Raw genomic sequence first — 115,993 nt, forward strand, 5'->3', positions numbered from 1 at the left:
CCACACCCTGGCTCTTGACCTCAAGTGACTCCTTCCGCAATCCAATTGTGCCGGCTGAGTGATTACTCTCACCGACTCAGTCCATTGACAGTTGTGTGTGTGTGTGTGTGTGTGTGTGTGTGTGTGTGTGTGTGTGTGTGTGTGTGTGTGTGTGTGTGTGTGTGTGTGTGTGTGTGTGTGTGTGTGTGTGTGTGTGTGTGTGTGTGTGTGTGTGCGTGTGCGTGTGTGTGTGTGTCGTTAGGGGATTTCCTCCACAACTCAGAAGTATAATGAAAAAAAAGAAACACTCCTGAGTATATTTACACACATGCACTCTCTCACACACACACACACACACATGCACACACAGACTAAAGCTGTCCAGACGCTTGACTAATAACGTGCTGGTGGAGGAACAATCTTCTTTATCCTTGGGAAGCTTCAGGCCAGAGTGGTATTCTCTGTCCATCCGAATCCACGCTTGCCCCTTAACTATAACTCAAACCACTAACCAGTAGTACTCTTGCTTCTTTTAAGCTTATTATCTGTGCTTCTCTATGGCTCGATAGTGTAGCCTTGTGTCTGATTGGTGTCTGCAGGAAGAAGCCAAGAAATTACCTTCCAGTGTCATTTAAAGCTCCCGTACGGAAGGAAAAGAGCCTTTACTCCTTAAGCATCAAGCTGAGGATACCTCCAAAAGTACTAGATTTCAAACATTATGTTTCAGCTGCTGTTTAATTTCTTACTAACGGAATAAGATACACGGCCCTAAAAACTAAACGCATGTTAAAGAGTTATTTCCTTGTGCTTCTGTGAGCAATTCTGTGACACCAATTACCCGGAAATACTCCCTTTAGTCCGCTGATCCTCCACGAGACGCTCCCCGCTGAGCAGTCACGAACAATCTCCAGCGTATTTTATGTAAGCCGAGCTTCCACTAATTAGACCTCAACGCGTGCTTTCGCTCCGACAAACATTCCGACAGTCGGATGTGTTGCATCATTCACACCTGAGAAGACTTTGGTGTTTGTGTGTGTCGCCTCAGCCTCGTCACGTCACACTTTTTCTTGATGATTTTTTGGGTTTGAAATATGTTTGAGTAAATTGTTTATTGATTTAGAAAAGTCGTAAATGGCTTTCGTACTTCAGGAGCCACCGTAGAGAATCACATGTGTTTTATTAGATTCTGAGATTGACCTTTTATTCTGACATTGTTGATCAGTAAGGAGGAATAAAGGTGTGATCAATTGCAGGTGGTGTGTCCCTGATGGTGCTAACAAGGGAGGAGAAATATGCACCGTGATGTTGAACTGTTGCTTCAGATGATTGCCTGGATGATCGTCTGTAAACTGTCTTCCACAATTTAAACCAGTAGGTGTAACTAAGCAGATGTATAAGAGGCTGAGGTGAGAGAGCAATAGACTTGTCACCCTCAGTGCAACACAATAATCATTATAGAAGGCTACACACTGTGTCTTTAAGTATAATATTAAGGCGCTAAAAGAGTTTTCAATGTCATTTTTTAGAAGTGTTCACAAGGATGATTACATTTTAATTGTTCCTCAGATTTTCATCTGGATCTATAAGAATATTTCTCTCTATATTGAGACTTATTGCAGTATTTAATTGACCTTTGCGGAGTCAAATGTTACGTAACTTTGTGTCAAAAGTTGTTATTGTAATTGTATTGTGATTATTTTGCTCCATATGATTTACATTTTTAATTCATTTCATGTCTTCAAAAACCTATTTTGAACTCTTTTTTTAACCGTACAAATTAGTAAGTAAGTAATATATAATTTTTTTTCTTTTTAAAATTAAATAAAAGTATTTTTCCAACAACAAATGTTTTTATTGTTTTTTTTATTTTTTTAATCGTCTTTTTGAAAAGTCATATAAGAGTTAACAACATGATAGTGTATTTTATATAGAACTTTCATCCATCAAAACAATCCAAGTGCATCATTTAATTGCCAACCCCTGACTTCAATGAACATCTCCAGATCTGTGTCTCCCATACAAAAGATAATTAAACGTATCTCTTCCATTTCACGGAGCTAAGCTCACCACATTAAATGAGCATCAATTGAAATAAGGGGGCAGGATGTGGAGCATGAATATTGACTTTCAAGTCCCCTTTTTTTTTTAAATAATCCCATTATCCACACTTCATTTCTAATCTCATTATTGAATTTTCTATTTATCACAACCACATCATTGATTCATTTTAATTATTTATAAAATTGAAACGTTGTCATCCATCTGAGAGGAAATGAGACACAGCTCACATCAACATCTTCAGTTCCATATAATATCAGAGTTGTTGAATGAAAGATCCCTTTTATTCTTTCTGACTGTTTTAGTTTTCATCTTGTTGAAGCACATATTGCTGCCAACTTATGAAAGGCTTCAAAAGATACAAACAGGTATTTAAAAACAGAAATATTTTTAAATAAATAAATAAATAAAAACGAGTCTGGTTCAACCGAGCACCTCTAAATCCTCCTCCAGGTGAGGACAAGAGTTCGGACTGGCTTCTCTCAGGTGCATGGATCCGTACAACTTGGCCGCATGTTTGGTGTAAGCCAGAGCTTTCCTTCTCATGATCTCCCCCTTCCACATGGACACCATGAGCAGGGAGGAGAGCAGGACTCCCCCCAGGGTGAGCAGGCACAGTCCCGCGATGACACAGCGGTCCAGATGGGCTCCCACACGGGCTTTCTCTCGCTCCAGTCCCTCCATCTCCCGGGCGGACACGCTGTCCGGGTCCACGCGCACGTCCCTGGGCACCGCGTAGGTGATGGCGACCAAAGAGATCCCGGTGACCAGACACGTCACGGCGATGATGAAGCCGTAGTCGACGGACCTCCCGGAGCCGTCGGTGGAGAAGTCATCCTCGGACAGCAGATAAAGTTCCGACTCGTCCGCGTCCTCCTCCTCCTCCTCCTCACTTGAACCCCCGAGACTACTTCTTCCCGGGTGGAAGTCCTCCTCCTCCGCGGTGGAGAAGGACGTCTCCGTGCGCGTCCTCTGGGTCGCTGTCCGTGGTGCTGAAGCGACTCTCCCGCCCGGAGGACGCGCTCTCTCCGGTGACGCGTCTCTGTGATCAAATAATTCCAGATTAGCCATTTAAATCCCGCAAACAAAATGAAAATGTTTGAAAGTTAAAACAACAGCGTGAAGATGTCCCGGTTCAATGTACGATCCATGATTTGAGGGAGATGAAGGGTGTACAAGCGACTTCCATCCTTGCCGGAGGAGCAGAAGTCGGGGTTTGTGTTGTGTTCACTCCCCGCTGACTCCGCTTCTCTGACACCGTTTATTTAAGACGAATCCCCGACAGTCTCCTCCCACGATGGACCCGCCTCTTTATCCACGCCGGACCGGCTCAGAACCCCCTAATCTAAAGAGGGAGGCCACTAGAATAGTGTAAATAAGGCGTTGCTGCATCTTTAGTAAACACTCCGTTTGGAATTTTATCAAATACAACATTATTTTGTATACAAAACTTTAATAAGTATTTGTCCACATAAAAATAGACCGGCTGTCTTCATATGGTGAGATAGATGGATCAAAACTGTTGTAATCCCTCTGATCTATTATTAATGTTAATGTGAAGACACTTATCACATTGTAAAATTCTGGTTCTTACTTTCAGATATATTCATGGTCAGGCTCCTCCTTACATCAGTGATCTGATCCAGCCTTACACCCCAGCTCGGGCTCTGAGGTCTGTGGATCAGAATCTACTGATGGTTCCTGAACACGGTTCAGGACCAGAGGAGAGAAATCCTTCCAGACTGTTGCTCCTAAGCTTTGGAACAATCTTCCTCTCTCTCTGTGTTTGATGATCTACTGACTCCTTCAAGGAACATTCATTATAGTTCAACTCTACTTGTTAAAATGTGTTAAAAAAAAAACATTATTCAAGAACGTTCTTATGGCTTGATGGCTCCTTATAACACTCACAGTATATACAGTAATGTAGCTGAAGAGGGAAGTTTATTTCCAATCCCTGGTTTAGAGACTAAGAAGAAGAGAAACGGATACTGAGGTTGAGGGAGTGACAAGAAAAGACTGGGATGTCATGTGGAGACGACACATTTAGGGAGATAGTTTGGATCATCTAACAATGTAACATCCGATTGTTCCCTCCTGTCCTTCCGTCCTACTGATGTGTTTGTAAAGCCTCTGCTTATTTTTTAACCTTTATACCCTGTTTCTTTTTTCTTTTACTGCTTTGCGCTTACTTGAGCGACAATCAAAAAAGATAAAAATAAAAAAAGTTACAAACAATGTCGCTCTCGTTGTCACTCTCTACATGAAAGTTTTCAGATTCGTCCTAAAAATACAACGTTTTTCATAAAAATAAAAAAAATATGTGATTATGAAATCGGCAGTCACAGAGTTCCCACACTAGTGATTCAGGATTTAGAAATATCTCCATCCTAGATCAAAACCCTCTTTCTCATCATCTGCATAATATGACGAGACAAACAGCATTTCCACAACAAAGGGGGAATTGCTCCTGAAGGCGGGTTCGCCTCCTTTGAAAAGGCGCGAGTGAGTTTGGATTCTATTTGTGTTTAAGTTCCCTCACTGCCTCGCCTCTTGAAAGAGTGCAGCGCTGGCAGAAGAAGAAAGCTTCTTTCTAATGTTCAATCAGAACCATGTCCAATCCCATCAGGATCCCACTTGCATGAGTCAACTGGCAGCTAGTCAAGATCAAACACCAGATGTATGTAAAAGAAAGTCTCCTGTGTGCTGAAGAAAGAGAGGAGAAGGCTGTGAACCTCAAGTCATTAGATCCTACTGTGTGGTGTCATTCTTTGGTGGATCACTCTCCTCATAATCTCTGACTCTGTTGACGGAGCAACACATGATGAGATGTGAGATCAACCTTCTGGCTCAGCTCTTCAACATCACTATCACGATGAATCACGAAGCTTCAAAATGACAACTTTACTAATTTTCTACTCACCCTCATGTCGACTAAGAGTTGCGATTGTTTTAGGTAATCTGTTCCTTTTTAGAGTTATACACAAAAATGTTTGTTCATTTTAATGTAGTGACTGAAGTTCAGTTGTATTTATCTTAGTCCAAAAAGAAACTTAAAAACATCCAAATACCTCCATACTGCTCTTCTGTGACGTTCATCTTGTATTGAAGCTTTGACAAGAGGAAATGTTCCCGAAAAACCAGGGCCGGGTCTAGGCAGGGGCAAGAGGGGGCCTGGCCCCCTCAAATAAATGTTGTGCCCCCTCAAACTTACATGTAAGTAAGTAAGTAACAGCACAATGCCCCCTCAAGATTTGTGGCTGCCCCCTCATACATGCCTGTCTAGACCCGGCCCTGCCGAAAAACTTGAATAAATCCTTATTTAAAGATTGATTTTAGCAGACTTCAGGCAGCAGCTGGGTGACTTATAATTTATGCTAACTAAAATATACAGACTTGTTTAAGTTATGGCTGAAAGATTCCTAATGTCGAGGCTTCAATACAACATGGACGTTACAGTTGAACAGTATGGAGGTATGTATTTTAGATGTTTTTAAGATGAAGACGAAGTCAACTGAGCATCAGACACTGCATCAGGGGTGGGCAACTATAATTCTTCAAGGGCCACATTAAAATCTTTGAATGTTGTTAGGGGCCGTCGAGCAAAAGAAAGATAAAAAAATCCCTGAAAAAAAGGACATTCCTCATTAGGCTGTGACATTTATTAAGCTTAAATAAGGTGTCATTTTATTCTTGTATGTTTGAGTTTTTTTCAAAACATTTCTTCAACTAACTTAAAAAAATACTTTGAAGAATTAATATATACTCAAAAAGGAGGGGAAAAGTAAATAAGTTTTATGTGAAAATGTAAATGATTAATAAATACAAAATATACTTTTTAATTAATTAGAACCATTTATACATGTTCATACTTCGACATTACGAAGGCCGCATAAATACAGTCAAAGGACCACACTTTGCCCAGGTCTGCACTGCATCATAATGAACATACATTTTTGTCTATAACTCTAAAAAGGAACATATTTATCTGAAAATAATCCCAACCTTCAGTCCACCTGAAAGTGAGTTGAAAATCAGTGACACATTTTATTAAAAAAATTGGTGAAGTATCACTTTAAGAACCAAAATGTAGACCAAATGAGTAAAGGGAAGGGAGGCCAACAGTTTCTGTGTCATACAGTTATTATCTTTTTATCGTACAGGTCTGAAAATCTCCTGATGACTCCAACTATCCATTAGGATGCTGTCAAGTTCTATGGCCTCACTCATTTCCTTTAGAAGAGATCCAGTTATTGAGCAAAACTCATTATTCTCTGCTTTTCAAACGCTTTCCTTGGACATTAAATCCATCCGAGTGAAGAAAACCGTGCATGATGGAGTTTGTCAGCCAGGACCTTTTCGAGAAGAATGCCAGAGCACAAAGCTCGGGGGTACTTTTAACATTTATGACAGTGGAGGAGAACTATTTCACAGCTTTGCTGACCACCAGGGGTCACAACTCGTCCATTCAATTGATCTACAGAAACTGGCAATTGAGTGACATGAAAAAAACCTTTAAAACATATCTCTTCATTTCTACATTTTATTTTATATTTTTTCTAAAGTTAAATCAACTTAATTTGACATTTCTATATCCGATATATAATTATGCATACTCAGCATTTTTCAGCCTTATAAAATCTGAAGTCAGACATTCAGCTTCAGGCCAGATCGCCCCCTTTCTAACCCTTAACTTTCAATACCCAGATTCATGCAAAGAGCTTGTCATCGCTGCCCTCAAAATGAGCAACAAGGTATAAGAACCAACAGTTCTGGCCAGGAGCGATCTGGTCTTTGATGGTGTGTATTTGAAGTGTGATGGTTGTGCACAATGGACTGATAGAAGATGTTAGACCTGTGGAGTTCTCTTGTGGTTTCTTTGATTAAATATGCCGGCGGTTGATTGTTTATCTTAGCATCTACGGGCAGAATTACTTTCATGTCTATTTGCTTGTGCAGTGGGTTGTTAGCCTGAGGAAAGAGCTTTTATTTTGACTTTGATTTGACTTTTACACTCTGTTTAACATTTAAGAATTTTTATTTTGCCCTAAGAATTACTTTTGTTTAGGCGTAAAAAAGTCCAAAGCCAGACCAGTTGTGTACCATTGGTGTGTATGATTCTATAAAAGTTGTTCTGAAAGTAGTTTTACTGGGAAACATATTAGTTAAATAACCTTCTGTGAGTGAGAATGTTGGGGAGAAAGTGACAGATGTTTCCCTATTGGCACTTGTCCTTCTTCCTGTTGTCAATCATGTTAGGAGCATCGGTCAAAGCCCAGCGGTCGTCTGGACTACAGCCAATTGAAATCTCGTGAACTCACATAGTCAGCCAGGCTGAGAGCACACCGGTCTTCAACCTGACGCGCTGGAGCGGCAGTATCTTCCTCCTCATTGGCGTCTGATAGTCTGAAAGATGTGAATAATTCAGTTGAAACATTTGTCCGACACATCCAGCGGACAACTTTACTTTGGTGCCTGCTGACCCTGGTCTGTGCAACACTGACTTCAAGAAATCTTCTAGAACAAGCCATTTTATATCACTGTATATCCTGCCCAACTATTTTCCCACCTCAGCCCGCAATTCCTTATTAATATCATTATTTATTTAATGTAATCCATACTTTTTTTAGTGTTAGCGAGTAAACAATTACATTTTTACGTCATCCACTTTACATTACAGTAAAAAAAAAGTATTGATTACAGTCTATTGGGTGTTACGGGTGGTAAGGTTAAACCGAAAAGACGATCTATCTTTCTACCAAAAATGGCAATCAATTACTATGATTTAAATGGTGGGGGAGCTTGCCTGCTTGAAGCCTTGTCCCCTGCAAGTGGTGAGTGATGAGACTCTTTTGTAAGAGCAGTACATGAAGTGGTATGTTAAACTGAAGACCTGGCATAGTCGATGAAAATGTTTATTTTGTGGACATAGTTTAGACTGAAGACTGGTTGGCTTATGGCCCAAGACGGCACAGGTACTACGGCCTACTCCCACCAGTGTGTGCGTCACAGCCTACTCCCATCATTGTGTTCGTTGCAGCCTAATTCCATCAGTGTGCGCGTCGCAGCCTACTCCTATCATTGTGTTCGTTGCAGCCTAATTCCATCAGTGTGCGCGTCGCAGCCTACTCCCATCATTGTGTTCGTTGCAGCCTAATTCCATCAGTGTGCGCGTCGCAGCCTACTCCTATCATTGTGTTTGTTGCAGCCTAATTCCATCAGTGTGCGCGTCGCAGCCTACTCCCATCATTGTGTTCGTTGCAGCCTAATTCCATCAGTGTGCGCGTCGCGGTCTACTCCCACCAGTGTGTGCGTCGCAGCCTACTTCCATCAGTGTGTGCGTCACAGCCTACTCCCATCAGTGTGTGTGTCGCAGCCTACTTCCATTAGTGTGTGTTAATTGGTAAGAATTGCTTTGGAGAAAATCTAAATACATAAATGTAAAATTATTTTTACATTTAAAAGCACAAATCAAAGGCATGTTTTCTGTAATATTTATGCACCTTAAGAAGGAGAATTATGTCTAATGTGGTTATTCTATGTGGGAGTCTTCACACATGGAGAGATTATCCATGTTCTTGGTAAAAATAAAAAACAAAAAAGGAAATATTTTAATGAAAAATGACACTAAAAACACATGTTATGTAATCTCTTGGCACTTTAATGAAAAACATTTTCTTGGCCCGTGTGTTAATTTGAATTTTAAAATATTCTGGTGTTAGAGAAAGTGTTTATCAACACATGCCTCACTCCTCCGGCTGTTAAACCGGCTCAACAAGAAACATTATTGTCTCGTGATAGTGTTACAAATAAATATGATTAATTTTATGGAAGGAAAAACAGCATCTCCATCCTAAACTTCTTCAGCCAACATGTCGGGTCAAAGTTCCTGCCTCGGAGTAATTTATTCTTTAACTTCTACACCAGGATTTTAGACGGAGAGGAGGCGGATTACGAGGTTTGAAAATATCCCAGAGTTCTCCTGTGGTCTGGAGGTGGAGTTGCTACGGTCCACAGCCTTAATGTGACCTTGCTGCTTCTGCCCGCGGTGACTTGTGGACGAGATGTGGGCGTTAAGCAAGGCTGGGTGAACAACTGGAGGGCGTCCAACTGCCTTCACTGTTGACTCAAATGTTTTGTGTACGTCCTATAATTACCTGTAGTCCAACAACTTCACGGATTATCATGACTACTACAGAAAACATAAACGTACACAATCATCACCTCCATTCTTGGTCAAACCTTTGTAAAACATTATTTACTTCTGCTGAAAGTCTGATCCAAGTGTATTGAAGAGTCTCTCGCTCACGTCTGAAGTCTCTGGTGTTCCTGCCAAGAATTAATGGAAGCCGCGAAGACTCTAAATATGTCTAAAGCCCACACACTCGCCATCAAGAATCCCATCTTCACATGTTGCTCCTCCTACATTTTAAAAATTGCTCCCTTCGGTCGATTCCCGTGAGACACGTTCTGCAGCCACGCCTCGGTTGTTGAAGATCTGAAGGGATCTGTCATGTGGCCTGGAGATGCTTCTCACCAGCGGGCCGTCTTATTTATGCTGGCCTGGTGTTTCATACTGACGGATATGCTGAAGACAGACATGAGTGGAGCTAAGAATAGCAGGAGGGGCGCCAGAGGCGGGAGAGAGCAAAGTTCAACAGAGGATGAACATAAACAGGACCGAGTCAGGTGGTTTGTTGACTTGGAGTGACAGGATAACTCAGGAAATGTGCACAGGAGCATAGAAGACGAGAGCAGCAGGAAAGAACGAGGAAATGCCGCCAGAAAAATATCAAGTCGAAGCATCATTGATAAAATCCTCTTTTATCTTAAAAAACTGTAGCTTTTCCTCAGAATGTTCCTTCCGGGTTGGAGGAGATCCTTCGGCATGTGGATTAGGTCCAGTATCCTGGGATCTTGTTCTCGAGTGAGGGGAAAGATAGAGGGTAAGGTCAACAGATGGGTCACAGCAGCGTCCTCAGTCATGAGGGTAGTCTCCCCCTTAAAGACGAGTTGAGGAGCACCGTCATTGGTGAGAGACTCAAAGTAAAACTGCTGCTCCTTCACATGGAGTTTTAGGATGTCTCCTAATGGCCTCCCCTAGTCATTGGACATGGCATTCTGGGCATGTTGAAGACACAACCTTTGAAAAGTAGTAAAGGATGGATAGATGGATGGATGGATGGAAGGGTGGATAAATGGATGAATAGATAGTATGTTGCATGGATGTATGGATGGATGGATGGATGGATGGATGGATGGATGGATGGATGGATGGATGGATGCATGGATGGATAGAGAGTAGGATGGCTAGATGATAGATGGATGGATGGATGGATGGATGGATGGATGGATGGATGGATGGATGGATGGATGGATGGATGGATGGATGGATGGATGGATGGATGGATGGATGGATGGATGGATGGATGGATGGATGGATGGATGGATGGATGGATGGATGGATGGATGGAAGGGTGGATAGATGAATAGATAGATGGATGGAAGGGTGGATAAATGGATGGATGGATGGATGGATGGATGGATGGATGGATGGATGGATGGATGGATGGATGGATGGATGGATGGATGGATGGATGGATGGATGGATGGATGGATGGATGGATGGATGGATGGATGGATGGATGGATGGAATGGTGGATATATGGATAAATAGAGAGTAGGATGGATGAATGGATGAATGAATGGATGGATGGATGGATGGATGGATGGATGGATGGATGGATGGATGGATGGATGGATGGATGGATGGATGGATGGATGGATGGATGGATGGATGGATGGATGGATGGATGGATGGATGGATGGATGGATGGATGGATGGATGGATGGATGGATGGATGAATGGATGGATGGATGAATGGATGAATGGATGGATGGATGGATGGATGGATGGATGGATGGATGGATGGATGGATGGATGGATGGATGGATGGAAGGGTGGATGCATTGATGGATGGATGGATGGATGGATGGATGGATGGATGGATGGATGGATGGATGGATGGATGGATGGATGGATGGATGGATGGATGGATGGATGGATGGATGGATGGATGGATGGATGGATGGATGGATGGATGGAATGGTGGATATATGGATAAATAGAGAGTAGGATGGATGAATGGATGAATGAATGGATGGATGGATGGATGGATGGATGGATGGATGGATGGATGGATGGATGGATGGATGAATGGATGGATGGATGAATGGATGAATGGATGGATGGATGGATGGATGGATGGATGGATGGATGGATGGATGGAGGGAGGGATGGATGGATGGATGGATGGATGGATGGATGGATGGATGGATGGATGGATGGATGGATGGATGGATGGATGGATGGATGGATGGATGGATGGATGGATGGATGGATGGATGGAAGGGTGGAGGGATGGATGGATGGATGGATGGATGGATGGATGGATGGATGGATGGATGGATGGATGGATGGATGGATGGATGGATGGATGGATGGATGGATGGATGGATGGATGGATGGATGGATGGATGGATGGAAGGATGGATGCATGGTTGGATAGATAGTTGGATGGATGCATGGATGGATGATTAGTGTGTGTCATAGAACATGATAGAAAACAACACTGTTCTCACCATGTAACATGACAAGAACAAAAACGTGTGAACCAAGAAATGAAAGAAGAAAAATCAAAGAATTGTCACAACAAACTATCCGGTCCCTTCATGTGTCGCCATGGCAACAAGAAGATCTTGCAAGCTTTCTTTAACTTTAATTGTGGACACGCTTCTGCAAACACACTCACATGTTCCATCGTTCTTGGCCGTGGACGCGCCGAGCCTCACAAAGACTTCTTTTTTCTACAAAAGCTCAGAGGAAGAAGCTGTTGTCAGAGCAGAAGAGGGATGAGTCAGTCCACCTTTTCCTGAGGAAGGGTCAGGGCCGGGTCATCGAGTGGTTCCGGAGCTACGACCCTGTGCTTTGTGTTTGCTTCTCGTTTATGAACCTGTTCCAGGGTCAGCCCTCGCCGTGTTGGCTTCAATGGCAATACAATGTTTTGCTCAGCAGCCGCACAGAAGCATAGTTAACCAGCTCTGGAGAGATTTAGTGCTCCTCTGAGATTGTTTGAAAGCAGCATAAATCACAGGCGGCGCCACCTTTTATGGCTTATGGATCTTTGGGAGAGAGTTTTGCTACGATGACGGAGCGTTAGAACCCGGGTCTGTGCGTCCATATGCATGAGTCTGGGATCGGAAGTTAACACAGAGTCGTTGGTGCTGCTGATCGTCTCACGCCAAGGTCTGTTTGACGTCATAAATCACAGGAGCCACTAGAGTGCGAATGTGTTGTTATGGGATGTTTGCTTACATTTCATTCACATTATACTGTAGCTAATGTTCTTCTTCCCCTCCTACTTCTACTTTTACTGCATCAAGATATACTGCTCAAATGATAATACACTTCTTCTCCTCCTACTTCTACTTTTACTGCATCAAGATATGCTGCTGAAATAATTAAACACTTCTACTGCTACTACCACATCCACCTCTACTGCATACGGATTTTCTTCTGAAATGATAGTACACTTGTACTACTACTACCAGTTCTACTTCTACTGCATCAGGATATGCTTCTACTACTACTAGCACATCTACTTCTACTGCATTAGGATATGCTTCTACTACTACTAGCACATCTACTTCTACTGCATTAGGATATGCGTCTACAACTACTAGCACATCTACTTCTACTGCATCAGGATATGCTTCTACTACTACTAGCATATCTACTTCTCCTGCAATAAGATATGCTGCTGAAATGATAATACACTTATACTACTACTACCACCGCTACTTGTCCTGCATCAAGATATGCCGCCGAAATATTAATACACTTCTACTACTTATGCTGTTTACTACTTACTACACTACTTAATTTTCCAATAGCATAATAACTGCTACTTCTACTACTGCTGATTCTATCACTACAACTCCTTCTACTACTTCTACTTCTACTACTTCGACTTCTGCTACTACTACTTTTACTTTTACTTCTATTACTTCTGCTACTACTACTTTTACTTTTACTTCTATTACTTCTGCTACTACTACTTTTATTTTTACTACTTCTACCACATCTACTACTACGCCTTCTACTTCTATTTCTACTTCTACTACAACTACAACTACAACTACAACTACAACTACAACTACAACTACAACTACAACTACTACTACTACTGCTCATACTATTTCTACTACTTCTACTTCTACTACTTCGACTTCTGCTACTACTACTTTTACTTTTACTTCTATTACTTCTGCTACTACTACTTTTACTTTTACTACTTCTACCACATCTACTACTACGCCTTCTACTTCTATTTCTACTTCTACTACTACTACTACTACAACTACAACTACAACTACAACTACAACTACAACTACAACTACAACTACAACTACTACTACTACTACAACTACAACTACTACTACTACTGCTCATACTATTTCTACTACTTCTACTTCTACTACTTAGACTTCTGCTACTACTACTTTTACTTTTACTTCTATTACTTCTGTTACTACTACTTTTACTTTTACTACTTCTACCACATCTACTATTACGCCTTCTACTTCTATTTCTACTTCTACTACTACAACTACAACTACAACTACAACTACAACTACAACTACAACTACAACTACAACTACAACTACTACTGCTCATACTATTTCTACTACGTCTGCTTCTTCTACACCTACTTTTACTACTTCAATATCTACTTCTACTTTTACTACAACTAATACTCCTCCTACTGCTACTAGCACTTCTACTACTTAATATTATGTTAATGCTAATATTTTTGTCTCTACAAACTACAACTATCTGATATTTGAAAAAATTAAAAATTCTGCTGAATTAATTTGAGCAGAAAAGAATAACACAGTATATCCTTCTTTCAGAATGAAACTAGGCTGTAATAAAAGTATAGTTAGGCTGACTATATTCTGTTAATCCCCATAAGAGAGGACACTACTACACAGGTTGAAATTGTCGAAAGGTTTTAAGTGTTTTTTCGAGTTGCTTGCTAATTTATTTTATTATTTTTTTACCTTCGCTTCTACATAAGTTAAAGCCATATTTTCAATTATCAAACAGACACTTAACCAGGCCTCTTGGAGAAGCAGAAAGATACTCACACAAAGTTGTGCCCACAAAACAAGGACATTATTAGGTAAACATTTAATGTTTTTTGTACTGGCATTTATTTTGGGCAATAAATTAATATTTCTAAGACAATATGAAGTACAAAGAACAAACACAAATATTAAATGTTTGAATAAATGATCTTAATTGTTTTTGCCAGATATAATCATTTAATAAACAGTGGGTGTGATGGCAACACATTTCCACCAGGTGACGGTAGAGATCTCTCCTCTTTTCTTTCGAGCAGTTCAGCTTCTGAAATGTGTCACATTCAACCATTTCCATTGAGGGAGCAAAAAGGTATTTAAGTTTGAAAACACGGTGGTTAATAAAATGTGATCTATTACTGGATTGTACTGCAGTTTTAATTGGGCAGGTATTTGTTCACCATGTATTTACATGACAACATTATTTCAAAGGTATTCTAATCTCACTGATGGAAATGATATTTATGAAAAGAAAATAATATTTATGGTTCTTGTTGTGTAATACCCTCCAGAAATGGTCCACCTGTTGATGCACATGGAGAGTTGGCAGCCTCCCGCGGTACAATGGCACAAAGGCAGCTGTATGTTGGCAGCAGAGCTCACGCTGGGCACAGTTGGTGTGGAGGAAGTTTCCACCTCCAGATTTTATTGTGGAGAAAACATGCACGATCCCTCATGTATTAATGTCACCACTGGTGTGGCACTGACATCCCTGCATGTTGTCCAGAAGAAGATCAGCACAAGACGAAATGACTTGCAAAAATCCAGCACTGAAGGGTGTGTTTATAAAATAAAATAATAGTAACATTCTAATATTTTAAGAGAGAGTGAGGGTCGTGATTGATCCTTAAAGTTAATCCAAACCTGATTTCAAATGTAACCTAAAATATCAGGGGGAGATATAATTTTAAGAAAATGATTAGTGATTATTAAACAAAAACATAACAAGACTTTCCAACACATTGACTCTTGTAATTTAACTAAAGAGAACTGCAGATGGTTCTTCTTCAGGTGCTACTTCTCCTTCCCTTTTTAATAACAATCAAGCAAGAAAACACACATTTTAGACAGAATAAAAAATAAAATATTATATGTAAAAATATCTAGGGAATATGATACATGTGCCTGAACATTAATTTAATTTATCCAGTTCAAGAAAAATATTTGACGATTGGATAATCAATGGATAAACAATTTCCCAAAGAAGATCTCCAGAGGGATGAATACAGTTGATGGATAATAAAGTTAATCAGAAGGTATGTGTGATTGACATTCAGTCAGCAAAGGGGAAAAAATAACTTTTAAATCTTAGTTGACAATATTTTTGGATCAAACTTGTTGCTTCGAACTACACATTTTTACAATATATGCATCTTATTCAGAAGTTGCACGTAAAATCAGTAGATATTGAAAGAAAGTATTTATTTCGATATCCATGTTTCAAAATTCAATAAAAAGTCATCGTTAAACTAAATTAACAATTATACATAAAATGAACAAAAGGGGAAACTTAAGGTTGTAAAAACATGGAAAAACTTGTCATTTAAATACTTTAAGTGACGTTTTTTTGTATATATTTTTTGTCATGTGGTCATGACTACACAAATCTGAACAAATATAAAATGACTCAAATATTAAGGAACAATAACAACAATCCTAATAACAATGTTTCTATACGCCAACATTTAGTGAAAGAGAAAATGCACTCAAAGCCTACTGCGATCAGGTTATTTAATAAAAACATGTTTGCATTTTAAATGTAGTTTATTTTCCTTCACTCACTTCTGTACCGTGTTGCACTTCTACTACTGTATATTGTTGTTGTTACATTTATTCTTTTTTCCGTAATGATTCAATTCACGTTCATGTCCCTTCTGCGTGAAGAAAAAATAAACATCATAAACATATCTTCTCTTCATTCGAGCATCTGTTGATTCGACTCCTGCATCTTCACTCGGTTCTGGAGTCCGTGACGCAGGACCACTTCGCTCCCTAATTGGGTTTCCAGGAGCAGAACGTGCGTGGATCTTTTTTTACGCACAGCTCCATCCCATAATGACAGCGAGCATCTCGCCGTCACTCAGAGTCTCTTCTCCTCGGGTCTCCTCCTCACTCGCGCATCTTCTCAGCCGCCGCGCGTAAAACCGCTCCTCCTCCAGCATGGATAATGGCACTTTTGCGAACCAGACCCTGGAGGTCTGGACCGACTACAGCCTCCAGTACAAGCTGGTCAGCGCCCTCCTGATCCTGCTCATCTGCGGTCTGGGGATCGTGGGGAACGTGATGGTGATCCTGGTGGTCCTGACCACCAAGCACATGAGGACCCCCACCAACTGCTACCTGGTCAGCCTGGCCGTGGCGGACCTGATGGTTCTGACCGCGGCCGGGTTGCCCACGGTCACGGACAGCGTGTTTGGCACGTGGGTGTTCGGGCGCTGCGGGTGCCTGGTCATCACCTACTTCCAGTACCTGGGCATCAACGCGTCCTCCTGCTCCATCACCGCCTTCACCATCGAGCGCTACATCGCCATCTGCCACCCCATCAAAGCCCAGTTCCTGTGCACCCTGTCCCGGGCCAAGAAGATCATCGTCTTCGTCTGGGCTTTCACGTCCCTCTACTGCGTCATGTGGTTCTACCTGGCGGACCTGCAGGAGCGGGTCTACTCCAACGCCCGCATCCTCAGCTGCGGGTACCGCGTCCTGCGCCGGCTCTACCTGCCCGTCTACTTCTTCGACTTCGGCGTCTTCTTCGTGGTTCCGCTGCTGCTCTCCGCGGTTCTGTACGGACTCATCGCCCGGATCCTCTTCCTGAACCCGCTGCCCTCGGACACCAAGGACAAGAAGAAGAAGAACCAGAGCAGCAGCTGCAAGAACTCCAGACACTCCAGCTCCACCGCGACCTCCCGCAGACAGGTGGGAGTCATGGATGGAAAATACTAAATACTAAAACTTTGAAAAAAAAGTTGTGTCCATATTGTGGCTGATGGAAAATATTGATACAGCGATATATCGCAATATTACTGTATCGATATTTGACTGTACTATATTGGTTTTCTTTTAGTTTTTAAATATATATTTCTTTATATTATTCGTTTGTTTCGTTGTTGTTGCTTTAAGGGGGGGGCAGGGTGCTTTTCTAATAATGTTTATATTGTTTTTGTTATAGTTCTTTTATGGTTCATAGTTCACTAAAGTGTGTGAAATAATTAGAAATGTATATAATTAATTTATTTTCGATTAACATGAACATATTTACAGCGTTCACTTTTGTGTTGCAATTTAACTTTCAGCCACTAGATGACAGCAGTCATTACGCCCTCTGCAGCTAAAGGTTCAATCTATTCCAACAAGATCCTGGCGATGACTGGGGATGAGAGGATACAGTCGACATCAGCAGCTTTTAATGCTGGTGTTTGGACATATTTTGGTTTCAAATCAAATGAAAGCAGTTAAAAGTTCTAAATTCCGCAAGATGTGTATCCATGTTTTTCTAACTTTTGCTTCTAGTCGGCAGTGATCAGTACCCGGTACAGTCACTGGCCAAATCAGGAAGTGTGTTTAATGAGATTTCATGAAACAATGATTTACAGTGACCTCAAGATGGCGGTCTCTGCTCTTAAAGTCTTTGACTTTGAACAACTATTTAAATGAAACCCAAACATCCCTTTAAAAGCGAGAGCGCCACCTACTGAACTTTAGTAATCGGAACATTGTTTCAAGAAGCCTGTCTATAGTGACCCCTGACCACTGCTGAACACTCTTGTGTGTATCCACCTGTAGTCTAACTTGTGGTCCTCGCTGCTCCAGGTGACGAAGATGCTCGCGGTGGTGGTGATCCTCTTCGCCACCCTGTGGATGCCGTACCGCACCCTGGTGGTGGTCAACTCCTTCCTGGAGCAGGCCTACCTGAACAGCTGGTTCCTGCTCCTCTGCCGGGTCTGCATCTACCTCAACAGCGCCATCAACCCGGTCATCTACAACGCCATGTCCCAGAAGTTCCGCGGCGCCTTCCGCAAGATCTGCCGCTGCGGCCGCAAGGACTCGGACAAGCCGGCGGCCTACAGCGTGGCGCTGACCTACAGCGCCGTCAAGGATTCCTCCATGGTGGAGAGCACCGACCACTTCACCACCGAGCTGGAGGAGCTGACGGCCACCGACGGCCTTCTGGCCGAGCAGAAGATGATGTTCGCGGACTCCAGCGAGTTCAGGAAAGTGAGTTTTTCTGACGCCTGAGAATCCACGAGGATGTCAGGAAGATGCTGCTGAAGGGATGTGGAGGAGAAGGAACTGTGTTTCTGAGAGTTTGGTAAATATACATTTTCTTAGGCCCGTGAGTAAGACGGATGAAGGATTACGGCTCCCCGTGTGATTTGTGTGACACCCTTGAGAAGCTATGATGTCATAAACATTGTCTTTATATTAGTGGAAAGCCAAGAGAAAAATGGATTTTGTCTCAGTAGAAAAATCCCCTTTAAGAAAACAACATGTAGGCAGAAAAAAAGAAGACATTAAGTGCTTTTATTTTGGCGGTTTCTAGGTATCCTGCCTAAATCTGAACCCAATGACAGAATTGTTATTCAATTTGTACATATTTTGATGTTCAGGGGTCACAGATGCTAAAAGTGGTTGATACAAGCCAAAGAATCTCTCTAAACAGATTTGTTTTCAACTAGATTGTGGGATAATTTATGATGAAAGCTATAACATGATAAAGACAAGATGCTTTAAAAAAGACAAAAAACCTAAAGACTGATAGATGAGAAAATATTTTTCTATTAAAGATTATTACTGTCTTCAAGGCGTCTTGTTTTGGAAATAGATGGTATTTTCTCTGAAGGGACACTTTACACTCAAGTTTGCTAAAAAAATATAAAACTTTTTTTAATACGAAGGTTGAGCCGTAAATACGACGAATACACGTTAAACGTGTCACGACCCGTGGTGTCGATGATACAGTAACGATGATCAACTCTCGTCGGGGAATGGATGATTTTTCTAAATCCAACAGAGGTAGTTGCGTCATCCCAAGCGTTCTCCAGATGGTCCCTCGTTTCTTAGACGTGGACGAGTCCAGATGGAGGTCTTTGTACAACGGTGCCGGGATCTATGAAACTGACTTGTTGGGTTCTGTACAGTTCACTGGTAAATATGTCTAGAAATATTCCACTTCCATCCATGACTTTATTTCTCAAACCAAGAGGTTTCATGGCCTGAAGGATGTCCAGGCTTCTCACAACCGTGCGCTCCATGTGTCTCTTGGACTCCTGGTTCTCAGACAGAAGGCAGTAAAGTGGTATTTGAAGAATTCTTGTTTGCATGTCGTGAAATATTTTGTACTACTTTTGACTGTACGGTGGCCTGGAGTGTCCACGAAGGTGCTCTGAACACGTCATCATTATTTTAGTGTTGATTTCGGTAAACCAGTGCCATGACTTCTGTCCACCAGGTGACTTGTAGATCAGCAGCAGCAGCAGCAGCAGCAGCAGCTCGGACAGGATGATGGATGTTCAGATGTTGTCTTGTAAACACAGTGAAGGAGGCGTGAGGCGGCGTCTCTCATCCTGCTGTGTGTTGTGCACTTGTGTCGCTTTCATTTATAGCCTCACTTAACGGTGTGTTTAAGACAAACGTCACCTGTTGCTACTGATCAACGCTGTAAATATAGTTGCCGACGATGTTTGTCTCACTGTGTTCTGTGCCTGTGATTCTGCAGCTTCTTATGTGGAAAATAAATTGCCTTCTTCATAAAATAAAAACCTTTATGAAAAAGCTTTTAACTCTGTGTTTCTTGAGTGTGTAGAATTAGACCCATTTTGTTCTCACATGACTATAGAGTAGTTGAAAACACTGTCAATACATTAATAAAGTTCTATTTTATTTTCAAATATGGCTGCTTTGTTGAAAAGTATGGATTATTGATAATATTCTTAAAGCAGTTACACACTAAAATCATGTCCTGATTTTGAATTTCAGCAAGTTCTACTAAACAAAAATACATTTTAATGCAAATCTTTACATTTCTTTCAAAGTTATATAAAAGCACAGTAATGACACATACCTCTGCCAAGGAGCATATTTCACATTATACAGTCAAATCAATAAGAAAACTGCCATGACTCAAGAATTCAATCTTGCCAAATAAACCACCAGTGACTCTAATGCTCTTTTTTTTTAACATCCTTAAAGACTAAAGCACTGCTAAATGGAAAATAACATCAAACACAGTGACACAGAAGTGAATCAATTGTATTTTGTTTTTTATTTAAAAAAAAATGTCAATAGTTGTTATCAGAGCTGACTGTGTAAGTAGTTTTAAGACAAACACTTGAACAAGGAAACCCTCAAAAACCTTCTTCTATCCTGATGAAACTGCAGAACCTATTTAAAGTTGAACCACTTAGCAAACTTACAAGTCAAAGGATTCTGCAGCAATGATACAGGACAGTATAAAAAAAAACATAATTTAGGACGATTGAAAATACTTTCTTTCTCCTTCTCAGAGGACAAAGTATTTACACAAAATTGATAAATACAACAAAAACCCACATTTTTACACACGAGACAAAAGAGTCAGGCCCACAGATGTGTGTCTTCTCATGAAGGGATTAAAACCCTCAAACTGAAAAATGGAACCTCATCTAGAGCAGACTCTCGTCGCTCAGGTGTGTTTGGAGCTCAACAACATTTGGATTCCTGCCGAGGTCAGCTAATGGTCCATCTCCAGCTCCGGTGGAGTCAGCGACCTTCGCTTCGCTGATGCCACAGGCAGATCCATCTCTGTCCCGTTCAATGAGTCTTCACATCTCTCACCGCTCAAATCCCCGAAGAGACATGAACGTTATCAGCGTAGCAGGAGGATTTAGCCGAGGTGCAGAACATTTCCTGTCTGACCTCTGACCTCCTGTTCTCAAGCCAGTCAAGAAACATTCGCTCAGAACATGCAACAGCTGAGATCGTTCAATAGAAACTAAATGTTAGTAAGTAAGTAATAGTCATTTGTAAAGATCTTTCTGGACCAGGGTCACAAAGTGCTTTAGCAATCACAAACAATACACCGTTAAAGTATATATTTTAAAAGGCAAAGACACATAAGACAAACACAGAAGTCCCAGAAAATCAAGGAAAAACCTGCACAAATAAAAATGTCTTCAGATGTTTCTTGAAGGAGTCAGTAGATCATCAAACACAGAGAGAGGAAGATTTTTCCAAAGCTTAGGAGCAACAGTCTGGAAGGATTTCTCTCCTCTGGTCCTGAACCATGTTCAGGATCCATCAGTAGATTCTGATCCACAGACCTCAGAGCCCGAGCTGGGGTGTAAGGCTGGATCAGATCACTGATGGAGTCTGACCATGAATAGATCTGAAAGTAAGAACCAGAATTTTAAATTTATCCTGAAAGAAACTGGAAGCCAGTGAAGAGTTTTAAGGATCGGAGAAATGTGAGTTCTTCTACTAGAGCGGGTCAGAATTCTCGCTGCAGAGTTTTGTGTCAACTGCAGGCGAGACAGATCCTTCTTGTTAAGACATGAAAATAAACTGTTACAATAGTCTGAACAAGAAGACACAAACACATAGATTACAAGCTTCTTTTTCCTAAGTTTAGAGATTTTTCTCAGTTGAAGGAAACAGTTTCTGGTCAGTTTTCTACAGTGTTGAACTAGAGACATGTCTTTATCAAATACAACACCCAGGTTTCTCAGGCTCAGTTTGACAGACTGACCTAAGTCACCCAAGTACTGACTCAACCGTGGAACCTTATCATCAGGAGCAATAACCAGAGTTTCAGTTTTCAATGATTTATTTGAATTAAAATAACCTTTTGAAACTGCTTAATCAAAGGACATTTTATTCCATGTGCGTAAATAATAGTAATGTAAATTTAATTGAAACAACAACAAATATTATAATAATAATAATTATATAAAACCCAAGATCTACAACGTTTAATTCAAAGCAAGAACATTTTTTAATTTTCAATTCAGTATATATAAGTAGGTAATAGTTACTTGTAAAGATCTTTCTAGACTAGGGTCACAAAGCACTTTAACAATCACAAACAATACACAGTTAAAAGATATACTTAAAAGAGTTGTAACTCATAATAACAAATGACATATATAATACATTTTACTTGTATTTTATATAAATTAAGCATTTGTTGCCTAGTTGTGTTAATAATAAACTACCTTAATAATAAAAACCTAAATAATTCCTATTATTCAGTAAAAACAGAAAATGTATTTGTGTAAAATCTGTTTAAATGTGTAACCACCGAAATTCTATATTGAAATGTGTTTAAGCATTAAATTGTTCAAAATATATATAGTATATATAATTTAATAATTAATGTTTTTAATTCAATTATTTATCAACAAACCAAAAAAAAAAAAGAAAACTTTGACAATTATTTAATTAATACAATTATTATTTTATTTAATTAAATTGGGAATTTTTCAACCTGTCAATATAGAAATGATTAACATCAATTAAAAAGTAGTTTCAACATTTCAAATTCAACCATCACATATTCTCCTTCATGTATGAAGTTGCTTCACTCAGGAACTGAACCTCTCGCCTTCCTGCAGTGATGAAGAACAAGAAACATATCTATATATATACATATAAATAAATAAATTCTACAATAGTATCATTTGTTTTCCTCGCCGAGCAGCTGCTGGTGAGTGGGAGGACGGAGGTGGACGCTCTCCTGCCTTCACTTCTCTGGACTAGTGAAGCGAATCAAGCGCGGTCATCAATAACTACACCGGAGAGAAGGAGACAAAACAAGCCACAGATTAAATGATTTATATCTTCTGTTGACTTCTTCCAGGTTTCTACTGTTTTAAATGATGATGAGGATCAGTGGCTCCGAGTCTGAGGTCATGGTTCTCAGCAGGAAAAAACATTTCGATTAAATCATTAAAGACACAGATCAACCTGGAGATGTTTTCTACACTGAGGATTTGACGTGAGAAATCTTAAAAAACGAAATAAAACACATACACACTGAGTTCACCTGGAGGGAGTGAGATCAAGAGATAGCGATTAGCAAGTAGTTATGAAGTGTTATTGTGTCAGGAAAATGTCATATATTTAAAAATAATACATTATTAACTAGTTTATTGTTTCAGTGGATGAAATTGTTTTTTTTTTTAGGCAAACCACATAAACAATTTAAAACAAAGCAACGATTATGATAATAAACATTTATAATACTCATTATTAAACCTTGAAGAAGGTCAGAATATAAGGAAAAATACTGACTGGATAATTATAGAATTAGATTAACTTTATTAATCCCTCTGGAGATCTTCTTTGGGAAATTAGGTTCCAGGTCACAGCAGGACCAGTTTACTGTCCAGCCACACACTTACGTACTTATAGTTGTCAACTATCTCCACCTCATTGCCTCTGATGGACACTGGACGTGGCTTTGTCCTGGACCTCCCAAAGTCCAAGACCAGCTCCTTGGTCTTTGAGGTGTTCAGCTGCAAGTGGTTCCTCTCACTCCAGTCCACAAAGTCTATTGTATTTATTTAATAAAAAAAGGGAAAAATTAACTGATTATATTTTTGACAGGAATACAGTCAAAGTAAACCACCTGATCATAATGATGGTAAATAATCGTAGCTCCCACTCGTCCATTATCTCACAATGATGCGGCTCATTTGTCAAAGAGTCCAACACATTTAGTCTCCTCACAGTGGGAGAATGAAATAACACGGAGCCAATAATACTATCAAACACACAATCAGACTAAATTAATTCATGGACTCAGCGTGTTGTGAGTCACAACTAAAGAGTGAGTGAGAATGTGTGGATGTAGGGATTCAAACCCAGAAGGAGACTTGAGATCTTAGGCTTGCAGGCCTTTTACTGGATTGATCTGAGCCTCATGGGGTCAAAACCGTGTCAAAACTAACTATTTATTGTGTATTTATTTTCATCTTTCATTACTAGTTTAACTCTAAATATCATTATAGGGTTTTTATTTCAGGATCATTGTCCCCTGATTTTTGTCATCTTGTTTCCTGTCAAAAATAATTTTTGAAACAAAAATAAGTGCTTTGGTTCAAATAGAAATATAAAATACAAACGTTTATTTATTAGATTTAATTTCACTTTTAAACTTTTACAATTTTAACCTCACAACAGTCACTGTTTAAAACGTTAAACGAGGAATTATAGTGGTTAGTATGTTATCTCGACTCTGCGTCTACATGTGTGTGTGCAGGGTGTCGAGTGTAACGCGTGTGTGTGCAGGGTGTCGAGTGTAACGTGTGTGTGTGCAGGATGTCGAGTGTAACGTGTGTGTGTGCAGGATGTCGAGTGTAACGTGTGTGTGCAGGATGTCGAGTGTAACGCGTGTGTGTGCAGGATGTCGAGTGTAACGCGTGTGTGTGCAGGATGTCGAGTGTAACGCGTGTGTGTGCAGGATGTCGAGTGTAACGCGTGTGTGTGCAGGATGTCGAGTGTAACGTGTGTGTGTGCAGGATGTCGAGTGTAACGTGTGTGTGTGCAGGATGTCGAGTGTAACGCGTGTGTGTGCAGGATGTCGAGTGTAACGTGTGTGTGTGCAGGATGTCGAGTGTAACGTGTGTGTGCAGGATGTCGAGTGTAACGCGTGTGTGTGCAGGATGTCGAGTGTAACGCGTGTGTGTGCAGGATGTCGAGTGTAACGTGTGTGTGTGCAGGATGTCGAGTGTAACGCGTGTGTGTGCAGGATGTCGAGTGTAACGTGTGTGTGTGCAGGATGTCGAGTGTTTAACGCGTGTGTGTGCAGGATGTCGAGTGTAACGCGTGTGTGTGCAGGATGTCGAGTGTAACGTGTGTGTGTGCAGGATGTTGAGTGTAACGTGTGTGTGTGCAGGATGTCGAGTGTAACGTGTGTGTGTGCAGGATGTCGAGTGTAACGCGTGTGTGTGCAGGATGTCGAGTGTAACGTGTGTGTGTGCAGGATGTCGAGTGTAACGCGTGTGTGTGCAGGATGTCGAGTGTAACGCGTGTGTGTGCAGGATGTCGAGTGTAACGCGTGTGTGTGCAGGATGTCGAGTGTAACGCGTGTGTGTGCAGGATGTCGAGTGTAACGTGTGTGTGTGCAGGATGTCGAGTGTAACGCTTGTGTGTGCAGGATGTCGAGTGTAACGTGTGTGTGTGCAGGATGTCGAGTGTAATGTGTGTGTGTGCAGGATGTCGAGTGTAACGCGTGTGTGTGCAGGATGTCGAGTGTAACGCGTGTGTGTGCAGGAGGTCGAGTGTAACGTGTGTGTGTGCAGGATGTCGAGTGTAACGCGTGTGTGTGCAGGATGTCGAGTGTAACGCGTGTGTGTGCAGGATGTCGAGTGTAACGTGTGTGTGTGCAGGATGTCGAGTGTAACGTGTGTGTGTGCAGGATGTCGAGTGTAACGTGTGTGTGTGCAGGATGTCGAGTGTAACGCGTGTGTGTGCAGGATGTCGAGTGTAACGCTTGTGTGTGCAGGATGTCGAGTGTAACGCGTGTGTGTGCAGGATGTCGAGTGTAACGCGTGTGTGTGCAGGATGTCGAGTGTAACGCGTGTGTGTGCAGGATGTCGAGTGTAACGCGTGTGTGTGCAGGATGTCGAGTGTAACGTGTGTGTGTGCAGGATGTCGAGTGTAACGTGTGTGTGTGCAGGATGTCGAGTGTAACGTGTGTGTGTGCAGGATGTCGAGTGTAACGTGTGTGTGTGCAGGATGTCGAGTGTAACGCGTGTGTGTGCAGGATGTCGAGTGTAACGTGTGTGTGTGCAGGATGTCGAGTGTAACGTGTGTGTGTGTGCAGGATGTCGAGTGTAACGCGTGTGTGTGCAGGATGTCGAGTGTAACGGGTGTGTGTGCAGGATGTCGAGTGTAACGCGTGTGTGTGCAGGATGTCGAGTGTAACGCGTGTGTGTGCAGGATGTCGAGTGTAACGCGTGTGTGTGCAGGATGTCGAGTGTAACGTGTGTGTGTGCAGGATGTCGAGTGTAACGTGTGTGTGTGCAGGATGTCGAGTGTAACGCGTGTGTGTGCAGGATGTCGAGTGTAACGTGTGTGTGTGCAGGATGTCGAGTGTAACGCGTGTGTGTGCAGGATGTCGAGTGTAACGCGTGTGTGTGCAGGATGTCGAGTGTAACGCGTGTGTGTGCAGGATGTCGAGTGTAACGCGTGTGTGTGCAGGATGTCGAGTGTAACGTGTGTGTGTGCAGGATGTCGAGTGTAACGTGTGTGTGTGCAGGATGTCGAGTGTAATGTGTGTGTGTGCAGGATGTCGAGTGTAACGCGTGTGTGTGCAGGATGTCGAGTGTAACGCGTGTGTGTGCAGGAGGTCGAGTGTAACGTGTGTGTGTGCAGGATGTCGAGTGTAACGCGTGTGTGTGCAGGATGTCGAGTGTAACGCGTGTGTGTGCAGGATGTCGAGTGTAACGTGTGTGTGTGCAGGATGTCGAGTGTAACGTGTGTGTGTGCAGGATGTCGAGTGTAACGTGTGTGTGTGCAGGATGTCGAGTGTAACGTGTGTGTGTGCAGGATGTCGAGTGTAACGCGTGTGTGTGCAGGATGTCGAGTGTAACGCTTGTGTGTGCAGGATGTCGAGTGTAACGCGTGTGTGTGCAGGGTGTCGAGTGTAACGCGTGTGTGTGCAGGATGTCGAGTGTAACGCGTGTGTGTGCAGGATGTCGAGTGTAACGTGTGTGTGTGCAGGATGTCGAGTGTAACGTGTGTGTGTGCAGGATGTCGAGTGTAACGTGTGTGTGTGCAGGATGTCGAGTGTAACGTGTGTGTGTGCAGGATGTCGAGTGTAACGTGTGTGTGTGCAGGATGTCGAGTGTAACGCGTGTGTGTGCAGGATGTCGAGTGTAACGTGTGTGTGTGCAGGATGTCGAGTGTAACGTGTGTGTGTGCAGGATGTCGAGTGTAACGCGTGTGTGTGCAGGATGTCGAGTGTAACGGGTGTGTGTGCAGGATGTCGAGTGTAACGCGTGTGTGTGCAGGATGTCGAGTGTAACGTGTGTGTGTGCAGGATGTCGAGTGTAACGCATGTGTGTGCAGGATGTCGAGTGTAACGCGTGTGTGTGCAGGATGTCGAGTGTAACGTGTGAGTGTGCAGGATGTCGAGTGTAACGCGTGTGTGCAGGATGTCGAGTGTAACGCGTGTGTGTGCAGGATGTCGAGTGTAACGTGTGTGTGCAGGATGTCGAGTGTAACGCGTGTGTGTGCAGGATGTCGAGTGTAACGCGTGTGTGTGCAGGATGTCGAGTGTAACGTGTGTGTGTGCAGGATGTCGAGTGTAACGCGTGTGTGTGCAGGATGTCGAGTGTAACGTGTGTGTGTGCAGGATGTCGAGTGTAACGCGTGTGTGTGCAGGATGTCGAGTGTAACGTGTGTGTGTGCAGGATGTCGAGTGTAACGTGTGTGTGTGCAGGATGTCGAGTGTAACGTGTGTGTGTGCAGGATGTCGAGTGTAACGTGTGTGTGTGCAGGATGTCGAGTGTAACGCGTGTGTGTGCAGGATGTCGAGTGTAACGTGTGTGTGTGCAGGATGTCGAGTGTAACGTGTGTGTGTGCAGGATGTCGAGTGTAAAGTGTGTGTGTGCAGGATGTCGAGTGTAACGTGTGTGTGTGCAGGATGTCGAGTGTAACGTGTGTGTGTGCAGGATGTCGAGTGTAACGTGTGTGTGTGCAGGATGTCGAGTGTAACGCGTGTGTGTGCAGGATGTCGAGTGTAACGTGTGTGTGTGCAGGATGTCGAGTGTAACGCGTGTGTGTGCAGGGTGTCGAGTGTAACGTGTGTGTGTGCAGGATGTCGAGTGTAACGCGTGTGTGTGCAGGATGTCGAGTGTAACGTGTGTGTGTGCAGGATGTCGAGTGTAACGCGTGTGTGTGCAGGATGTCGAGTGTAACGTGTGTGTGTGCAGGATGTCGAGTGTAACGCGTGTGTGTGCAGGAGGTCGAGTGTAACGTGTGTGTGTGCAGGATGTCGAGTGTAACGCGTGTGTGTGCAGGAGGTCGAGTGTAACGCGTGTGTGTGCAGGATGTCGAGTGTAACGCGTGTGTGTGCAGGAGGTCGAGTGTAACGTGTGTGTGTGCAGGATGTCGAGTGTAACGCGTGTGTGTGCAGGAGGTCGAGTGTAACGCGTGTGTGTGCAGGATGTCGAGTGTAACGTGTGTGTGTGCAGGATGTCGAGTGTAACGCGTGTGTGTGCAGGATGTCGAGTGTAACGTGTGTGTGTGCAGGATGTTGAGTGTAACGTGTGTGTGTGCAGGATGTCGAGTGTAACGCGTGTGTGTGCAGGGTGTCGAGTGTAACGCGTGTGTGTGCAGGATGTCGAGTGTAACGTGTGTGTGTGCAGGGTGTCGAGTGTAACGTGTGTGTGTGCAGGATGTCGAGTGTAACGTGTGTGTGTGCAGGATGTCGAGTGTAACGTGTGTGTGTGCAGGATGTCGAGTGTAACGTGTGTGTGTGCAGGGTGTCGAGTGTAACGCGTGTGTGTGCAGGATGTCGAGTGTAACGTGTGTGTGTGCAGGATGTCGAGTGTAACGTGTGTGTGTGCAGGGTGTCGAGTGTAACATGTGTGTGTGCAGGATGTCGAGTGTAACGTGTGTGTGTGCAGGATGTCGAGTGTAACGTGTGTGTGTGCAGGATGTCGAGTGTAACGCGTGTGTGTGCAGGATGTCGAGTGTAACGTGTGTGTGTGCAGGATGTCGAGTGTAACGTGTGTGTGTGCAGGGTGTCGAGTGTAACGCGTGTGTGTGCAGGATGTCGAGTGTAACGTGTGTGTGTGCAGGATGTCGAGTGTAACGCGTGTGTGTGCAGGATGTCGAGTGTAACGTGTGTGTGTGCAGGATGTCGAGTGTAACGTGTGTGTGTGCATCAAGCTAAGGGTTTCAGAGTCTCTCCTGCAGACTGGGAGTCGCCATCTTGGATTTGCTCGCCGAGCAAACTGGATGTTCGCACAACATCGTCACTAGTTCTAATCTGTCACCGCACAACACAGTCACTGTGGCGACCGGAGATGATTGACAGGCCATGATGCGTGATCAGGAAGGCGCTCTCGCCATCAACCCCGCCATCAAGCCGACACCATCCGAAAGTCCGGGTGAAGGAAAGAACGGAACAAAATTCCACAGAGAAAAGTCTTAAATATGTCTTTATAAAACGACGGTTCCATGCTCACGTCAACAGAGATGATTTATTCCGTCCCTCGCTGGGAGACGTGAGGAACTAATTGCATCATTATCTATGAATCGACTACAGCGGCGCTTCTGGAGACCAACTCGGAGTTTCAAGCTACTTTAATCAACGTCTAATAAGACTTTTCCTCGCATCAGCTAACGGAGGTCGGACCTGACGCTACGAACGGAAGCGCTCGCTGACGAGGACTCGACAACGCTATAGAAGAAATTAATACATGCCACATTATCCAGAGTCAGGTGACTGTCTGTGCTCTGACTCCATGTTGGATGACAGTTTATAGATGATCAAATATACAAATGTGCATCTATGACTCTGGGCCAGAGCTCTGCTTATTTCAGCCTTACAAGCTTCCACCTCACTTTTCAGAATCTGTCACGATCGGCCGGGAAATGGCGCCAACACCTGTTTGAAGTCCAAGCAAGCATGTTTAATGCACAATAACATATTTTAAACTAAATTATTTGCAGTTTTGTATCTTTTAAAATTCCCTGGGAATATAAATATATGTATATAATTATTCTTTTAACTCTTGTGTTGCCTCAGGGTGACCCGAAGGTCTGAAAATAAATGTGTTTGTGGTATTCCTTGTGTTGTCCCTGGAGAGCAGTGATCTCCACCAGTGCATATGTATTTATGGAAGCCGGGGAGGTCGTGCACTTGGACCCAGAGACGACACAAGGGATACCGCAAACGTATTTGTTCTCGGGCAATTGGGTCAACTTGACCCTGAGATAAAACAAGGGTTAATATGTAACTAATGATTTAATTTGAGAGACAAAACCTATAGGTTTGTTTATTGGAATGGAATAACAAAAATATCCAACTAATATTTAAATAATAAAAATAGAAGGGATTTGAATTTTTTTACTTGTATTTAATATAAATGTGTCACGTTTAAAGATACTGACTTATTGTTTACATTTTTTAAATACCGGATTTATTGTTTTATTTTCTTTTTCAATACATTTTAAATGTCTTTATTTTATTTTTTGTAAATGTTATTTACAGATTCCTAATGTAAATTATTCATAAAAACTGTTTTCAAAATCTTGTCTATGTGATGAAAAAGGTTCCTAAAAAGTTTTTTTTTTAAATTTTCTTCATATGCTTTCGTAGTTTTACAAAAAAGGGCCGCTTAAATGCAGTTAAAGGGCCTCATGTGGCCCGCGGTCTGTGGTCATTCTTATCAGAGCAGCGAAAAAACCTTCAAAAGGTTCATGAATCCAAGAAGAACAACACAACTCTAACAAAATCACTTCTGAGTTTCTAACAATAATCCTGAATGTTTTCTCGCTCCAACAGTTATTTCACTTGCGAAAGAACGGTGGGTGAAGATGAGCTTGTGATTAACAGAAACACTACCTATAGTTCCAAGAAACGGTTGCTTGAAGGCACTGGATATGTTTTTAGCGAGGCTCGCATGACGGAGTCATCACCCTTGAGGTGTCCTTGAGCAAGACCCTGGGCCTGAGTGGCTGCCTGTCAAAGGATCAATACAGTGTATTAACCCTTCATCGATTCTGCTCTGAGACGCGCCTCAGTCATGATCTTCCAGTTGTGCGTTCAGAAGGTTGGAAACATGCTCACGGCTTGAATATCGGTTAAGACTCCACCGGTGTTTGACACGTCCTTCTCTGGGATGGCAAATCAGGCCATTAGTATTCCGTCCTTAGATGGACACAACATGGAGCCGGACCTGGTCCTCCGGGCGGTTAACAAGACTGACAGCTACCGAGTAATCTTTCCATGTAGGAGCGTCTAATGAGAACCCGTTCACTCCAGATGGACTTTGATAATGAGAGAAGATATGAGAGTGTTTTTTAAGGTGAGATCACTCCAGTGAGGGGATTTTATTTTTATCCATCAGGCGATAGTCCGGACTTTCATCCGGCGAATCTCCATCAGTTTTTACTAACTTGCCTAATAACTCGACTGGAGATGATGTACATACAGTAAATCTACATCCAGCGAGATGATTTGACAACATCTCCAGAGCTTAATGTATGTAAATTGCCTACAAAAAGTCTACATTGATGAGTGTAAAGACAGATTTCCCTCGACGCCTTCTCCAATACTGTGATCACAGCCGCAGCACTGATGGAACAACAACGTTTAGTTTACATCCCAGTGTCAATCGTCACCTCGGCAAACTGGACATTCCCTCGATGAAGATGAAGATGAAGGAGCCGTCGCCAATTTAGCTACGTTATTTTTTTTTTACTGACAATCTCCTTCTTCACTTGGTCCATTTTACATCTTTAAACAGTGTTCCTTCAGTTTATGTTTAATCCATGACAATAATTTAATTTAAGGCCAATTTAACAATCATCCAAAATTGAAAAATGAAAAAACAACACGACAATTACACCTAAATATTTATTCCAACATAAAAGAAACATGACCTTCATGTTAAACTGAAGATCTTTCATTTGATCGCACTGATTTAAAAAACACACCATGTCTCGTACGCGTTGCCTGAAAAAAAAAATTAAATTAAGATTTTCAGATTCTTAACTAACATACTGTAAATGCACATTTTTTAGACAATTATTATAATTATTAGATTCAAAAACCCAATGCAATTTAAGACTTTTTAAGGAAACTGATCACACTAAACCTCTCCAGTTGACCTCTGAACCTTGAATGATGGATTTTTCCATAAAAGTCATTTTTTATTCAAAATTGGCATTTTATGATAATAATAATAAAAAAACGAACAAGAATTTGGGGTTTGTTGGCTCCATTTTCAAGGCTCGCACGTCAAATATCCTTGATCGAGTCTCTCGTCTTCTTCATTAAACCTTTACATTTACACTTATATCTGATGAAGCTCCATCATGCGGGTTCATCAATTCAAGCCAATTGAAAATGTAAGAAATTAACTATTTAGCAGGTTTTTTCGCTGATAAAAATGAACGTTTCTACAAAGTTGTTCAACACAAAAAGTTGAAGAATACGGAATAATTGTTGAGACAAAAGCCACAAGAAAAGCTGTTAAACAAAACACTTTATCAGTTCTTATCAACAAAAACATCCCACGATCTAATCATTGTTGACCTTCAAGACGAAGAGGTCGCTGCTGGTCAGGATGAACAGTCTCTCGTTGGTGGCGCGGAACCCCAGGATGGGTTTGTCGACGTCCAGACTGTCCACCTGCTGCTTGGCCACCTGTCCCACCTGACGCCCCTGCTTCCTGTTGAACAGAACCGTGTCCAGCGTCTGCGGCTGTCGGTAGAGGAAGGAGCGTCGCAGGCACTCGCACAGAGCTGCGTACGAGAAGTTGGGAGCGCAGGTGAGGAACTTCTTATCCCGCTTGGATGCCTGGACGTAACCTTGGACACAGAGGAAATGAAAGTCACGTTTGAGCTGAAATGAATGAAAGTCAATTTAATAAAAAAGGATTTCGATTACAGTACAAAAATCACAAAATTACATTTTCTCATCATGAAAAGACTCTAGACAAACTCTGTAGCCGAAAAAGGAACGGGCTGAAGTCGAAGCTTGTTTTTGAAATAACCTAAAGTATCCAATTATACAATGAATTAGAAAAAACGCAAAGAAAACAAAAATAAATAATTTCACAATTATTTTCATTTAATAACTTATTCATATCATTCTTTTCACACGATCAACTCTTCTTCTACTGTTGTCAACAATTCTGTAATGTCTGGTCTTGAACTAATAAAGTTGTATCGTCCACAAATGTAATGAATTTCAACTTATTAAGTATAAATAACTTGGGCCCGAATACTGAACCCTGTGGTACACCACAAGTCACTTTTCCAAAATGTGTCACCGTATTATTAATTTTTAAATAACTTTTGATCCAGTTTAGTGCAACACCTCTTATTCCAAAACGCAGTAGTATGGAATGATTGATCGCATCAAAAGCTTTAAGTGAATCAAGAAAAAACACCTACATATAGTTTCTTATCCATATCCTAGGCTATATTTTCTACAAACGCCATCACTGCTAAGGATGTTGATCGGTTGCTTCTGAACCCACATTGATAGTCACTCAGTCACTCAAAGGTGTAGCATCAAAGGTGGTTCTGGATTCTTATATCTGGACCGTTGACCCTCATTGACTCTTGCACTTGGATCCATCAGTCGTTCTAAAGGCAACACCTCCAGCCTCTCTGTACCGCCACTTAAACATACACTTTATTATTCATGAGCTCATCTCGCTTTTGTGTTTGTCTGACCGCCAACATCATTGATTCAAGGCTGATTAAGTGTTACAAGAGAAGACAACACTAGATGAATACATAACTGAGATCAACGACATAACAAGGGAACAACGTTCAACAACTAAAGACGATGATTCATATCACCGTCTATGTTTCTACGAATTGTTCTCCCGATGCACCCGACGTTGGCAAACTTGTCGTTTTCTCACAAAATAATCTCATCCATGATAATATAACGATTTAATTGTCGATCCGTCCCGGTGTGGAGGAACATCTCGTACTCGTGGAAGAGAAGAACAAGCTCCAGCTGGAGAAAATAAACGGGTGAGTAAATAAATTAACAGACACATTTAAATCACTGAGCTTCAGTGAGGAGAAACAAAATCATCAGCAAAGCAATTTAGTGCTTTTTGGCACCTTTGACCCGTTACCACCAGTTTTATCATCACCATTATTACTTGGGATTAATAATCATTTTTATCAATGACATGTATGAGTCACAGATAAAATATTAATGGTCAATTTCTCTAAAATTCAAATGTTATGAAATGTTATTCATTTAAATCTTCAACTCTTTGGGTGATAATCTTAAACCAAATCCGTATTGACCGATCAATAGATGTAGTAAATGATCTAATAAGTAATATAAGAACAAGATTAAAACAAGGATTTTGAACAGTATGACAGTGATACATAAAAGGATATCAAGGCAGACTGAACATTGCGCTGATGCGCTGCTCTTGATTTGTAGTTAATTTCCTAATTTTCTCATTATGAATGCGTTTTTGGGAATTTATCCCAGGGTTTAGCGATAACTTTAAAGTACAGTTCATGAGTGTAGAAAACCTGAACAACTCATAGTGTAGGATGTCGTTATTAAGTTATGATGACTCGACCACACGCCGTTTTATCTTTGCGAGTAGAGATGCTGAAATGAAAGATAGACCCGCCTTATGTCGCTTCTGATTGGTTAAAAATAGCCGGGGGTTATTTGGTTCCTTTAGCGGGGCAGCATCATTTCTTTGATAAAACTTGTTGGGGTCTCACCGAGAGCGTTGAAAGTGGCGATGTGCTCCCACATGTCGTCCGGTTGATCTGGACGAGGCTGCCACAGCAGAGCGTCCACGTCGTGTCTGAGGCACAGACAAGGCATCTCCGCCGGGTTCACCTCCACCGTGAAGAGATACTGGTGGATTCCCAGGTTCACCTGAGGAGGTCCAAAGAATTAAAAACTTTCACATGTACTGCACTGGAGACGTAGATCTTCTCTTTGAACCACAACTCATCCCGAACCTTTAGAAGTCATTAGTGACAAGCATCCAAGTTCATCATCCAGCTCATCATGTGCGAGTGTTTTTCAGTGTGTAACCACTGTCTTCCATCACACACTTCAAGTTATGAATTGAGCTGTCAGTGCAGCTCTCCTCCTCCTCCTCCTCCTCCTCCTCCTCCCGACTGCACCACACATACATTTGACAGAGACTAAAAACTTCGATTTGCAACAACGAGTCTCTGAAAACGCCTCCACTCCAGAACTCATTTCTCAGCCAGTCTTGCATGTGTGTGTGTGTGTGTGTGTGTGTGTGTGTGTGTGTGTGTGTGTCTGAGACAAATCAATATAGTTTCATGACTTGACCTCGCGAGGTCTCATCGCGGTCATGGAGTACAGTACGTCAACCCTGCAGGTCCGATCCTGACCTCAATCACAACCAGCACCGTTTATGTTTTAATGGCAGCCTTCTTGTCATCTAACGTTGGAATGACTGTTAAACCAATTGATTTCGTCAAGAGAAGTTCTGACGTCAATCACTCACACCGAGTCAAAAATATAAGTTTCTCGTGAATTTACTTTTTAACCACTTTCCTACATTTTCAGTTAAGGTCAATAGTTAGGTGTTCTTGGAACTTTTCTTCTTGTGGAACACTTCTGCCTCCCTCACACTCTACCTGCAGCTGCCGGGTCGGTCGACTCTCTCGACATTATTTTCCATATAGCAAAGATCCTCAATGATCCTTTATCTCATGAGCACCATCTGGTAGATCAATGAGGCTCATAAAATATGTAGATTTTATTCATTCATTAATCTCCGATGACTAATGGCACAGCTTTGTTTATTTGTTATATATCGGGGCAGATTATTTAATTCTCAAGCTGTGACCGAGATGACACTGAACTGAAGAAGCTGCTTTAATCAAGAGAAACCTTTACGGCCCATGTTGAAAAGCCTTTTCGGAAAGAAAAAGTACAAAAAGTACTTTCATTTTTGTGTGTCTGTGAAGGTCACAGATACTTCAGACTAAGAAAGAAAAGAGTTGAAAGAATAATAGAAAATGGATAAAATGTAGTTTAAAAAAAAAAAACCTCAGATGGAAAGAAAGGCTGGAAAAGCAGCAGAAGTAACACTTGTGGATTTGAGGTCCAACAGAAAAGGGTTTCGTTCAGCAGCCACTTTACTCCGAGACCATCATCAGACGAGTCTCCTCGCTCGACCAAGCGTCACAGACACGTTGACGATGGCGTGAGTTTTGTTTTTGAGCTCAGTGGAGTGATGGATGGAAGACAGACGTGAGGGGGAGACATGATGAAAGCAGAGCATCTGTTGAGAAAAGGCCGTGTGAATAAAAGAATGAGCTAAATGTCACTTTCCCGTCGTCATCATCATCATCATCATCATCATCATCATCATCACTGCCGTCTTTGAGAGAGTCTGATCACTTCAAGTTTTAATCACATTTTCACTTCACCCCAAAGCGAGTTACATTCTCACCTGAACTGATAGGGATGAGGATCAGCGCCTCCAATTGCAAAAGCAGAAAATACTTAGATTAGGCTCTTGGATTTGAAAGGATGAGTTCCACATTCAAGGGCCTTTTATTGCAGCCATGAGCGGCGCATCATATGAGAGCATTGAGTATGTATTGAGCTCGAGCTTATCAGAAAATGGACACAATAATCCATCTTATCCGCAGAGAGAGAGGCCAGAGGATTGAATGAAATGTACAAGAACTCACCGAGAGCTCTTGTGTGTCATCAATAGAAGGATAAAGATGATGAAAAGCTCTGACGATGTCACTCACAATAGTCACGTGCACAGAAACAACGTGTTTTGAACATATATTGAAAGAGTTCCCAATGAATTTATCTCATCAATTTGTCATCACCGCTCTCACACAATACCGCTCGCATTTGTACACTTTCAAATCTTTCGCATCCCCTGCTGACAAGCTGTTTGGCTGCCTGCGCCACCATCACAACCAGCTAATGGGATGTCGTAGTAAGGATTTTTATGACTCCATGGTGCACACTTGAAATCCTTTTAGTTTTCTCATTATGCCGTTTAAAAGGACCCCAAAGAGACGAGATTATGATTATCAGTAAGAAAGAACAAAATATGCCTCATAATCCTGTGCGATTCATGGATGAAAATAGACCCGTTCATTGATAACGTGTTTTATGATCTGATGTGCAATATAGTGCGACCGATACGGTACTAATATAATGAGGCTAGGGAATTTTTTTTGTACAGCATATAGTTCATGAATTTGAATCCTAACCCTCCTCACTCCCAGGGGTAATGGCAGCATTGGTATTTGAATTTATTTGAGCAAATATTGTATCAATAATCAAAAAAAAAACGAATCTGTGGCCGATTCTCGAGCAGCATCACGGTTCATAGAGACATTTGTTCTGAAAATCACGGAGGTGTTATTGTTCAATAGTAATTATGAACTCGGTAATAAGAGCGGTGTCGGATGATGCGGCGGACAAACAGGATAATCATTCTGTGCATGATAAAGAGACGAGAGCCATTAGCGCCGCGTGTTGACGCATGTCCACGAATAAAAGCTGAACAGCTATTATGAAACATCCATCCTTCTGTATCATTTGAGACAAATTATCATCTGTTCCAACTGGGTCAAAGATGTTATTTTGCATTATGCGTATTCCTTTTTTTCCCCCATAGAAATTATTGCACCATCACTCTTTAGCAGGGCGCCAAAGCGACGAGCAGGCTCCTCACAACATGTCAGGCGGTTCACCTTGGAGAAGATAATGAAAGTGAAGGTCGCCGGTGTTTGCTGTAAACATGGTGGCACGACTTCACATTTCTAAACACTTTATTGTTAATGGCTGCAGACATTTTTCATTAAACCCACAAGAGCTGCAGAGGTCCAAAGTTCAATGTGGAGGATACTTTTAATTTCACTTCTGATGTTACCTTGGCAACGCATGGCAGACACAAAAGCCACAGATACAGCTTTCCCCCCCCCCCCATTTATCATGATGGGATGAGAATTGCTTCATTACGGCTACAAATCCACGCATATTTTTAATTAGCTGTAAGCTAAAATTCAACTAACTATCCGAATCTTTGAACAGGGTTAATAGAGGCTTAAGATTAAAAATGAAATGGCTGCATCCCTGCGACTCACCACATGAGTGGGCTTCAGCGACTGGCCGTCGAAGTACGTGAGGTTGGAACCTTCCTCTGGGAACTGGTCACAGTCCTCCAGCTCGTGAGAGTTGCACGGGGGCAGGTCCCTGGCCGGGTCGGTGATCTTGACAAGAAGAGTGCGGGATACACAGAAGTGTGAGTCGGAAATGTTTGGCATTTATTTACCAAATTCATTTGGAGCCTGGAGTGGACCCCAATGATGCAAGTAAACAGTAGAAGAGGACACAGTGAAGGGATGAAATAGCTGAAAAGTCATGGGTTCTCACAAGGTCCATCGTACGGGGAAGTAACTAAAAAACATTCTATACACAACCATATTTACACTCTCGAAATTGATTTCCTATTGAAAGAAATGTGACCAAATATGTAAAAATAAAAATTTACCTCCACCAAGCATCTTATTTGCCCGAGAACAAATGTGTTTGTAGAATCCCTTGTATTGTTGTCTCTGGGTCAAGGTGAACGACCTCCACCACTGCATATGTTTAGGGAAGCCAGGGAGGTTTTTGACCTTGACCCAGAGGCAACACAAGGGTTAAATGCAAGGAATTCAATCCAATAAATAAAACCACTCCCATGGTTCAAGATTTGTGTCTCTCTGCTTTTTAAAGTCAATTTACAGGTTTTGCAATTTCAAATAACAAATTAACAAATAATAAAAAAGAATAAACGCTTTTTTAGACCGTAGTGAAAGCAAGTTAAAAACCATATACCCGTCCATGAGCAGCATCAGCACCATGCAGGTTTAGTTTTGATTGGACCAGTAGAAAATGTACTGATGGGAGAATTGTTTTGGTTGAAAAGGATTGCTTTTGAAATATTGTGAAACAGTCTCTCTTTGCAGGAGGGAACTTTGACAACAAAATGTGGCTTTGCAGGAGGATTTAGACTTTGATGTATCGTCGTGATGCACTTACAGTGGAGTCGTTGACGGTGCTCGATAAATGGCACGGCTGCACTTTAGTTTCTTAGTCATGTCATCTATGCTGCTTCAAAAGACAAATGATTTTGAAGCGAGACTCAACTTTCATTATTTGTTTGTATAAAAATCACATTTATACATTTTATAACCAATTCTGAGATTTGAAAATAATTTAAGATAGTTCAACGCCTTAGATTAAAATTATTGAATTATATTCTTGACACCAGTTTCTTATCTTATCATAATCACTTGCATCTTTATAAGTCACCATATCAACATGAACATTATTCTACTTTGATTTGAGTTCACCATCTGACGGGCAACATAAAATGATCTGGAGGCTAGAGTTGAGTTTGACACGTGTGAGTGCACACAGGGAAAGAGCCTAAGATTATACAACTTCCTAGTCCGGTAAGACAAAACGGCAGCTCCTCACCATGTCTTCAGATGTTAGGTGCTTCAGTCTCTCGTGGATTTCAGACAATTGCTCATCGCTCAACATGTACTTTCCTCTGCTGTTGCCCGTCACCAGCTCCGGCCACATGGAACCATCTGTGATCTGCTTCTGCAGGGTCACCTCCAGGCTGAGCACAATATTAAAGATACAAACAAACAGAAATGCTTGAGAACAAAGTGTGAGTCACCCATGAGCCTGCTCGGCCACTGAAAAGTGTTTCCACTCAAAGATCCAGCAGCTTCCATTTTGCAATAATATGAATTCTCCAAACGCCCAAATGTGTGCTCGAAGTAAAACTGATGCAATCAGGTGGTAAACATCCCAACGGGATGATATCGTGCACGCTTTGATGAGAAAAGGTCAGCGGAGAACTTGAGGGGGTATTTAGACTGACAGGAGAGCGGCTGAATTGGGCTGGATACAAATTGGTTTCCTCTGCGGAGCAGAATGTCAGAATGAAGATGAGTGGGGGGATAAATGAAGGAAGAAGTGGGAGACGAGATAGCAGACGCATGTAAAATACCATCCACAAGCCAAATATTTGCCTTAAGAAATTCTGTGGTGGGCGATTTTTCATCCATCGTTGCATCTGAGCTCAAGTTTTTCTTAAAGAACAAGTGTTTATTTTAAATAGATGTTGGACTCGAAAATATCATCAGTATGTGGCTGTTTGTACAAAACTCTCTTTTCATTGACATTTACATAAGAAGACCCGCCCACGGAAAACTCTGTTGTTTCTAGGGATGAGGACCATGAGTTAAGGCCATTATTACATCATAATGGACTCTCGTAACCTCTAGTTCGCCGTGATTTCAGATGGGGGAGAACTTTATAAATTAATAAGTTCAAAACATGGTCATGATGAGAGACTTACTGCATCTTAGAGAGAAGACTTCAACACCTGAAACATGTGACTTTAACAGCAATATATAACATTTTAAGCCAAATTCTGCAGTAAAAACCGTATGACAAATTACCGAAAATATATAAGCAATATATGAAAAAGAAAAAATTAAAAGACAATACTTGACAAATGCTCCTTTATCTGTAATTAAATCAAAATAAATTAGATTTAAATATATGTTTAACTACCTCCAAACAATGCATTTAGTTTGTAATAAAGGACTGAAAACCCTAAACAGCTTCACAATGCCATTAAAAAACACTAATTAACAGTTCAGAATGAACCATGGAAACGCCAACTCAGCACAAAGACCGGGTGGTTAAGCACATTAACATAGTAAAAGGACATCATTTAAATGATGAGCGAAGAGACTGCAGGAGGAAACAGACCATTGGAAGAAAAAGTAGCTTTGCTGCAGGCATCAGGGTTCTTTGTAACGTCGTAATACATAGTACAGTAGATGACTTAGTAAAAGCTCGGCTGCACTTTAGTTTCTTATTAATGTTATTTATACCCTCTTAAAAAGCCGAAAGACTTTAAAGCAATACTGAAGTTTGAGCATTTGTTTGGTATATACGTAAATTACATTCAAACATTTGTATGACCTTATAAAATCCAAACATTAATTATAGAGATTTTAAAATAATTTTAAACATTTCAAGGTCTTGAAGGTAAACTAATGTAAAACTCCAACTCTCCTGACTCACTCACATGTTTCACATGTTCAAGCCTTCCTCTCCAAGATGCATTAAGTATCTCATCATGAAAATGTTTTGAACTTATTACTTTATAAAGTTCTCCACCGTCTGAAATCTACGCGAACGAGAGGTTACGAGAGCGGAGTCTATTATGATGTGATAATGTCTTCACTCCTTCTCCAGCCAGCTGTAATCACACCCGCTTTGTTTATACAACAAATCCCTTGGAGGTGGATATTTCCTGGGTTGATGACGCATGGTCACAAACCTCGATGATTGACCAATTCACAAACCACACACACAGCAGAGTGGGCGTGGTTATGGTAAACAAGGGGCTGAAGAACATTTTCTAATACATTTGAATTAGAGTTTTGTACAAACAGACACATACTGATGAGTACAATAGAGGTCCTACATCAATTTAAGAGGTCTACCTGGTGTGATAGAAACCCTGTATCTTAAGTCTCTTCTTAGTTATTCTATTTCTAACCCATGAACAGTTTCCACCTTCCTGGCGGCGCTACAGTTAAGCTAACACGGGCGAATCAAAGTCAATAACATGCAAAAACCCTTTAGCGGTCCAAGTTGCAGGCTGAACAAGAATTAATATTTACCCGAAGTATTAGTCAGAGTCTTAATAATTACAGTGTCTGTCCTCATCCACCACCGACACACTCACAAAGCTAATTCCTTTAACATCAACAGTTTTACTGTTATTTTAAGTCTCTGTGAACTTGTTGACATTAGTTTCTTAGATTAAACAATGTCATCTTTATAGGTCCTCATATCAACATGAACATGCATCTACTTTGCTTATTGCTATGCACATTTACATAGTGAAAGGACATGATTTATATGAGGCATTAGACCTGGATTGTAATAAATTGTATATTTAGTTTCTATTAAGTCAGAGTGTTGCTCTCTGCCTGCAGCTCGGCATCTGCAGTCCTCAGCTGCAGGATGAGAAGTGAAGGACACCCTGGAGAGTTGGTCAGTCCAACAAACATCACATATGTGGCTAAAAAAAAGTGAAACCTTTTGTGTTTAGAGGATAAGTGAGTCCCTGCAGAAGCAAAGTAAAACCCCTTTTTTTTTTAAAAAACGACACAGAAAGGACCAAGGTGTGACAACGTGTGGGACATTTAAAAATGTTTGGATCAGCCAAAGCTCAATGTGCAGAATAACCTGACATCATTCATTCTCTACTCACTCCAATAGCCTTCTATTTTAAGACTAAACACACGTAAGGCTATTTAATGTGTTTTTACAGTGGACTCTAGAAGGTCATATATTAGCCAGACAGGAAGCGGATCTGCAGAGGAGTACAGAGGCGGAGAGGAAGGATGGACGGAGAAAGACGTGACTAAACCCGAGCAGACAACCTGATAATTGTCTTCTCCTGAGTAATACAGCCATTAAGAAGAAAGAGAGGAACCGTAACCATGTCTATTCACTCTGCCGACAACTCACTCTCCTCAACGCACAAGAAAGAAAACGGTAATATAACATATGTTACATAAAATATTGAAATTTCACATCGCATTTCCTTCTTCTGTCCCGCTTTTCTTTCACCTGCTTTGTTCTGTTCAAACCCCGTCTCCTCGTGCACCAATAGTACGTCAGCAGTGTTCGACAGTTAGCTAGTGCAGCTACTAAGTGAACAGTGGTTGTAAATATGTCTAAAAGTAGAAGTAAAGGGACGGCGAGATAATCCATTTTTGAAGAGTAACCTGGCGGATGTCGGACCTCTTCGGGTACCAAAGAGATGAATAATTGCCAAAGAGCTAAATAAAGATGTGGTGAATGAGGACACGAGGTAGACAGGTGTGAGTGAGAACTAGGATAGGAAGGAAGTATCTTGTGATTGTTCATGAATATTCAGAGCATTTTCTAATCAGTTAAACGCACCAACTAAATGATCTTTATTCATAATGCATCTCATGATTCAAGGTACTTCATTCTATCTTAAGAACTAAAGAATAACTAGAGTGATGGATTCCATCGCACTGGTCACCAGAAAACATTGTACCAAAAAGGCCATTCTTCCCTAAAAACAAACAAAAATGTGTGTAAAAGGCAAACCTTTTATCATTCTTGATAATCCAAGCGCTGGCCTCGGGGTCCACGGAGGCAAACAACTGGCCCTCCAGGAACGGAGTGGAACCCTTCACTCCGATGCTGATGTCATCTCTCGTGAGACTGAAATTCACTGTTTCTTTGGTGAAACCTTCTGGCATACGAACCAACATCGTGACGTCATCCGTCGTCTGCTGCCAGAAGTAAATGGGTTCTGGGGTAAAAAAATAAAAGAGATTAATTAACAAACGGTGAAGTGGATTTAACACAACAAAGTCCAGCACTGTTGGATTTATAAGTGATTGAAATATTTACTAACAGAAAAACACAATGCTCATCGAAATACTGTATGTTCAGTATCTAGAACATTGAGCCCATGTACCTCCTGCCTGAGGGGGGCAGTCTCTGGAGACACTTCTCAACTTCAGCCCAAAACAATGATAGAATCCACACATCATTGATGTTGAGAGTTTCAGAGTCTGAGTCACGATGTTCGCTGAAGTCCAAAACAAACTCAGGAATCCTGTTATTTTATATCAAAATAATTTGAAACAAGTCTCTCTTACATCTCACCCTTTTAAAGTCCCATTGAAATATCTCAACACCCTCAGTTATTTCCATGAATCCTGTTCCAGACTGATGTTACTCCCAAGTAACCTTCGCTTCTTCACCCAGACTTCCAGTCTGGCTTCTTGGATTCACCATTCAGAGTGAGATATTACTTGAAAGACCTGATAATAAATAGTCTACATCTAACTTAACACTATTGAAAACATGTTTATCAAGTCAACTAAATTATACTTTAATAAAATGTATTCCAGCAGCTCAATTTCCTCACATTACAGTTAAATCATGAATCTTTGTCACCTCTGTCACCTTTTCATTTCCTCCCCTCATCACTTAAACCTGCTTTGAAGATGTGTCGTCTCTTGACATTTAATCTACTTCCTCCTTTGAAGGAGGGGAAGCAGATAAAAGGATTGGCTAAAAAAGCTTCCATTATGTCCCTGTGCAGCCCTCGCTCGTCTTTCAGGCTTAAAAAGACCTTTGAGTAACTCACTTTGGATGCTTGTGTATGCGTGTGGAAAGGAAGCATATTGAAACTGGGAGATGGATAAAAGAGGGCCGAGTAAATGATGGCTGCATAGAAAACATCTCTTTGGGTTCTTCTTTTAAGATGGATCAGGACATTGTGGCTATGAATAAGAGGTCTAGTGTAGCCGTCTTTTGCCAGGCCCTGTAGCTCCAAGATGCACCTCATTGGAACATCCAAAATGTAACTTGTTTATTCTTAAACTGACTTTTGTGTTATCTTGCCGGTTCCAAATCAGTACTTTTTGAACAGTTCTTTAAACCTTGTGATATCTCAGGGTCAAACCCATTTGTTTTCTGGCCAATGGGTCATCTTGACCCAGAGATGACATAATGGTTAAGTAAAACATTTAAACATTGTATTATTTATTCTTCCATAACGTGTTTTTCCGATGTAGAAGACATTGTTGGTCGGTATCATTTTAGAGGTTAAATTGTGTGCTTGTGTGATGAGGGGCTTTACAAGGTCAGTATAAGTCGTATAACGTTTAAATTAGATTGTTTTTCTTTGTGTTTACTACAGTTCATGTCGGAATCTGAACCTTTTTTAAGCTGGTTCAGTGCATAAAATACAATTGGAAAGAACAACAAGTAATTCAATAAATATAATCAATGTTTTTCCAATCATTTTCACAATAGGCCGGACATCTTCTCTCTGTATTGAATCAGATCATGCTATGTCATGTTACTTCACATGACCTTGAACTTAAATCAATCAATCAGAAAGATTGACTTCCGTAAGTAAGAGCAGCTTCTGTATCACCGCGAGCACAGACAACACTGCAGCTATTAATCATCCTTGTTGACCTGAACGGAAAACGCTAAACAATAATAAATATTAATGCGTACTGTTGCAGCGGGATCAAACCAAACCCGCCTTTGACACGCCAAAGCTGAAGGGCAGAAAAATAATCCCGTATCACAAACACCACTTATCATCATGTCGGGGAAGGCAGGAATGCAGGATTTAGAAACAAATTATCTAATGCATGAGGACCGTTTTCGGTGGCAATTCATGACCCTGAACTGGGATCAAACATTTCTTATGTCATTCTATGAAACTGCAATGAAGTAAAAACGTGATAAACAACAGTTGGGGTTCGCCAAGGAACAGGCAGCAGCAACTGGGGGATGAATCAGACAAAAAGAAATGCCAAGAAATGAGCACGAAGTTGACCTCAGATGTGAGCGTTGTTGAAGATAGAAAGGGAATGGAGACACAAAATAGCTTTGATAATGTGAGCAATTCAGCTCGAGAGTCACATTCAAGGAGTCCTAAGACAGACGACTGTGCTTCAGACGATTCTGAGCCTCCAACATCTCACACATGTTATGTTAAAGGAACGATTTCATGTTCAAATAAATCCACCTTGACAGTTTAAAATAAAAATAAATAGATGTGAGACCTAATAACAGTCAGAAATGTATTTTAGAAATATCTAAATGGCTTCTAAATACTGCCAGATATATCAAACTTGATGTATGTTTTTATTTTCTTCGAGTCATCTTGGCACATTTTTAAATTTGTTGTCAAATTCTTCTTTACTTTTATGACAATGCTTTCCATTTTTCTGCATAATATAAAGTTGTGTCGGAATGTTGTCCGTTTCTCTTGACAACCAGTTATTATCTTAATATTATCTATTATTATTATTATTATTATTATTATTATTATCTAACTTTCTTTGAGTCGGACAACTTTGTTTCTGAAGCCGTTTACACCCAACACCACAGGTGTATCTAGTAAGTGGTGCCACGAGACCTGGGAAACACAAGTGATGTGACAACAACATTTAAGTGACAAAATAATGTCTTGATCAGCAGAAAGAAACCATAGATCGCCTCGTTTTCATTTGTTATCACATGAGCAGCATTAACCTTTTCTTTCGTTTTCCTTAAACAACCAAATATCTTTCTCATAACTTGTCATTAACTAGTTGTAAGAGCACATTTATTATTATTATTGATATTTGTTGTGTTTTTTATCAATTTCCATCCCTCTGGCAAATAACTTAAAGTACATAACAAAAAAATCATCTCACCTGTGGTTTCCACCTCCATGGGTTCTTGCTTGGGCAGCTCCACGGGTTGACCATCGACGTGAGTGAAGACAAACGGCTTCTCTGCAGCCACCATCAGCCCCTTCCCTTGAGGCTGGATGGCTGCATAGTTCGGAACCGATCGTCCCTTCAGCACCCTCCTCTTCTTCACCTCGTACTTCCTCTCCTCACCTAGATCATCAATCAGTATTAGAAAAGTACAGCAAACCTGCGCCTTCATTTTTTTGATGCGACCTTGTCCAGCCGTGTTTGAGACGGAGATCCACTCCAGCGAGGTGGAGAATTCACTTCCTTTGGTTTCATGCTGCTCTTGCTGGATGCGTAACAGCAGGACCTCCAAGGTGTGGACCCCATCTTGAACATGTGAGACGCTGTGGAGGATGATGAAGGGCTCGCCCACGTCCTCGACGAACAGAGCCTTGAAACAAAACACAGCTTAGTCTGACCCTCAAAAGCATGTGTTGCAGAAATATGCATTGATCAATGATCTCATAGGAAACCGCAGACAAAACCACAGGGAGCGTGTGGATTTGAAAGGGACCTGAATAGCAGTGAAAGCCTGAATTCCTCTTTTGAATTTTCAGTGTCAAGTTGTGAGAGCAGGTTGATTGAAGTGGCGACTTACTGTATAGACCATAAGTATTTATGACAGGAGCACAGCACGTTCACTCACCTCCCACTTCAGATGGGAACTGTCGGCTCTCTTGCCTGTGCGCAGCAAGAAAAGTCTCCCGCTTCCGTCCGACAGTGCGGCCCAGGTCGCGGAGCTGAGACTCAGTGAGGCGCACAGACGGTCTTGACGCTGCCATGAGTCGCCCTCTATTCTGTAGACCTCACGCGGCTTGCCCAGCGCCGTGTCCTGAAGAAGAATTCAACACGTTTATCGTGACAGAATTCTGTTGCTTCACCTCAGTGGTGGTTCATTTTAGTAAGTGCCAAAATGTTAAGAAATACTGCACACAATATCAGTTTTCAGTCGGGTTTAAATCGACAAACAATGAATATATAACAACATCAGCCTGGTGCAGGTCAGCGTGGAGTTAAAATACAACATCAAAGACACATTAATGGCAAAGAGAGGCATGAGGGCTGACATGCTAGGGAAGCCATTGTTGTACTTTCTTTTATGGTGGAATTACATTACAAAAGATGTTTGATGTGCTGTTGTACTGCTTTCATTCCCAGGGCTTGGAAACATATTTCATTCATCGAATAAAATGACAATAAATTCCACAAAGTGCATCGGAAAAACCTGTCAAAATTAAGAAGGTACCTTCATCACCAGAGAAACAGAATTAAAACCCAGACCCCCAACACACGATCATCGATCCCACACACAGAAAAATGTATCAAAGAAAGACAGCAGCGACTGGTCTGCGGTTGCCATGGACACACAGTATCACAACACAAGATATACTTTTCATTTTCCCTTGCAGCAGCACCATTAATAACCCCCCGAGCTGCTTATTCAAAATGGTGACACTTCCTTCCCAAAGTACACAAAAGACTCAGTGATAATAATTATTATGTAGCATGACGAGTTTTATGAGTCGGCTCAAAGCCGTCCCGCTGACCAACCTAATTATATAGAAATTATCTCTAATTACAGTCACCTCGTGCGGTCAGACATGAAAGAAAGCACATCTACGATTCTGGACCGAGAAAAATCAAGGACAATTATGGGATTCTGTGACTTAATCTTCTGTCACAATTCCATCATCATGTAAAGCTTGTTTTAACATTTAGTCTGGCATTAGAGAACAATTCGAGATGAATTCAAGTTTTAAAATGTTGTACGGCAATATATTTATAAACATATATTATTTAAGGGAAAAAAAAACAAGGATCCACTATCCAAACAATCACTCCTTTCACCCTTTGGTGACAAATTCTACCCAAGGTCATGGCTGTAAACTGTATTCAATGGTGCATAAGATGGAGCGGATTAGATGGAAGCCACAGAATGATGTTGCTTCTCTGACCAAAACGAGGTAATAAAAATACCGACATACAGATAAAGCCGATCGATTAATTCACAAAACAAGTCTTTAAGTATTTGGATTAAAACCTGCTCGTGTTTAAAATTTTCTGAATAACCTTTACACTTGTACACAATAAAATCTCTTAACCGATGAACACATTTATTACAAAAGCAAATTAAATGATAAATAACCAACAGAGAACTCTTCAAATGTCACAAATTAGAAAAAGGAGATGTCATATTGAAGCTGTAATACAACATTTAGGTTACGTTTTTTTTATTAGAATCAATAATCTAAAGTGAGTTTTAGAGACAATAAATAAAGATAAATGATTCATTAACCATCATTTGTAATGATGGTCACACATTTTGGACGATCCTAATACGAAAACTTAAAGTAAAAAAAATTAATATAAATATAAAACTATTTTCAATTGATTTACGTGAAGTTAAAAGCACGTAAAACAAACCACAAAATTAAGCGACATCTCCCCATCAAGTTGTAGGGTCACTTTTGGGGGATTTAGAATGTAGTCATCCTGGTTATATGTCACTGCTGACCACTGAAGACCTGCTCAAACATTCAAGAGTTGAGGTTGTAACGACTGTATAGTATCAAGTGGCATGGTCACAGTTTGTGAGCGCCCTCTACTGGTCATAAAGACACAAGGTCCACTGTAACAACTATCCACCTACTTGCGAGGGAAACTTAAAATACAATTGGAAAGTATTTTTTTTAAACAACACTAACCAAGTTATATGAACCTGATTCAAGTGTGTATTCATTTCGGAGAGGTTTTTGTTTTGTCTGTTTATTTGTGGTTATATTTCATATTAGTTAATAATGCGAGGGATGACAGATGTACTCTATGTTAATAAACTCTGAAGAGACAAATATCTTACTCCCAGTTATTCGGATTTAATTTCTATTATCAGTATCAGAGTCGTATTAAACGGTTCCAAATGTTTCGTCATCTTCTTAGTGTGTTTTAAGTATTCCATGTTAATCATATATGACGATAATAAAATTAGTTTTTTTCTGATTCACGCTTTTTTTCACACATTTTTCAATGAGATGGCACCGTCAACTTGACCTCTGACGTATAAACACAACCATTTTTCATGTCAGACGAGAGAGGAGGATGAAAAATTCATTTTTTAAAGTACACCGAAATTTGAATATAACATAAATTTCCAACAAAAAACACACACAAGTATATTCAATATTATTTTTGAACCAATAAATGGTCCAAAATAGGTACAACTAGAACTTTTAGTACATTTTCCTTGTGCAGCAGAATGAAAATTTGAAATAATTCAAGTTCAAGTTATTTTATTGTCAAATACACATGAATGTAAGACATACAGCATAGATTAAATTGTAGTTCTCTCAGACCCCGTTGCAAAACATGAAGTAGACAATTAAAAGGACAATAAAAAAGACATTCAAAAAATAAACAATAAATAATCAACAAACTGAAATACATAATCAACAATACTTAGATAATCAACTAATAAACAGAATTACAATACAATTAACAAAGTACAATTAATAATACATAATACATAATGAAATTGGGTTTATAATCTTACCAGCACCACTGTGAGACTGAGCACTCGTCCTTTACAGTCCACAAACAGAACGCTGTCTTCACACCACTGGTCCAAGTGCAGGTAGTTGTACATGCCAAACGCACGCATGTGATCCAGAGTGTACTGGTCCTCCTTCAGCTTCATCTCCTCCACAGCTGCAGAGGAAACACAACATGGATTTATCAAAGAGTCCAACAAAATCAATAAAATAGACACTTAAAGGCAACTGAACTGGGTAAAGTTTTGTTAAGTCATTGAAGAGGCTTCTTTAGGTCAAAATAACTTGTCTGTGGAGCAGCTATACATCTAACTAGGGGGTCAATCCCTATGTTCTCAGCCTTGACGCTAGTAAAAAATACTGTATAACTGCAACTCTTAAAGTTAAACTGAAGATTCATCTTGGACTCTGAACTGGATGAATAAAAGCGACAAGAACCCTTTAAGTAGCAGTTGTTTTTACTTGACTTCAGTCTGTACTATGTATCTGTTTATACAACTGTTTGGTGACTGGAAGCCTATTATCCCAAAGTTTCCCCAAGGGATGAATACAGTTCTATCTACCTATCTAAACTCTAGTTTCCTCCCACAATTCAAAAATATATAAAGTTAGTTCATGACTCAGAACTGTGAGTCAAGTGTGTGTATCTGGGAGCGGTTGTCAACGTGGGGTTTATCAATAATACAGAATAAATAAAATACAAATTGTCACTCAAATAGTGATGACATTTTCCCGCTGCATTCCAATAAAAACGAAGAATGCTCTTGCGTGAAAAGCAAAGCAAGCATGTTTAATGTGGCACAATAAAAAGACCACCATGTTAACGACATTAATAGCATGTTTTTATTTATTTTGTGTATCTTTGGTTGATCTTACCTGAATCCAGCTCCACATTATACTTCGGTATTGTATCCAGAGACAGCCTGTAACTTTCAAAATTAGGGTTAAGTAAGTCCCTCTTCACTTTAAGAGAATAATTTGACACGTCCATGGTTTTTTTTTTTTGAATGAAGTCAAACTGAAGTCTGACGGAAGCAGCAGAGCTATGAAGGAAACACGTTTCCTGTTCCACGGAGGCATTTTCGAGGAGGACACATCAACCTGTAGGTTTATGGGAAACTGAGTTCCTTATAGCTTCTCCCCTGAAGCATTTTTGTTCAATCAAATGAATTAACGTTATTCAGTTAATAAACACCACCAAAAAAAACGTTTATTTTGTCATATTTTAAAAGCGTTTGAAAAGGATTTCTTGCAAGCGGAACTATTGTTTGTAGTAAGTGGGGGCGCTATTGTGGTGGGACAACGTGTTCCCCGGCACATCATCTCTAGAGAAAGGTACCGGTTTTTTATTATTATTGTAAAAGATATTGTTGTTATTTGAACGAACAACCTTTAAAACAGTAATGTTTTTGACCAGATGAACAGAGACGCCCAGGTGAAGACTGTTATCAACCAGAAGCTGATAGAAATGGGGGAGCGGGAGCGGTAAGATGCGGGGGTTCTGACCAGGGCTGTGAAAACTGTTCTTGGTATTTCATGAGAAAAATGTCCTAAACCTGTTTGGCAGGTTAAAAGAACTTCTCCGTGGAAAGTTGGTGGAATGTGGATGGAAAGATCAGCTTAAAGTTCACTGTAAAGGTAATGATTGTTTGTAACGTAATCGACTCTCGCCATGTGTCTACTTGTGTATTTTCCCTTTTCCTTAAAGCATTATTTTATTTCCTTTTCCAGTGTTAACTTGGAATATTTTTGCTGTTATCAATTGTATTTTGTTGAAAACCATCGGATCTACAGTATGTTGTTGTGATTGTACTTTTTGATATTTCTCCTTTTTTTTATGATTATTTTCTAAGACACCATCTTCATAATAACTGATGAACTTTATTGTGTTGTTCAGATGTGATCCGGGATAAAGGCCTCGAGCACGTGACGGTGGAGGACTTGGTAACAGAAATCACACCCAAAGGAAGAGGTTTGTTCAGTAAACCATTTTTACAATCCATTTTAAATGAACTGATGTCTTTATCCTATGCAACTCACAATGATTCAAACCCATGACCTTCTGTTCCAAAGCCTCAACTTCACTGATGTTCACCTGAAGATAAATCCTTCTTTAATGAAAATCCTCCAGATTTGCGCTCTCACTAAAGTTGTCCATGCGAGGGCGCTGTTACCTCGTGAGGCACTAAAATGTGATATAATAATAATAATAATTATAATAATAATAATCTCTATTTATATAGCGCCTTTCTAGACCAGGGTCACTTATCATTTAATTGTGTATACTGTACATATTTATTTAGATATAAAGATGTTGAAAACTACATACAGAATAACACATCATATTACAGTATAACGGGTACAACATGGTGAAAATGTAAATTGATGTGATCAGAAAAGGCCAGTCACACAAAATGAAATCAAAACTATTGAGTCGACTTGACTCGATGTATGCGGTTGTTACTTTGCTTTAAAAAAAAAAGCATTTTATTCATTTTAAATGAGCTGGAATTTTTTTTATTGCATCTATATATTTGATTTAACCACTGATTAACAGTAAGCTTTAAGCGAAAATGTATGGGTTATAGCAACACTATAAATATAAATATGCAAATGAAAAAAAAGTACTGAAAAAGAAAATTCTTAAAATTCTCTCACTCTCTCTCTCTCTCTCTCTCTCTCTCTCTCTCTCTCTGTCCTCTACGCAGCGCTGGTGCCAGACAGCGTAAAGAAAGAGCTTCTGCAGAGAATCCGAGCGTTTCTAGCTCAACACGGGACTTTGTGATTCATTGTTCAACTTGTATTCACTTCAGTAGATCCATCATTACCAAACCATCTAAGGTTGTTTTTTTTAAGTTGTGTTTATGGGTATAGTCTTTATTTAATTTTTGTAATACCTAAGTATGTTTAAGGGGTGTAACTGTATTGACGAATTTTTAATTCAATCTGAGTATTTCCACTGACCTAAGCATTCACAGCTTCAACCCTTTCAAACTTTCCTCTTGGCTTTAAAATGATACAGACTTTTTGAAAGCAAAATTCCAAAGAAAATTTAGACTCGACTGTAACAGGTTACTTACATCTTTTATTAAACCACTTAAATAGAAAAAATAAATAAAATCGATGAACAAATACATGTAGCTTTTGACAAATCTTTCCACCTTTATTATAACCGTAAAAACAAGGAATTTTCTTCAGTCGTCATAAATACATCCTACTTAAAGAATAAATTAAAGAGAATATATAAAGATAAATTATTCATTCAATAAGTAACACCTCTCTTCATTTTGTGTAATTGTTTTTTTCTTCATAATAAAATGCCTATTTTTGGTTATGATGCCTCCTCGTCTCTTCTTTCCAGCTGACGTGAGAATAACATCTTAAAATATCCGAGAATGTCCAAAATGTGTTGCTTTAATTGTAAAAAATCTTGCTCAACCAGAATCTTGTTTGTTTCTACGTCACTGACATTGAATCTTCTTGTATGTTTCTTTTTTATTCTCATTGTTCAAATTGTCGATGTAATTTTTACCAGCTTAACATTGAGATCTATGTTCTCGTTGAAGTATGTCAGACCATTCATCCGTCCTTTGTCCTGTTTGAGTGATGTTCGTGAGAACATGAGGTTTGAGGAGCATGTTGACAGTGATGGGTAAGTGCTTACATCACAGCTGAGATTGTAGCTTAAACGGGACACTGATGCTGTCAATCAAGGTAAAAATAAACATCTTTTGGGGCTGTAATTATACTTCTTATTGACAGAGGTATTTTTTTCTTGCGTACCGGTAGTTGTTAGCGGCATCGTGTTCCTTCTTAGAAGTGTTAAAGAATGACGCTTTAAACATTCAGCGGACAATAGCTTTGGTAATTACTGTATTAGGCCAGAGTTCATATCAAGGTCGACCCACTATGGTGAGTTTCACAACATGTGCTGGGTTACAAAACTTAGTATAAGTAGTTTTTCTTTACTCGTGATATAAAATAAAATGAATCCCCTGTATGATCTATTAAATAATCAACAGAAGGTTTTTTTTTCTAATGAAGGAGATCACATGTCTACTTTTACCAGGAACATTCCTTATTTGGAAGCTGTCTGGCCTGACAAATAAAATGAATGAAAAAGTAATGACTAGTGAAATGGTCCTTTATAAGTGATATACATTTGGTTGCCTTCAGAGTTATTACGAAATATTGAATGTAAATATTAATATACAAGATTGTTAAAGTAAAACTTGAAATAGTAACCTGTGAAGTAAAATAATGTGGATGTCTTTCATAAGTTACATAAATGTCGTGTCCATCAGAGTTTCAGTTAATTATTATTATTGCAAAATGTTCATGAAAATATTTCAATCGGACGTTTGAAGAACTAAGTTTGTGTGTAGTACCTTTATAGGTGAAGTAAGAGTTTTAGTTAAGGAGTTTTAAAGACTCTTATCCAAAGAAATCACCCCTCCTTTAAATTTTCATCTGTTATAGGGCGGTCCCTTAAACGACGTCTTCATAGGGAAATAAATGTATTTTGTCAGGAGAGTACGATGGAATGTTTTGGTCCTGTCAGGTGGGACGTTACTAAATCCTCTAAATGTCCTGGTTTTTGAGATTGTGTACCACGTATTTTAGCTTCGCACCTGAGACTATTGTAATAACTACACGTGTTCAGTCAGTGGTTCAATTTATACAGTTCAGCGCATCAAGTTAATTCCAGGAAAGCCACTGACGCGACACACACACCTGCCTTCACTTTTCAGTTATGAAGCAAAATTTCCACCCTCAACCCTCATCACTTTTGTATCACATTTTAGATGGAACACAGATAAAATCCAGACAGGAAGTGAAAAGACAATCACCTGCCTTTGAAGTGTGACACTTGTCCTCACCAAGTCAGGTAGAAAGATATGAGACTTCATTCCACTTCATGATTTCTCATAAAAAGTTTGTGACACGGCTTTTAACCCAGTCAGGTAGACAAGATCTGGCATCTACGGGCATCAGAGAAACTTGATCACATGTCAGGTGTGATCGCATTTGTGGCCAGGGTCACAGGGATGGGGCTAATAGGCCTTAGTTTAGAGTTTGTTTGTTCCAACAACGCCACCCTTGACGCACCAAGGAAATAATTTATATAAGAGCACTGAGGTCCACTCGGGAGTTATAGAGACGCAGGTCATTTTGTACAAAAATACTTTTATTAATCATAATCTTAGTAAAAACACCTTAAAAGACACCTAGTCGAGAACCAAGAACAGGGCTGAGGCCCACAGAGGAGGATGAGTCGAACGAAGAGGGGAATCCGAATCAAAAACACACAAAGATTCAAACCATATCAACCAGGTGAAGACACAGCAAACATGAGGGACACGACCACCTCGACACCGACCCACCACTGTGAGCTCAGCACCCGAAGAACAAGAGAGGCAGGTGAATAACAAAAGAAAAATGCCAACAAAAAAAAAATATAACCAAACAGATTAACAAAAAAAGAAAATTGAAGGGCTAAACACTTTTAACTTATTATAAACAAGGAAAACAAGTGTTACAAAATGGTTAACAAATATATGTTCAAAACAATAGGGAAGTGCTTAATCAGGTGCACTCTCTCTGGGGGTTCAAACTAGTATCGTGCTTCTTTAACTCCACGAATAAAAGAAGCGTTTAATCTGATCTGTCAGTCTTGTCAAACATTTAAAAACCCACCTTTATGATGTGGTGATTGGCTGGGAGATCTAATGAGCTCAGAATGAATCCATCATGCAACACTTTCAACAACACTCTCAGTAAAGGTGAACCGAAAAATTTCCATTCAGTCACAGCTGTCGATAGCTACAATTTAGAGTTTTATATACGGTGTAAATGGAAAATAAGTTGCCACGTGTAAAGTAAGATGTAATTATAAAATGTATAAAACTTTTCAGATGTAAGGGACATTTCCGGAGAAAGTTGAGATAATTACACTTTTTTAAAAATACATTTTTATTTCAACTGTTTATATTGACTCAGACAAAATGTAACATTTGTTGTCGTTGGATTAATTCTGGACCAGCTTGTTTTTTACTTACTATTCAAGGAGGTGAATTAATTAATAAAGAGACTCTAATTTAAACATATTCATGCAAATAAGGAAATCCTTGAATCTCAAATAAAGTCTCTTAAGCTATTAGTACACAATGAACCTATTTTATAAATAACGGAAAATTGTGTATTCGTTTTTATAACAAAGAATATAGATGGAAAAAGTGATCAGGTTTGAATAAATATCCAATAAAATACCTACTTTGACCGCGTGCTACTTTTATATTGTTTACATTTTTTTTAAATGGATCTGAATCAGTCTAGACCAGTTGTTTTCAAAGTGAAGGACACCAAGGGGGCCTCGAAAAGATTTGAGTGAAAGGAAAAATATAATTAAATATGCAAGAAATAGACATGTTTCTGATGGGAAAAGACCAAAAGTAGCGCAACAAAAGCCCTGTGTTGAAAGATTCTGCTGCTAAAATCTCTTAAGAGTAAATCAAAGTAACGAAATACACTATTAACAGTGAAAGGTGGGAACATTTGGTCCAAACAAAACAAGGATAAACAACCACAGCTCATCTATATCATATTCATTTTTGAGTTGATGTTTTCCTTATACAAAGTTGAACCAGACTTGGTGACTGAGTGGCGCCTGGTCTGGAATCTGTGGACAGAGGTAACAACAGATTATCAGAGCGATTAATTTCTTTTGTACTCAAGATGGTCTCACAGCTTCACAGATGAGCCTCAAATTATACTGGAAATACCTGCTGTGTCAGAGACTGTGTTTCCACTGAAGCCTTTTTGTAGACAAACTGTCACGATGTACTTCATAATTATCCCTCTTTTTGTATTGTGAAGCGTGACAGCAGATCACGTTTGAGAAATGATGGTTAGGTCACGACAGAATGTGATCAATGTCACAGCGATGAGTTCAGAGATTCTCCTTCTGAAGGAACTACGCAGTTCCACGAGTAGATCTGTCTCACCCTGGGGTTTCAATGGGTTCACAATTGTTATCAGTTAATGGTCAGGAGTCGAGGACAGAAACATTTACTGTTAATACATCTGAGATAAACGGCAGGTGGTTTGTGGATTCACCTCATCTCATTTTATCATCCATATTTCCCCAACTACCTTTGAGAAAGTAGATGTACATAAATCACCCTTTTCTCAGTGGCTGCTTGTCAGATAGGGTTTCTTCAAAGACAAAAATAAATAAAAACATCCTATTATCAATATCAGATCTAAATACCTCTATGTTTTTAAAAGGTATTTGTATCGGGCAGATACCAGAACAATACCAGAGACACATTTGGTTGTTTTTTTTTCATATACAGTGCATGACCAAAAATATAGGACCACCTATTTTCAGAGGGTGACTTATATAAATAAAAAATCCATGGACTTTTTCTTTGAAGAACCAAAAGAGGGTTATCTGGTTATTTGTTTATATCACAAACAGCGTTTTCCACTTCTTCTTCCCTGTGAAGAATCTAGAGATGGTTATTAAGTGTGGCTTTCAAAAAAAAAACCAATACATTTGATCATCGCACTTTTTCTATGACCAACTGACCCCCAATTGAGGAAGGAAATAGTTATGTGGCCCTCCCAGGAAAAATTTTGAGGTCCTCTGCTTTATATTATTTATATTTCTAATTGTTGTGTTTAGGGTTTAATCTCTTTAGACTTTTACTAGTCTCCAGTTTCTCTCCAATTATACTTTTGTGTTCCCACGACTGACTTGATTAACATGGTCTGTCAATCAAAATGCCTCTTTAAAGGCTAGTGTTGCAGGAGACACACCTTTTTTATTTAGAACATGTAAGGTTGCCGTTGTCCAGAGGTTCATCTTTCTGTTGCTACAAAACAAGTAGAAGGTATGAATGGATTTCAATGGCATTGTCATGAAATGTTGACAGGAAGGCTGGAAAACGTCTGATGAGATTTTCTGTAGGGGTTTGTTAGTATCTCAGTCTATAGATAGAAGTATTTTAGGTCGGGTAAAAATCCCCAAATCTGCACAATGTGAGTGGATTTTCTGGAAATACATGTCTTCAGTGATATTTTCTTTTACTGTTACTCTGCTCTTTACTCCTGTATTTCCTCGTGATAAGTCAGTATCCTTCCCTCGCTCTCCTTTGACTAGGAAGAAGTATAAGCAGTCTTGGGCTGGCAGGGAAAAAACAACGTTTTATTTTAAGGCACATTATTTACAAGTAAATGATCTTCGTGGCCGATGGTGTCCCTCAAACACTGGCTGGTTACAATCGTCTTCCATGATTGCTGGCTGTGACGAAAAGCTACATATGATTTCATGTTTCTTATGCAATTTACAGAAAACTGGGTCAGCAAATTTGATTGCAGCCCGCTGCTATTTATAAAAATGACTTAATCTTTACTCAGATCTGTGGTTTAAACCCCTAAAAAAGAGGAACTAAAACTGACGTAATCAAGAAAAACTCAATACTTGATGACGTTCATGAAGTTGTTGACATAATAAGAGGCCCAGTATTGTACCAAGAGGAACGCCATGGTTCGATTTATTGGTGCCATCTTTCATTTAGATCTAATGCGAAATGTTCTGATCAGTATTTATGTGAAGGTCTAAATGCTAAATCTAAATCTTTCGGCTTTATTTTCAGCTGATTCAGAGATTTCTCTTACTTTACCAACGTTATTAATCCTATGCTACATTGTTGTTGCAGGACTTCCACGGACGGAGCAGAAGCCAAGTGAGAAGTGATAAAATGACTCTTTAAGAGCAGCAGACGCTGGTGTAGACGTGTCACGGGAGAAAGAGGGATGTGAGGATTATGATGTCATCACTAGGCTTCAACATGCTGATGGTTGAGTCTGAGCCTGGAGTGAGGAAGTCCTGCAAGAACTCTCAGATCGAAGGCTCCAGCTGAGCTCAGAAGCTGTCACAAGATGAATGTAGTTGGAGCTTGAACAAGAACTTTTTGAAATAATAATCCATGCCAGCGTAATATCAAGTGTTGCACTTGAAAACCATATCTTTAAAGATATAGCTTTGTTCTACAAACTATCCTAAACTTAACCACCTTGTATGGACTTTGGAAAAAAAAGAGAAAAACTGTGTTATCCCTAAAAGATTAAACATATAGAAAATAAACTTACGTTGTTGTTATTAATTATTATTATTAGTAATATATTTGGTTTTCTTATTATTTTTGTTTTAATTCACATTCTTTTAATTATTTATGTCATTTTATTTTGTCATCACAAACAATTCCACTTTTGTCTTTTTCTAATACTACTAGTAGAGAATAATTCTTAATTATTTTTTAGTTCTAATAATAAAATTTTCATAATTATTGCTTCACATTAGATGCTTTAATCACATATAATTTATATCCAGCTATCATCGTATTCAACCGATATAAATATGTTATTACAAATATACCAGTACAATACATTTAAAAATGTTATTTATTTTGTTTTGTTTTGTTTTTTATTCATTATTTATATGGGATTTAACATTGCTACCACAAACAATTCCAGTGTTGGGTTTTAATTGCTTTTTTGATCTCAGTAAGTCAAAATAAACATGAATTAACATTAAACATTAATATTAAAAGTAGAGTAAATGTTTTAAAAATCCTGTTATTCAAAGAGTTTTTCATCAGGATTCTTTTCAGAATTGGGGTACTGTTTTTATCAAAAGTGAAATGATGAAATAACTTGTCTTGTCTGTTCTTTTTATAGCATCACTTCTTCGAAAGTCTGACTTCATGTTTCCCGTCTTTGTAATTGTTACTCATGGTCCGATGTGAAATCATGTTTTGCCCCACAGAACATTGCTGAGATAGGAGCACAGTCTCCTCCCACTCTCAGGTGGAAGGTGGAGTCCAGTCTGTATCAGGAGCAGCAGCCGGGCTGCAGCAGGCTCTCAGTGCAGGTGATCCATGGAAGCAGGTAAGAATCTCACCAGCAACCACTGCTTTTTAGACAACATTTATAGAAGATGCAATTACAACACGAGATCATTCCAACAATGTGTACCCGTGTTGCTACTCTTGCACTCTCAGTTTTGGTGTTCCAACGTAACATTTAGAAATGTTGGTTTAGGAGGAGTTCTTTATTTGAAGTGATGGGAACGTCGAGTCAGATAAGGAGGAAAGGTATATAGAACAACTGTGGCCTGATGAAATGATTTCTTTTGTTGCAGCCATAGGTTTAATCTTGGAGAGACAAGACAACAAGTTCCTACCATAATTGTGTTGATATGTAATCCACTCTGGCTGTCAGAAGAAACAACTTTGGGTAGATGGAACAGTATAGCTTCAGTGGTTCATGTTCTACACTAGGCTTACGTTTTCAAAACAATTTGTGACATCAGAACCTTCTCCCCTCAGGACGAGGTGACAGTTTCGCTGTCCATTCGGAAATAGAGCTTTTTTTCCTACTTGACAAAAAACCCAAACAAAAGCTTGTTTCTACTTGAGACCTTGGCTCCTCCAGGCTAATTGGTGATGTCAAAATAGAGTCTTTGTGAAAGCCACAACATGCATGAATCATGATTGAAATTATTAAAGAACTTTTCTTATGTAAGAAAAGCGAAGTCCGTTATTAAGGCTGTGATTTCATATTTTTGGTGCTAATTCCATGTGAGACATTTGTCAAAGATGCTCAAAATTAGAAACATTAAAGATGATAAATAGTACGATTGCGATTTTTCTTCAAAGTTGTCACAAAGTGAGACACCAAAGAAATCGTGGGACTGCAGGAATCGACAAGATGAAGTGGCTGGTCGGAGCCGCCGCTCTGCTTCTTGTGCTTTCCTGCTGCAGCTGCAGTAAGAATTCCATCAGTAGCAATATTTCAAAATGATACTTCTCTGAATTACAACAGAACACATTAGTTTTTCCTCATTTTCTTCACAGATGACTTGCGTATAGATAGCATTCAACCACGTCGAGGGAGTTTGAATGGAGGAACAAAAGTGACCATTTTTGGAGCTGGTAAAGTTTATTTTTCTCTAACTCTGTTTTATTATTTGTGCTTGTCATAAAAGATGTCTCTTCTTAAGGTTTCTCGCTGGAGAATAAGTTACAGCTCGACCCCAACGCTGAGCCCAGCATCACCGTGACCCTGATGACCGACTCCTACAGCTTCAGCTGCCGGGTGGAGCGAGACTCCACACACGACCACCAGATCCACTGTGAAACCAGGTAGCTCGCTGACTCACGGTGTCACACAATCGGGCGGGAAAAATAAAAGTCTTGGGCTTGATCTTTGCAGCGAGATGAGAAGCGGCAAATATTGGGTCAACGTCACGGTGAACGGCGTCCACGTGCCTGTGGAAAAGCAGTGTCGCGGAAACTACAAGTCCTACAAATGCAGTTTCTATGTGAGTCCATGCAACGGAAACACACACTAAATATTGATTTTTAATTGGTGGCCAACACTCGTGCCTAAAGTTGCTAATAGTACATTGACTATCCTATGCAACTCATCTCTAAATAATTCATGAGTTCAATGATGTTCAAGGATGGTCAAAGATAAACAGCTGTTACCAGGTAGACTTGACAGCAGCACACCTGAGCCACAACACTTGAGGAAACACAGACACAAGTATGACGATTATGTGAAAACCTCAGTCTGGTTTTGAACCTGAAAGATGAGATGACACGAGAAAACAGAAAAATACTTCTACACTTACAGCGTGACCACTAATCATATGTCATAGTTGTATCAACGGCTTTCCTGAGTTATTTAATTCAATAATGTAATTGTAAAATGAAAGTAATTCTTCTTAAATTTGGTTTTACACAGTTTGGCCCGGGGCTACTTTTACGGATAGTTTTTCACAAATTCCACTCGGCCTGTCATGAAATGCATTTTGTTGTGGTCTTGCAAAATAATTTCTTATTTTCCAATTATTATTCAAAATAATCTGCGCTTCAGCTCGTGACTCCATTTACCGCGAAACCTTCACGACAAGAGTGCTTCAAGTATCTCTTGCTATAATGGGGGAATAACTTTAATAGATTGAATGTTTATCACAATTCAATAATTTGCAAGAATAATGTAAAAATAATAATATTAACCAAATTTTGCTTAGACATTAAACACAGAGACACAAGTATGAAGATTATGTGAAAACCTCAGTCCGGTTTTTGAACCTGAAAGATGAGATGACACGAGAAAACAGAAAAATATACTCAGGCTTGTCCATAGATGATGAAACGATGACCAATTAAAAAAAGCTGTTTCGGTAATCATGAACTTTACTGTACAATTGTTGCAACTTTAGGAGTTCATTGAATAAAAGTAAGTAAGTAAGTAAGTAATTTTTATTTATATAGCGCTTTTCCAGACCAGGGTCACAAAGCGCTTTAACAATCAAAACAATACTCAAAAAAGTATAAACTTTAAAGATCAAGATAATACTGAGAACAACACAGGAGTTCCAGAAAATCAAGGAAAAGGCAACAACAATAACAAGTGTTTCTCTCCCACAGGTGGTCTGGTACAGCACACCCACCATTAACAGACTGAACGTCAGCAGCGGCCTCCCAAGTACGAACTCTTTCAGGGACATTCTAAAAAAAAAAATCAACCATTTTTTGGATAAAATTGTCTCTAATTGTTTTTATTGTGGCCATGCAGAATGCTAGCTGTGCTAAGCTAAGAGAGCAGCTTTAATTTGCTTCATTTACATTAAAAAAAATGGTTTCTTATTTATGATGTGTTAGGGATGGTTAATCATTTGTTTGGTTCTCATGTGATAATAAAAAAAAAAATCAAGTATTAAAGGCATAATTTATATATTTTAAATTTCTTTGTGCACTGGCAACACAAGGGATACCACAAACGTATTTGTTTTATAGTCACAAAAAGCACTTAAGCAGACTTAATAAAATGACTCAACCCTGCAGAGAGCACGGTGCAGGCATGTGGACGGATGTATACCGACGTCTATGGAAGCAACACTGCCGTTAGCTCCAACGGTATCGCCGCCAGATTTCTGAGGTACACGTCAGGAAACTTGAATCGCGAGTCATCAAATCAATGATTTCATGGACTTGTCATCACCAGAGCGTACATGGGAGGAATGACCTGTGAGTTGCTGCGACCAAACTCAGATGAGCTGTGAGTAGCATTCAAATATTAAGATGAAATTCTAACCATGAGAAACAACGGGTTTACGTTGATGATGTCATAACTTAGTAAGTAAGTCATTTTTATTTGTATAGCGCTTTTCCAGACCAGGGTCACAAAGCGCTTAAACAATCAAAACAATATTCAATAAAGTATATACTTTAAAGATCAAGATAAAACTGATAACACAACAGGAGTTCCAGAAAAGCCTGAAAAAATAAAAGCAAAAATGTTTATCGTTCATTGATTTTCCTGTCCCTTATTCCCTTAATGGGGTCCAACACAGCCACTCACACACTCACAGAGACAATTTAGAACAAAAATTTGTGTTCTTAAAAATAAATCTAAAAAAAGGTTTATAATCGGTACAAAAAACCTCTTATGTATTCAGAACAGAGCTGCCATTTAAAAAATACATTCAAAATAAAGATGACCTGTTTTGAAATAAATTAAAACAACTTAAAAATAAAAAGTGTATATTTTCAATCATATATAATAGTGTGAAAATGCAAAATCCTATTTTTGTCAAGATGATTGTAGAAAAATTGAGGTTAAAAACAACCAGATTCTGAGCTAAACAGCTGTTGTCACCCGAAGGTACGGGCTGAAGCTGGATACAGAAACATCTCATAGCGGATGCATAACTTGCATGGTGTCAGGAACTTATGTTGGTGAGTGTGTTATTGTTACAGCTTTCTTTGTGATCATTTGGACGTCATTTTCCTCCACATATGTAACTTTTTTTTCTTGCTTATCGCCTCTGAACAGGAGCCCAGAATATGAGCTACATCATTGACAGTTTATTTGGAAGGTAATTTTGAAATGCATCATATTGTTGTTTTTGTGTCTCGTAACTTTTTCCTCCTCATCGCCGTCAACAGGAGTTTACCAGACAAGTCGTCTTACAAAATCTTTGCTAACGACAAGTTAGGGATGTTTCAGACGTACGCTGGTAAGTTCTCATTCACTCGTTCATCACCTATGATCTTCTAAACATGTTGCTCCGCAGAGATACGAGCTGTAACACCATCCGAGGGGAGTTTGATGGGCGGCACCCGGATCACCGTTCATGGACACTTCTTCGACCAAACAGACCACCCTGCACGTGTCCTGGTCGGAGGTAACCATCTCAACAAGGGAAAGCTTTGTTTTCTGAAAACGTGACAACAGTTCAGAGAAGACAAAAGTCTCAGATGAGCGATCCGTCGAGAGCCCTGGTGATAAGCCTTTGCATCGCGACACACATTCTTTCAGACAAAAGAAAAATCTCACAGTTGAAAAACACTTCCAGACACACATTTCTAACATATTTCTGCCTTAAAACATGACAATGAATTTCTACCTTGATCCTGCTTTCCATTACCTAGAATGAGGCTCAACAGATATAAGCCTTCTGATTCTGATAGAAATTCATTGTCATGTTTTGAGATTCTGAGACAACACAAGGGATACCACAAACGCATTTGTTTTCGGGGCTTCGGATCACCTTGACCAAGAGATAACACGAGTGTTAATAAAGTGTTGCTCTCTGTTCAATAGAGGTTGTTGGCGCTAATAAGGGAAATTCTTGTAATTAAAGACACAAAGCTTATATTTTTCACATTTTCAAATGTTTAAAAATTAAAAAAAATGTTGTCTGTCTGCCAAGAATTCTGGACGTGGTAAGGAGTACATAGTGTGGATTGTCATTTTATCACGGACAGGACAAAGGTTTTTGAGAAGCCGTATGATTCGTTGATGTTTTAACTGTGGATTGAGCGAAATAATGTCGATGTGACGCGTCAGCCGTCATGTAACGCACATCGTGCTGAACTCCGTCCTCCTCAGGTCTACCGTGTTCCATCGTGAGTCTCACCGACACCCAGATCGTCTGCATTACTGCGGAGAATCAACATCCAGAAACTGGCATCTTCCCTGGTGAGACCGTCCCACTTCATTCCGTGTTGTTTGTAGGTTGTATGATCACATGAATACATAAGTCGAACTTTATTTACAAAGTTATTTCACACAAGACTCATTGATTAATTTCTATGGCTAAGATAGTATTATCTGACTCTATTTCCTTCTGTACGTAAATGAAATGTGATATTATACTGTAATATATTGGTAATTATTGACTTCATTGTATATTAGAGTAGAAAATATTAAAGTCATTCTTCTTCCATCGTCACTGTCAACCAGGCAGCAGAGGCTTGAGGGTGGAGATGTGGAACGAGACTCGGTGGAAGGCGCTGTCTGACATCCCGACCTTCAACGAGAACACCACCGGATACCGGACCTTCTGGATTGAGCAGATGCCGTACACCTTCAAAAAGGAGGAAGACTATTTCAGCACTCGGACACGAGGCTTCTTCGTTCCGCCTAAAACCGACGACTACAAGTTTTATCTCCACTGTGACGACCAGTGCGAGCTTTACCTGAGCAACTCGACCAAGCCCGAGTTCAAGGTTCGTGAAGAACTAGCTGTTAAATAATTTCATTTAGAATCCATATTCCAACATGGATCCATCAGCATACAGGTACAGGTCATGCTGGTCAATCATAGATCCACTGCTTTTTCACTCAAAGTTAATGTGTTAGAACAAGAGTTTAATCATCATTTAATGCAGTGAAAACAAGTTACGGTCAAAAAGTAAAGACAGTAACAACGCATTTTCTCATTCAGAACTTCAAAATAAAAGCTCCTATATCTTTGACCACACTGTCACATTGTCAGTAATTAGGAATTAGCATCTATACTTACCAGCGTGACTTTGCGGTGATTTCCTTTTGATGTTGTCATAAATAAACTTACACTTATACATATATATACATATATATATATATATATATACATATATATATATATATATATATACATATATATAACTTATACATTTTGAGGATTTAAAATACCTTATATTCTCTGGTTAACTAACATAGTTTCTAATGAAAACCGCCGGCCACATGAAATCTGATAAAAGAGCCACAAATGGCCCCCAGGACACAGTTTGGTCTGTATGAGAAGCGATTATTTTAAAAATCGTTTCATTTCAGCAACTCTAACCATTCTTCATCAAATCGCAACTGAATGCAATTTCTTTTATACCAGTTTATATGTTTTTCATCTCATTTAAAGAACATTCATTAACTTATTAACTTTTATAAACTAATTATATTCATGTTTTTGTCAATATTTCCCTTTATTTTCTTACAATTTCCATTTTGGGTGTTAAGTTAGCATTAAATCAACATCATCATCGAGAGATGAGTTGTTGCTGATTAAAGTATATATACAAAAAATGTATCTACATTGATGTGTCTAATTTATCTTTATGCGACGCAATAGCAGATTCATTGAACAATTAAGGATTTCACCTGGTGATCGTTAATAATTCAATGACTTCCCCAACAGGAGAAAATTGCCAGTCAGCCACGCTATGTAGCCAGCTATCTGCACTTGCATTCGCAGAGGTCGCGGGTGTTGTCTCTGAAGGCAGGTGAACCGTAAGTAAAAAAGTTAGTCAACGATTGTGTTGACTTTCTTGATCTTTAACTGAATGGTCCCTATGCAGTCTTTACCTGGAGTATCTGCAGAAAGAATACGGGGGTTTGGCTCACATCAACCTGGCCTTGTACAGAACCAAAAGCCCATTTACAGAAACACAGTCGGACGACGCTGAGAATACGATTCAGCAAATCGTTGCCAATTACGATGTTGCCGACCTCAAACAGGTAAACACTTGCAGATAACATCCTGAAACGTTGCAGAGCGAATCATCATGCTCCTTTTGTCGGGTTCAGGAAATCCTATTTAATTCTTGGACCGGCACCACGGCAGTGAAGGAGCAGCAGAAGATCAGCGTTACCAGCATGTGCACGGCCCCTTTTTGTGATAGTACCTTTTTTGTGCTGGGCTACGGAGCAGCACGCACTGGTAATCATTTTAACATAGCTGAACCTTAAATAGTCGTCCGCTGCTACTGGCATTTCCAGATCTTTCAATACGTCCTATGTCTTAAAATACGGTTGTCTCGTCTTCCTCAGGTCCAATCGCGGTAAGTGCATCAGCAACAGACATGGAGGACGCGTTGAACAGTCTGTGGAGCATCAAGCCCGACATGGTTCAGGTCACCAGGGTGGGTCGGAGTCAAGGAGTGGACTTCACTGTCGTGTTCAACTCAGTCAGAGGTGAATATCGGAGACGGCGTTAAAATGGCCGCTCGCACTGTGATATCAACGCTGTCTTCTTTCGCCGGCAGGGGATTTTGACATGCTTAGCTCTTACGTCTCCGGTGCCGATCCGGTCATCTCTGTTAGTGAAATCACCAAAGGACAGAGTGACTTGTCCACCTTCACTCTGGTCTGGGACGGTGTACAGACCCAACCCATCAAATATAACGCACCTGCCTCAGAGGTGGGACTCCAGTAAATATGATATGAATGCATCACACTTATCACAGTATTCTGTACTTCCTTGAATATGTCGCTTTTTTCCCCAAAGCTTGAGGGGGTCCAAAGGAAACCAGTAAAACCAGCCTTGCCAGAGTTTTTGTTTTAGTTACTACACCTTGATGTCAGACAAATAGCATAGCTGTAGTCGGATCATTATAAACAACGGTACTGATGCATGGAGCAAAACTGATGTTCTTACCAAGAAAGAAATAGGCAGTTAAAAGCATTGATAATAGTTGTGTACTTGTGTACAACACCAGGTCAACATGAACTGTAAACTTGGTACTTTTGTGTGAGCAGGTTGAAACAGCATTGCTTGACCTTATGGAAGCTGGTTGTCCAGAAGAAATCCTGCAACCTGAAGGAACTTATGTTAAATTCTTCAAAGACTACGAAGGCGACAACTCTCAGGTCAGTGCAATACGACAGTGGCTTGAATCGTCATTTGAATCCATCAATAACAAGACCCGCTTTCCATTCTTACCATTCTCAGTTCAACAGTCCAGAAAAAGGAACCCCAGTGAAGAACTCCGGTTTCTGTGGCCGGTGGTCTCTTAAGAACGCGCAGATCCTGTTCATGGACGGTTATTTAGATGCTTCTAAAAAAGGGTACGGAGCAATTTCCACCGACCTGTTTCCCATGGTAAGACAATGAATAGTTCTATTGAAGTTACATGTTGAAATCATTTGACTTCTCTGCTCTCAGCTGTGCTTGGCGTACAAGGGGAGCCTAAAGGATGAAATTGGGATGAAGTTTACGTACAAGGACCTTCAGGGAAAGGTTACCGAACAGATCGAGAAGTTTAACAGCGTCTTCAATAGCGAAGAAACGTCAGTACATGAAAGTTTAAGTGTTTTGTCTTGAAACATTAACTTTATCTTTGACGGGCAGGTGGAGCTACAAGTGCATAAACATGGGAGGTTTTCTCCAGGATTCTTTTATTGGATCAGAACACACGGTCAAAGAAATTTATCTCTACAAGGACTCGTCAGGGCAGGATTTCCACGTGGATGCTGTTTATATTGGGAAACGGATGACGACAAATAAACCAAATGGTGACATTGTCTTGATGTTTTTCTTTTTGTACGAATCTTGATGTGACCCTGACTGAAAACAAATTTGATTACAGTTATTCATACGTTGAGGAGACCAACACCATTTGAAAACATTGGCATTTCCTTGGAAACACTTACGGTTTCTCAAGGAACTCCGGATCCCTCCCAAATCCTTTATGTGGTCGACGCCATTGCTGTGGACTGTGGTTATGGATTCCCGATGATGAAAATGGGATTCATGACGGTAAAAGAGTCTTTGGTTATTAATGATAATAACAACAATATTTGTCCTGTCAAAGTTCACACAGAATCATTCAGCTATCTTTATAATTTAACATGATCTATTGCCAATGATCCTTCGTTGATTGTAAAACAGTCACATTATTACCAGTACCTCAGGCTGGATGATTCCCCTTTAGATTCTCTTTGTAGACTTGATGGCACACTGTTGGATTTGTACATGTGACTTTCTGAGTGAAATCCTGAAGTAGCCGAGGGCCAGCTGGTTTAGTTTCATTCATAGAGGGGCCCACGGTGTCCTGGACATCTCACCTTTCAGAATCATATAGAGAAAGAACCAGCATTTCACCTATAGATCTGCAACACTGATACTCATCTACTAATGCGCTCATAACCCCTTACTTTACATCATATTTTAAACTAGTTCCAGATTTCAGTCTTAGGACTTTTTTTTATTTGTTCTGTATTGTTAGTTGTCCATTTGCATGTCCAAGTTCTAATGACCAATATCTTCTATATTTCGAGAAACTTGTTTGGCTTTAGAAGGTCGTCCTTGAGAGAACTTAACATGATCTGTTTGAGTCAGATGAGTTCAGTTTTTTTAGGGAAGTGAACTGAACTTTTTCTTGCCTACCTGAGCTCCAATCAAAAACACACATCAGATCAGCTTCTGTAGCATTGCTAGCTTTTAAATATGTTTGCCAAATACTATTTTTACTGGCTATCACTTATGTTTGCTTTTTGTGCTTTATTTAAAGGATACAACGCCAACTGAGGACATGGCCTATTTCAACATTGGCGAAGCTTCTGTCAATATAACCTATGTGAACAGAGCCACCCCGGCGTTAAAGGGCACTTTTAACATTGAGTTTGATGGTGGCCGAGCTGATGGTAAGTTCCAGTAGTTGAAAAAAGTTTCAAATAGCACTGGAATAAGACTGAAGAATGTTTGCTTTGCTGCCCAGTGTAGTAGTACTCTATGAAACCAGGTACACTTAACTAATCCAAATTATTTTTAGTCATTTCTATGCAGGACATATACTGTATAACCTACATATTCCTAACTCAAGCTTAAATCCCAGGCTTTTTCATAGAACAATTCATCTCTACCATTACATAACCAACAAGATAAAGTAGATATGAGACATAATGCACACATTCATGTCAACACGAATAATGAAATGTTTTTTTTAAAACATTTACATATCATACTCAGAATAACTGTAAACAACCATCTAAGCTAGCAAGTGCACAATTGGGCTTAAATGTGGCTTCACTTTACATTATCATTAATTATATCTATATAATCATTTAAAGATATCATTTTAAGAATGAAAATAACGTTAAATGGGAATTTAAATTGAATATCTTGCTAATTCTTTGTGGGGCCCTAAAACATCTTTCAGGAGTGCCGGTGGACATCAGTGCAGAGGACCTGAAGTACATGCTGGAGGGAATCAAGCAAATGGGCCAAGTGAATGTTTATTGGAAAGGAACCTGCAGAAAGCCCATTTGGCAAATTAACTGGGTCACAAGTCCTGGGATGCAGCCATTGCTACAGGTGAGAGAAGAAGAGTACCGACTTGTTTAGGCTCAACCCAAATAATCCACTACTTCCAACGCAGATCGACAGTTCAAAGGTCGTGGGCCCGAACGTAGAAGTGTTTGCCAAATGGAAAAGAGCAGGGGGGATGTTTTTACGAGCACTGTCGGGAGATTTCATGCGCACAATGGAAAAGGAACCACAGGTAATAACTGACCTCAGGGATATGTCGTGTTTAGTTTCCAGTACAATTACTTGTTATCCCGTAACGGTCCTACCCAGTCCTGCCGGGCCAGAACCCTTTGTCTTTGTGTGACACATTCGGTGGCTCTGCAGCGGTTTTCCATTTCTGTAAAAGAAGTTTGTTATGATTGATAGGTGGAAGTGTACATCAACAAGATTCCCTCTAAATGCACCGGGGACTGTGGATTCACGTGGTCGGAGGAGATGACGCCATACGTGACGGGAATCAGCCCGTCTCAAGGTTCAGCAGATTGACTCACACACTTTCGGGATTCGTACCAGCGCCTAACACATGTTGCTTCAGGTTCCAATGGACTCGGCACTCTGTTGACCGTGACTGGTGCTGGGTTCAACAACGAGTCGGCCATCATCATGGTGGGGGAGTCAGAGTGTGTCGTTGAGGAAATCCAAGGTGTGTGAAATGAACCCTGTTTATTTGAGTCACGATGAACGTTATTAAAGCTGACACTCTGTACAGACGAAGAGCAGATCTGCAGGTTGGGACGGTCCAGTGCCGGCACTCACAAGGTGTCCGTCAACTTCCCCTCCCTCGGTTACTCTCGCTACGCTGGCGGCAACTTGTTCAGCTTCACCTACCAGCTGATCGTCTCTTCCATCTCACCAACATCCGGAAGTCTGGCAGGTGAAGAATCCACCGCTAGCTAATGATTAGCCAGTATCATCGAAGAATAACTGCTTCTGCTTGGGCCACAGGAGGCACGCTGCTGACCGTGGATGGATTTGGCTTCAGTGAAAACAGCACGGTGACTGTCGGCAGTGAAGAGTGCATCAAGGTCCACTCCACTGATCAGAAACTCACGTGCAGAACACCAGAGGTGCGTCACAAGTCCTTCTTTTTTTATTTTTCACAATCCAGACCCGTATGTTAAAGATGGAAAATGATATCTTATCCCTGAAGTGGAGAACATGTTGATTTCATTTCTTTTTTTGAATGTGGACAACAACACGTCCATTGATTAAAGTTATAAGTCAACAAAATTTCACTCATTTTCTACTCACCCTCATGTGGACTAAAGGTTGGGATTATTTTCATAGTAATCTGTTCTTTTTAGAGTTATAGTCAAAAAGGTTTAATGTTTATTTAATAACGACTGGAGCACAGTTGTAATCGTCTTCATCTATGTCCAAAAAGTCACTTAAAAACATCCAAATACCTCCATACTGCTCGTCTGTAACATCCATCTTGTATCGAAGCCTCGACATTAAAACTGTTGTAAAAGAAACAAGTCTAAAAACAACTCAGTTCCAGTCCTTACTGCATTAGCGTAGACATGCATTTTTGCATTAACTCCAAGCAAAACCTAAGAAATGAATGTTTTGGATTCATTGGATGATGAAACCAGAGTGTTTGCCAGGAGAACACATTTGTCAGAATTAACTCCAGTACAATGGAGGGACAGTGTCGCCACCTGCCACTTTGACAATCCCAGAGCACTTCACCAAAAAGGCTTCTGGGAAGCACTTAGGTATGTGCCAATACAAGTGGCTGCAGTGAGTGGAGAGGAGTGAAGGTTCTACTCTGAGACGCTCCTGGAGGGAAAGATCTGTCTCTCATAGAGAGTCCATCCAACAAAGAAAACCCATTGTAAACTTTGTACCTTTATTTGCACTGTTCTTTTGTGGATCTAAACCATGTATTTGAGATAAGAACCATAAGGTTCTCCCCTTAGCTCAGCTCTTTCTTCAAACCAACTTTAATGCCTGAGTTCATTGACTGATGAGATGCATCTTTAGATCCTACTCGTGGTCCTCAAAAGAAGAATGTTCCGGATCTTTTAAACGAAACACATTAATAAAGAACTTGGTGTTGCAGGCAATTGCAGGCTCAGCGACAGTGAGGGTCTCAGAAGGATCCATGACTGAGAGCGCCGGCAGCTCCTTCATCTACGACGCCGCGAAAACCCCTCACATAACTTACCTGAGTCCTGGGAGAGCCACTCTCGTCGGTAAGTCAGAGCGACGCCAGACGAGTGTTTGAACCTTTGTTTTTAAAAGCTGCTTCGGTCTGGTGAACACGTAAGACCGGATGAATGTGTTTTTGTTGGACTGGATTACTGTCACTCAACTCTTTTATGATTTCGACACCTCTCGAAAAAACTTTCTCTCCTCAGCACCTGTTGGAATGTGAACATCTTTAGTCTTTATTGGATTTAAAAAAACCTCTACCTGAGGCACTCTGCTTTCCTCCCACAGTCCTAGAACATAAAGAGCTCGATCACTCAATCAATCAAGTTGTACGTTGGTGTGAGTTGTTGGTCTGGTCTGTACTTACCTCTTACCCCGAGTAGCCGGGATAGTGACAGGCTCCTATTAAAGAAAGAAAGAAAGATGAAGATAGCGAATAAATGTTTGTTTTTTTGTTTTTTTTAAGAAAAATAAAATATAATACAGTCGTTTTACTTTTACCTTCAACTTTCCTCTCCTGATAAACTATTTTATACTGTTGTTATAATGCAAGATAATGTTCAAGAGATATATTTAAAAATATATTATCCCTATAAATTGATGATTTCTCTGGCAAGGAGCTTATTGAAATGTAAATAAAATTTCCACATAGAAGTAAAAATCAAAAGTTGTCCAGGAAGAAGACAAACCTCTGAAGAAAAAAATATCAAAATTAACAAGTTTGTTTTTCCAAAAAACATGGGAGAATCAGGAATGGCGATACATTTTAGAGTAATACACCGTACATTACTAATGTAACCGTACTGCTATCTACACAGAATTGAATTGTATGTAACCATTAAATTGTTCAATGAGGAAACATAAACTATGTTCCACATGTAACCGGATGGTTATTTTTAGCCAGAAAATATGTAACCGATCCTAAACACTGGCCCGGGGAGTAACGGTGGACTGGTTTTAATCGGTATCCAACAACGCCACTTTAGGACTTGCACCTAAAGATGTAATCCCACGACCCTGCGCGTAGAAACCTCCAGCAAATGAATACAGGCCCACAAACACAAGGACCAGAAAATAATATAATTTATTGAGTAGCAAGACAATGCAGCAAATCAATTACATAAATAATCATAACTGAAACCGACAAAAACACACGGTTAGTAATTATAACACAGAAATAAAGGGAAAACAAAAACACATTAGTAATCTTAACGAAACCACACATTGACGTGACAGAAATAACGATTATAGACACTACTTCAATTGAAAACAAAATCACTGCTGTGAAAAACTACAACAAGTGTTAAACCTGAACAAAAGAACCACAGGAAATAAACACAATATTAACACAACTGTAGCTCACACCTACAAAAGTTGAATAACCAAAACAAACCCCCTAAACAACTTTATGCACACATTGTGTAGAATGATAAATGTCAATATTAGAAGGAGATAAACTATAATTGTTAAATGCATTAATAAAGGATGGATAGAAAACTGCAATATATTCAATAAATAATTAGGAAAGTGGTGTAGAAAAGTCTGGTTGGAAGGGAAAGTTTCTTGTGTTCTTGGATTGGATACTGAGTTAGAGGGAAGAGCTTAAGAGATTATTGTATGACATCCTACAATTGTCAACACCAGAGAAACAAATTAGACGTTTAGACGCCCAGACACTGAGCTGGTGTCACTTTGATTGACAGGAAGATTTAATTCAACACGAGAACAAAACAGTACCTGTTTGTTTTGCTTTGCTTCACCGCAGACAAATAAAATGTTGGTTTAATTCATCGTGACCGCTCTGACACATTCCTGTAAATCCTGTTAACCCGCAGTCTGGAGATAATGAGCCACATATTAAGATGGGAACATCTCAGGCATGAAAGCAAGATCAGATTCATAGAAGATGCTTGATAATGGCTTCTTAGTTCTCATAGTGTTTGCTTTGAAAATTCATTGATGATACCAAATTGAAGCTCTGGAATGTGTTTTTCTTTTCTGTCTGGCTTGTAGCGTATATGTACGATGTATATTTGTCTGCACAAATATCAAGAAAAACAAATGGTCATTACTTCTATTCTATAATCACTATTCCTTCCTCCGTCCAGGAGCTCAAGTTCTCACCATCGTTGGCTCGAACTTAGGAACCTCTGGCGGCGACAGCGCCGTGCTCATTGGCATGAAGGAATGTGTCGTTTCACAATGGACGCCATCAAACGTTCAGTGTGTTCTTCCCGTGCTGCCGCCAGGGGAACACGAGGTCGACGTGCAGGTCGGGAACAATGGCTTCGCTCGGTTCAGGTAGATTTCTCCGTCGTTCACAAGAGCAGTGATCCATTATCAGGACGTTTCTGAAACATTCTCTTAGCATGTGCTGATGTTTTTTGGATAGCGAGTGACGTCTGAGACAGACATGTTCAACATCTGCTTTGATGTTGGGAAACTTCAGAACTATCACCACCATCTTAGTCAGCAGCAATCTACAGACATATGTGTTTTATCGAACTGAAGATAAGCGTTTAAACCAAACAAATATCTCATACTATAACATAATTATGTTTATTAACATTTTTTGCATTTTTTATCAACTGAAAATAACTTAACAAAATTACAATTGATGTACTTTAACAAGAACATGTAAAAGCAATTATGATCAACTGATTAAAAACATAAATAAGGAGTTATTTTTAGCGATTCTACTTATACCTTACAATCTACTTATACAACAAACATGAAACTGTGATTATTTAAATATAATAAAGAACTTTAATATTCTTGATTAGAGATTTAAAAACAGTATGATGTTATAATTGATTTTAATCAAACTAATTCAATAAAAATATACCTTTTCTTTAACTATTCAATCATCAAATGAATATAGATGATTTCATTATTTCATTATTTAGTGATTCAATAAAAGTTAAAACTTGACAACGGAAACAGCTGTCGAATTAACTTTAATTGACTTTTTCTAGCAAGGGCCTGAACACATCCATCACGTACGTCTTTGAGGTCACCAGCGTGACCCCCAGGGTCGGCTCACTGTACGGTGGAACCACTGTGACCTTGACCGGATCAGGTTTCACCGAAAACATCACAGACATCACAGTCTCTTTTGGTGAGCCACTTTTGATTTCCCTCCACTCAATATTTTCGTCCAGGTACTCGTCGACTGTGTGTGAGGGTGTGCCTAGGGTTTCATTTGCATATTAATGTGTGTATGTGTGTGTGTGTGTGTGCTACAGGTGGAGTAGAGTGTGAGGTGACAGCTGCCTCTGAGGAAGAACTGCAGTGTGTCACAAAACCCGACTGGAAAACCTTCCTGGTCACAAACCAAGGATCCCACCCAGGTAGTTTTGAATTCCAAATCTCTTTGTTTACTTGTGAAGTCTGACTCTTGACACTCTTGCCACAAACAGGTTTGTTCTTCCAAAACCTTAGAGCAAGGAACGTGTGACACGAGACACAAAAGTTGCTCTAAAAATAGTTGAGTTCTCTGTGAACTGCTGTTGAGTGAGTTACAGGGTTCATTAGTTGAGGAAGACTTCTGTTTACACTGAAATTTGCTACTTATAAAACAACGTCTTTTTTTTAATTAAGCTGCAAAAACTAGCCAACCTCTCACAATACAAAGTGTTGCCAACATCAAACTTGGCTACATTGAAATTAGTGCTGATTCAACATGAAAAGTTTCATTTACCAAATTAATATAAAATGTTATTTATTGTGCAACTATAGTCACATAAACTAAAAGTTCAGTTCAACATTTCAAGAATCGCCATTTTTTTATCGTAATAAAACATGAAAGAAAAGTTTACAAAATCTCTAATAAACGACCATTTATTTATTTACTTTTAAAAAATTTTCTCGTGATCCAATCATTACGATTTTCTCTTAATTTTCTTGGGGCTGTTGTGTTTGTCTTATGCGTCTTGGCCTTTTAAAGTATGCATTTTTAACTTTGTATTGTTATTGATTGTTAAAGGCCTTTGTGACCCTGGCCTGAGAACGTCGCTTTACAAATAATTACTTATTTACTTATAATAATCAGTGACTTGTGTAAAACAATTTGATCCGACAAGGGATTTAAGTATCAACCTAATAATTGAATGTATTGTAATGTACTATTACAGTTTATTTATTATATTATTTATTTGGAGTTAATTCATCATTTTAATTATGTTTATTCATAGGTTTTGTTTTTTAATAAAGCAGTAGTGATGTTTAATTTTTTGGGTTGATTTTGAAGGTCATTTTAAACATTAGTTTAACGTGGTCTTTTCTCTGCCAGACTATGGACGTGGATTTGCCTGGCAGCCGTCAAGCCTCTCACTGCATCCCGGGGACTCAGTGGAGTGGCAGTGGAAGGCTGTAGGAAAGATGACCAATCACTACAGCGTGTTCAGTGTTGCTCAACCCAGCAGCACCACCTATGACAACCAGTACTTCAGCAGCGGAGCCCATGGGACTTTACAAGGCACTGAAATTGGAAAATTCTAACAGTTTCCCCTTAGTGGTGGATAAATCTGCTCTAGTCTTTATTTGATAATATTTCGTTAATAGAGGGAGTTAGAAGAAAATGAAGATGTTGAAGATGTACAGTAGATACCAGATGTATGTCATCATGGGACCAGCTTTGATGTATGAGACATAAGTATAAGTGTGAAGATAAGATAAGTTGTTCTTTGAAGGGTGGAATGTTAAAAAAAACATGATAGTCATAACCGTGAATCAGGTTTTTCAACGTCGTTGTCTTCCACAGGGAAATTCAGATACCAGTTCACTCAGCCCGGAACCACTTACTTCAGCTCCGGCTTCGTCGATGCGGCAAAACAGCGCAAACTACAGGCCGTTGTCATAGTCGGACCTTCCGAGGAGAGACATCTCCCGGTCACCGTCAGTCTCAGAGGGATCACAGCCCATCACAGACCCGGAGGCAAGTTCACACTCAAGATGTCTGAGCGAGTTGTACGGATATTTAAGATTAACTGGCAACAGTTTCAAGTCCAACTCTTCTTCTAAATTCTCTCAATAACTGATAAACATCCCATAATAACTTAACGTGTCTTTTCTTCTACTATCTACTGTACATCCAGAAGGGTCAAGTGGTGTCATGACCAGTGGGTGCATAGTCTCCCCCCAGTGCCTGGACCCTGGAGTGACTTCAGAAAACTTCAACTTCAGCATGGTCTCCTGTGCCTCCCCTGAGGTCCACTCCATCTCTCCCAACCAAGGGACGTACCACCAAGTCATCCACATCAGCGGCAGCCACTTCACCGACACCGCCTGTGCCGTGGAGGTGAGTGACGTGAGAAGTCCTCTCAGCGGTGTAAATGTTTTTTGTGCTGATCCCGTGTTTGTATACCTGACTGTTTGTTCTGCTGTATGACAGGTGACTGTGGGTGATCGGCCCTGCCAGGTGATCAACAGCTCTCTCACTGACATCTTCTGTCAGCTCGGCGCAAACAGTGGACTCCCCGTGGCTGTTGCGTTTCCTGTCGCCGTTCATGTGAACAATCTCGGCTCCGCCATCGTCGCCGTACCTAAAGAACTCGACCGCCGCTTCGCACTGCTGCCCGTGATCGACTCCGTCTCGCCTGATGTCGGCAGCTCCACCGGGCACACGCGTGTCACGCTTCACGGCTCCGGGTTCTCCGAAGGACACGTGACGTTGGCGAGTGAGCCCTGCAGGGTCGTGACCGTCTCGTACACCGAGATCGTGTGCGACACTCTGCCGTCGCTGCCCAAAACAGGAAGCGCCAACTTCCAGACAGGAAGGATCGCCGCAGCCTGTCAGTCCGACTGCTCCTTCACCTACTCCTCGTCTGTGGCGCCCACCCTCCTGGGGGTCTCGCCAAGTAGCATCACTGAGCCCTCCACCACCATCACCATCTCGGGGTCAGGGTTTGGCGAACAGGAGGCGGGAGTGGCGGTCCTGGTCGACTCTGAAGAGTTGGAGGTCCTCACCGTGACTGACAGTCAGATCACTGCCCAGGTCACCGCCCTCCCGGCGGGTCTACAACAAGTGGTGGTGATCGTGAGGAGCAAAGGCATGGCCTCGGGTGACGGTACCATCAACGTGGTGGCCGAGGCCACGTTGACCCCCGAGGTAGGCAGCACGGAGGGCGGGACCCGTCTCGTCATCGCAGGAAACGGTTTCGTTCCCGGCAACACCATCGTGATAATCGATGGAAAAGAGTGCGAGATTCAGGGCATCACCCCGAGGAAAGTCGACTGCCTGACCCCTCCTCACCCCGAAGGAAGCGCTGACGTCACCATTGAGGTCTTCTCCGTGACCTTTCCTTCTCTCACCTTCAACTACTCCTCGGACTACACTCCAGTGGTCTCCTCCATCACGCCTGCTGATGGTAAACATGCTCTCCCTCATTATTGCCGTGGTGAAGACATACCATAGAGTGAAGGAAGGAGGATGGATCTGGTGGATGGAGACAAATGGAATTAATAGATAAATTAAAATATATAATATTTAAACACACATGCATTTCTTTTAAATCCTCCAGAAGACACGTATCAAAGTATAAATCAGAACAAATCTTTAACTTGTTGCAAAACAAATAACAGACAAATGCAGTCAATTTTAAACTATATTTAATTTAACTTGTCTTATTACCGTATCGTGTGTTAAGGGATAGGATTTCATTCATTCCTTCATGATGGATTAAGAACTTAAAATGTGTTTTTGTTTTTTTTTACATTTTGTAACTATCCCAAAATTCACAAAAAAAAAAGCATAGGTCAAAATTTAAACAAATCGTTTACAACATTGTCTAGCAGCCAAAGTCCTACTATTTTGAATGGAAATCAATGGGACCAGGGTCAACATCCTCTTTATTAGATTTCTATAAAGTTTGGCTTAATGGTAAGTCAATCAAGAAACAGGGAGGGAGGATGTCTTGGCAACTCTGGTGCAGTAAAAAGGGCACAATTGTTCAAAAAACGATAACTTAGGCGTTACTTTTATTCTTCGCTGACGTCCCAGAGACCTTTCAAGGACATGCACTTGTTTGTATTCTTTGGAAGGCGCTGCATTCATGACACAAATGTTCTCTTCTCTTCTCCTGCAGGCTCAGGCGGCACCGTCATCACACTCTCCGGTTTGGGATTCGGCACTGATCCAGAGGAGGTGTCCGTCCTGATGGATGACGAGGACTGCACCGTGACCTCGGTCAGCGACGACGAGATCGTGTGCACCGCCGGGGAAAACCCCGGTGGGACCTACGACGTTGTTGTGGACCACCACGTCAAGGGTTACGCCCAGTCAGATGTGGAGTTCCACTACAATCTGACCCTGGGCAGCGTCCAACCGGACGAGGGTGAGTCACTGCTCCTGAACGGTATTTGTCATGATTGACAATTTGAAGCTAAGAGATATTTGACTGCGATATAGTTTGTTCATTGAGTTTTGATGAATAAAATATACTAGATGTATGTTATAAATCAATTTGTTGTATCATTACTATGTCACAAATGATGTTGAACTCATTTGTGGTTCAGGAAGTTTTGGTGGCCACGCCCTGGTGTCTGTCCAAGGTTCTGGTTTTGACCCGATCAACTCAACTGTGAAGATCTGTGGCAAAGAATGTAAGGTTTCCAGACAAATGTCCACGTCAACCCTCATCTACTGCTGGACTCCTGCCATCAACGGTACTGATAAATAATCATCACTTGTCAGCGTTTCAGCTTCAACATTATTTTTAGATTTAATGCAACGTCAATAATGTGAACTTTTCTACTGAACATGATGGTTTTTCACAACATGTATAATCTCACTGATCTTGACTTTCGGAGAATGTGTCTCCCTGTCGAGAATGTTGTCGGACGAGTCAAAGTTGTTTTTGCTCCGTCTGTCAATCTCTTTGATGTATGAGCTGAAAAGCTAACATTTCATTCTCAAGCACGTCAAACATCTTATACAAAAAAAACTCTCTCTGCCTTTTGTTTCCTCGCACGCATCCTGACTCGCTCATCTCGTGTCAGTCTCCGACTCGGAGCTCGACTGTGAAGTGACGGTGGAAACGGCGTTGGACACAACCTCCATATCAAACGGTTACACCTACAGAGAAGATCTGACTCCAGTCATCGAGGAAGTGTCTCCACGCAGAGGAGGCACGGCTGGAGGCACCGAGCTCACCATCACTGGCTCTGGTTTCAGGTGAAGATGAATCCACCTCTGGTTAAGAAATAGAAGCTTTTACTGGATTTAGCTTGAGTGGACTTGAAGGTGTAGATATTCTACATCAAAGTTAAATAGGATTAGGGATGTATGTTGGTGCTAAATCACGTAAATCTTTATAGGTTAAGAGAAGGACTGAAGCCTTAGTCCTGGTCAGAATAGGAGCTGCAAGTTCTGATTAAAGCAAGGAGTTGTAAGACTTTACTAAAGGGATAGCAGGCAGTCTGTGGTATTTGTTACATGTCTGAGCGAAGTCCTGATCAAAGCAAACACCAAGATTATTTAGCAGCAGCTCAATACAATGAAATATTTTACTTCTGCGCAAACAAAACTATGTTAAACAATATCACTTTTGTCCCAGCAGCATATTAAATAAATGTGCCTGTTTGAGACATGACACATGCTACAATGGGAACTTACGTAAGACTAGGAATGGGGACTTGTAAAGGTCAAGTGTGATTAAGGCGAGGTCAGGTTCAGAAGAACGCGATGAAGGTGCGTGACAAAAGAGACCACTCTTCATGTCTGAAGTCATCATGTTGACCTCACTTGTTCTCAGCCATGTTACACATTAAAAAGGTCATACTGTTCCAAATCTTCCATGAGTTCAGATCTTAAGTTATTAACAGTAGCATCAATTTATGACAGAAGACTTCCATCAGTGTTGAATTGACGAAGCTTCACAAAGCGCTTTTAAATCATTTTTCACCCGCTGACCTCTAAAAACTAACACACATCACTGATTTCCGACGTGGTCACTGACTTGTCTTTCCTGGGACTCATCCTAAATGTCATTCAAGTGCTATTTGTCAGCCCACTTAATATTCTTCAACTTTTTTCCTCGTTGACCTGCAGCGTCGACGTGGAGGATGTCAACGTGACCATCGCAGGCTCTGTCTGTGACATCCAGTCCACCAGCACCACTCAAATCATCTGTGTGACCAATGCGCAGCCGAAGTCTCAGGAGACCCAGGTCACCGTCAGCATCAAGGGTCAGGGTGATGCTAAACAGGTGAGATCCGTCTCCTTGCCTTGAAAGACGGTTGTGAAAACCCCGATACGTTTGCCTGCAGATTGGTGCAGATTTCTTTTATGTGGACGTGTGGTCATCGAGATTCACGTGGGGAGGGTTGAGTCCACCTGAGGAGGGCACATTCGTGGTCATCACTCAAGGGCAGACCATCCTGCTGGACGTCAGTACCCCTGTACTGAAAATGCTGCTCATCCAAGGTTAGCGATGCTCATCCCAAACAACCTCACGTTCGCTTCATTACAAGATCCCTCGACCAAAAGGACGGTGATAAAAATGCTAATATCTACGACACAAGCACAAAAAAACTGTATCTTGATAAAGATAGACAAATATCTAGTTGGTTCATAACAGCCAGAATAATCCCAGGAGAGGACAGACATAGTTGGACAGACAAAAAAATAAACACAATAAAGAACAATCTTGGTGAAAAAAAAAAAAAAACGACTTCAATAATAATATCATTCCCTTACCTTTATCACAGCTTTGGATAAGACTAACTGGCTCGTGCTGTGGGACCAGGATGTCCGTGATAATTCCTTGGACAGACAAAATTATAAAAGCAACAATTTATGTAGTAGTATTTAAGATACTGAGAGCTTTTGAGTTCACACCTGAGGCTAAAGATCAAAAGCACAAGAGTTTGCACAATATATGGAACCAAATAATAATGTGATTTGAGCTCAGGAAACATAAAAAAAATAGACAGACATAGAAGCTTGTGAGACGGAATTGAGGTTTTCTTTCAACACTCATGAAAATGCATTTCACCATTCAGTATTAAACCTCTTTGGCTCCAGATTGAGGCTTTATTTTTTTTATTTGGTCCGAGTTTGACACCTCAGGGATAAACTCGTCATCATCTGTCTCCAGCCCCTTCACAGGAGTTTTTCATAATGAATATCTTTACTTTAAGGTGGAACACTGATGTTTGATGAGACCGACCTTGAGCTGCAGGCAGAAAACATCCTGATCGTGGATGGAGGACACCTGATAGTCGGAACTGAGGAGCAGCCGTTCCAGCACCAAGCTACTATCACGATGCATGGAGCTCTGCGCGCCCCGGAACTCCCCATCTATGGAGCCAAGACACTGGCAGTCCGTGAGGGGATTCTGGACTTGCATGGTACTGACCTTAACTATTGTTTTCTGGGCTTCTTGACAGGTCAAAAGATTGAATAATAGAATAGAAACTCTTTATTCATCCCCAGAGGGGAAACACACTTTTACAACAGCATAGTTGAGAAAAAAAAAATAAAGTGCAGGGAAAAAAGAATAATAGAAGAGATAATACAAAATAAAATAAAAACGATCTTAAAAATATAGAAATTATTTACAAAATTAGAAATTTAACACTATTAACAAAATAAAATAGAATAAAATAAAATAAAATAAAAATAAAAACAAAAAATAAAATAACACACACGAGAAGAAAAAACACACTACGGATTAGCATCAGGATATTTAAAGTAGAGAGTTAAATATCCTGACACCAGTTGGGATGAAGGACCTTCTATAACGCTCCGTCCTACACTGGGGGTGCCTGAGCCACTGAAGGAGCTGCTCCTCCACGGTCAGGTGCAGTGGGTGGAGAGTGTTGTCCCTGATGGAGGATAGTCTGGAGAGTGTCCTCCTCTCTCCCACCTCCTCCACCGAGTCCAGCGAGCGGCCCAGGACAGAGCCGGCCCTCGTGACCAGCCTGTTGAGTCTCTTCCTGTCCCAGGCCGGGCTGCCTGCTCCCCAGCAGACCACAGCGTAGTGGATAGCAGAGGCTACCACAGAGTCATAAAAGGTCCTTAGTAGTGGTCTGCACACTCCGAAGGACCTCAGTCTCCCCAGGAGGTGGAGGCGACTTCAGCCCTTCTTGTACACGGCGTCGATGTGTGTGGACAAGTTCAGTTTATTGTTGAGGTGAACACCCAGGTATTTGAAGCTGTCCACCAGCTCAATGTCCGAGCCCTGGATGCTCACCGGTTGATGTGGTGGGGACTTTTTCCTGAAGTCAGTCACCATCTCCCTTGTCTTGCCGGTGTTTAAGCAAAGGTAGTTGCTCTCACACCAGTCAACAAAGTCCTTGATGACTGACCTGTACTCCAGCTCGCCCCCCCCAGACACGCAGCCCACAATGGCTGAGTCGTCGGAAAACTTCTGGAGGTGACAGCTGCTGGAGTCATAGGTAAAGTCCGCCGTGTAGAGGGAAAAAAGGAAAGGTGACAGCACTGTCCCTTGAGGCACCCCGGTGCTGCAGATGGTCACCTCAGACCTGCAGTCCTGCAGCCTCACATACTGCGGCCTGTTGGTGAGGTAGTCCATCGTCCATGCTGCCAGCTGTGTCCCAACTCCTGCGTCCTCGCAGGGAATAAGATCCCTGTCGGGGAAACACAGTTATTTCACTGAAGAAGTGCAAGTTCAATGTCCCACAGACAGGAATTCTACCTTCACTGCTCCACTTGAAGTCACAGTTATTATTCTCTTTCTCAAGGGATGCCTGTCAGCCAGACCTGGACCCGCCTAGCCGCAATTGTAGCAGCGGGCGCGTCCACCATCACCCTGGAGAAAAAAGTTACATGGAAAGCTGGAGATAGAATCGTCCTCGCCACCACTAGCCACAGGTAAAAGTACAAACCAAAGGCTGCTTTCAGTGTTTTTCGGTTTTTTTCTGTATATACAACTTTGATACAAAGTACCATTGTTTATGGGTGTTCCTAACATTATTATAGGATAGCAAATGCAAGTTTCTTTCGTTGTTTGTCAAACAAATTTCATCTTTTCTGGCCCATCAGACACAGTCAAAAAGAGAATGAAGTCAGGACGCTTTCTGCAGTGTCTGCCGATGGTTTGACTCTCACACTAACTGAGCCACTGACGTACGAGCATCTTGGAGTGAGTGTCACTTTGCCGGACGGCAGGGTGTTAGAGTTCCGAGGAGAGGTGGGACTGCTCACACGGAACATCAAGTTCCAGGGGAACAATAATGCAGAGTGGAACGACAAGATCGAAGCCTGTCCAGACGGTTTTAACACAGGTAAGCAGCTTTTACTTATAGATATGTTTCTTATAGCAACCAAGAATATGTCCAATGGTCAAACCCAGGTTACATAGACCGGATCGCTTGAGTTGATTTCATTTCTACAGGCTCGGTTTCATTTTCAGACTGGCCTCATAAAGGCTATTTACATAAAGGCTTTGTCTGGTTTATATGAATGAAACTTGTTTCATAATTAAAGGTGCAGTAGGTTGTCTGCTTCTTTAGAAATGTCTAATTTTAGAATATTTCTAGTTATCTGATTAAAAAAATGAACCTCACAAGATTTTGACTGCCAACCAGGGGAATTGTTTTTCCAATCCTGCCTATCACACCTTGACCATGTTTTGTGTTGCAGGAGAATTCGCCACCCAAACATGTTTCCAAGGACGGTTTGGGGAGGAATCTGGAAGCGATCAGTTCGGAGGCTGCATTATGTTCCACGCCCCCCGACCTAATGAGAATCTGGCTATTGGAAGAATAGAATACATTGAGGTGACTCATTTTACTAGAATCATTAAGATTGAGCAACCTGTGTCATACATTGCCAGCATTCTTATGTATTTGAACTTTTGAGAAGGCTTTTTGTTTGTTCTATTTGTATTCACATCTTCTTGTATTGTCAATAATGTCTTTGGGTCCTAATACCTTGACAGTCAATGAACAAATTGGCCCTCTTCTTTGAGAATCTGTAATGCACAGGCCTTCAGAATCTCAATTGTTGCTCTCCTATGTTGTATTTTTGATCAAACTCCAATCGCTGATGGGTCAGCCAGTGCAACAGGTACAGGTTAAGGAATCAGAATTAGTTTTGAAAGTCAATACAATTTTTTACAAAGTCATGAGTTGGACTCAAGGATGTCAATGTTGTTCGTAGTTTGACCATGCTATCATCTGACCAGGATTTCTGTCTCGACAGGTCTTCAATGCCGGCCAGGCCTTTAGGTTGGGGCGCTACCCAATCCACTGGCATTTAATGGGCGATATTGACTACAAGTCCTATGTGAGGGGGTGTTCCCTCTGGCAGACCTACAACAGGGCTGTCACCATCCACAACACTCAGAACTTGCTGGTGGAGTTTAACGTCATCTACAACATAATGGGGGGGGCCTTCTTCATTGAGGATGGCATTGAGACTGGAAACATCGTCCAGTACAACCTGGCTGTTTTTGTTAAACAGAGCACCAGTCTGCTAAATGATGATGTCACTCCTGCTGCCTACTGGGTCACAAACCCCAATAACATTATCAGACATAACCATGCAGCTGGAGGCACTCATTTTGGCTTCTGGTACCGTATGCATACGCACCCTGACGGACCATCTTACACCTCAAAAGTCTGCCAAAAGAAGGTTCCCTTAGGGGAGTTTTACAACAACACTGTACACTCTCAGGGGTGGTTTGGCCTTTGGATCTTCGAAGAATATTTCCCGATGAAGGGTGGATCTTGTCGCTCAAATATTCCTGAACCGGCTATCTTTAATGCTCTCACCACATGGAACTGTGAGAAAGGTGCTGAGTGGGTCAATGGAGGGGCTCTTCAGTTTATAAATATGACCATGGTGGGCAATGAGAAGGCAGGCATTGAGAGCAAACGCATTTTTAAAAACTATGTGACTGGCTATGGCTTAGAAGGGGGTGCCATGATAAAGGATTGCCTAATTGTGGGATATTTGGATGAACTTAAAATGGGAGAGGACTACGCTACTCATAGAGGAGTCATTGTTCCCTTTGACAGTGGCTTGAGTGTCTATGGGACCACATTCATGAACTTTGACAAAGTAACCAGTGCCGCCATTGGTGTGGCTACAGTTGGTGGGTTGTGTTTGGAGATGTGTGGCGGCTGGTCCTCTAGGTTTTCTGAGATCCAGTACTTGAACTCCCCTCAGAAGGCAGGCTTTAAGTGGGAGCATGAGGCGTATCTTTTGGATCTGGATGGTTCCCTCACAGGTCAGTTCTGAGAATCTCAATAGTTAGTGTTATTTTATTGCAACAGACACTCACACAATATGAATTCAGTCAATCTTTACTCACTAGTTGTCACAGATGTTGACCTTTTATGCATTTGTGGCTGAATCAATGTTTCTTATGGAATCATTTCTTCCCTTTGTTTTCCAGGAAACGTGGACCACAAAGTACTGCCTTGGAGTGACCTCTTGGACCCGGCACACTGCACCAAAAGCGCAGAATGGAGTGTGGGCTTCCCAGGTGCCATCTGTGACCACACAGTGGAATTTGGTCGTTTCGCCTTCAACAATCCCACACCCACTTCTCTAGAGGGCAACAAGGCTGTCGTCTTCAATGACCACGGTTAGGAATAGTAATATAGTTATAATCACCGACCTGCCAACGATGTAACCGTAAAAAAACTTTAATTAAGATATTTTTGTTGAAGTACCAACACAGTATTTTTTTAACTAAACAATGTAAATTCATGAACGCTAATTGACAAAATATTTTCTGCAGGTATTTCTTTTGTTCCCTATATGAAGAAGAGACTGACACACAAACTGGGCTGGATGGTGCTTTTGCCTACAAACCAGATAAACGGGTTGTCATTTGATAAAGCATGGCAAATCACCAACATCAGCTACACTGGCAAATTCTACGGCTTCAAGGTTTTTTGGAATCTTTAGGAGCAGTTTTTCACTGTAATATTTTTCTCTTACCTTCTAATACTTTTCGTCCATCCTGCAGTCAGACGAGTACGTGATCATGAAGCACAATTTGACTCAGAGTCCGGACCGGTTCAAAATAATCGACGAAAGGGAAGGCTCGCCCACACCGCTGACCTTTAACAACAATAATAACGGGGACTGGTACTTTGATGAGGATGCCAAAGACCTGTATTACATGAGTGAGTCAAAAACTTTTAACTTACTCCTACTTTACTTCTATATGAAAATTTCGTCATGCGAGTATTAGAGCTTATCTTTTCTGTCACTGTGTTAATGCGTTTTTCATGTAATGGATAAACTATTGTTGCAGTTTCCGGGAAAACCAGCATGCGCCGGCGGCGAGAGAGTGTTGACCGTTCAGAGACCGACATTGCTGTAGACTTTAAGGTGTTTCGGTGTTTCTACGAGGGCTGTGTGGCGCCCACTGAACCTCCGCCCGCCACACTAGCCCCCATACCTACAGGGAGACCTGATGACTTTGTGTACGTGTATCTCTCTCCTTGCATCTTCTCCCATAAACATTACCATATAGTTTTAACTTTTCTTTCTAGTCTCTGGTCAGATGAGGACTTCTGGAAGACCTCAGCGGAGAATAACTTCATCGCACCAACAGAAGACTCCGATGTAGTCATTCCATCAGGTAACTAATGATTCAGAAATTCAATAACATAATAATAACATATTGTTGTCCATTTGAGAGAAGACGTGATAAAGTGAGTGATTCTTATGAGCTACAAACATCATTAGGATGTATTATAAAAGTTGTTGTTTTCTAATCTCACTAGTAAAAATAACTTTTTTGTGTCATGTTCGGAAGACTTGAGTTGAACATTACTCGTCACATTTAACAAACACGATGTACATTATATAACACAGTCTAGACACTTTTATCTAAGGACAATCTATTGTCTGCTTCACAATTTTTATTGAAAACTTTCAAGCCCGTCGCCAATAGGACCTGCTAAGTCAACTTTATCTAGCTCACAAGTGCGTTTAACACCCATTAAAAATAAGTTTATAGTTATAAGTTTGGCACCCAAATGGTAGCTTTGGTGATTGCACGTTTTTTCCAATTCACCATGATAAATTCCTGTTTTGTTTTTACAAAATTCTTGTTTGGTTATGACATCACTGGCAATAAAGTAAGTAAGTAAGTAAGTAAGTAATATTTATTTATATAGCGCTTTTCGAGACCAGGGTCACAAAGCGCTTAAACAATCAAAACAATACTCAAAAAAGTACATACTTCTTTCTAATCTTTCTGATTCTGATTTAAAAAAAACTAGATTCACATGAAATGCCTGTTGATATCATGACCCGCGATACCGGCCCATTTCAAATATTATAAATGTCAGTAACTAATTAGAAAAATGCATATGTGAAGCATAGGTTTAAAGCTGATGGGCGCTTCTTGACAAAAACAAAGTGTGTTGTACAATGTTTACTACATATTTTTTTGTTTTTTGGCTTAGATAGTACATTTGTTATTAATTTCTCTTGCTGGGTCACTGTGTGGAAGTGATATTAAAATATTAGTCACTGTTAAATAATCTCAATATACAGTATCTTTCTTTGCTTATTCCTTTATTTAAATGGATTTCATGCTCTAAGCCTTTTCCAAAATTCCATCGTAAAAAAATGTTTTTCAATTGTAAGGAAAATGGGTGGTTTTGGACTCTGACACTCCTCCTCTCAACAAACTGACCATCATTGGAGTCCTGGAGATCCCAGACAATCTGGACTTCACTTTAAACAGAGTGGCTCGCTCCACTCCGGAGTACACCAACTTCACCATTGAGGCTGTCTACATCTCCATCCAGGTCAGCAGACTTTACAAATCTTTGACCTTATCTTTGGCATTTTCCATCGGGAGTTGCTGCTGCCATCTTGTCATATATTGAACATAATCTCATGTCACATCTATCCTCTTAACCCTTGAGTTGTCTCAGGGTCGAAGTGAACCTCAAACACATTTGTTTTTGGCCCTGGGGTAACACACGTGTTAACATTTTTAACAATCCTAAAACCATTTGGTTGTTTTTCTATATGCTTGAATCTCTCCTTCCCACACATCCTATCTACCTGAATTAATCACCAACCTCTTCATGAAACTCTCTCATCAATACTCACTATTTGACTGCTGAAGACGTCTACATCAATTGAGTTCATGATGATATACATTGAAGCTGCAATATCCAGACTTCTGTCTTGTTTTCAGGGCGGAAAGATGATTGCAGGATGGGATGACCAGTGGTTCCGCGGTCACCTGAGGATCGTCATGAGAGGAGAACACAGCACTCCAGACTGGCCATTGCCTAATGGGCCCAACCAAGGATCCAAAGTTCTAGGTAACAACATCTACTGTATATTTGAAAGATATCGCTTGAGCTGACAAATCAATTCTTCTGCCGTTTTCAGGGGTTTTTGGTCAACTGCAGCTTTACGGTCAACCACAGACGGTCCACCGCACCAAACTGAGCATGACTGCACAGGCTGGCTCCAACACCCTGAACCTGGTGCAGCCCGTCTCCTGGCAGGTCAGGCGGCAAAGGCAGTGGTGTCAGAGAATTGCTTAGTTGATACTAAACATGAGGATTTGAATGCTAATAGAACCTAAAACAGACTTTACTGATTTCAAATGTGTTTTGTTTCGTGCTGGTGAGCTCAGGCTGGAGACGAAGTGGCCATTTCTACCAGCGCCTACAACGTCTGGGAGACTGAAACACGCTTCATCGCCGCTGTGTCAGAAGATGGATATACTCTGACTTTGAACCAACCGTTGGATTACACTCACATCGGTCAGTTGCACATCCTGGATGAGTAAACTACTGCTGAATATAATGAATACATATGATGACGAGGGAGAGCCCAGAGACTTTAACATGGAAGTTGTTTCAGGTCCACCAGATTTTCATGAGTCTTATCTGTATATACAAGTTTGGCTAATTGGATTTAACTTTTCCAAGAAGAAGAATATTTCTGCTACAACAGTAAGCTACCGTTAGCTCGGACATTGTAACCTGGCAACATTAGTTTGAAAACAGAAATGGGAATATTTTATATGAGGCTGATACATTTAGTTAAGTTTCATCAGAGAATTAGAACTTTTATGTTGATGTTTTAGCACTTTATCCACCTCAGGATGTCTGTGTGTGTGTGTGTGTGTGTCTAGGTGAGAACCACACTATTGCAGACACTGGCGTCACCTACACTCTGGCTGCTGATGTTGGTCACCTGACCAGAAACATCCAGTTCATTGGTCAGTGGTATCCGGACATGATGGAGGAGTCGTTTGGAGCAAGACTGTTGGTGGGATCTTACTCTTGGGAAGGGATCGACTATACAGGTAAACATGAGAGTTTATTGATCGTAGAGATTAATTTAATATGATGAATGAATTCCTCAAGGTGAAGCAAAAATACAAAATGTGGAGTTCTACCGGACTGGTCAGGAGGGATGGAGTGACTACACAGATCCACGCTACTCTGTGGCCTTCTGGAACCTGGGAACGGTAACACACCAGCACAAACATCTTGATATAAATATTTGCCCAATATGGATTCCTGCTTGGTATTGAAACATACATCCATCTTCCACTGCTTATACAAAGTCCCTCTATAAAGCTCCTCTGAAAGAACACCAAGAAATTCAAGCCTAAGCCTCCCCTTAAAACACCTCCTCCTTAAAAGGTGCCTGAGCCACCTTAATTTTTTTCTCATGATGTGAAGGAGTTGCAGTTCTACTTTGAGTCCCGGGCTCCTCACCTAATCTTTGAGCGAGAGTATCGACTTAACTTAAGCGTTATGTTTTTGGTGCCTGTTCGCCTCCAGGCCCTGAGTGAGGGACCAGAAAAAATATCAATGAAACATTTATGAATTCACAAACATTTTTACACTTTTGTATGTTATCCATTGGCCATTGTCTAGTGACCAGGTTTCTTTTGACGGGGCTTAGTCAGGCTGAGCTCACCCTGAAAGAATGATAAAGATCTGGTCTTTAGTAAGGCCACCACATGGGAGAGGGACCATAAAGGTTCACTAGTTTTGGTCTTCTGTTCCCCAAATTCCTAGACTGGCTCTTGGGACAAAAAATAGTCTAATAACAATTATACAGAAATGTAGGTATTTAACAAATCCTTTTTTTTTCTTTTCCAGATTACAGAGGACAGTTCGTACCTCCAGGGATGCAGCATCCATCACGGCTTCTCTCCTGCCATCGGAGTGTTTGAGACCAACCAGATTAGCATCGCCGACAATGTCATTCACCACACAGTCGGAGAAGGTACGAGAGAGTGGATGATTGTGTCACCATTATACTTACTACTCACGGTTCTTGTCGTGGTGGTGCAGGTATCAGGGTTTGGGGCGAAGATGTCAAGGTGATGGGGAACCTGGTGGTGTTGACGTTGTGGCCCGGATCCTACCAAAACAGTCGAGAGAAATTCAACTTCGATTGGACTGCTTCTATTGAGGTGAAAACACAAGGTTTTAAATCAACCCTAAAACCTGATTTTAATATTCTTTCTTCAACTTCAGGTTAACGAGGGCAAAAATGCTGTTCTGCAGAACAACATTGTCGCCGGCTACGAGAAAGTTGGTTACCGCATTAACGGAGAACCATGTCCAGGTAGATTTAAATGTTCCAAAGAACCAGGGACCAAACAATGTGTTTAGGATAGAGGAAAACTTGTTATTTTTTGTGATGTTAAACTACATAAGCATATTATTCTTATACTTCTATAATGTGTACATCATCAGATTTAATTAATTAGCTGCACATACAAAACATCTATCAATTTTAGGAGTTGTCATTAGAGCTAAGTCAATGATATTTGTCATACTAAAAATATTGACTCTGGTGTGAACAGGAATTTCCTATTCATTATCCTGGTACTTTACACAGACTAATGTGGAGCATTCATTCATTCCAGAAGCTTCCTCAGTGTCACTGGTACATTTATTTTTGGCTTGACTTCTTCTTGCTCAGGATACCAGAACGACAATGAGATGTGGATGAACAATGAGGCCCACGGTGGTTTGTACGGAGTGTATATGAACGCCGACGGTTTACCAGGCTGCAGCCTCATCCAGGGCTTCTACGTCTGGAGGAGCTTTGACTTCGGCATCTACTCTCAGGTTTGGAATTGAGATTGTTGTTCTTTTAACGTTGATGATTTAGAGTGAAACTTGAAAACCAAACGCTGGGTAGGGAAAATGCAGTTGGTCAAAGGATAAAGTGTGAATCCTCTAGAATCCTCATTTGGCTTTCTTTCCCTTCTAGACAAGGATGAATATCATCGTCTCTGATGTGACTTTGGTGGACAACGGAATGGGTGTGTTAAACATCATCTACGGCCCTCCCTCCCTCTCACATCAGTATGCTGATAAATCTGTGGAGATTCACGTGAGTCATCCATGAACAACGTACCATATCAACGGATGTCTTTGCTGAACTGTGGCTGTATCTCCATCTGCACAGAGAGCCTTGATCGTCGGCAGCAGCCCGAACTTCAACTGTTCTGACACAGCGCCCTTAAGTGACTACAGCCTCATTAGTACCGAAGACCACCGTGCCCCCAGGCCACCCAAAGGTTATTGTTTGAGTAGTTCATTCTGATTTTAACTGGTTTAAATCTGTGAAACATCTTCCCTCGGTCATGTTAGAAAATCCCTTAAAATTGATTTCACAAATGAAGACTGAAACTGAAAGTCCTTTTTTGATCATGACGATTATGTGTGTTTAAGTTCAAATTAAAACAAATAATTAATGATGACTAATAAAAATGACTGCACTTGTGTGCTTCCTCTTTCTAATGTGGCTCTTATGTATTTGTGTAGGAGGCAAATCTGGAATTTGCTGGCCGACGTTTGCATCAGGTCACAACCGAGGTCCGGAAATGTCCATGACGGGTATAACTAACTACCCAGCCATGAAAGGATTGTTGATAGTGAACGGTGAGTTTTGGAGGAAACCCCTGATGTTTAAATCTCATGTAAAACATTAACAAGACTTAAACTTCATCTTCATGAGAACTCACAAAATGTTCTCTGTCTTTCAAGATACAACGTTCGCTGGATTCAAAAGTGTTTGTTCCGGTCAGATGGACTTCATGTTCATGACCAATCCGGGTAATGACGACTTCCAGCATCCGGTGCATGTGTCGAACATCCAGCTCTACGACAGTGAGGAGGATAACAAGGTCTTTCTTCAAAGGGCTATGTTAGGGTAAGTAAACCAGGGACAGTGTCACTTCTATGAACGTCTCGTACGACTGACAGAAAAGCAAATACTGACATGTCATTATTATCACGACGAAATACTACTTCTTCTACTTCTACCACAATTTCCAACTACTTGTTCCATTCCTTTGGAGATTATTGTCACACAATTAATGCGTTCACATTCACATCACTATGGTAACGAAGGATTGAGAAAAACATTAGCAACCAAAAAATAAATTAGGGGTAAATATAGACCAAAAACTGATATAAGATAAAAAATAAAATATTTAATACTTTTCATTATAGCTACATAAGATTTCACACTATCGAAAAATAATTTAGTAAAAGGTCGTTGAAGGATTCATCAAATGAGTAGAGGTTTGTATTGGCAAGAATCTGGCCATATGTTACGATAAAGGAGCAAATATATGATATATTGCGACATATTTCAATACTAAAGGACAAGGATATATCTGTAGTATTCTCCGAATACTCCGCTCTTGTGTTGTAGAATTTACAGACCACATGACTCTTGACGAATTTGAATTGCTTTCATTCCTTTTAAAACCAAACTACTGTACGTTCAAATATCAAGCTGCTGAAGTCGACTGTTATACGTTATGATATAAGTAAATATATTTTCTTTTAGTTAAAAACAAAAGTGATACCGTCACTAAATATACATAATACACATACATAAACTGTTGAATATCGATACTGTATCCTGGAAAAGAATACTGTGATATATCGCCATATCGATGGACCCCTATGACTGGTATTCATTTCTGTGCTGTAGCAACATAAACCCGTCGGACTGTGTGGACATGGAGTGTGATGCAAAGAAGAAGAGCTTGCTGAAAGATTTGGATGGTTCCTTCCTGGGGGAGGTGGCTGATGTTGTGCCAGAGTCGGAGTACGCATGGGGGGGAGATCCTCGTAGAGGCTTGGGCGACTTCCGCATCCCAAAGATGATGTTGACCCAACCTGACGGAAGCACAATCGCCGTGGAGCAGATCGCCCCGGACAAAGGTATGAGGACGAAGAGGACGGTGGTTTGAGCGAGGACGCCGCCTCACTGCTGGTGTTGTGTCCTCAGGTGTGCTCCGAGAAGACTGTGTCTACATGCCATCCTGGCAGAGCTACAGGTGTGTGGGCTTGAATTACCGCGTACTCTCGATCGAGAGTCTTGACAGTGACACGGAGACTCGACGACTGTCGCCTGTCGCCGTCCTCTCAGGAGGATTTGTTGACCTTATTAACGGTGAGTATATATTTTCCACGTCAAGTCCGTCTCCTTCTGATCATCATCCTCCCTTTTGTACGCTTTCCTCGTCACTCCATCTCCATCAATTTTCAACTCAGTCTCTTTTTTTTCCTTATCTAGTTCTTCCAAAAGAAAACTCAGTATTTTCATCACTGAAACATTAGATTTTTCTTCAAGTCAGGGAAAATGTAAAATGGTAATTGACTCTCAACAGCTGTTAATTCATTTGAGTTTCTTGGCGTATATTTATGACAATAAATAGGAACAACTTATTTAAGGCATGAAAAATAAAAAAAATTGAGTCTGGTCAGAATCCACCGATTCTAAGATAAACTCATTTTAAATATTTCATATCAAGAGATGATGGATTCACAAGGACCAGAAGACTATTGAAGAAGCACTGAATCTAGTTACTATGACAACCAAGTCCCTGAATTAAATTAATTAAATTAATAATCTTTTCATATGCTTTCTCCAGAGTTTAAATTTTGTGAATGGAACCTTTTGTCTCGGTCAAAAAAAGAACTCCTGGTTTGGTCTTCTCAGGTCCTCAGGATCACGGCTGGTGTGCGGGCTACACGTGTCAGCTGCGACTCTCGACTTTCCAGAGCATCGTCGCCACATCTCGCGAATTTGAAGTCTTCTTCTCCGGCACCAGCCCGCAGAAGCTTCGGCTGATGATGCTGAACTCCGACCCCTCAGAGGTTTGCCACCCTTAACACCAAACACACAGTTCACAGACACTGACGGCAGCTCTGGTTTTCATCCCGGCAGAGTATCGTGGTGTCGATATTCTACCACTCAACGCAGCAGCTGGTGGTTTATGTCGACAACCAGCTGGTTGCACCTACGAATGCCTTGTGGAACGAAGACAAGACTGATTACACTCTGGCAGAAGGGCTGGAAGGTAGGCTCGAACAGGAGGTTGAAAATCCATAACAGGTTTTAATATTATCAACCCTCGTCTCTTCTTCCAGATCAGTACCATCCGAAGATGAACGCCAGCATCGGCGCCAACTACTTCAACTTCGAGTACAAGATGCTGAGCGTCCTGGTGCGCGGCTCTACGCCCGTCGAGATCAGAACCAGTCCGCGGATAGTCATCGCCCTCGACTTGCCAGCCATGACCGAAGACGAGTTCTTCGGTGAAAACCTGGTCAACAATTTGGCCGTGTTCCTGAAGGTTCCTCCGAACATGATCCGCATCACCAAGATCATCCGGGAGGACACCAACGCGCGGCGCAGGAAGAGAGCGGCGGGAATGACGGTGGAGATGGAGATCAAGAAACCTCCGGTCCAGACGACCAGCAACGACACAGACGGTGAGAAAAGTGTATTATTGTGTATTATAATTGTAATAAGATATTGACTTAAAACACGGTTTAAAGATTCCGTCTCAGACAGAGGACTTACACTTGCGGACCAGCCTTTTATTTAATTTCTAAGTTGTTATAAGTGTAGTTTAATGTCAGATGGTTAAGAAATAAAGATGATCACATCATATTAGATCTTCTATATAGTTTTTAAACATTTGTATCCCTTGTGTCGTCTCTGGGTCAAGGTTGAACGACCTCCCTGGCTTCCATAAATACATATGCAGTGGTGGAGGTCATTCACCTTGACCCAGAGACAACACAAGGGATATCACAAATACAATTGTTTTCGGGCCCTTAGGGTCACCTTGACCCTGAGATAACGCAAGGGTTAAGAAGGTAAGAAGATTTGTAAAATAACATAAAATGTGACAGAAATTGCCCAAATTTACACAAAAAAACAACAAGATATAAATCAAATTTGTCAAAGACGTTCAGAAGTATACATCTGAAAGACCTGCGACTCCACAAGATTGACCTCTGGGGTCACCCCCCCCTGAAATATCCATACTCTTAAAAACGCTTATCTTTATAGACGAGGAGGCCTTTACGGAGCTGAAGAACATCGGCGACAGCTTGGGTCAGGCGGCTCTAGAAGGAACCTTTGGTGATGCGATCGGATTCAACGTCAGCTCCATAGGGATCATCCCGCCGCCTCCGTCCTCCTCAGACCCCGAGTGGAAGGAGGTCAGTGGGGAACAACGTGAGAAGTGATCACGGATCAAATTGTGCTCACAAACGTGGTGTCGTTGGACATAGGAGGCCGAAAAAGAGCCGACCAGGGAGGAGGAAGTGGTCCAGAGACTGGCCCCGGTGGCTGCCCTGCTGGTGAGTCAGGATCCAGACGCGGAGTACGTGGGGGTTCTGCCTCAGCAGCCCAGTGTGATGGCTGTGGACGAAGAGGTGAGCGTGTGTGGTCGGGGAGAAGCTGAAACCTGGTGCTCATCTCCGTGATCCGTGCAGGGCAACTGTGTCGCCGTGGGCGTGACTCAACTCACGGTCACGGCCACCTTGCGGGACTCGGACGGAAAGAGTCTGGACACTCTGGACGGGAATTACACGATTCCGTTCAGAGGCTGCTGGGGTAACTTCACCAACCTCGCTGTGCTGGAGAGCGGTGAGTTCTGCCGCAGAACACGGACCGATATCACTCGGAAACCGTCGTTGATCCGCTCTTTTCCTCCGTAGGCGAGGACCTGACGATGGAGTTCGAGCTCAAGGAGTGGAGTGTCGCCTCCAGAGCCTTCAGCGCCAAGAACATACCCACCACAACCCCTAGTTTCACCAGCGGTCCGGCGGCCACTGACGACAAAGACACAACCAAGACCACCGAGGATCAAGACTATACCACCGACATGCCGAAGCCGGACGGCACCACACAGGCCGTGACTGAGGACGGCAGCGTGTTCGGCACCGGCAGCACCGTCGTGCCTGGGAGTCTGTGTCTGGTCAGCGTCATCTACACGATCGCTTGCTGCTCGGAGGAAATCCCCATCTGCTAGAAATGATCATTGATCAATAATACACGAATTTTCCACATTACACATATAAATCAGGGTGACTGTAAGCTACTAAATTGCCTTAATTCTTGTGAACAATACACTGTGTATAATTAATTTGATCCTCCATAAATATTTTTTCATGTTCCTTGAGTCACTTCAATGAAGATAGAAGAAGAAACAGATCCAAGCGCCTCTAATTCAATCAACAGAAAATGATGTGAATTTATTTGGTTGATAGATTTTCTCATTTACTTAAGGGGCGACTAACGTGAAAACCCAACTGTCTTACTCGCTTGTTCCCTCCTTGTGATGATGTTTTGAAGTTATAACTTTATAAAATTCTCCCTTGTCTGAAATCTTGGCAAACGAGAGGTTACGAGACTGAAGCCCATAATGGCGTAATAATGGCTTCACTCCTCCTCCAACCAGATGTAACCACGCACTGCTTTGGCCCCTTGGAGGTGATGACTCACAGGATTGATGACGCGTGGTGACTCACACTCAATGTTTGACCAATCACAGCAGAGTGGGCGTGGTTATGATAAACAAGGTTTTATCTACAGAAAAAAAAAAACGAGTGTGGACGGGGCTTATGCACATTTGCTAATAATAATAATAATGTCTATTTATATAGCGCCTTTCTAGACCAGGGTCACAAAGCGCTTTGACAGTCAAGCATTCCCCCATACTGATGGGAGTAGGCTGCAACACATGGCGCCAGCTCTGCCATCAGGGTAAAGTGTCTTGCTCAGGGACACAACGACACAAGCTTTTCTGGAGCTGGGATTGAACCTGCAACCTCTTGGACTGCAGGCAACCACTCTACCATCTGAGCTATGATGCACAATAAATAATGTAAATATTTAAATAACTTGAAAGTTTTGTACAATCAGATACTGATGATACAATAGAGTCCAACATCTATTTATGATGCACTTAAATCAACACATTAGTTTTACTTTTAATTAAATGGTAGGCTTTCAAGTGTTTTAGGTTAATCCATTCCATCTTAAAACGATTTTATTTGTTCAGGCTTTTCCTTGATTTTCTGGAACTCCTGTTGTGTTATCAGTTTTATCTTGACCTTTAAAGTATATACTTTATTGAGTAGTGTTTTGATTGTTTAAGCGCTTTGTGACCCTGGTCTGGAAAAGCGCTATACAAATAAAAATTACTTACTTACTTACTTACATTTGCTAATGTTAATATTTCAATTACTTGAGAGTTTTGTACAAACAGACACAAACTGATGATACAATAGAGTCCTACATCTATTTATGATGCACTTAAATCAACACATTAGTTTTACTTTTAATTAAATGGTAGGCTTTCAAGGGTTTTAGGTAAATCCATTCCTTATTGTCAAAATGAATCAGTATGAATCAGTGGAAAGAAAAAGAAGAAGAAATATGGACATAAAACAGGGAAAAGATTGGTAGATGTAAACACTAAAGTCACACTATTTGGGGACTAATTCCATTGTATAAAAGCGTTTCTAAAAACACTTTGTCGCATCTGAACTCTGTCCGTGGTGCTGAATGACGCGCGTCACCAGCAGAGGGCGGCAGAGACAGACAATTAACTTTCATTTCAAGAACAGATTTAAAAGTTAGACACTGACTAAAACAAACAATGGAGGGAGGTATCGAGACGTAACAAGTGGTTTCAAGCTAGTGTTTTTTTTTAGCAGGGCCGTGTTTTCCCAGCGGTCCCGTTAGAAAAAGTCGCGGCAGATCACGTGACCCGCCGCCGTTCCTTAAAAACCGCGGCTCTTCCTCCGGACCTCCCGACACTTCGCGGAGCGGCGGGAGGTGGACGCTGGTGCTCCGGCCTCAGCTCGGACTGGACTGGCTCCGAAACATGGACGCCAGGAACTTCCTGCTCGTCTTCGCCGCGTGGCTCTTCTCCTCCTGGCGCGTGCCGAGGGGCCAAACGCTCGCCATTATTTCCCCGCCGTCCGGCCCCAGGAGCGGCAAAGGGTTCGAGGGCCAGGACGCGTCCCGGTTCCTCAAGGGGTTCTACGTGGAGAGCAGGTCCAGCGTGGAGCCGCACGACTACATGCTGTCCATCTACAAGACCTTCTCCTCCGCGGAGAAGCTGGGCCTCAACGCCAGTTTCTTCAGGTCTTCTAAAGCTGCGAACACCATCGCAAGTTTTGTGGACAGTGGACACGGTGAATATTGTGTTTTGTTAAATGACATTTATCTCATAAAGTTTTAAATAAAGCGCTTTACATATAAATATGGAGCGTCGGATTAGAATCAGAATAAATAACTTTTATACTTTTATATATATATATATATATATATATATATATATATATATATATATATATATATATATATATATATATATATATATATATATATATATATATATATATATATTGTGGTGACCTTGTGTAATAAACTAATGAAATAATGTAAAACAAATAAAATACAATATATTAAAATAAAACAAGTTACAGTAAAATGGCTTATAAATTTAAGTTGCATATTCCGCGTTTCAGGAGATAAATTGTTTATCTCTCTTTTTTTTTAGACATATTGGGACATTATGCCGAACTATCCTTTATTTTGTTACTTATTAGATCAACTGTAACAATCATTAACAAGTGTTGAAAGACCTCGACATTCCCGAATTGCTGTTTAATAATTACTCATTTATGACACTTTTTTTTTGCTTTAATATACGTGTGGAAGAAAGAAAGGGACGAAAACAGGAAAGGATAATACAATCGTATTTAGAAGAAAAGAAAGAAAAAAACGGTAATACCAAAAATGCCATGTATTATTACAGTATTATTTGTCAGTTATGGATACTCTTGTATTACAAAAGCAGAAAGAGAAAAACAGTGTTCTAATTTAAATGAATCATAAAAATGCAATTTGTAATCCCACTGAATATTTAAACGATAAAACAAAAGTAAGAATAACTAAATTGAGTGTATGTTTGAATTGTTATTATATCATTACTATGGTAAAAAAAATAATTTTATATACAAGATTATATTTTATTCAAATATTTTACGCAATATGTTGCATTTTCACTTTCACTAAATGTGGAATAAATATAATGAATTCATGATATGTTATTTAAATGATATATCTATGAATGGTCTCAAAAGTAACATTCAAATAACTGATGTGACCCCTGTGCCCACAGACGAGCTGCCCCTCTCTCCCCTGCGGGCGCAGCAGTACCTATTCGACGTCTCCACTCTCTCCAGAAAAGCAGAAGTTCTCGGCGCCGAGCTGAGGATTTACGTCAAAATGTCTGGGAATTTCAAGACTTCTGAAACCGAACCGGTGGACGTCCAGCTCCTGTCCTGCGGCGACCGGACGCCACTCGCCTCCAAAACCCTGGACCTGCAGGATTCCCACCGGCCCAAGTGGGAGGTTCTAGACGTGTGGGAGGTTTTCAAAGACTGGCAGCAGCTCAACCCCGGGAAGCCGTTCTGTCTGGAACTGACCGCCATGCTAGACAACCCGGAGCGAGAATTGGACCTTCACCATCTGGGCCTGCACCGGCACGCCAGGCCGCAGCAGAAGAAAGCCATCCTGGTGGTCTTCACCCGCTCCAAGAAGAGGCAGACGCTTTTCAGCGAGAGGAGGGAAGGACGGGAGCTGCTCGGGAGGAGAGCCAAAGACAGGGGTCCCGGCGCCAAAGCCAGTCGGAGGAGACGGACCACCGTCGCCAAGAGCCGTCACGGGAAGAGACATGGCAAGAAGTCCAAGTCCAGGTGCAGCAAGAAGCCGCTGCACGTGAACTTCAGGGACCTGGGTTGGGATGACTGGATTATCGCCCCGCTGGACTATGAGGCGTTCCACTGTGAGGGCGTGTGCGACTTCCCGCTGCGCTCTCACCTGGAGCCCACCAACCACGCCATCATCCAGACCCTCATGAACTCCATGAACCCCGGGGACATGCCGCCCAGCTGCTGCGCCCCCACAAGACTCAGCCCCATCAGCATCCTCTACATAGACTCGGGCAACAATGTGGTCTACAAGCAGTACGAGGACATGGTGGTGGAGTCCTGTGGCTGTAGGTAGTTGCTGCTCTAGAAGAGCAGGGAGTCATGTGATGTCAGAGTTCAAAGCTTTATCTACATCCAACCAAACCTCAACAAGTGAGCAGGTGGAAGAGTTGAGAAAAGGATCTATATTTCAGCAACACTATGAGGAAATAAACACTGAAATGGATGTGAGAATAGAAACATTTAAGTAAAAGTCAGAAATAAAATGATCAAGAATACAATTTTTAAATGTATTTTTTTAGATATGTGTTTAAAACCACGTTATTTTTTAGAAATTAAGATTTTCAAGAATCACTTGACAAAATAAATGTGTATGTTGTTGAAAAATTGAGAGATAACTAGCTTAGTGAATATCAAACGTAGAAATATGGGTGTGCACGATAATAAAATATAATGTAATATAATGATGATCACAATAGATCTAGGACTACATTAGATAGCACAAGAGCAAAACAAGAAAGAAAAATTGTATGAATAAAATAGAAAATCATCTTTGAAACTCAGCTGCCTCTTCCTTTGATATTTCTGTAAGCAGCAGGAATCTATCCTTGCTATTGGACTGAGGAAACCTGGATCGTTTTCCAGTCACAGGACAAATGAAAAATACAAAGAAAAAAAATGTATATATAGTTTAAACTTGACTTAAAAATGTTGAATTACACAATAAAAATAAATAAAGCAGATAGTTTCTAAAAAGCCCAAATAATAATTTATTATAAAATATATATATCATTAAATTAATTAAGTCATACATTTAAAAAATAATAATAATAATAACATGAAAAGCTATTCTCTGCTACATTTTGACAACTTATTTTAAAGAAATTATTATTAGAACGAAATCATGGTAAAGCTGATTTCATAACTTCAAACAGCACAAATAAAACGGCTAAACTTCAGTAGCAGCTGTGTTTAATAACTTTCAGAACGCTAGTAAGTTGATAATTTCTCACTGTTGACACATTTTTTGAATATTCATGTTCCCACAAGAAAGGAATTTAGCTCCACATGACACTAACCACACATATTTCTTGGCTTCACACAACAGTTCAGATTCATATTTCAAGATTTTTAACAGTAACAGCACAATGTCACTGGACCTCTGTCAACACACACACATATTTAGTTCACAAAAATGTCCTTTTTTTTCCATTAGAGTCTGACAAATGTTTAAAGTGAACTTATGTCTCAGGGAAGAAATGTGAGCTGGTGTGAGAATGACCAATGTTTTTACTTCTATGCACTGATGATGAATTACTTTGTAAATAATTGATATAATTTATGTTCTATAAATAAGTTATTTTCTTTTTTCATCATTGTCCACAATTTTACGTTAGAACAGACGAGAGTGGAAACACCTGGACGCTCAAATAAAACTTGTTTTCGTTGCAGTAATAGAGATGTTTTCTTTTAAATTGTCATTTTCAAATGTTGTTTTTTTTTTAATCATACAGAAATCTGAAGATATATATTTGTGATTTAAGCAAACTGCTGATGAATCATGTCATTGTAATGTAGTTATTTTATGAGCATTTATTCAACATGTCTTGGGCACATTTGTGAACACATGAATATGTATAAATAAATTTGTATTTAATGCCTACAATAATTTGTGGAATTACCAAAAGTAAAGATTGAGAAGGTGCCTTAACTCTACTTTGGGTGCTTTTGTGATGTTTTACCATCTTTTGTGGGTTTTTCTGCGGCTATTATTCTAGTTTAATACAAAAAAAAGAATCAAATTATTTACCAAAAAATACTAATTTGATGCAAACCGATTAGACTCTTACTGGTTTTTGAAGTTTAAATGTGCCTTCTATCCAGATATATATTTGCTCACAAACCTGTCTCCAGATGACACGCAAAGAAAACCTTTTCTTGTTTAAAATATTTGTTCAATAAATGCACAGACGCTGAACTATAAGATCATTGTGTGTGTGAGAGTTTGCCTGCGTGTGTGTGTCCGAGTGTGTGTGAGGACGGAAATGCCGTGATGTCGACAGAAAGAAAATTACTCAACCAGAGCTGAGTGTAGATCTTATTAACATGAAACACATGAAATAAAGTAAATAATGTATTGATCGCACATGTGACACATATTATTGGGAATTTATTATATTTTAAATAAGTTTAAAATCATGACGATGAACTAAAGTCTTTCTCCTCACTGCTTGTTTCTGGTGCACTTCTGTGTGTTGTTGAGGTGTTTAGTTTGCCGACATATTCCAAAGCAATCCTAGCCCTGTGTGTGTTTTATTTAAGATCAGATTAACAATACAAAAATCATAGATTTTTTATTAAGAGTTTTTTTAAAGGGACAAATTTGAGAAATATTCTAAAAACAATAATATTACATTATCTCTATTTCTGTCAACACTATCCACATATTACCATAATAAACAATTAAAGTAAAACCATATAAATAAATGACTTTTTTTTCCATGTCAAAGTTTCTATTTATCTTTTTTTATATAGCAAACAAACTTGAATTCAGGCTTCAGTGTGATGATGCAACTTCATCTTCACACTCATGACAATGTGTGAACTCGACTGACCATGAACATGTTTGGAAAAACAAACATTTCCTCATCTATCGATCCGTCATAAAAAGCACAAACAGTTGTGACGTGACATAGCGTGAGCAGCCAAGCAACAGTCGATCAAGTGTGCGAGCGCATGAATCACAAGCTTCCGTTTGAACTTGTTCGGGTTTAATTTCGTAAATAGTCAGATGGACTCAAAGATGTTAAGGCTCAGCAGCTTCGGTCGTCACACACACGCTTTAATAACTAAAATACTCGCAGCAAGTCAATCAAATTGTTCAATTATTTATAAACAAATGTTTCCAACTGGAGTCACTTTTACGACCCTGTGTGTTTAAGCGGTGAAATTATTGCTTTTTTTAAAGACAAATCTTGAGCCCAGATGTGAACGTCAATAGGACGGTCTTTCGCTCGTGGCTCGGTCCGACAGACCACAGCAACAAGTCTAGATATTCACGAGCTTCTGGTCCAGAAATAGGAAGTTTTCATCTTAGATGTCAGAGACAAGAGAGTGACAGTGAGGGGTGAAGACAGGGTCAGCAGACGAGTATGTGTGTGTGTGTGTGTGTGTGTGTGTGTGTGGGTGTGTGTGTGTGTGTGTGATTAGGGGACAAACAAATTGGTGGGAAGATGTAAAGTCTGACCTCTCTTTAGTCCGCAGTCTTGGTGGGTCTCCTGCCGCTCGGACAATAGCAGAGGAGGATCCCTACATCAGATTAAGGGTGGCTTCGCCACCCCGGGGTCAGAGGTCGAGTGGTCTTTTGTCTCTCGAGTCTGCGGACATTTAACAACGTACACAAGTTAGAAAAGAGAGAAAGGAGGAGTGGAAGGAATGTGTACGATGTTGTATGGCCGTCAGCGTCCAAACACAAGGTGAGATATAAAAACAGGGCGTGGTCAGTGCGGGGCAGCTGTAGTTAGCGGTCAGCGAAGGACAAAAGACTGGAATGTCTCGTCTCTGTGAGGCCGATCGGAGGCGTTTCGGGTGTGTGGCAGATTTGCTGTGAGATCCAGGAGAAACACTAGCGGAGAAAACAAAGGCGGGTGTAAATCCAGTGTTGGATGAGGCAGTATGGGGGAGTGAGTCGGGGGGCGTTAAATGCTTCACACATGTTTCCAAACAGAGAATGTCTCAAACAGAGATCTGGAAAACAAGATTTCCTTAACAATATGCAGCATATGCGACCTTGAGAGCTTGGTGGAAAAAAGCCTTATGCACTCATATCCATTGGTGATGACGTGTGTGTGTGTGTGTGTGTGTGTGTGTGTGTGTGTGTGTGTGTGTGTGTGTGTGTGTGTGTGTGTGTGTGTGTGTGTGTGTGTGTGTGTGTGTGTGTGTGTGTGTGTGTGTGTGTGTGTGTGTTTTAAAAAGATGTGATCCGTTGAGATGTACTTAGCATTTCTGGCAGGTGATGCAGTATTCGTCCTCATTGGCTGCTGCTGTCCAAACATCGAACCAGCCCAGTAAGAATACCCACAATCCCATCGTTGGTCTACTAAGATTCCAGGTGGTTCGTCACAGCTCCATGGAGGTTAAATCATGACTCCCAGATATTGAGAACATTATCAACATTTTTATCAAATAAATGCATGAATCTGGTTGTTGGTTGTCAAAAGAATACAAGAAATAAAAGGCACCAAAAGCATGAGCACATGAATATGAAACAATGACCAACAGAAGAGGTTAATTGGACAAACTAAGATGCTTCAAGTTAAACTTATTTGTTGATTTAAGTGTGTCTTGAATGGATGTTGGACTCTATTGTATCATCAGTATGCGTTTGTTTGTACAAAACTCTCTTTTCATTGCAATATTAGAAAACACATTTATTTGTTTTTCTGGAGATTCAATCTTGTTTACCAGAGGGAAAGAAAAGCTATATAAAATATAAGATATACAGGTTTGGTTACATTTAAAATGTACTCAGTTATTATCTGGGTAACAACCATTAAATAAATTGTGGTCTGCTGCGTAATATTGATTAAACTCATGAATAGAACCACACCCATTCTGCTGTGATTGGCCGGGCATTGAGGTTCATCACCGCCCGTCATCAATCCAAGAAGTCTCCATCTGGTGCAGCCATCTTTTTAAATGTATTGTTACATTGTCCCTTTAAATAAACTGAACTGAACTGAACCTCCAATGGACTCGTTGTATAAACAAAGCAGGGTGTGATTACAGCTGGCTGGAGGAAGGAGTAAAGCCATTATTACATCATCATGGGCTCAGCTCACGTAACGTACGTCGAGATTTCCGACGAGGGTGAACTTTATAAAGTTCAAAATATGGTCATGATGCATCTTGGAGAACATTTGAAACATGTGAGCGCGTCAGGAAAGAGAGCGATTCACATAAGTTGTAATAAAATCTAATCAATTAAATGAAATATATCTTTAAAAAAAAGGTAGAGAATGACTTATTAGAGGCTCGTCTCGTCATCTTCAACACATGCAAAATGTGCAAAACGTTCTTAAAGCTCTTCTCTCCACGTGGTGCGGCGCGAGGAGCCAAAAAGAAAAGAGGGAAGACTTTGAAAGAAACCAGAGAAAGCGAAGGAGACCATCAATGACAGATATAAATGGAGTCAAGGAGAGAAGAAAAAGAATCAAAGAGAAGATGGATGGATGGAAGTGTAAACGATAAAGGGCCAATTTAAGGAAGAGAGAACCAGACAGGGAACCACAGATGGCAGAAACGAGATACACAAGGAGATGAAAGGAGAGGGATGAAATGAAAAGAGGAGCGAGGATGAAGACAAACAGAAGAGAAAGAATGAAACTGTGACCAAACAAAGGAAGTCATTAAGTAGAAAGAGATACGACAGATGCTGTGATGGAAAACTCGACCACAAATGTGCAGAAAAGGGAAAACAAACGAGCAGATTCAATCCGGGCCAGAACCTTCACCTCCGATTAGGTTTGTTGTATCTCGCAGTGGATTCATGCTTATATCTGTCCAAGTTAGTACACAGTAAAGTAATCCTCCCCTCTTTGATCTCAGCGATACATACCATCACCAGATATCAACGAGAGGCCTTCCAAAAAATGCTCCTCCTGCTAGTTTCTGTAAGAATATAAGACAATATAGAATATAATAAATAAATATCATTACATCCGTGCACACGTGTGTGTGTGTGTGTGTGTTAACCTGGCCTCTTGGCAGCAGAACAAACTCTCAGAGTAGCATTTGAGTGGGTTTCCCCTTCTCCTTTACTGTCACACAGGGATCTAAATGATGAGGACGTGCAGAACACGCAGATGTTTGTAATATCTCCCTAATACGAGCGCTCATGTGGACACACCTGGATCGGATTTGTCTGCCAGAGAACTTGTAGCGTGTGCACTTGACATGGGTTTTTATGTGCGCAGAAAGATACTTAAAGGAAATAGAGAGGAGGCGGGAGGGTCGAGGGCCCGTAAGTAGAAACAGAACAACTGTCGCTCAGGCAGAATGATAATCAGGCCGCTCGGCTGCAGCGGCAGCCCGGGTTTTAGGTGACAGCTCTGCCAGGGTTGGTTTACAGTCCGTCTGCAGCTGGAAATAAAAAGCAGACCGAGCGGCCCGGCGGCCAGAGCCGGTCGGTAATTTAAAGTTCCTGCTTTTTTTTTACGACACGCAGCCGGATCCCTAGTCATCGCCGCGACATCACATGGCAAGAGGACGACGTGAGAACACACAGAGAGACATTAGCGAGTCCTAAGATCACAGCATCTCACTGGGCGGCTGATCACTCGACCGCTTCGGTCCGTCTACCTGCCGAGAGAGAAGCTTGTTTCGTTTGCACTCCAGCTGACCATGAATTCAATCTGCAGCACTGACTGATCTTCTGAGGATGTTGGGATTAGCATGTTCATCGGCAGTATTTCAGGGGTTGGTACTGGGGTGGGTCAAAGTTTGTAGCAGCAGCAACCAAAGAGGAAAAATACTGCGTCACGTTTTTATGATATTTGGAGAGAATAGTTTCTGCCCCGGCCAAACCGCTGACTCGTAAAAATGCTTCAGGCTCCTCTTGGTGTACAAATCAGAATAAAATTAATAAATGAGAAATACATAAATCAATGTCTGATGGACACTTATGTAACATCATTAGCTGTCTACATATAATACTTACTTACTTACTTTTGTCTGCTATTAAGCAACTTTGACTTCGGGAAAGTTTTATTTTTATTTTATTTATATTTTGTGTTGTTTATTTTTGGACTTCACAGAAATCCTTCTATTTGCTGTTTTTTAAGAAATAGTATTTAACGCTAACTCACAATTAATTAACTAATTAATACTTAAAAAAAAAAAACGAACGAAATTAAAAAGAACCTTTACACTTTGAACTTTCAAAAGTGTTTGTTTTGCTCGTGTTTTACGCAAAATCATATTCTATATGACTTTTTCTGCAGGTTTTTAATGGAAAAAGGAGCTTATTATACTTATATTAGGATCACCATCTGCCACCTTGTCATCTTGTTAACACACTTGTCACATGGTTTTGCAGGTAAGAAAGGTCCAGAAAGCTTTGCAACTGCTGTCCAAGTAAGCTTATTTCAGTCTGGTTCTTAGTGAGTAGAAATAATAATGAAAAAGAGGAAACAAACGTATGACAATAACATTGCATTGGATTGGTGCAAATGAGCTGCTAACCAGAGGTCTGCTCTTTCTGAGTGCTTTTCGGGCTTTTTAGAACTTTAAAAACAATATACTAGAACAATTTAATGAATTTTTTTTTTTTAATTGTCATGCTTTTGCAGATCCACCCCTGCTCTGTTCATAATAGGAATCTGTCCGCAGAAAAACGTTGAGTCTTCAAAAAAAGTTTTCTTTAAACGGACAATTCTGTGCACTTGTGTCCAGTGTTTCAGTGTGTGTTGCTAAGTAAAGTGTGAGCGGCGGGGCTTTTCCTCCCTGACAGTGGAAAACATTAGAGTTGTGCCCCTCACCCCTGGGACCCCCCCTTCTTGTTTAATTCAGTCCATCAACACTTCCTCCTCTGGCCTGTTAGTGTCACACTGCATTTCCTCTCCGACCTCAACCAGAGCGGCCCGTCACAGGCGGCGGGGTTTTAGGTTACCCTCGGACGGCAAAGTGCTTCAAAGTCAATAACTGCTTTTTTGATTTTTATTGACCCGAAGACTCAGCCCAAACACCCCCACCTCCCGTTTTCTCTTCCAGAGGTCAAAGCATTACAGTAGGCAGGAGGACTTTACTTACAAGCTGTTGCAGGGTTTCAGCTGAAACTCATTAACGCTGGTGTTTGGAGAGTTTCAACACTTCAACCAAGATCACAGTTTTCAAATGTTTTTATAGGAAAGTCAAACAAAAGTTTGAACTGTGTGGTTTGTTTAAGCCCATCTGAAGCCAAGCCGAGCCACCTTGAGCTAAGATTAGAGAAACTGGATGAGAAATGAAAACATCTGAATTGTGACATAAATATAAGGACGGGGCTAAACATTTGTGTTTATTGATAGCAACACTATACACTCCTTAAAAAACACACAACCTTCCAACATACATCATGACATCACACAGGATCAGTCCATGATCTTTTCCTCCAGAACCTACTAAATCATGGCAAACATAAACAAGATTAAGAGTTAATAAAGCTACCGTGAATCAGACTCAAAGCAACTTTCTGTTTCAAATTAAGAGGTTGCGGCAGGAAAGATGTGGTTCATGGACGAGGAAATATCTGGATTTAAAAGAGGATCATTGTACTTAGTTTTATCTGGGTTTTATTTCAGTATGGATGAATAAATAAAAAAAATGCACCGGTCAAAACAGAGAAGCAGGAAAGGAATGCTGGTTTCAGTTAAAGCTGGACATACACTGTTCATTCAATGTGCTTTTAAAATGATGCAACAAATATAAAATAAAATTGCATTCTTTACCTCCAAAACAAATGCAACATTTAAAAGCTCTGACCTCTTGTGTCCTAATAACTAATAATATTAAGAACATATTGTAGTGATAAAAATTAAATAATGTCAAAAAGTTTATGACATTATGACTTTTAAAATACTAACATTAATCTATGAACCCGTGTCCAAAGAAAGAAGTAAATAGTACTATTAGTTAAAAACAAAGTAATTTGTTCTGATCAAGTAGTTTTTTCTTGTTCGCTATGAACAATCTTTTTGTTTTCAAAACATATTAAAAATGTATCTACTTTTTCTCTGTAAAACAAGCTTAAATATATATATTAAAAAAAAGGATTAAATTTACACAGCAGAACCTTCCAGAAGTCATATGGAAGTATCAAACAAATATGCAATAGAGATCATATGAGGAGAAAATCCATTTAAAAATCTATGATAGTATTTACATAAAGTTGAAACATCTGAAATAAATTGAACAGCATACATTTCATTCTTAATACAAGTTGTATTTCCATGTTTCTCACCAACCTTGTGAGGTCCAGGTTTGGTGAGAATAGAGAAACTATGATCCAAGTACAATTCAAGTAGTAGTTTTAATCAGACAGACATCAGATCTGACTCTTTGTTGCCTTTTGATTCATAAGCTCAGTGTTAAAAGCGTATTTGATCTCCATCCCATACATGGCTTATGAAGGCCTGGGAGGTCATGGTCTCACAGCCGGTGCACAGAGGCCGTCAGACCTCCCACAATCACACATCTAATGAAGCCATCATTGATAAAGGCTCTACACCAGTGCAGACCCAGGAATATCTGAGGTCCGATCAGGCAGAAGGAAAGTCTGGTCAAAATATTTGATCAGGCTTTGCTTTTAAGTGGAGGATTTTCTAAGTTATTCTTTGCTTTAATTAACAGGATTAACATGATCTTTGATCAATATCATTTGAAGCTATGACTTGTTGTCAAACTCTCTGTAATCCTCAGATAATTGTCAGCTTGTATCACGTCCAAGACTGCAAGTCTGAACCAGGCTGGACTTTGGTGGTGGCCCCCAGTCACAAGCTGAGGCTCTGAGAGGTTATCTAAAGATCTCGCAAAAATACACTATATTGAAAAAAAAATGGTGGCATGGTTTTTTTTATACCCGGTGAAAGAGTTCAAGAGCTTTATATGGAGAATGGATGGAGAGGGAGATCGACACATGTTGAAGGGATGTGGAACCTGGACGTGGTTTATATGTTTGGGGGTAAAAAAGTATGGGTCTCTTAACTGCTTCTGTGGTGATACTAGTAAAGGTGGTTGGATAAAACTAGAAGAATTTGAGAACAACTTCCAATATTCTCTGACAGGTTACCATGAATCAATTTGACTTTGTAACAGTGAAGGAAAATATATATTTCTGAAAATAGTTTATGGTTTATAGTAGCTGTGGCAGAAAGACAAGGAGAAAACAGAAGAATAGAAGTGCTTAGGTTCAATATTATTATTATTAATATTCAATAATATACAATATTAAAATTGAGTATCTCAGAAGAAAAGCTGGTGTAGAGGAGTTGGGAGACGAAAGCTAGGGTTGCCAGACAAAGTCATCGCAAGTAATCTCAAGTCATTTTAAGACATGAAACTACTCCTTTAAAAAAGGAGAGGAATACAAGCAATGGAGGTCATGAAGAAGGTAGGAGTGAGATGGTGCAGGCTGACCAGCTGTGACAAGCCTTGACGCCATTATAATTCTTCATCAGTTTCTTTTTAAACAAATGAATCACAACTCAAGTTAAAGTGATCTGGCCTTGATTCTGTAAAAAAAATAAATGTGTTGGTGTTTCGATTGATTAAGCTACTGATCATGAAGCTAATCTCAAGCTACAAATGTTGAGACGTCTGAACAGTTAAGTGTGACGGACAACAGCATCGTGGTGTCCTGTCTACACACTCTGGTGGCAGTGACCCCGGCTCTCTTCCTTCACCTTTCGGTGTTGATTGCTCGAAACCCCGAGACCCCATTGAAGGCTTTTCCCATGGAGATTAGACGACGTGCCCCGAGGCCGTTTCAACAGGTTGCTTGCCATGAGGTCGAAGGTCAATTACAGGGTAGTTCCTTAATGGTAGCAAATAGCGTCAATCACCTTAAATGGACAAGCGGCGAGACTTGTGCCTGACTTTAGCCGGGGAATGTTGGTAATCCGAAGGTTAAGCGGGAGCAAACAGGACAAGCGGGTCTTCAACTTGAAGTCGGTCCGTCCTGGTACTCGCACATGCAACAACAAACTGTTAGAATTTGCTCTGGTGAAGCTCACTCACCATCAAACATCAACGAGTCGTCCATCTTACAGGCAACTCATTCAATCTAGAGAGTGCAACACTAAATCACCAGACGTGTCTCCACGCCCGAAACTTAAAACATTTTTACAGATCAACATGTATAGGATTGTCATATAATCGCCATGTTAAACTGAGATTGATTGACTCTTACAACTGTTCATATTTTGTAGTACATTATGGATTTTTTTAATGCGTATTAGGGCTTGACTTTACAGGCAAATAAAACCTATTAAGTAGGTAATTCATCATGTCGTGGGCCTGTTGGTCTTCAGTTTGACATGCTAGCAATCCTTTGACTTTATTCAAGATTTTTATTTTTTAATGATTTATACTGACACAAGGTGTTGAGAGGGAGCTCAGCTTGGTAGCATGTAAGACCTGAATTCAACAACGTATTCAAGGAGCTAATATCACAATGTGCTAACTATATTACACACTTGAGGCCAGCAGGGAGCGTGTTTTTTCAATCAGTCCAGTTGTATTTCAATGAACCGACGCTTTGGCAAATGCTTTCAACCTCATCATTTATATCTAAAAAGAATTTGGCAAAAACAGCTGCCCATACATTTTCTAATACAGCCGTCATATTTGAACCTCACCACTGCCAAGTGGGATCAAAGTTCTTTTTTTCAACCCAAGCTGGCCTAACAACAAATGAAAGACGTTCACCCAAAACGTACATGCAGGGATAACAGACATCAAGTTGGAGCTTTTGAAACATTTTTCCAAAATCTCGTCTCAAGTTTCTCATGCGCAGTGAAACATAAACACGGCGGCCCAACAGAAAACTGTGTGTGTTAATAATTACTGTCACTTTTATGGCCATAATTCGGTGAGACCGTCTCCAATGAACTCTGTAATTAACAGCCTCACCCGGCGTGCAACAACATATGACGACACTCCGTCACACCGTTGACAACTTATACCAACAACCTCACTTGCACCCTCCACTTCCTCGCTCTCTCTCTCGCTCTCCCTTCTTCGCCAACAACTATAAAACTGTTCAGAATGTTTTACAGTAATGGAGGCGCACTAGTGAGGAGGTCTGAGAGAATAAATCAAATTTCATCAATCGCTAATAATCTGTGATCCATCAATGCAGACGTATGCAGACAAAGCTACATGGTTATACAATACCCTAAAGTAGTCCAACAGATGACGACACATTTCTCAAAATGCTTTGGAAAAACTCAACTTATATATGAAAGGATCTGTTTGGATCTGTTGCTTAACATTTGTCAAAATGTGACCCTAAAACCTGCAACCTGTTGGCTGGAGAACCTGATGACTCGGGGTCACTTTGCCTACTGAAAAGGCTTCTTATCCTCATTCATTTTGCAGGTTATTTTTCCTTAATTTGCCAGAGAAACATTTGGATGCTGGTTCTACTGCAGAAAGTACAAGAAAGTGGGTACAAGAAAGATATGAAGGAGCAGATTGTGGAGACAATAAGGGACTCACTGCAGGCTACTTGGGGTCAGTTGAGTTGTAGGCTTATTATAAATATTTTATTAGATATACCTATGCCTTCCAGACATCAGACTATCATTGACTGCAAAGGATTTTTAACCAAATATTAAAAATTGAAAGTTTGATTTATCAAATTCATTGCAGCCATTGTGTCAATATTTATGGACCTGAATATAACATATTTTATCTCTGACCTTTCTCCAGTGTAAAGCCAACAGTTGGTCCAGAAACTATCAGACTAGAACATTCTGGAAAAGGCCTGTTGTATGAATTAACCTTCAAACATCTCGCTGCAACACAAAAAGAACAGAAAGACGAGCGGTTGAAATACGTCCCGTCTTCGGATGGACTAGCCTCACAAGTTTTGTGAAATATTTCAAGTTTTCTTTGGTCTGATAGATTTCAAGTTTAAGATACTCAAAAGACCTTTAAAGTACAGTAACTGACAGCAGAGTTCACTCTCCCACCCACATAGTGCAGTTTCCATGCCTCCCTGAGAGTGAAAACTCTTCCTCTGGGAACAGCACAATGTAAGCAGGTCGGTTTATGGTGTCCAATCTGCCATTCACTGACCGCCATGATTGATGGCAACTGTCCTGAGTGACCGGCAGCCACGGCCAGATGCAGCTTGACTAATCTGTCTGGGAATTTTTCAGGAAAAGTAATACTTAAATATAGCATAAGCGAAGATTTTTTTTTTTGAACCACGCGACCTTGAGGGATCTTCTGCCACAGGTATCCCACTAGTTTTCACTCTCAGTCCCCGCTGACCTTTTGACCCGCCTACCAGATGACTTACATTAACTAGACACGTTGTTTTCTCTCATGAATGTTAACCACCGGAGAATCCCATTGACACCGAAGCGGAAGTATTTTTACGAGCACCAAGCGCCACTGAACAAGTTTAAAGCAGCTTAATTGCCGCGTCAAGCTGATTGGTAGCTACGTGAATGTGTCTTGTTGCGGTTGTTAACCGAAGGGAGGTGATAAAAGTGTTAATGGGCTAACAGCTTCTAACCTGACACTCTGGGATTTATATCTTCGGACATAAATGGAACAGGAGCGTAACAAGAATAGAGGAGATCAAATGGATGGCTCAGATACAAAGAAGGCATTTGATAATGAACGCTAACTCTGTTGCGGTTGTTGAAACAGTAAAAAACAGTTACATCTTTGCATGGTTTGATACAACATTTGTACGTCGTGCTTATACATTCTGACCTTTGATGTATGGAAAGACTCATCAAAACCATCTCTAGACATGTATTGAGTAAAGTAATCCTTGATGTAAGCTAGAATCCAATAGACCAGTGGTACCGGTCCATGAGGCATTTGTTATCGGGCCGCACAAAATTAAAATGTATTTATACAATTTATGTTCAAGTGATTAAAACCATCGTATCAGCGTTTTATTTTGAAAAAAAAATGACATTTTCTTTGAAGTAACTGAAAAAATAAACCTGTAAACTAGTGGAAAAGAATGTTTTTATTATGAAGGCCGGTCCATGAATATAATGCCAACATTCAACCAATCTGTGGAGCAAAAAAGGTTTGGGGGCCCCTGTAATAGACGATGGATCAGATGTGTAAAAACGCATGGACCAGAGGCCCGAAATTCAGTCCAAGTAATTTTATGTGGCCCGTGGGGTTGTTGGTTCACAATAACAGTGGATTAATGTTCATGTTGATAACGTTACCTATAAAGATGCTTCTGATTAATGCAAGCTTAGAGACACAGCTTATACATGTCATCAACTGTACTTCCAAAAAAAGAATAATGTTGAAAGAAAATTGTTTGATAGAGGAGGAGGAAAACTCAAATAATAAAAAATAATATCATAAAATGTTCACACTTACCGTTACAGACAGTTGTAATATACATTTTGTTTTGGCCCCTTGTTTGATTGAGTTTGTAATGTGACCTTCGACAAACTAAATAAAGGTATTTGAAAATACTTGGACAAGAACTAGATCTATGCGGAGGTTTGTAATATATACAGTATATATATACAACAATATA

The 115,993-nt window shown here is 40.6% G+C and overlaps 6 protein-coding genes across 6 annotated transcripts; 4 read left to right on the forward strand and 2 right to left on the reverse strand.

The window, feature by feature from the left end:
• Positions 1-2,318: 2,318 nt before the first annotated feature.
• Positions 2,319-3,243, reverse strand: LOC148083862 (transmembrane protein 74). Its single transcript, XM_087785826.1, has one exon. It carries the CDS (start codon positions 3,106-3,108, stop codon positions 2,461-2,463), a length of 648 nt encoding a protein of 215 aa, XP_087641952.1. The 5' UTR covers positions 3,109-3,243; the 3' UTR covers positions 2,319-2,460.
• A 12,710-nt stretch (positions 3,244-15,953) lies between these two features.
• trhrb (thyrotropin-releasing hormone receptor b) lies at positions 15,954-18,671 on the forward strand. Its single transcript, XM_087785827.1, has 2 exons — positions 15,954-17,154; positions 18,049-18,671. The coding sequence occupies exons 1-2, from the start codon at positions 16,402-16,404 to the stop codon at positions 18,472-18,474; spliced, it is 1,179 nt and encodes a 392-aa protein (XP_087641953.1). The 5' UTR covers positions 15,954-16,401; the 3' UTR covers positions 18,475-18,671.
• Positions 18,672-31,769: 13,098 nt separating this feature from the next.
• Positions 31,770-50,875, reverse strand: nudcd1 (NudC domain containing 1). Its single transcript, XM_087787067.1, has 10 exons — positions 50,739-50,875; positions 49,865-50,019; positions 46,964-47,149; positions 46,525-46,708; positions 46,273-46,461; positions 43,145-43,352; positions 39,440-39,587; positions 38,059-38,184; positions 34,672-34,831; positions 31,770-32,766 (listed from the first exon to the last, which is right to left on the reverse strand). Exons 1-10 carry the CDS (start codon positions 50,851-50,853, stop codon positions 32,477-32,479), a joined length of 1,761 nt encoding a protein of 586 aa, XP_087643193.1. The 5' UTR covers positions 50,854-50,875; the 3' UTR covers positions 31,770-32,476.
• Positions 50,876-51,166: 291 nt separating this feature from the next.
• Positions 51,167-53,196, forward strand: LOC148083865 (transcription and mRNA export factor ENY2). The gene is made up of 5 exons (XM_087785828.1): positions 51,167-51,197; positions 51,280-51,347; positions 51,430-51,500; positions 51,760-51,834; positions 52,571-53,196. The coding sequence occupies exons 2-5, from the start codon at positions 51,280-51,282 to the stop codon at positions 52,645-52,647; spliced, it is 291 nt and encodes a 96-aa protein (XP_087641954.1). The 5' UTR covers positions 51,167-51,197; the 3' UTR covers positions 52,648-53,196.
• A 6,605-nt stretch (positions 53,197-59,801) lies between these two features.
• Positions 59,802-97,877, forward strand: pkhd1l1.1 (PKHD1 like 1, tandem duplicate 1). Its single transcript, XM_087787068.1, has 77 exons — positions 59,802-59,816; positions 60,587-60,696; positions 60,785-60,862; positions 60,931-61,072; positions 61,143-61,251; positions 62,366-62,423; positions 62,783-62,876; positions 62,943-62,996; positions 63,603-63,676; positions 63,774-63,816; positions 63,887-63,957; positions 64,015-64,125; positions 64,833-64,922; positions 65,187-65,452; positions 66,400-66,491; positions 66,560-66,719; positions 66,789-66,921; positions 67,032-67,175; positions 67,247-67,401; positions 67,740-67,850; positions 67,933-68,082; positions 68,146-68,270; positions 68,332-68,495; positions 68,570-68,739; positions 69,494-69,626; positions 70,142-70,296; positions 70,361-70,483; positions 70,657-70,762; positions 70,826-70,933; positions 71,000-71,164; positions 71,236-71,357; positions 72,356-72,488; positions 74,556-74,748; positions 75,423-75,565; positions 75,693-75,797; positions 76,739-76,924; positions 77,210-77,383; positions 77,544-77,746; positions 77,840-78,815; positions 79,533-79,781; positions 79,963-80,112; positions 80,446-80,620; positions 81,497-81,653; positions 81,715-81,871; positions 82,588-82,797; positions 84,154-84,283; positions 84,455-84,696; positions 85,055-85,191; positions 85,616-86,645; positions 86,814-87,005; positions 87,162-87,313; positions 87,393-87,552; positions 87,684-87,855; positions 87,925-88,013; positions 89,030-89,193; positions 89,592-89,721; positions 89,792-89,910; positions 90,042-90,171; positions 90,546-90,719; positions 90,781-90,884; positions 91,528-91,654; positions 91,723-91,844; positions 91,909-91,999; positions 92,360-92,508; positions 92,654-92,776; positions 92,852-92,963; positions 93,211-93,327; positions 93,433-93,598; positions 94,391-94,623; positions 94,691-94,855; positions 95,405-95,562; positions 95,633-95,765; positions 95,836-96,180; positions 96,767-96,918; positions 96,991-97,134; positions 97,195-97,348; positions 97,420-97,877. The coding sequence occupies exons 2-77, from the start codon at positions 60,639-60,641 to the stop codon at positions 97,731-97,733; spliced, it is 12,705 nt and encodes a 4,234-aa protein (XP_087643194.1). The 5' UTR covers positions 59,802-59,816; positions 60,587-60,638; the 3' UTR covers positions 97,734-97,877.
• A 1,619-nt stretch (positions 97,878-99,496) lies between these two features.
• Positions 99,497-103,652, forward strand: gdf6b (growth differentiation factor 6b). Its single transcript, XM_087785829.1, has 2 exons — positions 99,497-99,906; positions 100,899-103,652. The coding sequence occupies exons 1-2, from the start codon at positions 99,594-99,596 to the stop codon at positions 101,783-101,785; spliced, it is 1,200 nt and encodes a 399-aa protein (XP_087641955.1). The 5' UTR covers positions 99,497-99,593; the 3' UTR covers positions 101,786-103,652.
• The last annotated feature ends 12,341 nt before the right edge of the window (positions 103,653-115,993 follow it).

The sequence above is a fragment of the Callionymus lyra genome, chromosome 3 (assembly GCF_982586985.1).
Source record: "Callionymus lyra chromosome 3, fCalLyr1.hap1.1, whole genome shotgun sequence".
NCBI classification, from domain to species: Eukaryota; Metazoa; Chordata; class Actinopteri; order Syngnathiformes; family Callionymidae; genus Callionymus; species Callionymus lyra.

What these genes read in the sequence shown, in the direction of transcription:
- LOC148083862 (XM_087785826.1), bottom strand. Translation starts at nt 3,108, where the DNA reads ATGGCTAATCTGGAATTATTTGATCACAGAGACGCGTCACCGGAGAGA.
- gdf6b (XM_087785829.1), top strand. Translation starts at nt 99,594, where the DNA reads ATGGACGCCAGGAACTTCCTGCTCGTCTTCGCCGCGTGGCTCTTCTCC. An exon ending in TTTTGTGGACAGTGGACACG is followed by an intron (nt 99,907 to 100,898) that starts GTGAATATTGTG and finishes CTGTGCCCACAG; the next exon opens with ACGAGCTGCCCCTCTCTCCC.
- LOC148083865 (XM_087785828.1), top strand. Translation starts at nt 51,280, where the DNA reads ATGAACAGAGACGCCCAGGTGAAGACTGTTATCAACCAGAAGCTGATA. An exon ending in GCTTAAAGTTCACTGTAAAG is followed by an intron (nt 51,501 to 51,759) that starts GTAATGATTGTT and finishes TGTGTTGTTCAG; the next exon opens with ATGTGATCCGGGATAAAGGC. An exon ending in AATCACACCCAAAGGAAGAG is followed by an intron (nt 51,835 to 52,570) that starts GTTTGTTCAGTA and finishes TCCTCTACGCAG; the next exon opens with CGCTGGTGCCAGACAGCGTA.
- pkhd1l1.1 (XM_087787068.1), top strand. Translation starts at nt 60,639, where the DNA reads ATGAAGTGGCTGGTCGGAGCCGCCGCTCTGCTTCTTGTGCTTTCCTGC. An exon ending in CCAAGGATCCAAAGTTCTAG is followed by an intron (nt 89,722 to 89,791) that starts GTAACAACATCT and finishes TGCCGTTTTCAG; the next exon opens with GGGTTTTTGGTCAACTGCAG. An exon ending in AGGATTGTTGATAGTGAACG is followed by an intron (nt 93,328 to 93,432) that starts GTGAGTTTTGGA and finishes CTGTCTTTCAAG; the next exon opens with ATACAACGTTCGCTGGATTC.
- nudcd1 (XM_087787067.1), bottom strand. Translation starts at nt 50,853, where the DNA reads ATGGACGTGTCAAATTATTCTCTTAAAGTGAAGAGGGACTTACTTAAC. An exon ending in TCAGTCTCACAGTGGTGCTG is followed by an intron (nt 47,150 to 49,864) that starts GTAAGATTATAA and finishes ATTCTTCTTCAG; the next exon opens with GACACGGCGCTGGGCAAGCC. An exon ending in ACCTAACATCTGAAGACATG is followed by an intron (nt 38,185 to 39,439) that starts GTGAGGAGCTGC and finishes CTTCTTGTCAAG; the next exon opens with ATCACCGACCCGGCCAGGGA.
- trhrb (XM_087785827.1), top strand. Translation starts at nt 16,402, where the DNA reads ATGGATAATGGCACTTTTGCGAACCAGACCCTGGAGGTCTGGACCGAC. An exon ending in CCGCGACCTCCCGCAGACAG is followed by an intron (nt 17,155 to 18,048) that starts GTGGGAGTCATG and finishes TCGCTGCTCCAG; the next exon opens with GTGACGAAGATGCTCGCGGT.